This window comes from Macaca thibetana, chromosome 4 (assembly GCF_024542745.1).
Source record: "Macaca thibetana thibetana isolate TM-01 chromosome 4, ASM2454274v1, whole genome shotgun sequence".
Classification (NCBI taxonomy): Eukaryota; Metazoa; Chordata; class Mammalia; order Primates; family Cercopithecidae; genus Macaca; species Macaca thibetana.
This window is the reverse complement of record NC_065581.1, coordinates 131,255,052-131,399,230: the sequence shown is the minus strand read 5'-3', so window position 1 is coordinate 131,399,230 and position 144,179 is coordinate 131,255,052. Positions and strand designations below refer to the sequence as shown.

Here is a 144,179-nt window from a genome sequence, read left to right as displayed (position 1 = left end):
ACCCCCATCTCTACCAGAAAACAAAATTAGCCAGGTGTGTTTCTAAGTGAATAGATAAATAAAGTGCTGGGATTATATCATCCTAGCAATTATGTTTATTACAGGAACTTTCCATTCCTCACAGCACATTTCTGTCAGATTGGAAAATCAGCACTAACCTGTTTTCCCTGTGATCACTGTTTCTGTTGCCACAAACTGGATACCTCTCCAGTTATCAAAGTCTCCTCTCTTATATCCATCCATTCCGGATCTCATGTATTTTTCCTTTACATTGTTTGGTACAGCTATTCTTTCCTTTCCATTTCTCCTATCCTGATGGCTCTACAGGTCCAAATTGCCTCATATCTTAGCTACTATAATCATTTTCTCATTCGTGAATTTGGTTAGGTCTCAGAATCACGCCCCAGTCCAATCTATTCTACACTGAAGCCAAATCTTCATGAAAAGATTATACTCCTCAATGTTTCTTTGCCAGGCATTAGAGGTCTTCCATGCTCTGGCTTTACCTTCATCTCAATGTTATTCCTACTTTTTCCCATCAAATATATTTGTTGGATAAATGCTTACACCTCTGCATCTTTTCCTTATGCCTGGAATACACCTATGATTGTGGCTATATTTCAGTTTTGTAAAATTCCGTACTTCCTTCAAGGTCCAACTCAAATGCCATCTCCTCCATGGAAGCTCTCCCAGTCACCTTACAAAGAAGGTGTAATCTGCCATGTGAGTGAGATGGATTCTAGCATGGTACAGAATCAGTTCATTAAATCAACTCATAACTGGAAGAGGCATAACATTTGCAGGCTCCTATCAATATTGATTTGACCATTCAGTGAAATTTATACACCTGAGCCAAGGATAGATTAATAAAAGGGGTATGATTCACATAAAGAACCAAAATCTCCATTATGTATTCAAAATTTCCCAGAAAGATATGAGGGGCAGAGGAAGTATGGTCATAAGAAAGTAGAATAGAGTTCTACCCTATTAATGGTAGAATAGAGTTCATTGGGTTTTTACAGAGGTTGGATGAATGACCTACCTTTGCAGTCAGTGGACTATCAGAGGGCAGAAACCAGACCGTAATTTGAATAAATTTAATTTAAAAAGTTGACTACTGGCAGGGTGTGGTGGCTCATGCCTGTAATTCCAGCACTTTGAGAGGCCAGAGTGGGTGGATCACTTGATGTCAGGAGTTCGAGATCAGCCTGGCCAACATGATGAAACTCTCTCTCTAATAAAAATATTAAAAAATTAGCCAGGCATAGTGGTGCACGCCTGTAATCCCAGCTACTCAGGAGGCTGAGACAGGAGAATCGCTTGAACCCAGGAGGCGAAGGTTGCAGTGAGCCGAGATCGCGCCACTGCACTCCAGCCTGGGTGAAAGAGCAAGACTTCATCTCGGACAAAAAAAAACAAAACAAAAAAAAAAACAAAAAAAAAAACAGTTGACTGCAGCAGAGGATTAACTATAAAGGGAGAATCCTAGAGATGAGTGAATATACCCAGCAAGGGAACAAAGTTGGAAGAGAGGGCCCCTTCCCAAGGGTGGGATTCAGACCTCACTGGAGTTCATTGGAGAGAGGAGAGGCTCCTGGGTTGACTGAGGCTGTAACTGTCCCACAGGTGGTCTGAGCAAAGGCTCACAAACTAGAATTTCAGCTAGAGCTAGCAAGCAGGAAACTCCCTATTGGGGTGCAGGCTGGCAGAGGCTGGCAAGCTGGGAACCATGGCTGGGAATTACTGGGAATCTGCCCTCTAGGGTTTAAGGGGAAAGCCACCCACAAGAGGTGCCATACCTAGGAAGTCGCTGTAAAGCCACCTGAGGAGACAATGGATGGAGATCTCCACAAGGGAGTGGCTGTGTTGTGGCCACCAGAGGCTGCTGGAGGCCACACCTGCTGCAGGAGCATGGTCTGCAGAAGCCTGCTAGGAGGAGCACAGTGGGTGAGGCGGCGGCACACGCTTGTAATTCCAGCACTTTGGGAGGTCAAGGCGAGCGGATCCCTTGCGGTCAGGAGTTCGAGACCAGCCTGGCCAACATGGTGAAACGCTGTCTCTATTAAAAATACAAAAATTACCTGGGCGTGGTGGCAGGCGCCTGTAGCCCTAGCTACTCGGGAGGCAGAGACACTAGAATCACTAGAACCCGGGAGGTGGAGGTTGGAGGGGGCCGGGATCGCACCACTGCTCTCCAGCCCTGGGGACAGAGTCAGACTCCATCTCAAAAATAGAATAGAATAGAATAGAATAGAATAGAATAGAATAGAATAGAATAGAATAGAATAGAATAGAATCCTGCTAGGAGGGACACTGGATGAATTCGAAAGAGGAAACACTTCTCCTTACAGTGTCCCTCTAGCGCCCTCTACTGATAAAGTTTAGCATCGTGCCAGCTGTAAAGGAGAGATGCTGGTAGAGACTGGCTCCAGAACAGTGGGTTTCCAGCTGAACAGGCAACCAGGAGTGGATTTGGAGCTGAGAGACAACAAACTGATCACTGAAACACTGCCAGATCATTTCCTCCTATGTTCTTCTTTTTCCATTCATCAGTCAACATGGATTTGTTAGTCCATTCCCAGATTCCTAAATCCCAGGGTTTCTCTAGACACCACCATCAAAGAATTCCAAGGTAATAATTAAAAAAAAAAAAAAATACTGAGGCTTGCTCTAGGATAGGTGTTTACATGCATTATCTCTCTGCTGCAGTGGTAACATAGTGAGTGCTATACTTTTGGTAAGCTGTCTATAAGTACTTGCTGCTACTCTTATTATTTGTTTATTTATTTATTTATTTATTTTTAAGAAGGAGATCTCACTCTGTGGCCCAGGCTGGAGTGCAGCAGCACGATCTTGGCTCACTGCAACCTCTGCCTCCTGGGTTCAAATGAATCTTCTGCCTCACCCTCCCAAGTACCTGGGACTATAGGCGTCCACTACCACCCCCAGCTAATTTTTGTATTTTTAGTAGAGACAGAGTTTCACCATATTGGCCAAGCTAGTCTTGAACTCCTGACCTCGTGATTCACCTGCCTCAGCCTCCCAAAGCGCTGGGATTACAGGCATGAGCCACCACGCTCAGCCCTTGTTCTTTCTTTACAATATGAGAAAACTGAAGTTCAAGAACACACAACTAGTAAGTGGTGAATCTAAAACTCTGAATGTAAGATCATTTGACTAGAAAATTGGTGCTCTGTTCACTAACTCAGAACGAACTTTTCACCAAGGGACTAACTTTCTGGTGTGATGTGCTAAGAAATTCCAAGTTCTAAGCTGAAAATTTGGTGCCTCAACTAAGGTCCTGCCTTTGAGAAATCCTGCAGGCATTCAACTACTGCTTTTTGGATGACACGTATTTTTTGTAAATGTCTAAAAAATGAAATAGAAATTAAGCTTTTCTCTTTAACCTTCATTGTGAGCATGCTCAGAATCTAGCTGTATTCACGTCTCTAGTGCTGGATGATTCTATTAGCCTAGCATTTATGGAATGTTGAGTAAATGCTAGGCACTGTGCTAAGTGCTGTGCATGCCTTTACCTGTATAATCCTTGCCACAACCCAGAGGACAGGCTATTTTGAGGAAAGTGAAGACAGGAAGGGTTCAATAACTTCACCAAAGTCATTATCTAAGTGGTGACACTGGTATTTTAGTCCAAATAAGTCTTACTCCAGGATTCAACTATTTTTTTGTTTTGTTTTGTTTTTTTAGACAGGGTCTCACCCTGACACCCAGGCTGGAGTACATGATCTTGGCTCACTGCAACCTCCACCCTCCTGGGTTCAAGTGATTCTCCTGCCTCAGACTCCCAAGTAGCTGGGATTATAGGCGTATGCCACCACACCTGGGTAATTTTTGTATTTTTAGTACAGGCGGGGTTTCACCACGTTGGCCAGGCTGGTGTGGAACCCCTGACCCCAATTGATCCACCCTCCTGGGCCTCCCAAAGTGCTGGGATTACAGGCGTGAGCCACCGCGCCTGGCCAGCTCAACATCTTGACCATGCCATGAGGCCAGGGCCCATCTAGTCACCTTTTGCTTCCCCTCTGACATACAGTTTTCTTTGTTTCAAATACTTTAGATATTTAAGCTTTAAAAATATAAAATGAGACTAATATATTTTTCAGCTGTTTTCAAGTAATAAAGCAAATTGCTCCTTTGAGATTATTAGGCTGTTTTAAGAATGTTAGACAATTTTATAGGGAGCAGCATATTTCTAACTCTTTTAGACAAGCAGGGGAAGAGCCACCAATATGGTGCCCCCTGCCCGTTCTCACTGATTCTGGGTGAAGCAGTGCACCTATGTGGGTACATGCCATGAGCAATTTGCGATTGTCTAGGACAAGGATAGCAGCTGATACAGTATTTTTGGTGGATATATCTTTCATTGCCTTGCTTCTTACCCTGGGTCAGCTTGCTGGAAGCATCACATCTACAGAGTGGCCTTTAGGAAACTCGAGCAATGAGTCCACTTGTGCTTCCCTTTTATGTTTAACAAAAATATATCTCAGTGCCCATTTCTGTGACACTCAAACTAGAATACAACTTATGTAACTACAGAAAGCAAAACCTATTTAAATATTGACTTCTTAAATATTTGCTTCGTTCAGCATTTTAAACATTCGATTTAATTAAATTATCTTATGTATAGAACATGACTATCATGCCAAAGCTATCTGATGGCAAAAAAGATTGGAACACGGCTGGGTGCGGTGGCTCACGCCTGTAATCCCAGCACTTTGGGAGGCTAAGGAGGGCAGATCACGAGGTGAGGAGATCGAGGCCATCCTGGCTAACATGGTGAAAACCTGTCTCTACTAGAAACAGAAAAAATTAGCCAGGCGTGATGGCGGGTGCCTGTATTCCCAGGTACTTGGGAGGCTGAGGCAGGAGAATGGTGTCAACCCGGGAGGCGGAGGGGTTGCTGCAGTGAGCCAAGATCATGCCGCTGCAGTGAGCCAAGATCACGCCACTGCACTCCAGCCTGGGCGACAGTGTGAGACTAAAAAAAAAAAAAAAAAGATTGGAACACAAAAATAGAAAGTTAATAAGGTAATATCTTATAATATTGTTTTACTTAATTTAATTTTATAAACTAAAATTATCCATATGTAAGCCTATTTTTAGATTAAAAAAAATTCCTAAGGGCTTTCTATAGGCCTCTCAATCCATGGACATCTATAGACCTCTCAATCCATGGGCATCTGTCAATTATAAATTCTTCTAAGTCTTAAGGTACCTCCATGGTTAGATCTAACGGCTGTCCAGGAGTTCCTGATATACCATAAGGAGGATTTCAGAAACTTGTAGATCTCGCCGAGTCATGACAGCAATTACAAACTGTTCTAACGAATGGACATTCACCTTTTCTTTCTTTTTCTCTTTTTTTTTTTTTTTTTTTTTTTTTGAGACAGAGCCTTGCACTGTCGCCAAGGCTGGAAAGCAGTGGCGCGATCTCGGTTCACTGCAAGCTCCGCCTCCCGGGTTCACGCCATTCTCCTGCCTCAGCCTCCCAAGTAGCTGGGACTACAGGCACCCACCACCACGCCAGGCTAATTTTTAGTAGAGACAGGGGTTCACCGTGTTAACCAGGATGGTCTCGATCTCCTGACCTCGTGATCCGCCTGCCTCGGCCTCCCAAAGTGCTGGGATTACAGACGTGAGCCACCGCGCCTGGTCTTGGACCTTTCCTAAACTTCCCAATTCTCACGCTTCTCTGTATAAACCCCTCCTTCCTGTTCACCAGTCACACCACACGGTGGCAGCCTTGTCTCTCATTTCCTCTTCTGTGCGTTCGCAACAGGGATCTTGACTGCTGCTGAGTAGGTATCCAGTTAGGGAAGAAAGGAAAGGAAGATCCTCAATAAGGCAAAGTAAGGCAGAACCACGCCCTGGAGGAAACTAGTAGAAAAAGTGGGCAGGTTTTCGTTTCCTTATTTGTAAACCTGAATTAGATGATTTCTAAAGTTCCATCTAGCTTTAATTCATGATTCAAAGCTGAATTGCTAGTAAACTTGAACCTGCTACGGTTGGGCTAACACGTAAGAGGTTGGTGGGTCAAAAACTTCATGGGCAAGCTCAGCAGGCACACTCCAGAGTGGTGAAATAGTAAGAGAACGTGCAGGCTGAGGACACTTCCAGCATTTTCCAAATGAAAGGTATGGAAATAATGACCTCATCAAAACTCTTTCAAAGTATGAAGGTCTCCAGGACAAAAAGAATTAAGAAAGATTATGATGGAATTTATGAATAAGCTAGAAAATACTGGTTCTGTGTTTAATTTCCATACCCTAGAAAATGTGCTAAAATCAACTCTTATGCATAAAACTGCCATCTCAGAAGAAAATTAGCATCAACTCCTAGTGTAAGCAACTCTGCTTAGAGGAGAAATACACTACCACCCCCATCCAACTAAGGCATAGTTTCAGGGTGGAAAATATTACTGATCAATAATATTGTTAACTCCCCTAGAGAAAAAATAAGTTAAAAGAAAGGTAGCTGTCTGCATAATGTCTAAAAAAGGGGAGATCGAGAAGAATTTTGTCTTCTGCAGTATTGTTCAGGAGAGAAAGTCATGTTCACTTTGCATATAGATTTTGTCCATTTGAGATGTGTGTACTTTTAAATAAGATACTATCCTTGTTTGATAATGCTTGCCACAGAAAATATTCAAGTATTTTTCCATGGATGAATTTCCTGATCACTGATGATTTTTGTGATGGAAAAAATATCTTAGCTTCAGTATTTATTTGGAGACAATGTAATCAAGTGTCTCAGAGCACAAGTTTTAGAATCAGACAAAGCAACTTCAAATTGTTGTCCTGACACTTGCCCAAGTTACTCAACGGAAAACTTTTCCTCATCTTTGTGGAGATACAAATGTAACACATAGGGTTGCTTCTGAGACAATGAATATGAAGTGCTGAGTCCAGTTTCTGGCACATGGTAGATATACGACAAATGGCAGATAGTGATCCCGATGACCAATTGTTTCATTGAAGTTTTATTAGTTTTGATGGATATTTTTAATTGATTTCATTGGGGTTTTCAGACAATATCATCACATACTAAAAAAAAATCACTTAACTTTGCTTTTATTAGTAATCTATCAGGTTTTTTGTTTTTTTCTTACTGTATTGGCTAGAACTTCTAGAACAAACAAGGAGAAATAATGATCAGAGAAATCTTTGTCACAGCTTTACTTTAACTAATGTGCTGCAGTGACAAATAATACAACAGGAAAGACATCACAAATGACCCAAAGTCTCACTTTTCACCTATCCCATCCCTTTGCATCACATCAAAAGAAAGCGCTATCCTGAGTTTGGTGTTTATATCTTACTTTCTGAAAATTTATTTTTTTGAGAGTTTTTTTTGCATTGCTTCAAAGGAGCTTTTGCATATATGTTCAGTTTTGCTTGTCTTTGAGCTAGTATCATACTCTAGCTTTTTCCAGTTACTCATGACTCTCAATATTAAATTGCTAATATTAATCCATGTAATTGCTTCTAGCATTTGTTTATTAATTTTTACTGCTATATTATATTCCTTTGTATAAACACACCACAATTTATTCATTCTACTTTCAAGAGACTTTGGGATTGCTTATACTTTTTGCTACTAACAATGTGGCTGTGAACATTTCTGTATATTGTCTCCTGGTACACGAGTTATTCTGATTATTTTGAACGACATGAAATTGAGCATGTTTCCTCACTTTTTCTTTATATGTTTGTCATATTATTGTGTTTCTCCTGTGTAATGCTTCTTAATGTCTTTTGCTCATTTTTCTACTAGGTCTTCTACCTTTTTCTTATTCATTTATGGAAGTTTTTCATAGAAACTGGACACTACACCAACCCTTTGGCACTTATGTAAGTTACAAATACATTCTTCCAGTGTGTGGCTTGTCTTTTCACTTTATCTAAGGCGGGTTTTTTTTTTTTTTTCATGGATTAAGGATACTAATGTTGTATAACTGTTTTATGATTGATGCTTTTTGTATCTTATATAAGAAATACTTCCCAATCCTGAGATCATATTCTTTCATATTTTCTCTAAAAAGTTTTACATTTTTTCACTTCTTAAGTCTTTAATTCACCTGAAATTAATTTTTCTATATGATGTGAAGTGGGTGTCCTATTTTACTTTCTATATAGATAACCAATTTTCCTAGCACTTTGTGGAATAATCTACCCTCTCCCCACTGAAATCGCCATATAACCTCTGACATACATCAAGTTTCCATATATAAGTGAGTCTGATTTTTGGCTCTTGATTCTGTTTTACTAGTCAATTTATCTAATCCATGGCTCCTCCTGCGGTCATATAGCTTTTAATGAATTCTGCTTATTGAAAGGGGAAGTCTCACCCTTTTTTCCCAACCTTGATCTTTTTTTGGGAGTGTTTGTCAAGTTCCTCTAAAAATCTTGCTGGGATCTAGACTGGAATTTGTACTGAATGTATAGATCAATTTCAGAAGAAATTACTTTTCTTTAAATATTGAGTTTTCCTATCTATTGAAATAGTATGTCTCTGAATTTATCTAAATCTCCTTTAATGTAACATAATTATCTTATTACATGTATTCCTAAGTACTTTATTTTGTGCATTCTGTCAATATCATCCATTTTTGTATTATATTCTCTCAACTATTTGTTGCTAGTTGAAGTGGACACGGTTCATTGACACTCAGTTTTATTACTAGGCTTTTCTAGAGTCACCAGCTGATTGCCACTGTCATTCCCAGCAGAGGATGGACAGCTAAAATCTACATCTTGCAGATTCTCCTGAAGTTAGTTTTATTTTTATGAATAGTTTCCACCAATTATATATATTTATGGGAGATTTGGAAGGCAAAAGTAAGACAGAAATCGGGTGGGCACAGTGGCTCACGCCTGTAATTCCAGCAATTTGGGAGGCAGAGGTGGGAGGATCATTTGAGGCCAGGAGTTCAAGACCAGCCTGGCCAACATAGTGAAACCTGTCTCTACTAAAAATAGAAGAAAATTAGCTGGGCATGGTGGTGCACACCTGTAATCCCAACTACTTGAGAGACTGAAGCATGAGAATCGCTTGAACCCAGGAGGTGGAGGTTGCAGTGAGCCAAGATTGCCACTGCACTGCAGCCTGGGCAACAGAGTAAGAGTCTGTTTAAAAAAAAAAAAAAGTAAGGCAGAAATCACCTTTCTGTTGCTTTGGTGGTTTCGGCAAATAGGCAAGGTCACTGAGCCGTGAAATTTGTCTGCAGCTCTGTTCTAGGATCCAGTCATATTTCACAGGTGCTGAGTTTGAAAGGAAACTGAAGAAGTGGTTTTCTGATTTCAGAGTCCTGAACTGCAGCTTTAGTGATTGCTAGGGTCTGAATGTTTGTGTCCTCCCTACATTAGTAAGTTGAAACCTAATTAGCAATGTGGTGGTATTAGGAGATGCGGTCTTTGGGAGATGATTAGTTCATGAGGGCGGAGCCCTCACAAGTTGGATTAATGTCATTCTAAAAGAGCCACCAGAGAGCTTTCCTGCCTTTTCCACCACGTGAGGATGCAGGGCCCTCACCAGTCACCAGATCTGCTGGAGCCTTGATCTTGGACTTCCCAGCCTGTGAGACAGACATTTCTGTTGTTTATAAGCAGTTTGTAGTAATTTTTTATGACAGCCTGAGCAGACTGAGACAATGTTATATTCCTAAATGACAGTGGCAGTCTTCTGATTCTCTGAGTTACTTATTGTGGTCTTCTTTGAAGGGTCATGTCTGTTTTCCTGAGATTCGCGCTGAAAAGCCCAGATCTCCTAATGATTTCATAAGCATCTAATCTCCTCTATTAAATCTCTTTCTATTTAAATAACTTAGAGTGGTTTCTATTTCCTGGTTGTTAACTAATATATAGGAATACAACTGATTTTTATATTTATATATTCATTTTTTAAAATGTAACAACCTTGCTGGACTCCTCTTTTTTTTTTAAGTGCTAAAATTACAGGCATGTGTTACCACAACCAGCCCTCTTTTTTAAAATTTTAATTGTTTACCTATAATTCTTTTGAACTTTCTATGTACATGACCACAGCATCTGCTAGCATTGACAATTTTTTAAAATCTTTGTATCTTTAATCTATTTTTCTTGCCATACTGAACTAGCTAGTACTCCAGTAGAGAGCTGGTTGAAATAAAATAGAAGTTTATTTGCAAGTGTCTGTTTTAATCTCACTCTTAAAAGGAAAGTTTTTGGTATTTCACCATTAGGTATGATATTTTCAGTAAAGTTGTTATTGTTATTTGAGAACAATCTTTATCAGTTTATGAAAGTTTGGTTTTATTCTTGATTTTATTAGAGTTACGTTTTAAATTATAGATGCATATTACAATTCATTAAATGCTTTCTGTGTATCTATTGAAATATTCATCTGATTTTCTTCTTTAATCTATTCATTTAGTAGATTACAATTATTTATTTCTCATGTGAAAGCAACCTTACGTTCCTGGGATAAACTCACTCGGTCATGGTGTATTAACTTGTTTACATATTGGCTAATATGTTAGGAGCTTTTTTGAGGTATAATTAACATAATAAACTGCACGTTTATTATTTAAATGTGCAATTTGATAAATTTTGATGTGTGTATACACTCATGAAACCGTCATCACAAGCAAGATAATGAACACATTCATCACTCTAAAAAGTTTCCTTATGCCCCTTTATAATCTCTTTCTCCCACCCTTCTCTTTTATCCCTAGGGATGCACTAATCTGCTTTCTGTCACTATGTATGGGTTTGAATTTCCTGGAATTTCATATAAATGAAATGATACAATATGTGCTCAGTTTTGCCTTACTTCTTTCGCTCAGCATAATTATATTTACAGATTCATCTATGTTTTTATTGCCTGTATCAATAGTGCATTCCTTCTTATTTTTGAGTACTATTCCATTTTATGGTGATACCACCATTTGTTTAGCAATTCACCTGTTGATGGATATTTGGATTGTTTCTTCATTTTGGCTGTTACAAATAAAGCTTCTTGAACATTGGTGTACAGTCTTTGAATAAACATGTTTTCTTGTATTTTCTTTTTTATGGGATATCTAGATAACATATGCATTTATTTCTAGAAGTAGAATGACTGAATCATATGGTTGGTATAGATTTAACTATTTAACATACTGCCAAACAGATTTCTTTTTATTTATTATTTATTTTATTTATTTATTTATTTATTTATTTATTTATTTATTTATTTTTTGAGACAGAGTTTCACTCTTGTTGCCCAGGCTGGAGTGCAATGGCCTGATCTCGGCTCACGGCAACTTCCACCTCCCGGGTTCAAGCAATTCTCCTGCCTCAGCCTCCCGAGTAGCTGGGATTACAGGTGTGAGCCATCACGCCCAGCTAATTTTGTATTTTTAGTAAAGACGGGGGTTTCTCCATGTTGGTCAGGCTGGTCTCGAACTCCTGACCTCAGGTGATCCAACCACCTTGGCCTTCCAAAGTGCTGGGATTACAGGCGTGAGCCACCATGCCCGGCCTGCCAAACAGATTTCTAAAGTGATTTTCCTGTTACATATTCCCAACATCACTGTATAAGAGATCCAGTTCTTTCTCATCCTTGTCAACACTTGATATGATCAGTTTTTTAAAACACTTTATCTATTCGAATAGCTGTGTAGCAGTATCTCATTGTGGTTGTATTTGCATTTCTCTAATGACTAATGACAGTATCTTTTCATGTGTTCATTTGCTTTCTGTGTATCTTCTTTGGCAAAATGTGTATTAAAATCTTTTGCTCGTTATTTTATTGAGTTTTTCGTTATATTTGAGTTTTTAGAATTCTTTCTAAGACATATGATTTGCAAATATTTTTTCCCAGTCTGTGACTTACCTTTTCATTCTCTTCACAATGCCTTCTGAAGAATAGAATATTTAAATTTTGAATAAGCTCAGTGTATTAGTCTATTCTTTAATGGACATTCTTTTGATGTCATATATAAGAAATAGTTGTCTAACCAGAGGCCATAAAAGTTTTTCCCTATCCTTTCTTCTAGAAATTTCATAGTTTTAGGTGTAGGATCCGTTTTGAATTAATTTTACATATGGTACAAGGTACGGATTGGATTGAAGTTTTGTTTGTTTTTTTGCATGTGGCTACCAAATGATTCCAGTGCTATTGTTGAAAAGATTATCATTTTTCCAATGTTTTATTCAAGAATTTTGCATTATGATAAAAACTGGCTGGTGGCTGGGCTCGGTGGCTCATACCTGTAATCCCCGCACTTTGGGAGGCCGAAGCGGGCGGATCACCTGAGGTCAGGAGTTAGAAACCAGCCTGGCCAGCATGGCGAAACCCCGTCTCCACTAAAAATACAAAAATTAGCCAGCCGTAGTGGTGGGCGCCTGTAATCCCAGCTATTCCGGAGGCTGAGACCCGAGAATCAATCAGAATTGATTCTGGCAGGCGGAGTTTGCAGTGAGCCGAGATCGCTCCACGGCACTCCAACCTGGGCGACACAGGGAGACTCCGTCTCAAAAAATAAAAATAAAAAAAGATTGGCTGGTAACTTTGATATCTCACATTCTCTTTGTCATGTTCTAGTAGCAAGTTGTTCTACTTTCATAAAATAAACATGGGAGCATTTCCTATTTTTCTATTATTTAGAACACTTTATATAAGATTGGAACTACTTTTCTTCCTTGAATGTTTGATAGAGCTATCCACAAAAGCCATCTGAAACTGGTTTTCCTTGTGGGAAAATGTTTTCACTATTGATTTGAGTTCTTAATTGTGGAAAAATATGTTTTCCTAGGAATTTGTCCTTATCTGTTATACTTTCAAATCCATTGGTATGTAGGAATGTTTATAATATCCCTTATTGGTTTTTTGTTTGTTTTTGAGAGGGAGTTTCTCTCTCTTATCGCCCAGGCTGGAATGCAGTGGCTGGATCTCGGCTCACTGCAACTTCTGCCTCCCGGGTTCAAGCTATTCTCCTGCCTCAGCCTCCCGCGTAGCTGCGATTAGAGGTGCCTGCCACCACGCCCAGCTAATTTTTGTATTTTTTTAGTAGTTATGGGATTTCCCCATGTTAGCCAGGCTGGTCTCAAACTCCTGACGTCAGGTGGACCACCTGACGTCTCGGCCTCCCAAAGTCCCTTACTGTTTTTTAATCACTATAGCATCTATAATATTTCCTTTTGTATTTCTGTAGTAATTATTTTTACCTGCTCTTTTTCTCAGTTAAACAGATACTCATAATTTTTATTATTTCAGAGAACTAACTTTTGACCCTATTAATTCTCCCTATTTATAACTGTTTTATTTTATTAATTTACACTCCAATAGTTAATATTCTTTCTCTTTAAATTGTCTGAACTTATTTTAACTTCTCGTTGATGATAATTAATTTCAGCCTTCCTTTTTTACTGACATATATGCATGTAAGACTAAATTTTCTTTGAAGCACTGCTTGAGCTGGATCACAAAAGTTAACCAATAGCATATTTAATTAGATTCAGTTTAAAATATTCCCAAACTTCTGTTATAATTTCCTTATTGATCTATGTATTACTTAAAGGGAAATTTTTAAATTTTGAAATATATACAAATTTTCATATTATATTTGTGTTATTGGGTTATAACTTTATTGGGTTGTGTTCAGGGGACATGTTTGTATGGTTTCAATACGTTTATATTTCTTGAGATTGGCTTCATGACCCAGTGTTTTTGCATATGTTCTATGTGTGCTCCAAAAATGTTGAGTGGATTATTTCCAAATGTGTGTGTGTGTGTGAGTGTGAATGTATGTGTGCGTGGTTGAAATTTTCCTTTGCGCTATGTTAATCTTTCATTTATTGATTTGTTTTAAATGCTTGTTTAACCGAGCTCCAAGAGAGGTTAGTAAACATCCCCATTAGTATTATAGGTTGTAATTTTCTCATTTTGGCTTTATACATTTTGAGGCTATATTGATAGGTACATACAAATGTAAAATTGTTAAATGTTCTTGGTGAACTGATCTTTTACCATTATGAAGTGACTTTCATTATTTTTGGTAATGTCTTCCCTTTTAAAAACTATCTTTTCTAGGTACATTAACGTTCTTTTGGTTAGTATTTGCATGTCATATTGTTTACATTTGCTTCAATCTTTTTATGTCTTCATATGTTAGATGTGTCTCTTTTTTATATTATTTTATTTTATTTTTCCATAAGTTATTAGGGTGCAGGTGGTATTTGGTTACATGAGTAAGTTCTTTAGTGGTGATTTGTGAGATTTTGGTGCATCCATCACCCAAGCAGTATACACTGCACCATATTTATTGTCTTTTATCCCTCACCCCCTCCCACTCTTCCCCCCAAGTCCCCAAAGTCCCTTGTATCATTATTTTGCCTTTGCATCCTCATAACTTAGCTCCCACATATCAGTGATAACATACGATGTTTGGTTTTCCATCCCTGAGTTACTTCACTTAAAATAATAGTCTCCAGTCTCATCCAGGTCACTGAGAATGCTGTTAGTTCATTCCTTTTTATGGCTAAGTAGTATTCCATCATACATATATATGCATGTGTATATATGTATATGTACATATGTATATATATACACATGCATGTGCAAGTATCTTTTTTGAATAATGACTTCTTTTCCTCTGGGTACACCCAGTAGTGGGATTGCTGGATCAAATGGTAGTTCTACGTTTAGTTCTTTAAGGAATCTCCACACTGTTTTCAATAGCGGCTCTACTAGTTTACATTCCTACCAGCAGTGAGAAGTGTTCCCTGATCACTGCATCCACACCAGCATCTACCTTTTTTTGATTTTTTGATTATGGCCATTCTTGCAGGAGTAAGGTGGTATTACATTGTGGTTTTGATTTGCATTTCCCTGATCATTAGTGATGTTGAGCATTTTTTCATATGTTTGTTGGTCATTTGTATATCTTCTTTTGAGAATTGTCTATTCATGTCCTTAGCCCACTTTTTGATGAGATTGTTTTTTCTTACTGATTGGTTTGAGTTCATTGTAGATTCTGGATATTAGTCCTTTGCCAGATGTATATGTTGTGAAGATTTTCTCCCACTCTGGCTTATCTGTTTACTCTGCTGACTGTTCCTTTTGCTGTGGAAAGCTCTTTAATAAGGTCCCAGGTATTTATCTTTGTTTTTATTGCATTTGCTTTTGTGTTCTTGGTCATGAAATCCTTGCCTAAGCCAATGTCTAGAAGGGTTTTTCCAATGTTATCTTCTAGAATTTTTATAGTTTCAGGTCTTAGGTTTAAATCCTTAATCCATCTTGAGTTGATTTTTGTATAAGGTGAGTGATGAGGATACAGTTTCATTCTCCTACATGCGGCTAGCCAATTATCCCAGCACCATTTGTTGAAAAGGGTGTCCTTTCTCCACTTCATGTTTTTGTTTGCTTTGTGAAGGTCATTGGCTGTAAGTACTGGGGTTTATTTCTGGGTTCTCTATTCTGTTCCACTGGCCTATGTGCCTATTTTTATACCAGTACCACACTGTTTTGGTGACTATGGCCTTATAGTATAGTTTGAAATCAGGTAGTGTGATGCCTCCAGATTTGTTCTTTTTGCTTAGTCTTGCTTTGGCTATGAGGGCTCTTTGAGTCCACGTGAATTTTAGAATTGTTTTTTCTAACTCTGTGAAGAATGATGGTGGTATTTTGATGGGGATTGCATTGAATCTGTAGATTGCTTTTGGCAGTATAGTCATGTTCACACTATTGATTCTACCCCTGGGATGTGTTTCCATTTGTTTGTGTCATCTATGATTTCTTTCAGCAGTGTTTTGTACTTTTCCTTGTAGAGTTCTTTTGACTCCTTTGTTTGGTATATTCCTAAGTATTTTATTTATTTATTTATTTATTGCAGCTATTGTAAAGAGAGTTGAGTTCTTGATTTGATTCTCTGCTTGGTCGCTATTGGTGTACAGAAAAGCAACTGATTTGGGTACATTATTCTTCTATCTGGAAACTTTGTTGAATTCTTTTATCAGTTCTAGGAACTTTCTGGAGGAGTCTTTAGGGTTTTCAATGTACATGATCATATCGTCAGCAAACAGGGACAGTTTGACTTCCTCTTTACCGATTTGGATGCCCTTTATTTCTTTCTCTTGCCTGATTGCTCTGGCTAGGACTTCCAGTACTATGTTGAAGAGGAGTGGTGAGAGTGGGCATCCTCCTCTTGTTCCTGTTCTCAGAGGGAATGCTTTCAACTTTTGCCCATTCAGTATTATATTGGCTGTGGGTTTGTCATAGATGGCTTTTATTACATTAAGGTATGTCTCTTGTATGCCGATTTTGCTGAGGTTTTAATCATAAAGTGATACTGGATTTTGTCAAATGCTTTTTCTGCATCTATTGAGATGATCATGTGATTTTTGTTTTTAATTCTGTTTATGTGGTGTATCTCCTTTTATTGACTTGCATGTGTTAAACCATCCCTGCATCCTTGGTATGAAACCCACTTGATCATGGTGGATTATTATTTTGATATATTGTTGGATTCTGTTAGCTAGTATTTTGTTAAAGGTTTTAGCATCTATGTTCATCAAGGATATTGGTCTGTAATTTTCTTTTATGGTTGTGTCCTTTCCTGGTTTTGGTATTAGGATGATGCTGGCTTCATAGAATGAATTAGAGAGTGTTCTTTCTTTCTGTATCTTGTGGAATAGTGTCAAAAAGATTGATACCAATCCTTCTTTGAAGGTCTGGTAGAATTCTGCTGTAAGTCCATCTGGTCCTGGACTTTTTTTTTGTTGGTAATTTTTAAATTATCATTTCAATCTCGCTGCTTGTTATTGGTCTATTCAAGGCATCTAATTCTTCCTGAGTTATGGTAGGAGGGTTGTATTTTTCCAGGAATTTATCCATCTCTTCTAGGTTTTCTAGTTTGTGTGTGTAAAGGTAATCATAGTAGCCTTGGATGATCTTGTGTATTTCAGTGGTGTCAGTTGTAATATCTCCTGTTTCATTTCTTAGTGAGGTTATTTGGATTTTCTCTCTTCTTTTCTTCATTAATCTTGTTAATGATCTATCAATTTTATTTATCTTTTCAAAGAACCAGCTTTTTGTTTCATTTATCGTTTGTATTTTTTTGTTTCAATTTCATTTAGCTCTGCTCTGATCTTGGTTATTTATCTTCTTCTGCTGGGTTTGGGTTTGGTTTGTTCTTGTTTCTCTAGTTCCTTGATGTGTGACCTGAGATTGTCTGTTTGTGTTCTTTCAGACTTTTTTATATAGGCATGTAGGGCTATGAACTTTCTGCTTAGCACTGCCTTAACTGTATCCCAGAGGTTTTCATAGGTTGTGTCATTATTGTCATTCAGTTAGAAGAATTTTTTAATTTCCATCTTGATTTTGTCTTTGACCCAATGTTCATTCAGGAGCACGTTATTTAATTTCCATGTATTTGCGTGGTTTTGAAGGTTCCTTTTGGAGTTGATTTCCAGTTTTATTCCACTGTGGTCTGAGAGAGTGCTTGATATAATTTCAATTTTCTTAAATTTATTGAGGCTCATTTTATAGCCTATCATTTGGTCTATCTTGGAGAAAGTTCCATGTGCTGTTGAATAGAACGTATATTCTGCGGTTGTTGGATGAAATGTTCTGTATATATCTGTTAAGTCCATTTGTTCCAAGGTATAGTTTAAACCCATTGTTCATTTGTTGACTTTCTGTCTTGATGACCTGTCTAGTGCTGTCAGTGGAGTAGTGAATTCCCGGAATATTACTGTGTTGCTATCTCATTTCTGAGGTCTATTAGTAATTGTTTTATAAATTTGGGAGCTCCAGTGCTAGGTGCATATATGTTTAGGACTGTGATATTTTCCTGTTGGCCAAGGCTTTTTTTACCATTATATAATGTTCCTCTTTGTCTCTTTTAATTGCTGTTGCTTTAAAGTTTGTTTTGTCTGATATAAGAATAGCTACCCCTGCTCACTTTTGGTGTCCATTTGCATGAAATGCCTTTTTCCACTCCTTTACTTTAAGTTTATGTGAGTCCTTATCTGTTAGGTGAGTCTCCTGAAGGCAACAGAGAGTTGGTTGGTGAGTTCTTACCCATTCTGCAGTTCTATATCTTTTAAGTGGAGCATTTAGGCATTTACATTCATTGTTAGTATTGAAATGTGAGGTAGCATTGCACTCATCATGCTCTTCGTCGTCTGTGTACTTTGGGGGTTTTTTTTTGGTTGTTGTTTTTTGTTTTTGCTTTTTAAATTGTATTTTTGTTTTATAGGTCTGGTGCAATCTATGCTTTAAAGAGGTTCTGTTTTGATGTGTTTGCAGGATTTGTTTCAAGATTTAGAGCTCCATTTAGCAGTTCTTGTAGTGGTGGCTTGGTAATGGTGAATTCTGTCAGCATTTGTTTATCTGAAAACAACTATCTTTCCTTCATATATGATGCATAGTTTTGCTGGATACAAAATTCTTGGCTGATAATTGTTTTGTTTGAGTAGGCTGAAGAGAGGGCCCCAATCCCTTCCAGCTTATAGGGTTTCTGCTGAGAAATCTGCTGTTAATCTGATAGGTTTCCTTTATACGTTACCAGATGCTTCTGTCTCACAATTCCTAAGATTCTTTCCTTCATCTTTGGATAACCTGATGACAATGTGCCTAGGCAAATATCTTTTTGGTGATGAATTTCCCAGGTGTTCTTTGTGTTTCTTGTATTTGCATGTCTAGGTCTCTAGTAAGGCTGGGGAAGTTTTCCTCAATTATGCCCCCAAATATGTTTTCCAAGCTTTCAGAATTGTCTTCTTCCTCAGGAACACTGATTATTCTTAGGTTCAGTCGTTTAATATAATCCTAGACTTCTTGGAGGTTTGGTTCATATTTTCTTGTTTTTTTAATTTGTCTTTGTTCGATTGGGTTAATTCAAAGACCTTATCTTCAAGCTCTGAATTTCTTTCTTCTACTTGTTCAATTCTATTGCTGAGACCTTCTAGAGCATTTCACATTTCTAAAAGTGTGTCCAAAGTTTGTGCAATTTTAAATTTTTTTTCTTTAAGCTATCTATTTCCTTGAATATTTCTCCCCTCACATCTTGTATCATATTTTTATTTCCTTTCATTGGACTTTGCCTTTCTCTGGTCCCTCTCTGATTAGCTTAATAACTAACCTCCTGAATTCTTTTTCAGGTAAATCAGGGATTTCTTCTTGGTTTGGATCCATTGCTGGTGAACTAGTGTGATTTATGGAGGGTGTTGACAAGCCTTGTTTTGTCATATTACCAGGGTTGGTTTTCTGGTTCCTTCTCATCTGGCAGGCTCTGTCAGAGAGAAGGTCTAGAGCTGAAGGCTGTTGTTCATATTTTTTTGTCCCACTGGGTGTTCCCTTGATGTAGTACTCTCCCCCATTCCTGTGGATGTGGCTTCTTGTGAGCTGAACTGCAGTGATTGTTGTCTCTCTTCTGGGTCTAACCACCCAGCGAGTCTACTCAGTTCTGGGAGGGTACTGGGACTTGTCTGCACAGAGTCCTTTGATGTGAGCTATCTATGGGTCTCTCAGTCATAGATACCAGCGCCTATTCCAGTGGAAGTAGTGTGAGGGTCCTTAGCTTTGGTGGTTTCACGCTCTATTTTTGTTCTGGTTGGCCTCTTGCTAGGAGGTGGTGCGTTCCAGAGAGAATCAGCTGTAGAACTGTGGGGAGGGACCAGTGGTGGGTGGGGCCCTAGAACTCCCGAGATTATATGACCTTTGCATCCCACTACTAGGGTGGGTAGGGAAGGATCATCATGGAGGGTGGAACTGGGCGTAGCTAAGCTCGGACTCTCCTTGGGTGCATCTTGCTGCAGCTACTGTGGGAAGAGGGGTGAGATTCTCAGGTCACTGGAGTTGTGTACCTAGGAGGATTATGGCTGTCTCTGCTGAGTCATGCAGGATGTTAGGGAAGTGCAGGAAAGCTGGCAGTCACAGGACTCACCCAGCTCTCAAGCAAACCAAAGGGCCCGTCTCACTCCCACTGTGCCCCCTGCAACAGCCCCAAGTCTGTTTTCTGATGGAGGGCAAAATGGGCTTGAAAAAGTGCCCGAGGCTTTTCACCTCCCAGCTGCGAAAGAAAAGGGCTTGGAGTGGCTGGCAAGATGGCCAAATAGGAACAGCTCTGATCTGCAGCTCCCAGCGACATCAACGCAGAAGGTGGGTGATTTCTGCATTTCCAACCGAGGTACCCAGCTCATCTCACTGAGACTGGTTAGATAGGGGGTGCAGCCCATGGAGGGCACGTTGAAGCAGGATGGGCCATTACCTCACCTGGGAAGTGCAAGGGGTTGGGGAACTCCCTCCCCTAGCCAAGGGAAGCCATGAGGGACTGTGCGATGAGGAATGGTGCACTCCGGCCCAGATACTACGCTTTTCCCATGGTCTTCACAACCTGCAGACCAGGAGATTCCCTCCAGGCCTACACCACCGGGGCCCTGGGTTTCAAGCACAAAACTGGGCAACCATTTGGGCAGACACCAAGCTAGCTGCAGGAGTTGTTTTTCATACCCCAGTGGCTCCTGGAATGCCAGTGGGACAGAACCGTTCACTCCCCTGGAATAGGGGCTGAAGCCAGGGAGCCAAGTGGTCTAGTTCAGCAGAAGCAACCTCCACGGAGCCCAGCAAGCTAAGATCCACTGGCTTGAAATTCTTGCTGCCAGCACAGCAGTCGGAATTCGATCTGGGATGCTAGGGCTTGATGCAGGGAGGGGCATCTGCCATTACTGAGACTGGAATAGGCGGTTTTCCCCTCACAGTGTAAACAAAGCTGCTGGGAAGTTCAAACTGGGCAGAACCCATCACAGCTCAGCAAAGCCGCTGTAACCAGACTGCCTCTCTAGATTCCTCCTCTCTGGGCAGGGCATCCCTGAAAGAAAGGCAGCAGCCCGGGGCTTACAGATCAACCTCCCATCTCCCTGGGACAGAGCACCTGGGGGAAGGGGTGGCTGTGGGCAGAGCTTCAGCAGACTTAAACATTCCTGCCTGCCAGCTCTGAGGAGAGCAGCAGGTGTCCCAGCATAGCACTCAAGCTCTGCTAAGGGACAGACTGCCTCAAGTGGGTCCCTGACCCCCGTGCCTCCTGACTGGAAGACACTTCCCAGCAGGGGTCGACAGATAGGAGAGCTCCAGCTGGCATCTGGCTGGTGCCCTCTGGGACGAAGCTTCCAGAGGAAAGAACAGGCAGCAATCTTTGCTGTTCTGCAGCCTCAGCTGGTGAAATAGGGAGAGTCTGGAGTGGACCTCCAGCAAACTCCAGCAGACCTGCAGCAGAGGGGCCTGACTGTTAGAAGGAAAACTAACAAACAGAAAGGAATAGCATCAACATCAGCCAAAAGGATGTCCACACAGAAACTCCATCTGAAACTCACCAACATCAAAGACCAAAGGTAGATAAATCCACGAAGATGAGGAGAAACCAGTGCAAAAAGGCTGAAAATTCCAAAAACCAGAATGTCTCTTCTCCTTCAAAGGAACCCAAGTCCTCAAGAGCAAGGGAACAAAACTGGACAGAGAATGAGTTTGATGAATTGACAGAAGTAGGCTTCAGAAGGTGGGTAATAACAAATTCCTATGAGCTAAAGAAGCACATTCTAACCCAATGTAAGGAAGCTAAGAATCTTGAAAAAAAGTTAGAGGAATTGCTAACTAGAATAACCAGTTCAGAGAAGAACATAAATGACCTGATGAAGCTGAAAAACACAGCGTGAGAACTTCAGGAAGCATACACAAGCATCAGTAGCTGAATCAATCAAGTGGAAGAAAGGATATCAGAGACTGAAGATCAACTCAATGAAATAAAGCGAGAAGAAAAGACTAGAGAAAAAAGATGAAAAGGAACAAACAAAGCCTCCAAGAAATATGGGATTATGTAGAAAGACCAAACCTATGGTTGATTGTTGTACCTGAAAGTGACGGGGAGAATGGAACCAAGCTGGAAAACACTCTTGAGGATATTATCCAAGAGAACTTCCCCAACCTAGCAAGACAGGCCAACAAACAAATTCAGGAAATACAGAGAACACCACAAAGATACTCCTTGAGAAGAGCAACCCCAAGACACATAATCATCAGATTCACCAAGGTTGAAATGAAGGAAAAAATGTTAAGGGCAGCCAGAAAGAAAGGTAGGGTTACCCACAAAGGGAAGCCCATCAGACTAACAGTGGATCTCTCTGGAGAAACCCTACAAGCCAGAAAAGAGTGGGAGTCAAAATTCAACATTCTTAAAGAAAATAATTTTCAACCCAGAATTTAATATCCAGCCAAACTAAGCTTCATAAGCAAAGGAAAAATAAAATCCTTTACAGACAAGCAAATGCTGAGAGACTTTGTCACCACCAGGCCTGCCTTATAAGAGCTCCTGAAGGAAGCACTAAACATGGAAAGGAACAACCAGTACCAGCTACTGCAAAAACTTACCAAATTGTAAAGACCATCGACACTATGAACAAACTGCATCAACTAACAGGCAAAATAACCAGCTAGCATCATAATGACAGGATCAAATTCACATATAACAATATTAACCTGAAATGTAAATGGGCTAAAGTCCCCCAGTTAAAACACACAGACTGGCAAATTGGATAAGATTCAAGAGCCATCGCTGTGCCGTATTCAGAAGACCCATCTCATGTGCAAAGACATACGTGGGCTCAAAATAAGCAGACGGAGGAATATTTACCAAGCAAATGGAAAGCAAGAAAAAGCAGGGGTTGCAATCCTAGTCTCTGATAAAACAGACTTTAAACCAACAAAGATCAAAAAAGACAAAGAAGGGCATTACATAATGGTAAAGGGATCAATGCAACAAGAAGCGTTAACTATCCTAAATATATATGCACCCAATACAGGAGCACCCAGATTCATAAAGCAAGTTCTTAGAGACCTACAAAGAGACTTAGACCCCCACACAATAATAGTGGGAGACTTTAACACCCCACTGTCAATATTAAACAGATGAATGAGAAAAAATTAACAAGGATATTCAGGACTTGATCTCAGCTCTGAACCAAGCAAAACTAATAGACATCTACAGAACTCTCCACCCCAAATGAACAGAACATACATTCTTTTCAGCACCACATGACACTTATTCTAAAATTGACCACATAATTAGAAGTAAAACACTCCTTAGCAAATGCAAAACAACCGAAATCATAGCAGTCTCTCAGTCCACAGTGCAATCAAATTAGAACTCAGGATTAAGAAACTCACTCAAAACCACACAACTACATGGAAACTAAACAACCTGTTCCTGAATGACTACTGGGTAAATAATGAAATTAAGGCAGAAACCGATAAGTTCTTTGAAACGAATAAGGACAAAGACACAACATACCAGAATCTCTGGGACACAACCAAAGCAGTGTTTAGAGGGAAATTTATAGCACTAAATGCCCACGGGAGAAAGCAGTAAAGATCTAAAATCAACACCCTAACGTCACAATTAAAAGACTTAGAGAAGCAAGAGCAAACAAATTCAAAAGCTAGCAGAAGACAAGAAATAACTAAGATAAGAGCAGAACTGAAGGAGATACAGACACAAAAGACCCTTTAAAAAATCAATGAGTCCAGGAGCTGGTTTTTTGGAAAGATCAACAAAATAGACAGACTGCTAGTCATACTACTAAAGAAGAAAAGAGAGAAGAATCAAATAGACACAGTAAAAAATAGTAAAGGGGATATCACCACTGATCCCACAGAAATACAAACTACCATCTGAGAATACTATAAACACCTCTATGCAAATAAACTAGAAAATCTAGAAGAAATGAGTAAATCCCTGGACACATACATCCTCCCAAGACTAAATTGGGAATAAGTCGAATCCCTGAATAGACCAATAACAAGTTCTGAAATTGAGGCAGTAATTAATAGCCTACCAACCAAAAAAAGCCCAAGTCCAGATAGAGTCACAGCTGAATTCTACCAGAGGTACAAAGAGGTGCTGGTACCATTCCTTCTGAAACTATACCAAACAATAGAAAAAGAGGAACTCTTCCCTAACTCATTTTATGAGGCCAGCATCATCCTGATACCAAAACCTGGCAGAGACACAACAAAAAAAGAAAATTGCAGGCCAATATCCCTGATGAACGTCGATGCGAAAATCTTCAATAAAATACTGGAAAACCGAATCCAGCAGCACATCAAAAAGCTTATCAAGCACGATCAAGTCGGCTTCATCTCTTGGATGCAAGGCTGGTTCAACATATGCAAATCAATAAATGTAATTCATCACATAAACAGATCCAGTGACAAAAGCCACATGATTATCTCAATAGATGCAGAAAAGGCCTTTGATAAAATTCAACACCCCTTCATGCTAAAAACTCTCAATAAACTAGGTATTGATGGAATGTATCTCAAAATAATAACAGCTATTTATGACAAACCCACAGCCAATATCATACTAAATGGGCAAAACTTGGAAGCATTCCCTTTGAAAACCAGCACAGGGACGCCCTCTCTCACCACTCCTATTCAGCATAATATTAGAAGTTCTGGCCAGGGCAATCAGGCAAGAAAAATAAATAAAGGGTATTCAGATAGGAGGAGAGGAAGCCAAATTGTCTCTGTTTCCAGATGACATAATTGTCTATTAGAAATCCCCATCATCTCAGCCCTAAATCTCCTTAACCTGATAAGCAACTTCAGCAAAGTCTCAGGATACAAAAATCAATGTGCACAAATCACAGGCATTCCTATACACCAATAACAGACAAACAGAAAGCCAAATCATGAGTGAACTCCGATTCACAATTGCTACAAAGAGAATAAAATACCTAGGAATCCAACTTACAAGGGATGTGAAGGACCTCTTCAAGGAGAACTACAAACCACTGCTCAAGGAAATAACAGAGGACACAAACAAATGGATAAACATGCCATCCTCATGGATAGGAAGAATCAATATCATGACAATGGCCATTCTGCCCGAAGTAACTTATAGATTCAATGCTATCCCCACCAAGCTACCATTGACTTTCTTCACAGAATTAGAAAAAACTACTTTAAATTCCATATGGAACCAAGAAAGAGTCCATATAGCCAAGGCAATCCTAAGCAAAAAGAACAAAGCTGGAGGCATCACACCACCTGACTTCAAACTATACTACAAAGCTACAGTAACCAAAACAGCATGGTACTGGTACCAAAACAGATATATAGACCAATGAGACAGAACAGAGGCCTCAGAAATAACAGTACACATCTACAACCATCTGATCTTTGACAAACCTGACAAAAACAAGCAGTGGGGAAAGGATTCCCTATTTAATAAATGGTGTTGGGAAAACTGGATAGCTATATGCAGAAAACTGAAACTGAACCCCTTCCTTACACCTTATACAAAAATTAACTCAAGATGGATTAAAGACTTAAATGGAAAATCTAAAACCATAAAAACCCTAGAAGAAAACCTAAGCACTACCATTCAGGACATAGGCATGAACAAAGACTTCATGACTAAAATATCAAAAGCAATGGCAACAAAAGCCAAAATTGACAAATGGGACCTAATTGAACTAAATAGCTTCTGCACAGCAAAAGAAAATGTCAACTGCATGAACAGGCAACATACAGAATGGGAGAAAATGTTTGCAATCTATCCATCTGACAAAGGGCTAATATCTAGAATCTACAAAGAACTTAAATCTACAAAGAAAAAACAACCCCATAAAAAAGTGGGCAAAGGATATGAACAGACACTTCTTAAAAGAAGACATTTATGTGGCTAACACACACAGGAAAAAAAAACTCATTATCACTGGTCATTAGAGAAATGCAGATCAAAACCACAATGAGATGCCATCTCGTGCCAGTTAGAATGGCCATCATTAAAAAGTCAGGAAACAACAGATACTAGAGATGATGTGGAGAAATAGGAACACTTTTACACTGTTGGTGGGAGTGTAAATTAGTTCAACCATTGTGGAAGACAGTGTGGCATCTCCTCAAGGATTTAGAACCAGAAATACCATTTGACCCAGCAATCCCAATCCTGGGTATATACCCAAAGGATTATAAATCATTCTACACATATATCACTGCACATTATATGTCATTATAAATCATTATAAATCATTGCACACATATGTTTATTGCAGCACTGTTCACAATAGCAAAGACTTGGAAACCAGCCAAATGCCCATCAATGTTAGACTGGATAAAGAAAATGTGGCACATATACACCATGGAATACTATGTAGCCACAAAAACAGGACGAGTTCTTGTCCTTTGCAGGGACATGGATGAAGCTGGAAACTATCATTCTCAGCAAACTAGCACAGGAACAGAAAACCAAGCACTGCATGTTCTCACTCATAAGTGGGAGTTGAACAAGGAGAACACATGGACACAGGGAAGGGATCATCACACACCGCAGCCTGTCAGGGAGTGTGGGGTCAGGGGAAGGATAGCATTAGGAGAAATACCTAATGTAGATGAGTTGATAGGTGCAGGAAACCACCATGGCACATGTATACCTATGTAACAAACCTGCACGTTCTGCACATGTGTCTCAGAACTAAAAGTATAATAATTTTTTAAAAAAGAAAAAAAGGGAAACAAAGGGCTTTAGTTCTTTCCCCATCTGTGAAGTCTGCAAGCCGGATTCTTGCTCTCTCTGAGTTCTGGCCAGGAGGCGTCTCACCTCGTTCAAATTGTTACAAAGTTCAGCTAGAGAATTCCTTTTCCCGCTGGAGTTTTACCCCGTGTTCCTCTGGCCACCCTCCTGATGGATCCCTGTGGTGCCAAGCAGGAATGGGTTGCTTAAGGACCCAGCGAGCTCCCAGGGCCTTTCTGCTGCTACCTCTACCCCTGTATTTCACTGTGCTCGACTCTGTAACTTGCATCAGCTCCAGGTAAAGCTGGAAACTTCTCCTGCAAACAGACCGTCAGCTTCTCCAGTAGGGGTGTGTGTTTAGGAGAGGAGGGTCTCCCTTTCCCATTTCTGCAGTTGAGGCCCTCACAGTATTTGGGGTATCTCCTGGGTCCTGCAGGAGCAGTCTGCTTCCTTCAGACGGTCTGTGGGTCCTCTCAGGATTGCTGGTTTGTTCTTGCAGTCGGTCTGGAGCTAAAATCCATAATGCAAGCCTCCGCATGCTCTTCTGACCAGAGCTGCAACCTAGTCCTGCCTCGTGTCCACCATGATCCCAAAATGTCCTAGATGTGTCTCCCTTGTAAGCTGCCTATAGTTAGATTTTGGGTTTTTGTTTGTTTGTTTGTTTTTCTTTTTCTTTTTTTGAAATGGAATCTCACTCTGTCACTCAAGCTGGAGTGCTCTGGCACGATCTGGGCTCACTGCAACCTCCACCTCCCAGGTTCAAGTGATTCTTCTGCCTCAGCCTCCCAAGTAGCTGGGATTACAGATATGTGCCATCACACCTGGCTAATTTTTGTATTTCTAGTAGAGATGGGGTTTCACTATGTTGGCCAAACTGGTCTTGACCTCCTGACCTCAAGTGATCCACCCACCTCGGCCTCCCAAAGGGCTGGGATTACAGGCCTGAGCCACTGTGCCTGGCCTGTTTTGTTTTTCTTAATCAGTTTTGATAAGCTTGACTTTTAATGAAGTATTTAGTTCATATACATTTAATGTAATTGTCTACATATTTGGATTTTAATTACCATCTTATGGTGTGCTATTTGTTTTACCTATTCAGTATATACTTTTCTCTCTTTTCTTGCTTCTTTCAACAAATTGTTTCTTATCATCACATTTTTTCCCTTTACTACTGGGAGATTGTGTAATTTGTTTCTATTCTTTTAGTAATTATCCTAGAATTACAACATGCATACTTAACCTTTACCCTTCATACAAGCTGCTCCATTCCATTTGACCCTCTTCAACACATGATACTTTTAATTGCATTTTTTCTATGTTTTAGATGCTATGTTGTTATTCTTTTTACTCTTTCAGTATATATTAACTTATTTATTCACCACTTTCTTTGCTCTTTATTCCTTTTTATAGCGTACATTTTTTTATCTGCCTAAAGCACTTTTTCAATAAATTTCTTTAGTATGATTCTGCTTAGGAAAAACTCCTCAGTCTTCATTAGCCTGAAACTCTGTATTTCAGCCTCACTATTAAAATATTTTTCGCTAGACATTAAGACTAGATAATAATTTTCTCTCAGTAAGTGGAAGATCCCCTTCTGTTGTCTTCTGATGTCTCCTGCTGCTGCTGAGCAGTCATGTCAGTTTAATATTCACTCCTTTGAAAGCAATTCATCACTTTTCACTGAGTGTTTTCACTATTTTCTTTTCTTTTTCTATTTTTTTTTTTTTAGCTTTGCTCCTCTGCTATTTCATTATGACAATTTTAGGTAAGTTTCTTCTTATTTATTTTCCTTGAGACTCACTGGGTTGTCTTAATCTGTACATTAGTGTCTTTCATCACTTCCGTAAAATTCTCAGCCATTATCTCTTCAGAGATTACCTTTGCCCCATTTCTCTCTCCTCTTCTTCCTAGATGCTGATGAGATATATATTAATCCATTCTCATCTGTTGTTTATTTCTCTTAATTCTTATTCTGTATTTTCTTTTTGTCTCTGTTTTACTTTTAAATTATTGTTTTTCTGACCTAGCTCCTAGTTCATCAATTCTCTTTTCAACTCTATTTAGTCCGCTGTTAAAGTCATCAACTGGCTTTCAAGGTAACGTAAAAATGCATATTTACCTCCTTGCCCTTTCAAAATGCAGTTAAATTGAAGAAATGTAAAAATAAAAATTATGTAAAAACATAAACATAAAAATTAATTCAGGCCAGGCATGGTGGCTTACATCTAGAATCCCAGCACTTTGGGAGGCCAAGGTGGATGGATCACCTGAGATCAGGAGTTCGAGACCAGCCTAGCCAACATGGTGAAACTCCATCTCTACTAAAAATACAAAAAAAAAAAGAAAAGAAAAGAAAAGAAAAATCAGCCAGGTGTGGTGGCGCATGCCTGTAATCCCAGCTACTTGGGAGGCTGAGGCAGGCGAATTGCTTGAACCTAGGAGGTAGAGGTTGCAGTGAGCCAAGATTGTGCCATTTCACTCCAGCCTGGTGACAGAATGAGACTCCTTCTCAAAGAAAAAAAAAAATTAATTCATAGCAGCACTAAAAACCAGTATGGAGTGCCACCAGAAGACTAAAACAGTGGAGAATTTCCGAACCATATGAATTTAGTTTATTCTTTGGTTCTTTTTACAATATGTACAATGTAATTTTTCCCAAAGATATTTCAAATTTATCTTTTATTTCATTAAATAGTAACTATAGTTGTTTTATTACCTGTTTTATAACCTGCTAAATCCAAATATTAAGTATTCTTGGTTCTATGCCCTTTGTTATTTCTGTTTGTTCTTGCTTATGTTGTCTTCTTTCCTCATGTGCCTGTTTAAACTTGACTACACATGTTCTTGTAATAGTGCTTTAAAATGTATTTGTGGGAACTATCCTAGCCTAACAGGAGTCTACCTTCCTATAGAGAGATCTCTTTGTTTCTGCTAGGTACCTAAGGACACCATCAGTCTGAGACTACCTTAATCTAAGTTCAAAGCTTGAAATTCCCCAGACCATCACCATGATGGAAACAACCACAAGAGGATTTGTTTATTTCAGGTATATTCTTGCCCTCAGGACACAGCCCTTTCATTCCCTGCCTCACTGTCAGGAGGACTTCCTTCGTGTTCAGCTTCCTGCTTTGTGAAATCCCTGGGCAATTGCCATACCTTTCACTCAGTGGGGACATCAAAATGAAAGTTCAAGTTGTCATTACCCCCACAAAGCATAAACACCTTCTACTGCTTATTTATCTCTCTTGGTTCTTTATCGTTCCTAATTTTGGTCTTATAGTTTCTTATTCTCTGTTCAGTATTTGCTTTTAAAGGTTTTTAGATTTTTTCCCCCAGCATTTTTAATAGTTTTCTTCAGGATGGTTGGTCAATTACCAAATTCCAGAGGTTCATTTAGTTCTTCCTGAGTTACATTTGCTAAGCTTTTTTTTTTTTTTTTTAAAGAAGTTATCCATTTCTTCAAAATGTTCAAACGTATTGGTACAAAGTTGTTCATAGAGTTCTCCCATTTATTGTTTTAGGCTTCACTATATCTGACGTTAGGAATCCCTTTTTCATTCTTAATTGTTTTTATTTGGGCTTTATCTCATTTTTCTTGGCCAGACTCACCCAATGGTTATTTTACATTTTTGTTTTGTTTTGTTTTTTAATCAATAGAATCATCTCTGTTTTCCATTTTTCTATTTCATGAGTTTCCGTCTTTATCTTCATCATTAATTTTTTCTTTCTTGCAGTTTCTTCTGCCTTTCTTTCTAGACTCTTAAGTTGATAGCTTTCAGGTTTTCTTCTTTAAAGCAAATAACAAGCTTATTCATTGTATTAGTTAAATCTTACTTTTATCTGCCTTATTCAGAAAGGTATATTATTGGCATATTCATTGCAATATAAATTTGTCATTTCTCATTGTGAAATCAACCCAATAGTTACATAGATAGATTTTTTGTTTTTGTGTTTATATAAACATAGAAATTGATCCTCCTGATCTTCTTAAAGCTTGAAACTTAAATGTGTTTTATCTGAGTTCCTTCCTCTAGAAAGGACCCTCAGGCCTCTCAAAGAGTATCAAAGAACTGAAACTCAGCAATCATTTGCTTCCAGACAATGACACACCAGGCCCCTCAATCATCATGTTTGATTCCTTAGGCTTCCTGAGTTCCTGTTTTTCTACACATTGTTACATTTCTTCCCTGCTATATTAACCCCTAATTTTAGTCTGTCAGGGAGATGGATTTGAGATGGAGCTCCCATCTTCTTGACTGCACTACCCAATTAAAGCCTTCTTCATTGGGAACACTTATCCTCTCAGTGATTGGCTTTCTGTGCAGTAAGCAGCAGGACCTAGATGAACCCCTTGGCGCTTTGGTAACAATTGTGTATTATTAATTTTTGCTTATCTCCTGGGTAGATGTGATTTTTGTATAAGCAAAATATCAGCAAAACATTTGTCTGATGTTAATATGGCTACTAGATTTTCTGGTTAGTATTTTTCTGGAATCCTTTTTAGTTTTTAGCTTTCCATTCTTTAAATATAAAGACTCTTGTGGAGACAATAGAGGGGTTTTTTTGTTTACTTTTTTTAGCCCACCAGAACAATCTCTGTCTTTATTTTAGCTCAATGTATTTGTACAAAAAGTATACTTGAATTATTTTAATCCATTATTATATCGTTCCATTGTTATTATATTTCTGTCTTTTTGAGGGTGAATTTAATTCATTTACACATATTGTGGTTCCTACATTTAGAACTTGCTTCTACTCTCTTACTTTGTGTTTTCTATTTGTTCTACTTTTTGTTTCTTTTTTCTCCTCTCTTGAGTTTCTTTACACAGTATTTGTTTACTCGTTTTCTTATTTCATTTTTGCCTTTTACTAGATGAAAACATATATACTCTTTTTTTATGCTCTATTTTGATTCTCTTGTGATAGTAATAGTCTTAGTGCTCTTTCTTAACACCAAGATCTGAAATTTAATCATACATTCACTCCTCTTTCAAACAATACAAGTTTTAAGGACATTTCTCTTGCATTGACCTCCACTTTCTTCCACCAACTTAATAGAGTTGTTAAATATGCATGATAAAGTTTCTAGAGTAGAAATAAAGTGGGTAACTTTCTCACCACTACATAGTGGAATGCATTTTATTTTGTTTTATTTTTTTGAGACATGTATTTTTTAAAATGTATTTCTGGGAACTATCCTCACCTAACAGGAATCTACCTTCTTATAGAGAAATCTCTTTGTTTCTGCTAGGCACCTAAGGACACTATCAGTCTAAGACTACCTTAATCTAAGCTCAAAGCTTGAAATTCCCTGGACCGTCACCATGATGGAAACAATAACAAGAGGATTTGTTTATTTCAGGTATATTCTTCACCTCAGGACACAGTTACTCTGTCACCCAGGCTGCAGTGCACTGGCATGAACAGAGTTCACTGCAGCCTTGAATTCCTGGGCTCAAGGAATCTTCCTGCCTCAGTCTCCAAGTAGCTAGGACTACTCATATTTTATAGAGACGAAGTCTTGCTATGTTGCCCAGGCTTTTCTCAAACTTCTGGCCTCAAGTGATTCTACCATCTTGACCTCCCAAAGTGCTGGGATTACAGGCATGAGTCACTGTGCCTGGTCCCTGGCAGTCTTAATGTATTTTTTTCCCCAAAATTTTCTGTTCTGCTCTTGCACTTTCTTTTCCAGATGAAACTTAGAATCTGATTAATTTTATAAAAATTATCATTGGCTGTGGATTGGGATAACATTAAATTTGTAGCACATTTGAGGAGAATTGATATCTTCATACTACTGAGCTTTTCATTAAGTCAGGAGGTATCTAATCGTTTGGCTTCCCTGGGCCACACTGGAAGAACTGTTTTGAGCCCCATGTAAAATACACTACCACTAATGATAGCTGATGAGCAAACAAACAAAAAAAATCACAAAAAAGTCTCATACTGTTTTAAGAAAGTTTACAAATTATTGTTGGGCCGCATTCAAAGCTGTCCTGGGGCCACAAGGGAACTGCAGGCCTCAAGTTGGACAAGCTTGGTGCAAGTAGTATTACACTTGCTTTTCTTTTCTCTTCGCCTTTTGTCTCTGCTTCTCTCTGCATGTCAGCTTTGTTATCTGCTAGTGCGTATCATCCTCATATTCACAAAAGATATGTCAGCCCATTGCTTTCAGTTCATATCCTCCCAGTTTTACTACCAGAAAATGAAATTGCTCTTTTTCCTAGCTGCGCTTCAATAAATCCTGGGTAGGACACTCTTTGGTCTGGATTGGTCATATACCTTCTTTCCACCAATCACAGTGGCCAGGAAGGTGGGGTGAGTCCAGTCAGGGGAGATAAACCATACCGTAATTTGAATAGAGACAATAATATAAAGAATTTTAAACTATAGCGGGGGATTGGAGTATTGAGCAAATATCTAGGAAGAAGGGAAGAAAACTCTATAAATATATAAATAGGATGTATAAGGTGCAGGTACTACTCCTAGGGCTGAGATGGGGCACCCAAAGAGCTTCCCGTCATGTCCTCCCACCCCCTCAACTTCCCCCCACTCCCCTTCCCCCTCGTCATGGCTGAGCTCCAGCCCTTATTGGAGAGGGCATGGCCAGGGCTCACTGAATGCCTTGGAATCTATGATGCTCCACAGACCGGAAATCCACCCCCGGGTGCTGGAAAGAAAGCAGTTCACTGGAGGCACCTGACATGGCAGAGGTGGGGGTGTTGTTGCAGGAATTGGGCACTGGAGGAGCTGCATGTGTTGCAAGAATCAGATGCCAGAGAAGCTGCTCACGTTGCAGCAGCCACATGCACTTCAGAAACCCGCCTGACTACTCAGCTTCCATATGCACCTTTCCGCAACAAACAATGCTTTTTTTTTTTTTTTTTTTTTGAGACGGAGTCTTGCTCTGTCGCTCAGGCTGGAGTGCAGTGGCCGGATCTCAGCTCACTGCAAGCCCCGCCTCCCGGGTTTACGCCATTCTCCTGCCTCAGCCTCCGGAGTAGCTGGGACTACAGGGGCCCGTCACCTCGCCCGGCTAGTTTTTTGTATTTTTTAGTAGAGACAGGGTTTCACCGTGTTAGCCAGGATGGTCTCGATCTCCTGACCTCGTGATCCGCCCGTCTCGGCCTCCCAAAGTGCTTGAGCCACCACGCCCGGCCAACAATGCTATCTTTGTATGTAGTAAGATACAGCTATCTTCTTACAAGTGAAGTTTATGCTTTCCCAAAATGAGGAAAGATAGTCCTGGGAGTAATTGTATCCATCACTGGCTATATTAATTAATCCTTGTAATCAATTCCACCAAATATTGTTGCCTAAAGACAAATTGTGAAGTTAACTTATGTGGAAAGTTGCATTGTGGCCTCAAAAAGATCTGAGACTACCTTAATCTAAGCTCAAAGCTTGAAATTCCCCGGACCATCGCCATGATTGGTGATGGTACCTGGGACTGGAACTTTATTTGGAAACAGTCTTGGAAGATGCTGTTAAGTCTTGAGATCAGCAAGGCACAGTGGCTCATGTCTGTAATCCCAGAACTTTGGAAGGCTGAGGCAATGGGTGGATCACTTGAGCTCACTAGTTCGAGACCAGCCTGGGCAATATAGTGAGACTCCCATCTTTACAAAAAATACAAAAGTTAGCCAGGCATGATAGTGTGCACTTGTGGTCCCAGCTACTCTGGAGGCTGAGGTGGGAAGATAGCTTGAGCACTGGAGGCATAGGTTGCAGTGAGCCAAGATCGTGCCATTGCACTCTAGCCCGGGCGATAGAGCCAGACGTTGTCTTAAAAAAAAATCTTGAGATCATCCTGGATTTAGAGTGGGTTCTGAATTAAAATACTGGTGTCCTTATTAAAGAAAGAAGAGAGGAATATGAGACACAGAGACACTCGGAGGAGAAAACGACGTGAAAATAAGGCAGAGATCAGAGTGATGCATGAAAATCCCCAGAAGGATGCCAAAGATTGCCAGGCAGCCACCAGGAACTAGGAAAAAGGCCTGGAACGCATTCTCCCTTGGAGCTCCCAAAAGAAACCAACCCTGCTAACGCCTTGATTTCAGATGTACAGCCTCTAGAACTGTAAGAAAATAGATTTCTGTTTTAACCTACCAAGTTTTTGGTAACTATTGTAGCAGCCCTAGGAAAATAACACAAGTGCCAACAGTTTGAATAAAAAATTAAAACAGGGAAGCAGTGAAAAGAAAATGGTTAGAAAATACAAATCAACACATACATATAATAAGCCAATAGAGCCGGGCGCGGTGGCTCAAGCCTGTAATCCCAGCACTTTGGGAGGCCGAGACGGGCGGATCACAAGGTCAGGAGATCAAGACCATCCTGGCTAACACGGTGAAACCCCGTCTCTACTAAAAAATACAAAAATCTAGCCGGGCGAGGTGGCGGGCGCCTGTAGTCCCAGCTACTCGGGAGGCTGAGGCAGGAGAATGGCGTAAACCTGGGAGGCGGAGCTTGCAGTGAGCTGAGATCCGGCCACTGCACTCCAGCCTGGGCGACAGAGGGAGACTCCGCCTCAAAAAAAAAAAAAAAAAAAAAAAAAAAAAAAAAAAAAAAAAAATTAAGCCAATAGAAAATATGTAAAGTTACTGTAGTCCTCATTTCTATAATTGTTCACAGGGCTATAATTGATATCTACAGCTTTCCCCCCACCTCTATTCATTCTGTATTTCCTCCGCCCTCAGCCAGAAACTCAGCTGGTCAGGATTCTTGATGGAGTGATCCAAACCTTCATTTCCAAAAGGTCTAAGTCCTCAAACACCCTACCTTTTATTTTCAGTTGCCGTGTTTTTCATTTATCTTAATATTGGACATGGAAGTACTGAGAGGATCCCTAGAGGATCCCCTGGGTTCTAGACTGTACTCCTTGCTCCCATTGTCTAGAAGCTAGCCAATTTCCACTTAGTTATCAGGATCCATCACTCCAGCCAATGGATTACCTCCTGTGTTTGCCTTTTGCTTCAGTAGTGTAAGGAAATGGTCAAGTGGTAGTCTCATAGTCTATCATGGCAAAACTATTGTTGCATCTCCTGATGGAAGCACTCTCCTCTTGGAGGCTGAGGTCACTAAACCAGCAGAAGACAGAGTTTCCAGGTAAGGAAGGAAAAATTCTGAGAGTAGGTGGTAATATAAAAAGAGCTACTCTTACTGCCGTAACTAGATTCGAATTATCTCGGCTATGAGAAAGACAGCAACATATAATGGTCTCTGACTCAAAACATATCATTTAAGACAGAATCTCATTTTCCAGGGTATTGTCTTCCAGCTAAGATCATAATTGAGTCTTCAGTAAGCCATTTCGCCATTCAGTTATGCCAGCTGCTTCCAGGTGATGGTATATGTGGTAAGCCTTGTTAATTCTATTGGCATGGTCCATTGCTGCACTTCCTTTGCTGTGAAATGAGTTCCCTAATCAAACACAATGCTGAGTAGAGCGCACTGATGGGAGATAGGGCATTTTGTGAGTTCACAGATAGTAGTTTTGGCAGAAGCATTATAAGCAGTAAAGGCAAATTCATTTCCAAAATATGTGATTATTCCAATTAAGATGAATCTTTGCTCCCTCTACAATGGAAGAAGTCCAATGTAATCAACCTGCCACCAGATGGCTGATTCATTACCCCTGGGAAGGGTGCCATATCAGGTACTCAGTGTTGTTCTCTGCTCTTGAAAGATTAACCAGTTGGCAGTGGTGCTGGCAAGGTAAACTTTGGATAGGGGAATTCCAAGTTGTTGAGCACATGCATAGTCTCCATCCCTACCACTACGGCCACTTTGTGCATAAGCCCACTGAACAAGCACCTGCTGGCTGGGCAAATAGATGCTGACTGATATCCACAGAGTGTGCCATTTTGTCCACCTGATTATTAGGAGTCTCCTCAGCAACGGATACATTTAATGTAGCAGATACACTTCATAGTTTGTATACATTCAGTTAAGTCCTTGCAGATATCTGTTTCCCACACTTCCTTGTTGCCTATTTTTCAATGTCATTCTTTCCAAGTCACAGACTATCTATACAAATCATTAGCCAGGCCCATTCTGGTCATCTCTTGCTCCAGACATGCTGGGTAACAAATGTATTGTTTGAATTATGCCCACCTGGAGGAGTTTCCTTCACCACTGCCCTTCTGGGTGCCTAAGTAGGGCTGGGATAGCAACCTGTGCTGCAGAAGATGGATTCTAGAGAGGCCTTCCACGCTGCAGGAGCCTGTCAGGGAAGCATGCTGGAACCAGAAAGTAAACCCTTTCCTATTTCAATGCCTCTCTAGCATTCTCTGTGGACAGAACTTACCATTGTGGTAGGTAGACCTACCTACCACATAGAGAATGCTGAGAGAAGTAGTAGAAGACTATTTTAAGGGGTCAGATCCATCTATACAGAACAAGAATGAAAAGTGAATTTGGAACTGAGAGGCGATTAATAAATTACAGCACAGGTACTATAGAGCTGGCTAGCTTAGGTCAAAAAACTACTCTGTCAATCACCGTGGCTATTGCAGCTCCCATTTGGTCTCTCATTAGACTGGGGATAGGCAGAGAAGAAAAGTAGTTCTCCCAAAATAAGAGGGAGAAGCACTTTCCCCAAAAGAAGAGAGGCGTTCTGGGCTAACAAAACAAAAATGTTCCCTACACTTCACCCTTTGACTGCTCAGTGCATGCATGAACACACACACACACACACACACACACACACACACACCCTGGTTTCTCCATATCTAGTCCCTCCCTAGTGAGAGGAGACAACTCAGTCACATCCCGATATTGAATCCAGCCTCAAATTCAGGATCTTTAAGTACTGTCAATCTTGATGAGGTCCAGATGTGGCTAAATAATGAATAATGAATTTTTCCCCAGAGCACAAATGTATGTTAAAGGTGTGGGGGCTGGGGGGCACTAGATAACAAAAACTAATGAGAAAACAGAAATAGGAAAAGCAACATACAATGGTTGTGAGCATATACCATATCCTGCTGGACAAAAGTAAGAAGAGTAAGAAGGACTTCACTTCTACAACAAAGAATCAAGATCTCTGTCAGCCAAGCAAAGTGTCAAGATTTTCCTTGTCTCAAAGATCCTGCCTTAGAGGTGTAGTGAAAGGAATCCTGGTGGCCATTAGGTAGCCATCTTTCTACAAGGAATGGAGACTGGGACGTTGCCTTTAAGACAGCACAACAGTAGGTACCTTTTGCCAGGCTGAGGTGGAATTTCTGGCAATACCTTAGAATTTCACTTGGCTGCCAGTCAGCACCATTTGGGGAAATCCATTAGCTTGTTATCAGAAATCTCACTAAGACTTGAAGTTCAAATATAGACCCTGCCCTTCCTGTTTTAATCTCTTGAAAACTAGCCTGGCAGATCCATGAAATCTCCCTGGATAATGGCTTTTGTCATAGGCTCTCCAAGGGTGAGGAAGAGAACAGGCTGGGATTATGAAGCTAGGTTATCGTATTGGATGCCAGCCCTTAAGTTGTATACCACTCAACTGGTATAATGGGAGGAATTACCTTTTTCTATTGATAAGGAAGCATAGCAGAAGATATTTGGGAAGAATTCTGAGGAATGAAGCATCCATGACTCCATTGCTAATTCCTACTTAATGTATTAACTTATGGACGGCAGAAAATTTCGTTATTTCACTTGGCAGAGTAGATATTAAACCTCTAGCGAAAGAGCTCCTCAACAATGCTTTGTAAATTACATCTCACTATTGATGGTTTCTTTCAGAAAGGCCATGCTGAGTTAGTTTATCTCACGGCACTGAAGCAAAAAGTAGCCAACATATTTCAAGAGCCTGTTTGTTTGTTTTGTTTTGTTTTTGCCAATTTCCCTAAAGTTAGAGCCTTACTGGGCATAACAAATAATCCACCAGTGTCTTTCAAAGTGTCTAGGGTGAAGAATCAATTTTTGGATGATTTTTAATTATCAACCCATTGCAGACAAATATTTTCATAAATACAAAACTGCATGCTTAGATAGCCCTGTGATGTCAAATTATTAAAAGTTTCCAAATCCTCCTCTCAATTTCTATATCTATTTCATTGTTGACTAGTAGAGCTTGCAGACTGGCTTTGGTCTGTACATCACATTTTTAGTAGCACCGATAAAACCAATAAAACTTGCTACTTTCCAAGCCTGGGATGGATGACTCCTCACTGTCCCCACCTCCTTTACTAAGCCAATTCTACATTTTAGGGTTGTGATGGTTAATACTGAGTGTCAACTCGATTAGATTGAAGGATACAAAGTATTGATCCTGGGTATGTCTGTGAGGGTGTTGCCAAAGAAAATTAACATTTGAGTCAGTGGGATGGGAAAGGTAGACTCACCTTTAATTTGAGTGGGCACCATCTAATCAGCTGCCAGTATGGCCAGGATATAAAAAGCAGGCAGAAAAACCTGAAAAGGCTAGACTGTCTTATAGACTGCATCTCCCAGCCTACATCTTTCTCCCATGCTGGATGCTTCCTTGAATATCGAACTCCAGGTTCTTCAGCTTTGGGACTCAGACTGGCTTCCTTGCTCCTCAGCTTGCAGACAGCCTATTGTGGGACCTTGTGATCATGTGAGTTAACTACTACTTAATAAACTCCCATATATATATTTTATTAAGTAGTAGATATATACATATATAACAGGATATATCTATCTATCCTATTAGGATATCCTATATGTATCTATCCTAATAGGATAGATAGATATATCCTATTACTTCTGTCCCTCTAGAAAACCTTAATACAAGGGTCAGCAATCATAATTCCCTATTTCTAGGTAATCAATTTCTGTACTGATCAATAGTTTTGGATAAGAACATATACTGCATATTCTAACTTTACAATGCATTGTCTCCTAGCTGGCACGGGAATAATGGGTCACATTATAAGAGTGGTGAAGCCGATGGCCTTTGGTTAGAAGAATGGTGTATGGGATAATGTGATAGGTCTATTATTATTATTTTGTATAAATTTAGAAGTACAAGTGCAGTTTTGATGCATACATTGCGTAGTGGTTGAAATCTGGGCTTTTAGTGTTAACCATCACCCGAATAGTATAATAGGTCTGTAATTAATAGGGAATAGTGCTTGCAGCAAAACCAAACCCAATTCCGGAATGAGGAACTAGTGTAGGAAAGCAAACTATTGGCTGATCCATGACAAAAGGGAGTCTAAAGTAATTGACATTCCTGCTTCTAGGTATTTGGCTGGTCCCCTTGAAAGAGAATGCCTCCTAACTACCTTAGAACTGGTCGCCATTGCTGTAACGTTGACTTTTCAGCAGTGGCAGTAGCCGCTGGAATACACTGTTTCCCCTGCCGTTTCCTTGGTAAATCATGTTACTTTCCAGCCTAAAACCCCACTTTCCCTAGCACTTGGAAGAAAGTCCAAACTCCTTCCACGGTCTACAAGGCACTGAAAGTTCAAGACCTTGATTTCCCTCCAATTTCAATGGCTGTCATTCTTCCGTTGCTCTGTTTCCTGATGCCCTAGCCACACTAATACCCCAGCACAGCAAGTACTCAGCATATCTTGTTCCCTCTGCCTGGAACACTTTATATACCTCCTTCCCACTCCCATCCCTTTTAGAAATTGGCTGAGACGTTACCTCCTAAAAGTCCTCTCCCCACCACCACACAGCCATTACTTTCTAACCCAGCCTCTTGTTCACTTTTTTCATTAAACCTGACCCAACTATAATTACTATACCTTGAAAAATAAAGTAGTACAGAAATGAAAACAAACTCCATCATTCTACAGAGCTTTCAAATGCTCAGATATGTTTCTGAACACTCAGAGGGGAAAGCAAAAAATCAAGAGGCATCCTTGGAGATCTTGTAAATAACAAAATACCCAAATGGTTGCCTACTGCCAAAACCCCAAGAATTCAGCCCACGTCTTCTCTTTTAAAAAGGCAGTGGCATTTTCATTTTTTCATCTGATTCCCACCAATCAGAGGCCAGGTACCCATGAACCCCGCTCGGCGTGGTCTTTTAATAATTAAATCAGGGCTGCCATTGACCTCAACTAACGCCAGAGGCTTCTGACTGCAGCCGAGCACTGGTGGAGAGGCCGATGCCGGCCTGAGAGTGGGAAGCGTGGGGCTGGGAGCCAGGGGCTTCCGCGCGGCGTGGCGTGGCCCTCTCAGGGCCGTTACGCGATTTTCGCTCCCGCGGACAGCGCCTCTCAGACCACCCCCGAGGGACCCCGAGGACGCACTCGGGCCCCAGCGCGACGGTTCAAACGGGCCCGTGTGCGCCCCCGGGGTCCGCCGGCCCCTGCAGCGCTACCTGGGCGCAGAGCTGCGGAGGGTCTCCGTTCCTAGACGTCCTCCTACCCCGGGCGGCCTGAGTCCTCGCCAGCATCCGCCCTCTCCCACCTCCCATCCTTCCTGGAGCCGCCTCTCGGTTCCCGAGGGACAGTCCCGACCGCAAACCCACGTAGAGTAAGGAATGTGGAAGGAACAGGCGACAGAAGTGGCATACGCTCCTGCGTTATCCCTCCGTCTCGCCACACCTTGTGCCTCCATCTCTCCCCGTTTCCTTCCCTCTGTCTGTCATCTGTCATCCCCTGTCGCTCTAAGACCAGGATTCCAGTTCGCCTAGTGAGGAATCTCACTAGGGGAATTTATCGCAGCATCATAAATTAACGGGTTCATTTTGACTGAAAAAGCGAAGGAGTTTTTTCAGGCAGAAGACAAGTCTCGTCTGTTCGGTAAGGACTAGCTTTACCAATTATATAATGGGGGGTGGGGAGAACCTTTTGTATAAATTTAATGAGCTAATGAGAAAGTTCTACGGTTTTGACAAAAAAGTCCACCTAAATATTCGGTTGTATGCCAGAAATTACTACACATGTTTAGATATCAACTAAAAATATACAAGGGATTCATGGTGTTTTCAGAACCCTTTCAAGCTGTTCTTAAACAAAAAAGTCTAGTCCGATGCCCATTAGCACCGCCCCCATCCCACCTCTCACCCCACGCCGCGCCCAGCGGGGTGGGCAGGAGCGGCCTGATTTGGGGACCAGGAAGGAGGAAGGAAGGGTGGGGGCGGGGGACGGGGAAAGTGACGGGAGCAGTGAGAGCCGGAAATGAGTGGCTAGCGAGGCACCCAGGAGCGCCCTGTCCGGCGGCGCTCTAGCCCACGCGCGCTGTCTCTATGCTACCCAGCGTCTAGTCTATTTATTGTCGCGGGGAAGCGGCGGCCGCCTCGCACCCGGAACAACAAAGCAAGGAAGACGGAGTCCGAGCCTCGGGGGCTCCTAGCAACGGGCCGGGGCGGGAGTTCCATGGAGACTGGGGAGCGCGCCCGTCTCATCCTCATCCTTGTCCTGCAGCTTCTCCTTCGCATCCGACGCAACCGGCAGCAGCGCTGCCGCCGCGTCCTCAGCCACCGCTCCCTCTTCCCACGGTAACCCCCTAGGCGACCCTGGACTTGGGGAGCGCGGGCGGCTGAGCGGCCTGAGCACCGGGTGTGGGGCGTCTGGCGCGGGGTGGGCATGTGCGGAGCCCGGGCCAGACTTGGGGTGGGATGTGTTGGGGGCGGGCGACTGGAGGGCAGCCGCTGAGGTGGGGAAAACCGGTCCGGTGGCCGAGGGAGGGCTCAGTTCTGAAAAGGACCGGGCGATATTTGGCGATCTTGTTAGGGATAACGGGTTGGGGGTGGGGCGTCCGTACCTGGGAGCGTTATCGAACCTAGTGTAGGATAAAAAAAGACGGGTTATCTTTCGTTTAAGCCACCACTGGGAAAGACAGGGAAGGGAGATTCCTCATCTGTCTCTGGAGCCATCACCCAGGGGAAGAGGGACCGTGCAAAGATGCTAGGGGTCCGTTGCTTCTCAGAAAACTTACAGCGGCCTCTCTAGTAGCTCCCCAAAAGCGGCTTCGTCGGTTTCTGGTTCTGGCAATGCCGGCAGCCCCGCTTTGTTTTATTATTATTTTTGACCAAAATTAGGATTGATGGAGAAGGATCTAGAACTGAAGAACAGAAATTGAATTGTGGGTAGGGCTAAGCAGGGATGAGAGTCGGGATAAGTGATAAAAATAGCCAATAAAAGCCCTAAAAGTAAATCTAATAGGGCATGAGGGCTTAAAAAGAAAATCTCTCCTGCCGAGATGTGCATCTGCAGGCTCTGTCAATGTGCTCACTGCAATAAGACTCAAACTGCAGTCAGTCCACATCTGTGAGCTCTCTGACTGCATCTGTCACCTGCAGTTCCAAAGCGACACTGGCAGTAAGTGCATGAGCTTCTGTATGTAGGGTTTAGAACAGTGCCTTAAAACTGTGACTCAAGAAAAGGGAGTAAGCTTGGTGGTTTGTGCGTGTGTGTGTGTAAGCAATGTGGATTCTCTGGGAAAATTTAAAAGGAGACATAAAAGAAGATTCAGCTATCCTGGCATAATTTCGCAGTCTCTTTGAGAAAATGGCAGTTCATTCCAATTGAGAAGTGACTGTTAACACTGTCTGGCTGAAAGACTTATTCACAGTTTGGTATGCCCAGTGAAATACCAGTTTATGTTATCTCTTTAGTCTTACATCACAAGCTGCTTAATGGTTTTATACTTTTCAGAATCAATTTGGGTGAGTAAATGATGTTTTCCTGTAGCACAATGAAAAGGCCACATATACATACAAAGTTCTTTATGTAAAGTTGAAGATTAAAGATGAAAATAAAATTGATAAATCATAGGAGCAATTAGGTCAACCACAGCTTCTGTTTGTCCCCCACCTCTTTTGTTAAACCTGACTTCTCTTAAGCAAAAAGGTGTCATCCTTTCCCCAGCCTCCTCTTTGCATACCCTCTGCCCTCAAAATCAGTATCAGAAACTAGTGACCTACTGCTGTGTGCCCTTGATTGGGTTGACTTATTCCTGAATGAGGGCTAGCCAGAATATAGTTTTAACTCAGGCGTTTTCATCTAAGCTTTTAATATGGAATTGAGGTCCAGTGTCTGTTAAAGGAATTTCATTCATGTGTAAAGAATTGGACAGGATGGAAAGTGTGAACGCTGGGAAACTTAAGTTGCATTTTAAGACTCTAAGAAGAAAAAGATAGATTAATGAATCAAAGACTGTTACTTAATCTTTGTAGCAGTTCTGTGAAAGATATGCTGAGATAACCATACTTGAGGCTGCGGATGTTGAGTCCTGGGATTATCTTTGTGCATATGAGACTTGACGAAGTGTCCCTCAACCTTAGGGCTGCCATCAGACTCACTTGACCTAGACCTTGTTTGCCGTTGTCTGTCTCTTCATTGTTTGAGTGAGGGTCAAGCCCTAGCTTCCACCTTTATGAGCAATCCAGTGTCTGCTTTCCCTGCCCTCCTACGCCCCAATACTCCCAACTTTGGTGGTGGTTTAGTTACTCTCTTTTCTTAATCATGTCCCAATCAAAAATGATTTTTTATGCTGTATCATTTCTGTTTCTTATGGCATTTTCAACGTGTCTTTCGCCTGCATATGCGTTTCATTAATGTGATTTTATCTGTTGCATTTTCCTTCTGTACCCCTCCTCTTTATTTGGAAAATTGGAGTTGTCAGGTTGAATGTTCTGTATTCATTCTGAATAACTGTTGGTTGTGAATACAACAGGTTAAGAGCCTGTGCTGAAACTCAAGAGCTTATATTAAAATAAGGTATATTAAAATTTTTGAACTTAGCAGAATGGAAGACGTTAGAAGTCCAAATGGTAATACTGTAATTGTAGACAGTCACTTTTAAAAGAAGTATTGCAGAGCCTGTTGTGTGTTTTAAATTGAACCTTAGATTTTCATGATTCTTATTCTAAAAAAATTATTCTTAAAATCAATCTTGACTGAAATTATATTCTGCCAAATTTGAGGGAACTACTTACACTGATTTCCCCAAGTTATTCTTAACATAGAAAATTGTCACATCAACATTTTTGTGGATGAACACATATAGAATGCAGAATTTGCTATGAAGTAGAACAAATACTTATGAAACGTATAGCTGAATGTATTTGGAGAGAGTTAGTTCTTCTCGTGGACGTGGCACATTATTTAAAAATCAGAAAATATTGTATAATCTAGTTGAGTGAACATGAGGACTGGTTTTAGATGAAGGGGACCAGTAATAACCTAGGTGATTGATTTCCTTGTGTTTCATCATAGACCATGTGATGAAATTATTGCTATAAAATACAGACATTGCAGCTGATTTTTAGAAGAATTTATAGTAGAATGTTTCCACATTGTCTCTGAGTTAAAATCTCTGGTGTTTTCAAATTTTAGCTGTATTGTGACATTCAAACTAATAAAGATTCCCTGAAACTTACATCCATTTTGTTGCACCTTCTGTATGCCTGATGTCATGTCAGGTGTGCAAAGCTGGATGAAAGAGGTATTTCCCTTCAGGTGCTTTTTGTGCACTTGCAGATGGCACAGAAATGTCCTATGTGTGTAACAAAACGTGACACACACAGATATGAATTTTGAATTATTACATACTGCCTGGTACTGTCGTTGTTGGTGAATGGACTTCATCATACCTGCTAAATTAGAAGTTTCTTGAGGATCAGGAGTATGAGTTGCCATCATATTGTATGTTCCTGCCCTGTGTGTGTATTTTGAAGATTATGTTGTTAGTAGAAGGAGATACATGTTTGTTTATTTCACTTCAAGAGCTTAGCTAGTGTATGAAGGGAACCTTTTTGAAATCTAATTCTTGATGCCTAAAATTTCAACTTTGTATTCTGGCTGTGGGCATGCAAATTATAAGCAATGACACTTTCTCAAGTATGATTAGAGCCTCCTTCTAACCAATTCAAACAATAAAGATAATGATGGACTCCCTTCACTTGAGTAGACACGATATTTGCTCTTGTCACGTGACTACCACTTTGGGAAATTTCAAAAGGATGAGAGACAGTATACATATCTAAGGTTTTTCCAGGCTATGTAGACAGATTTGATTTTTGTATTATTAACCAGTCAGTCTTTTCTTTAGAAGACAGATGGAGTTTGTGTGTTTGTATAGTTGCGAAAAAGCAAGATTCCGGAAGTATGTCTTTAGTGGAAAGGAATCAGGTCACATCAGAAATTCTACTCATCTGTGACTAAAGGGGGATAAAGTTGAGAATTTGGTTTAAATGGCTGGTTTTGTGGGTTGAAGCATGCTGCTATGGATCCCATTAAATGTTAAAAAAAAAAAAATTTCAATAGGGTGATTTCTGGGGCAGTTCAGATGTGCCTGTATGTGGGAGTCAATAATGAAACTGTTTAAAATTTCACCAAAAAGTACAGCACAGAAGATTGGCTGTTGGTTACTTTTACCATCCATTAATAAAAAAAATACTGAAAACCAGATTTTTGAACTGGTTTTAAGGACAGAGTTTTCTTAGGACATATGTGGATGACTTCAGCATTGAATTGTGCTTAGCACAAGATAGACATCTGTGTGTAGACATTGGCCCACGGTATGTTTTGGTTTTTTTAACTCACTAGATAGGACTTAAGTCTTAAAAGCAGTAAAAAAATGTGTTACTATTAATAAAATGGTTCCAAAGAATCAGGTGTTAACATTCCTGCTCCTGATAAATTACAAGTATTTTCATTGTGAGACGAGTTTTGATGAGAATCACTTACTTTTCCTTGAGATTGGGGTTGGTACAACACTTAAAGAGTACGGACTCTGGGTGCAGGCTGCCTGTGTTCAGCATCATGGCTGTGCTTTTAATTAATGGCATGGCCTTAAATATTAAATAGCTTTCTCACTGCCCGGAGGCCCAGTTTCCTCTTCTGTACTAGGGGGTTAATACTACTACTACCTTACAGGGTTGCTGTGAGAATTAAGCATAAAGCACTTAGAACTTTAGTTAAAAGCTTAAAAAAGTGCTAGCAGGTGCTAGTAGCGGTGGCACTGGATAGTATATTAAAGGTGAACTGTAGGACCACTTGGATGCTTTGTTTCTTTGGTTGAGAGGCTTTCTACTAGAGCATTGAAATTCTTTTTATTTCTGATCACTGACTATTGGACTCATCTCTGCTGTTAGGCTTTAGGAGGGGGAAGTACTTTTTTAAGTTTTGAATTGTCACACAGGCATCTGGTTATCACCGATGGCAGATGGACTAAGTAAAGAGAGGCATCTCTGTTTCTTGGAAAAGGAAGGCCAACAAAGCCTGGGCTGGCACCGTGGTGCAGCTATTGAAATACTGTTTCCCTGTGGACTTGACTTGTTTAGCTGTATGATACTTCTGAATAAAAGGAATAGACCCCAATGGTTTCATTTAACAGAATTAGGCTTTCTTTAGAAGGCACCATTTTTTACTTGTATAATCTTAGTTGATGGTAAATTTGAAACTTGTATCAGTGTAAAGCCATGTATTGTGAGCTTTCTGTGCCACTATAAATGTTCTAATAGTAGTTTTTTTTGTAATTTTAGTAGTAGCTAAAATTGCTGCTCTGCTCCAGTAATTCAAGTGGCTCAAGAATGACTTCGTAGGATTGCAAAATTATTTGTCTATGGTAAGGCTAAAAACAAATACTGAAGCTACCTAATCAGGAAAATAATTTGATAATTACAGTTTTGTTTGGGCTGCTGCTGAAATAGCTAACTTTAAAAAGTGAAGACCAAATGTTTTAGTTCAGTTGTGTGGACATTGGAAACTGCTGACTAAAAATAAATGTTTCTGCCTAAACAAAGTGAATTGCAGACTGATCTTTCCTATTCTGGCTAATATCCAGGTCTTGATTTTTAGTTGAAATCTATTTTTATAAAATATATACTATAGAGGTTTATATAAAATTTATTATTAAAAGCATATTTTGCTTTAAATGTACAGGGTAAAGTGTTATATTTCCTTCTTCCATGTTGTGCTGGTTTTATCTGTTTCAGCTGGTTTTTCTAAGCTTCCACACACTAAGGAGATTGGCAAATATGCTTGTATTTAGAGGTGTGACTTTTGTTTTCCTGTTTAAGAGAGGAAATGATCATGAGTGTTGCACCAAATAGATAGAGATATATATTTCCTTTAGTTTTAGATACCCTGAGGACTGTGCTGGGAAATTTTTTTCGTTTGAGACAGACTCTCACTCTGTCACCCAGACTGGAGTGCAGTGGTGGTGTCTCAGCTCATTGCAACTTCCACTTCCCAGGTCCAAGTGATTCTTGTGCCTCAGCCACCCAAGTAGCTGGGATTACAGGCATGCGCCACCACACCTCGCTAATTTTTATATTTTTAGTAGAGGTGGGGTTTCCCCATGTTGACCAGGCTGGCCTCGAACTTCTGGCCTCAGTGATCTGCCTGTCTTGGGCCTCCCAGAGTACTGGGATTATGGGCAATGGGCACAAGCCACCATGTCTGGCCTGTGTTAGGAAATTTTTAGGAAAACAAATTGCCAAGGTTATCAGAACTATAGTCCACAATAAAACCTTGCCTGTTTTGAGACGAAATTCTGTCGAACACATTGTTAATGTTTCTCTAATGTTCTTTCTTTTTGTTGTTGTTGTTGTTGTTTTGTTGTTGTTGTTGTTGTTGTTGTTTTGTCTGTTTTGGAGATGGAGTCTCGCTCTGTTGCCCAGGCTGGAGTGCAGTGGCGTGATCTCGGCTCACTGCAACCTCCATCTTCTGGGTTCAAGCGATTCTCCTGCCTCAGCCTCCTGAGTAGCCGGGATTACAGGCACACACCACCACACCTGGCCAATTTTTTTTTTTTTTTTTTGTATTTTTTGTAGAGATGGGGTTTTACCACATTGACCAGGCTGGTCTTGAACTTCTGACCTCAGGTGGTCCCTCCGCCTCAGCCTCCCAGTGTTGGAATTACAGGCGTGAGCCACTGCACCCGACCACCTAGTGTTCTTTCTGTCACACTCTTTTTCAGGGACAGATGTTGCTGTCTTTCAGATATGAACATAATAAAGTCAATGTGTAACCCAAAAGTGCAAATAGGAAGATGGAGATTTGATTTATGACTGTGGACAGCATTTATAGAGCCTGTTACTGTTTGAAACTCAGTTAATGAACTTGAAGCTTTTGTGGAACAAGAACCACCCCATCCTTTTTAATTTGTCAGATACTTCTGGTGAGCCGCAAGTGTTTTTCCTCTCACCTACTAATGGCTGCAGTGTGTTCCTTGGGCATTTCCAGTGACTTGTGTGCATGTACAACCTAGGAAAGTTGTAATGAGCATACTTTAATTGCTTGTGGGTTGACCACATTCCAGGATCTTTGCTAGTTACAGATTAGGGTGGTTGCAGGGATCACAAACAACCATATTGAAGGCACAATGACTAATTCATTAGACCTTCCTCAACAGAAATTAGCGTGCTAATCTTAAAGGTACTCTGTTCTTTACTCTTCTTTTGTAGGGAGGTGGTAGGGGGAGGCCTTCAGTAAGGGATGCTGAGTGGCTCAACAGATTAAAAGCTATATTGCTAATGGAATCTGTAGGTCCCAGGATAGCAGAGAAAGCCTTTGGCTGACAGCCGTTTTTTTTTTGTTTTGTTTTGTTTTGTTTTGTTTTTTTTAATTTTAAGAAATTCAACACTACTCCTTGGCTGTGACCAGTAATCTTGAAACTTCCACTTCAGTGCGCAGTGCAAAACAACTCGGATAATTATTTAATTTGTCTGTACATTTAGAATATATGCCTCTTGATTTACTCTTTCTAGGCCTTTGGTTTTGGCCTCTTAAAATTAGAAGAGTTTCAAATGCCTGAAGCCATATTCTGAATTTGTTTGTCTTGGTTATATACTTTTACTCTCTCTTTGGGAATAGAGGAAAAATGGCTTTATCATCATACCTTGTTTAACTGAATGGTTGATATCTTGGAAGTGACTGACAGGGTGGCCATTCTCTGATGACCAGCTGTAGTGGAATTAGCTATAGGCTATAGAACATGGGTGAGTTCGAATCCTTGGGGATGAAGTAAAGGAGATAGTAACTTTCAGAGGATGAGAAAAGGGAATATAAAAAATGCTGAAGGTCAGTAGGTGTGTTTCAATTAAAATAATTCTTTTCTTACATCTGAAATATGTTTTTGTATTTGTAAAAGCTCCTGGAACACAGTTGCTCTTCAGGATTTGGGGGTCTGGCCTAAAATGATTAGTAACTTGTTAAGTGTAGGAGCACTAAGTATAACATACCAGAAAGTGAAATAAGGTAAGAATAGGATACTGTTGGAGAACTTGAGTTGGTTGAGGCTACTCAGATTCTTACTGCTGTAGTGAAAGACACATACCTGCCCCCAACCCCACAAACCATTTTCTCAGTTGTTCTTAAGGTATTCATTTAATTCATCAAGTTTTTATTGAGTTTAAGACCAAATGCCAGCAATTGAGCCAAGTTCTAAAGACACGTATTTAAATTAAACAGTTATCTTCAAGGAACTTGGTGTCTGCAAGTTCAGTAAACACTTACAACACCAACAGTACCATTCATTTACTGTGGCCTCTGCAGGGTTGCTCTTCTCCCATTGTTTCATATGGCTGGCTACTTCTTATCCTTCTTATCCTTTAAGATCTCATTTTAAGATTCTTTATTTATTTATTTATTTATTTTTTGAGACAGAGTCGCACTGTGTCACCCATGCTAGAATGCTGTGGTGCGATCTCTGCTCACTGCAACCTCCGCCTCCCGAGTTCAAGCCCCAGGAGGGTAGCTGGGATTACAGGAGCACACCACCATGCCCGGCTAATTTTTGTGTTTAGTGGAGATGGGTTTCACCATGTTGGTCGGGCTGGTCTTGAATTCCTGACCTCGTGTTGCGTGCGCCTTGGCCTCCCAAAGTGCTGGGATTACAGGTGTGAGCCACCACACTCAGCCAAGAATTATTTCTTATCTCTTAAGAAAGTTGAAAGACCTTTCCTGGATCATTCCTCCTGAAGTGTTCTCTTTCGTTATCTCGTTTCCTTTATAACATAGATCACATTCTCTTGATTATTTTGTCAACCTATTTGTTGTCTTTTTCTTCCACTGAAATACAACTGCCATGAGAGTTCCTTGCCTCACCATTTTGTTCTGAGCTGTATTCCCATTGTCTACCCGCAGAGCTTGGTTCATGTGAGTTGCATACGAAATATGCAATTTATGCGTAAAAGTTTCCTAGTTGAAGGAGTGCCTAAAGGACAATTTAGGCAGCTATAAAACCAGGAAACGGTCTGTTACTGGAAGAGGAATTGTGTAAAGCTGAGAATGTTAAGGTGTGTTGGAATTGGAAGGTTAGGTTATATAAGGAAGATGGGGGTGGGAAGTCCACTGCATTCCAAGGCAAGCAGATGAGATTCTGTTTTTCATTCTAAGAGAGCCAAGAGATGCTTCTTCAGATAGGGAGACAATTAGGAAGATAATCCTGGTAGCTATTTGGTAGATGGATTAGAGCATGGAGAATGCAAGCAGAGAGTTCCATTAAAAGCCTGTAGCCATAATGACATGTGAGCTGGCCTAAAGTAAAACATTGTTGCTTTGGGTGCAGAAGAGAAGCTAGATTAAAAGTTAACTGAGCAGAGGAGAAGAATGAGAGATGAAGGATGATTCTGAAATTTCTGGTTCAGGTGAGCGAGTGTTAATTGTGGCTCACTCCATTCACAAAATTACAAGGAGATAGAGCAAGATTTTTTGAGGTGCTTAATGAGTTTTGTTTGGATGTGTTGATTTTAATAGATATGCCTAATAGATGATTGGGAATATGGATTCAGATATGTGGTAGGTCAGGATTGATGTGGAGCCAGCCACAAGCTCATAGATAGCAACTGAGGTCTGGAAAGTTTAAAGAGGAAAAGGATTTCAGGCAGTGGTTTATAACCTTTAGCAATCTTAAACCCATTGGTAATATGAAAACAATGGCCTGCTCAGGTACACATAGATTAGTGTGCATGCAATTTCAGGGGGTTCCTAACCTCTGGAACCTATTTTTGAGCTTTTCAGGGTCTGGCATGGATTTCAGTTAAGAACTTCTGACTTGAGGAACAGACATTTGAGATGGGGAGAGAATTCAGTAAAGCTTCCTCAGAAGCCAGGGATAGGACATGGCAAGGGAGCAGTTGAAGAATCAGAGGTTCCCAGTGCTTTATGCTCTAGAGTAGGAGGGAGTTTCAAGTGTGCCATTGAATTCAGCAATGAGCCATTCATTTGTAACATTTTGTACTGTGTAGAGGCAGAAGACAGATTATGCCGGTTTAGAGCATGAAATGGAGTTTGGGAAACAAGGGATGGTAAACAGAGTGTAGAAGTCTTAATGTTCTCTGATAAACAGTACTGATAGAAGAATAGAGCCCTTTTTAAGGACTTACAGAAAGGGAAATTCTATTATTCTATTTGCCTATGATGGTGTTTCAACCCAGTAGTTCTCAACCGACTACCCATTAGAAACATCTTGGAAATGTTTTCAAAATTAGGGCCCTGTCAAGGTCAGTTAAATCTGTATCTGTGAGGTTTGAGCATCTTCATGGTTATTATCTTGTTTCTGTTGTTTTGTCTTTTTGTCTTTTTATTTATTTGTGTAAGGCATAGTCTCACTCTGTAGCCCAGACTGGAGTGCAGTGGTGTGATCATAACTCACTGCAGCCTTGACCTCCCAGGCTCAATCCTCTTGCCTCAGCCTCCTGAGTAGCTGGGCCTATAGGCACACACCACCACATTTGGCTAATTTTTGTGTTTTTTTGCTGAGACAGAGTCTCCCCGTGTTGCTCAGTCTGGTCTCTAACTCCTGGGCTCAAGCAACCTGCCCACCTTGGCTTCCTAAAGTGCTGGGATTACAGGCATGAGTCCACCAGGCCTGGCCTTGTCTTTTTCTTAATAGTTAAGAACTGGCGGGGTGTGGTGGTTCACGCCTGTAATCCCAGCGTTTGGGGAGGCTAAGGCGGGTGGATCACAAGGTCAGGAGATCGAGACCATCCTGGCTAACATGGTGAAACCCCGCCTCTACTAAAAATACCAAAAAAAAAAAAAAATTAGCCGGGCATGGTGGCGGGCACCTATAGTCCCAACTACTTGGGAGGCTGAGGCAGGAGAATGGCGTGAACCCGGGAGGCGGAGGTTGCACTGAGCCGAGATAGCGCCACTGTACTCCAGCCTGGGCGACAGAGCGAGACTCCGTCTCAAAAAAAAAAAAAAAAAACCAATGTTCCGATCAGAAAACTTCCTTATCACTCTTGTGTGTTCTGTGTAAGAACTCATTCTTTTACTTGTATATTATCATCAAATTTCTCACCCTCCTGTTGTGCTAGTGTTCTTAACTTCCTCACAGACCATAATTTCAGGTTTTAAAAATGTATAGCTTTCTTCTGATCTCTAGCCAAGTTCTCTGTGTTTATCTTTTTTGAGTGACGTACCCTTCAAGCAGTTACTCAGATCTGACAAGTTCTGAGTAAAATAACAAATTCCTAATGGTTCTTACATGTGGAAAGAGTGTTCATTATGTAATCATATTTGTTTTGTTTAAGTATATTTTGTACTGTTTTTTAAACCAGAAATGTTTGAACTCTGTTTTTTTTTGTTGTTTTTTTGTTTTTTTTTTTTTTTGAGACAGAGTCTCACTCTGTCACCCAGGCTGGAGTGCAGTGGCACCATTTCGGCTCACTGCAAGCTCCGTCTCCTGGGTTCACGCCATTCTCCCGCCTCAGCCTCCCAAGTAGCTGGGACTGCAGGCACCCGCCACCACTCCTGGCTAATTTTTTGTATTTTTAGTAGAGACGGAGTTTCACCATGTTAGCCAGGATGGTCTCGATCTCCTGACCTTGTGATCCGCCCGCCTTGGCCTCCCAAAGTGCTGGGATTATAGACGTGAGCCACCACGCCCGGCTGAACTCTGTTTTATTTTCCCAAGTAGCTAATTTCATAATCTGACCTTCCTTTTCTTAAAATGGCATTTGTGTATGACATAGACCTTAAACGGGTTGTCTATGCTAGAGCATTCTATATGAGGAGTAACCCTGTAAAAACAGTTGAAACTATCAAAAGAGGAAGTTTCACTTGTGTATTTTCCCCATGCAGTACTTTCTCTTGATTAAATTCTTGATGAGTTATCAGTGCTTCAAGTTTGAGCCCTGCATTCACACCCTTGAAATAAATCAGAATATAGAGAAGCTTGATCTTGATGCCTGCCAATTCTGACGCCAACTTATGAGAAGATTTATTCAGTCATTTAGCTACCATAGTGAATTAACATTTACATTTGCAAATTAAAATAATCTTTTAAAAATTAGGCAGTTTCGTTAGCATTAATTTAATGGCTACATTAGTCTTACAGATTTATAGTCACTTATAGGTAGCTTAGGACAAATATCAAGCTTCTCTGTAAAGAGATGAAACTTTTTAGCTTTTGAAATTATAGTCCATAATATGGGAAGTAGGGACACATATAAGACCTGCTCAAGAAAGCAAATACCTTACAATTTAAATGAAGTGAACAGCATAAACTTGTATCACAGTTTAATATCCAAATCCATTATGCTTCTAATTTTCCTGCTTTTTTGCAGGCACCTAATGAAGTAAAATTTAGTGTAATATCTATTTCATAACATATAGTAGATTTGGTCAATCTTTTCCTGTTTCCTTCACCACCTTCCCTGTTCCCACTCCCCTCAGCACCACCAAAAAAGAATGCCATGATCAACAGCTATTTGCTTTGATTTGATGGTTTTGTTATTGTTGGAGTTTTGTGTTTTTTTTTTTAATTCATTGCTAAATTTAGTGCTTTTTTCAGTACTCATTTCACTTAACAGATACATCAAAGTTGTATTCTTTATTTTTACCACTTGCTTTTAAACTTGAAGGAATATGATTTGTTTTTGTGTTGCAAAGCTTGAGGACTGCAGTGAGTAGCTAGAAATCCTTTCCATTTGTGAACGTTTCTCCGTCCATAGACGATGAAGAAAGGAGATACAATAATAGTAACAATAAAAACAGCTACATTTGAATGCTTATCGTGTGCAAGTACTGTGCCAAGCACTTTATATGAAATTTAATTTTCACAACACTGTGATGGGTTCTGTTTATCTGCATTATTTTACAGAGGAGGATATTGAGGCACAAAGGTGTTAACTTACCCACAGTCATATGACTAATAAGTGGTAGAGTCTAGATTTAACCCAGGCATTCTGCTGAGCTCTTCAACTTGAGAGGGAGACAGAAAGAGAATACAGAGAGTGTGTGTGTGCCTGTGTGTGTGTGTGTGTGTCGTGTGGGTGTGTGAGTAAACATTGCTTTTTAATAACCTCAAGCTTACAGTTAAACTCCGCAGACATTTTACTGAATGTATATGGTGCATTGGGAACTGTGCCTAGGCTGGGGTACAGAAATAAGATCTGATTATGCATCTGAGGAGCTTATTGTCTACCAAGGAGACTACAAATAGGAAAGATTTCACCGTAGTTTGTAGTGTGGAAAACTGCTGTGATAGAAGTATGTATAGTAACATTACCATTGACCAAATGGGACTTAGAATAGGGACACTCTAGGTTAGTATTGAGGATCAGATTTCTGAGTTCCTTTGATTTTTAAATTTCACCCATGATGGTTTTAATTACCTTTTGTACTAGGATTTCCAAATTTTCATTTCCAGTCTTAACCTAGACCTGTCCTGAGCAATGGACTTTTAGCTAATTAACTGCTCCGTATCTCCTCTTGGATGTCTCACAAGTTCCTTCAGTTCAAAATGTCCAAAACAGAATTGTTAACCCCTCCTACTTTTCTCATCTGCCCTGCAAGCCTGCCCTTTCTCCAGTGTTTACTATCTTAGTAAATAGGCCACAAACCTGCAGTCATTCTCCATCTCCCTTTTTTCCATCTCCATATCAATCACAAAATTCTGTTCACTCTATCTCCTAAAACTATCTCTCTTCTGTCTGCTACTTTGCATTTTCAAACAGTACTACTACTGTGTTCCTGTTGTCATCTTGCCTGGACTGCTGTGCTAGACCCCCTTACCCATTCTTCTCTTTCAGTCCATCCTCCCATTGCAGAGTGGTAGTGATAGATTTTTATAATGCAAATATGTGATGTCAGTCTTGCTTCTCTTTTAGCTAACCATTACTTTTGAGATAAACATGAAAATTCTGAACATGGCATAGAAGGCATGATTTGACCCCTCCCTGCATCTCTACCTAGTCTTATGCCACTTTCCTTTTCACTTTTCCTACCGTAACCATGCTGATTCTTTCTTCAGGCCTGAGCAGTTCATACTCTTAACTCAGCTGAGAACATCTGCTGTTTCCTGAACCAAGTCTGTTCACTACCAAGTCCCTATCCCCTAGTATGGGTCTTAATGCTTAGATTTCCAGTTCATTGTTATAGAATTGATTGAATGAAGGTGATGCTGAGCTGTAGAACAAGTGGGAGTGGATCACATGTAGAAGTGGGCATAAATCATTTTCAGCAGAATGAGTTAGATTAAGCGGGCAAAAGGTGAATATTCTTTATATATTAGAGCTTCCATAAATCAACAAGAAATCTTAGAAGGAAAATGAACGGAAGATAGGAGGCAGCTAACAAAGAAATACAAATGGTTAGTAATATAGTCATGCATCACTTAATGACAAGGATGTGTTCTGAGAAGTGAGTTTTTTGTCATCACATGAACATCATAGAGTATGCTTATATAAACCCAGATGGTAGAATCTACACACCTAGGCTATATGGTATAGCCTATTGCTTGTAGGCAGTGAACCTATACAGCATGTTTCTTTACTGAGTACTGTAGGCAGTTGTAACATAATGGTAAGTATTGGGGTATCTAAACATAGAAAAGGTGTAGTAGAATACAGTATTTTAATACTGTGGACCACAGTTGTATATGGGTCTGTTATTGACCAAAACATTGTTAGGCAGCACATGACTAACTGTATTTGAAAAATTCACCCTCATTAGTATTCAGGGAAAATCAGTTAATTCAGTATTGCTGCTTTTCATATCTCAGGTTGTCCAAGATTTTTATAAAATCCTTTGGTGACTAGGTAAGACAGTGTGTGCATATGATCCCAATCATGTTTCATATGCACAGATAAATATATGGATTTAGAGCTTAGAACCATGTGCTTATATGAGCATAGGAAAAAAGCAGTTATCACTGTTAGGATTATGGGTGATACTTTCTTTTTCTTTTTCTTTTCTTTTTTTTTTGTTTTTTTTTTTTTGTTTTTTTTGAGACAGAGTCTCGCTTTGTCACTAGGCTGGAGTGTAGTGACGCAATCTCCGCTCACTGCAGCCTCCGTCTCCCGGGTTCAAGTGATTCTCCTGCCTCAGCCTCCCGAGTAGCTGGGACTACAGGCGCTTGCCACCACGCCCAGCTAATTTTTGTATTTTTAGTAGAGACGGGGTTTCATGGCGTTAGCCAGGATGGTCTCGATCTCTTGACCTCATGATCCACCTGGCCAGGTGACTATTTGAGTATTTCTTATGTAATCAGAAAATGACATGCTGTCTTCCTTAAATCTTGTATATTTGGACAATTTATCTGAAATATTAAGAAGTCTTATCCAAAATAAAACTTGCTTTTGTATAACAAGGAATCAAATGCCAAATTTCTCATCTTTGAGTTTAAATTTCCAAATGTAAGGTTGTAGTCAGTAAAATACACTTTTTTACTTTATCCACAATAGTATATTAGTTAATATTATTGTTAGCATTGACTAATACATTACTTTAATAGCGCATATCAAAATTTGTGAGTTTTTTTTCTTCAAAACAATCATGAGAGGTAAATGGTATTGTGTTTTACAAATGAGAACACGAGCAGTTCAGAACTAGTCCACTGTCGTGTAGCTTCCATTACAATTCATGTCTACTGTCTTAGCATCCAAGTGTTTTTGTTTTGTTTTGTTTTGTTTCTTTTGAGGCAGAGTCTCACTCTGTCGCCCAGGCTGGAGTGCAGTGGCACAATCTGCTCACTGCAACCTCCACCTCTTGGGCTCAAGCAATTCTCTTCCCTCAGCCTCCCCAGTAGCTACTACAGGCACCCACCACCATGCCTGGCTAATTTTTGTATTTTTAGTAAAGACGAGGTTTCACCAGGTTGGTCTCGAACTCCTGACCTCAAATGATCCACCCATTTTGACCTCCCAGAATGCTGAGATTATAGCCGTGAGCCACCATGCCCAGCCAGCATCCAGGTTTTCTTACTTTATAGATATATTTTGGTATTCGTCAAAACAGTGAAAATATTAACTAGGCTACTGTTTAAACATTATTAAGATGAGATAGGTTTTCAATATAAGATATATCTTCTTATATTGCAAAATATTTCATTTTTTCGACCAGAACTTTTTCATGAGAGCGTAAACCATTGAACTTATCTTTTCTTAAGCAGTCATTCAGAAAATCAGTATCATTTAAATCTTTCCCCATCATATTTTAAACACCATTACAAATAATGTCATTGACTAAAGCATAAAATACCCTTTTTTTTTTTTTTTTTTAGTAAATAGATGCTGGCAACCTCAGAGTTGTTGACTAATTTCCATTAAAAAAACAGTACCTTGTAGCTTTCTTAATGTAGATTTTTTTTAACCATAATTCACTTTGATACAAAATTATTCACATGAATGCTACCTGCTTAACAGTCTTCAGACTGAGTATCTTGATTGAGTCTCATAGATAGTAAGTAGACATATGTAATGAAGATACTTCAACTTTCTGTTTAACTTAATGTAATGATGGTTTTTGTACATCAAATACTTTTGCTTTCACTTAAGCATTTGTTAAGTGTTTTACGGGTGGTATAGTATACAGTCTTTTTCTTTGGAAGATACAAGGTTTTTTTATGGCCAGGCAAACTGTTTGTAAAGTTTTCTTCATGTGGCTAGACTACAAAAATGCCAACCCTGTGGACTGACTCCTAAAGTATAAGCTCTTGGGCCAAACACAAAAATGTCCTCATGATAGAATGTCATCCTGCCCAACAAGTTCAAGGTTTTCAACTGTTAGACCTTAGTGCATCTAACTCTCTCCCATTACTGCCCCTTTGAACACAAATGCATGCTGAAGGGAAAGTGGGGAGTTCAGAATTGATGATAATTTATCTAAACTAACAGAATACTTCTAGAATTAAAATGGAAATTTACTGTATAATTCCTACTTTTGTCTAGAATGTATCTTCATCTAATATGTTAGACTCCTGGGATTTTAGAATTAGATGGGAATCTTAAAAACCATCAGTCTAGTCTCATCTTTCATCTAATGGAAGACTTGTTTTGTGCCACTCCTAACTGTTGGTTAATTATCTAGCCCTACCTTCCCTTTTTGGACACGTATCTTCTGGAGAGCCCACCACTTTGCAGTGTAAGTGTGTGGTTTTTTTGTGTGGCTTCATGAGATTTTTCTTGTGACCTCAATTGACTCTGTCAATTTTCTTTTTTCTTCAGTTATTTGAGAACAACTACTCTTTTTCCATTCTTATGCTAAATGTCCTAAGATTTTCTTCACATAGCTCACTGTTTTTATATCTCACACCATCGTACTTTCCTTTGGATATTTGGAAATAATATCTTTAATAATTTGATAAATTCTGGATATTGCAGATATTTTAATAGCAAAGGCTATTACTTTCTTTGATCTGGACGCTCTTATCTAACCTAGGTTTATGTGAGTATGTGTTTGTTTAAGTAGTACAGTACATTTTGAACCCCATGTTGTCTTAACCTTTTATTAAATAAAGTCCTAATCTTAAACAGCTGTTAGAAATTATTATGGAAACTTGTAGGCAGAAGTGTGGAGAGACTAGTGTAATAAACACTCATATATCTGTCACCAAGGTTTTATTATTATTATTATTATTATTATTATTATTTTGTTTTATTTTTTTAAGACAGCGTCTCACTCTGTTACCCAGGCTGGAATGCCGTGGCGCCATCATAGCTCATTGTAGCCTCAACCTCCCAGATTCAATCCACCTCAGTTTCCCAAGTAGCTGGAACCACAGGCGTGCACCACCATACCTGGCTAATTTTAAAATTTGTTGTAGAAATTGAGTCTCTCTGTGTTACCCAGGCTGGTTTTTTATTTTTTAATTGACACATGATTGTACATATTGTACATATTTATGAGGTACAAATTTTTTGGATAGTGATCAAATCAGGGTAGGGCGTCTATCACCTCATGCATTTATCATTTCTTTGTGGCAAGAACAGTCAAAAGCCTGTCTTCCAGCTATTTTATGATATACAAGACTTACTGTTCACTATAGTCACCCTACTGTGCAATAGAACACCATATCTTATTCCTCCTATCCAACTGTAAATTTATATCCATTGACCAACCTCCCTTTATTCTCATCCTCTTCTCCTCAGTCTCTCTTAATCACTCTTCTACTTTTTGCTTCTATAACACCTTCTTTTTTTTTTGTTTTGTTTTTTTTTTTTTTAAGATTCCACATATGAGTGAGATCATGAGGAATTTGTCTTTCTGTGTCTGGCTTGGTTTAACATCATGTCCTCCAGGTTCACTAATGTCACAAATGACAAGATTTCATTATTTCTTACAGCTGATTATTCACATTTTTATCCATTCTTCCATTGTTGGACACTGAGATTGATTCTGTATCCTGGCTATTATTATAAGTAGTGCTGCAGTAAATAGCAAAGTGCAGAAATCTCTTCAACATCCTGATTTCATTTTCTTTGGATATGTGTTTAGTAGTGGGATTGCTGGATCATGTGGTAGTTCTATTTTTAATTTTCTGAGGAACCTCTATACTGTTTTCTATAGTGGCTGTATGAGTTTACTATCCTACCAACAGTGTGTAAAGTATTCCCTTCACATCCTCATCAATACATAGGTGTTTTTGTTGTTGTTGTTGTTGTTTTTGTAATAGCCATTCTACCTGGAGTGAGGTGGTATCTCATTGTGGTTTTGATTTGCGGTTTCCTTATGATAAGTGATGTTGAACATTTTTTCATATACCTGTTGGCCATTGGTGTATCTTCGTTTGAGAAATGTCTGTTAAGGTGTTTTGCTTATTTTTTAATCAGATTATTTGTTTCTTTTGCTGAGTTGGTTGAATTTCTTACATATATTCTGGATATAATCTCTTATCAGATATATAATTTGCACATACTTTCTCCTGTTCTGTGGGTTGGCTTTTCACCCTGTTAATAGTTTCCTATGCTGTGCAAAAGCTTTTTAGTTTGATGTAATCTCTGTCATCTTGATCTAATAATCGTTAAGAGGTGAAGCAGTAATACAGCATTTTTTGGTCCTAAAATACTATGATAACTACCATCCAAGTCTGTGCTGTATCTTAGAATAGATTATCCAAATTTGTTTGATGGCAAGATTCCAGACATCAAGAATCTTCTGAAATTGTATCTCAATGTATTTGTTACTGAGTTCAAACAGTGAAAGATTTTAAAGTTAAATTGCAGATATGACATTCCCCCAAGTATTTGAGTGTACATCTCTAAAAAAAGTCTGTCTACATAACCACTCTGTTTTCTCTTCTAAAAAATTAACAGTAATTTCATAATTTCATGTCACTCAAATCTATTCAGATCCACTCAAATCACTCAAATTTCTCTCAAATATCTTTTATACTGATTTGTTAAAACCAGGATCCAATCAAGGACCATGTTATACAGACATTTTGTCATTTTAATTAAAAATGTGGGTCTTACATTTATCAGTGATAAATTTTATTTTCTTGGTAGTTCCTCTTTGGGCTTGTCCGGTAATCAGCAAACTTTTTCTTAAAGGGCCAGAGAGTAAATATTTTAGGCTTGCGGTTCATTTGGTTCTTGTCACAACTACTCAGTTGTGCTGCATAGTCATTATGGAAACACATGGGCATGGCTGTGTTCCAATAAAACTTTTGCAAAACAGGGAAAACAGGCACTGGCCCATTGGCTGTAGTGTGCTGACCCTTGCCTAACCCATTATGATCTTGGTGTTTCCCCCCGCCCCCCGTAACTGTTCTCAAGTTTTGCATCAGTTCATTAAATAATACAATTAATATTCAACTATTGGTGAATCCGTCTGTCAGTAATAGCCACCATTTAATGAACACATACTGTATGCTATATAGTTGGCATAGATAATAATATTTAATCCTTAAAAGCACCCTGGGAGGTACAGGTGATATTTTCACCAATTTATAGATGAGAAAATGAAGATTTAGAGAGCAGTTAAGTAAGTGGCCCAGTGTCACATAACGGAAACACTAGGTCAGAGCCCCCTTTTATAAGGCTTATTTTATACTATCAAACAGATACAAAAGAACATCGTTCTAAAAGGCAAATGTTAGCTTTTCTTCATCTTGATCCTAGGCATGTGTTGAGAGACTGTCAAGTAATGTGTTGGGATTGGGACACAAAATGTCTATTTCCTAATCTGCTATTTTGGGAGCTTTATAAAGGATATGAGGTTACTTTGTATGGTGTGTCTTTCTTTTAGAAAAGAACTATCTCTAGGAGACCATGTGGGTTCATATTGTGTTTGCAAATTGGTCTATTATCAGTCCTTCCCTGCTTCTGCCATTTCTCAGATCATAGATGGTAATTTTGTGGTTAGAACCTTGAGGCGCATTCTTCTGTATCCTCAGCTTCAACTTGAGTCCACTTTAAGTAGCTAGATTCTTCTTTTCTATATTCTCAGGTTTATTTATTCTCTTGTCTTTCAATTAGATTTTAGATTTATTTTTGCTTCGTGTTTATGACAGGGTTTATTGTGGCCTTTCAGTTTAAGTATCTTTCCTGGTGTGGAAAATTTTAAATGATGCCATTTGTCGTAAAAGCCAGAAGGTGGCGATGTCTTCCAGTTAAGGTTTCAATTCCTTATAGTTGCTGGAGTAATGTTCTTGAATACCACTAGAAAGAGGACCAAAAATACAGATGATGTGTTCTTGTACACAGAATCATTGAGTGGGGAAGAATGTGCTTTAAATTCTATGATGCATTTTAATAGAAGGCTAGAAATGTGCCACTTCCTGAAGGGAAGACAGCTACAGTTTTGAAGTTTGCCTTTTTTCTAAGAAAATATTTGATAAATCATACTAAGCCATTTCCTTGAGAAACAGGACAAAACACCTGATCAAGCTATGTCTTAATATTAGGACTTGGGCAGTGGGCAAATAATTGGTATTTGTATTTAAATCAAAATGGGAACAACTGTTTTTTTATATTAAGCTATATATAATATTTGTTTTTTTTATTTTAAAAGATCCAGACCTTACCCCCCCCCCCAAAAAAAAAAAAAAAGTCACCCTGCTGTGCCAATTCTCTGAATAAAACAGTTGTTAACATTTTGGCAGATATAACTATGTAAGTGCATATGTAGATTCATAAGCCAGAATGAACTCATGATTAGACATATAATTTTTTCTACTCTCACAAACATTATGGACCTCTGTCTATATCTCTACATCTATCTAGTTTTATAATTTATAAATTCCATTTAGTAGTCTATTATATAAGACTGTACTGTACTTTATTTAACTAGTTCCTTTTCATTGGATGTGCAGGTTGTTTCAGTCATAAATGAAATTGCAGTATGTCATCTTATTATACTTAGGTCAGTTCAGTTATTTCTTTTTTCTTTTTCTTTCTTTTTTTTTTTTTTTTTTTGAGATGGAGTCTCACTCTGGCACCCAGGTTGGAGTGCAGTGGCGTGATCTCAGCTCACTGCAACCTCCGCCTCCTGGGTTCAAGCAATTCTCCTTCCTCAGCCTCCTGAGTAGCTGGGATTACAGGCATGCACCACCACGCCCGACTGATTTTTGTATTTTTAGACAGGGTGTCACCATGTTGGTCAGGCTGGTCTCAAACTCCTGACCTTGTGATCCGCCCACCTCGGCCTCCCAAAGGGCCAGGATTACAGGCGTGAACCACTGTGCCCAGCCAAGTTCAGTTATTTCTTAACGTTACTCGTTGACTGTAGTTCCACATACATTCACATTTTAAGTTATCTGAATACACACGGCCAGAGTATCTCCTATAGAAAGTCTTTGTACCAGACTATAAGAGAACGCTGATTTACTCACACTTTCAACACCATTTGATATTTGCCAATATAAGTAAGTGGTGTCTTATTCTTTTAAGTTAGCATTTCTTCAATTACTAGTAAATGCAGAGAACTGCTAAATAAATTATTCGTCTAAGAAAAAATGAATTTTAATATCATTAGAATTAAGGGATAATGAAAACACATATCCAGCTTCAGTCACACCTAAGGCACTGGGTTATAATTGTCTTAAATGTTTATACAAGAAAATACAGTTAAAAACTAAAGTGTTCAGTATTCAACTTAAATACTTTAATGTAAGAAATTAGAAAAAGAATATATTAAATCTGTAGAAGGAAGGAAACAATGGACATGCGCAAAAAATTCAATAGAGAGGATCAGCTACTGATAGTTTGTTCTGGGAAGAAGCCAAAGTGGAAAAGTAAGATTGACAAGAGCAATAAAAAACAGGAGTTAATGACACTGCAATGAAAAAAGGGTAAGTGGCTACAACAGAGACTTTAAAAGATTATTAAGACAACCATGAAGAATCGTATGCCCAGTAAATTTTAAAAATATAGAAGAAATGGAAAATATAATTTAGCAAAATAGACTTGAAGAAAGCAGACATTAATTATTTTAACACTGTTAAAAATTTAAATTCAGTCTAATTTAAAAATTAGAAATTGTCTTTAAAAATTTTTCAAACAACAAACAGTTGCAGTTAATTTTCAGGTAACATCTGCTAACCTGTCTTCCAGAGAATTAAAAAAGAAAGAAAAAAGAAACCACCTTAAATTGTGTAATGAGTCTAGTATAGTAACCTTGATGCTCAAACCAGATAAGGACAATACGAGAAAGGAAGAGTGTAAGCTAATTCTACCCAATAACTAAAGGAAGTATTAGCAAACCAGATTCATCAATAATCTTTTAAAAATCAAGAATTAGTTGGATTTAGGGATATAACACTGTGTATGTATAATAAGTTTAAGAGAAACATGAGAATGATAAGACTGCAATTGAAAGTAGAGGCTTTCTCTGGAGGGAAAGGTGAGGAGGATGTGATTTGGAAGAACTGCATGGGGAGGCATCAGTTGTATTGTAATGTTTACTTTTTAAGCGGAATGATGGGTACATAGATGTTCGTTGTGTTCTTTTTGCCTTTTTGTGTATCTTAAATATATGGTAGTGCCATGGTTATCAGGCTTAATAGCCTTGTGAGTTTAAATGTCGCTTTCAAATGCTGTATTTTTGGTGGAGTTGCTTAAACACATTCCCCTTGGAATCTATACAACCAGTTAAAAAAAATCATTTGTAAACCACCATGAAATATAATGAAGTATACTGTATATGCATTTTCATGAATGTTGTGTCAAAGGGCTTGTAGGAAAAAAAAAGATCGTTAACTCTTTTGCATTCAGTGAAAGTAGGTGGCTTTGGAAATAGTTTCAGCCTTGCTAACAGTTTTTTTTTTTTCATGCTTAGAATTAAAAGAAATAATTTGGAATTGTAGGTAGATGAGAAATTTAATATAGTTAGGAGTTTGAAATGTTGGATTTCATAGCATTCATATGTCAAATAATTGAACATTTACAATGTGTTAGATACGATGTTGAGCCATGGGAATACATAGACCGATAAAACAGTCTTTCACCTCAAGAAGCTTAGAATTTAATAGGAGAAATAGATGATTCTGATGTTTAAGTGTAGGTACCATCATAGTCATAAACAATTTGGAATATTCCCTTCTGGGAATTAGTTTCCATCTTTCCTTTAGCTGTTTTGTTTTTCTTGTTTTAATTTAAACAAAGTGGTGTGTGTGTTTTCAAGAATAACCTAAGCCTCTGAACTACTAATATTTAGTCAGATAGACCTGTTTAACTCATCGATAAATTATGTCACTACACTTAAAAAAATACAAGGGACCTGTTAGGCAGTCAGATGCTTTGTAGAAATTGAGATTTGTCAGCCTGGTGCAGTGACTCACTCCTGTAATCCCAGCGCTTTGGGAGACCGAGGCGGGTAGCTCACGAGGTCAAGAGTTCAAGAGCAACCTGGCCAAGATGGTGAAACCCTGTCTCTACTAAAAGTACAAAAATTAGCTGGGCATGGTGGAGGGCGCCTGAGGCTGAGGCAGAGAATTGCTTGAACCCAGGAGGCGGAGGTTGCAGTGAGCCAAAATTGTGTCACAGCACACCAGCCTGGGCGACAGAGCGAGACTTGGTCTCAAAAAAAAAAAAAAAAAAAAAAATTGAGATTTGTCTGTTTCATTGGGCTGTCATTCTAATTATCCTATTGAAAAGGGATATAATATGTTTAGCTTTAAAAACTAAATCTTTGTTAATATCCAGTTCTGTTCTCTTGTTCTGCAAGACAGATGAACTGATTGCAAGTGGGCCTTTTTTCATGCTTCGAAAAATGTGGTCTCTCATGTGGGTTGCCTCTTTTAAAAAAGTGTTGACTTTTTATATTGCATCTTTAATTGAAAACTTCTTATTAAAGCAATCTTTTCTGAGCCTGCTTGTCAGGTTACTCATATTATAAAATATGAATACTTAGTAACTTATGATGAACTATTCCCATGACCTTATTTTTAAAATTCAAGTTGCTGAAATGCTGAAAAATCATCAATTTTGAATTAATTTCAAGGCTCCTTTTTTGCATTCACACAGATTTGCTTTACCCTTTTTTTCTTGACTTAGTTTTACTTATATCGTCCTTAGTGTTGTCCCCTCAGGTGGAACTCAAAATAGTAAATTCAGAGTAGGGTAGAACTCAAAGTAGTAAGTCTCAGTCCATTTGTTTTCTCCTGTTTATATAAAAACAAGTAAAATAGTAAATTTGATAGTTGATTCGCATGAGTTTCTTCTTAAGTAGTTGCTTTGTGGTAGCTTATCCTTAAGGGAAGTGCAACAGTTAGGATTAGGTTTGGCTGTGTATCACAGAAAGCCAGCATGAGGGAAACTGATTTTTCTCTCATCCTCATAAGGTCTAGAATTAAGAAGAACAGGGAGAATAAGGAGATTCACAGCATCAGGGGCCCAGGCTGCTTCTATCTTGTTGTTCTAACCATCGTCATCCTCATTGCCTCGTGGTGCAAAATTGGCTACTTGAACTCTAGCTCTCACATCCAACCTCTAGACAGCAAGAATGAAAAAGGGCAGAAAGGCAAAGGAGCCCTTGCTGGCTTAGTTGGTTGCTCTAAGTAGACTTCCCAGAAGGTACATAACAATTTTATTTTATGTCTCATTGACCAGAACATATTCAGGTGGCCAGTTGGCTATACCAGTTGTTGCCAGGGAGCTTGACGTCTATAGTATTTTATTTCTGCCACATTGTACCCAGCTAAACATCTGAGCTGCGGTCATGAAGGCAGGGTGGAATGGATGTTGGGGTAAGCAGCCAGGAGCCTAGCAGAAAACCTGCTGCTGTCCAGATGGCTTAGTAACTGGGCTCTAATGTAATCATGGGAAGTAGTGATTACTTCCCATGATCAGAAGAAATCCTCTGATCTGCCTGTTGATTTGAACTTATTTCATCAATACTTACTATCATTTACTGTTACAATATCCTAGATATATATACTAAGTACTTTTCATACGTTATATAATTTTCACAGCACTGCTCTGTGGTAGGCATGATCTATTCCATGTTACATATGAGAACACTGAGACACAGGTTACATAACTTGCCCAAGTTCTGATAGCTAGTAAGTGGTGAGTCAGACATTGCGCATGCTTAAGACCAATGGTAATAAACTGGCCCTGTGCCTCTGCTTTTTAATCTGTCTGCCTATATATCTATCCATCAGTTCCTGCTGTCACCCCTGCCTCACTCCTCATACATAAAAATTATTTGAGGTAGCTCAAACATGTACAAAGAACAGAAAAACAAAAAGATACACAGATTGAAGGGAATATGGGAATATAAGAGTGAAAAAATATAATGAAGTTGAGGTACAATTGATACACAGAATTGAATGCCATATGGTCCCATAGAGGTGTCAGAAGTCTTGGTCTGGTTTGCCACTGTGTTCTCTCAAAAACTGAAAAGCAGAGACAAGACCTTCTTTATTTAGACTCTTGGCCCCTTCACTGTTTTAGTTATATATTACGAATCCTTATTATAAAGAATACTAGTTTTTTACATTGTGGCTGCAAGGAACTTTAAAGACAAATATAGTATGTTTTTACTATTTTCTGATCTTTTTGTGAGTTAAGCCAAATTGCCATTGTTTATTTTTTGACGTGTGAAAACACAAAGAGAGAATTTTTTTATCTGGGTCATGGGTCACATACTTAGTAAAAACTGGGGCTTGTTTGTGTAAATCGTAAGAGTTTGGGCAAATATATGTTGGGAGATTCTGATCTTGATAAAAATGGTATTATGCAAATTATTTGATAGAGCTCCTCCTGTACACCCAAGTTTGCAAACTCCTTGAGGACAAAAGACTTTGCCTTAATCATTTTTTTGCCTCCGTTATCTTCAGTCTAGAGGTGTTCAGAAAGAAAATAATGAATGAATGGTTAGTAATGAGAAAATTCTGTTAGTAAATGTTATTCATATTTTTGCTGCTTTAAATTTAAGTCAGTTACTCTGCTTGAAATAGAAGTATGCCATGTTTTTTTATAGTGCCAGCAAGTTGCATGAGATGGGTTATATGCCACTAAGGGTTAGACATTGGGGCCAGAATCCAACCCTTGAACGTGGCGCGTTTGGGGAGTTGTCATTACTGTGGTACACCTGGAACATAGTGTTTGTAGAGGGGAATAGCAGGAGATGAGTCTGGCAAGCTCCTGGCAAGTAAAAGTTACTTTTTAATTTAAGGAATGAAAGTTAGGCCTAGATTTTGAAGTACATTAGATGTCATGTTAGTTTTTTAAAAAATCACATTTTTAGTGAGGAGAAGAAAGGACATGATTTGGTTGGTTGGTTTGTTTGTTAATGTTTGTTTGTTTTGACCAAGTCTCATTCTGTCGCCCAGGCCGGAATGCAGTGATGCGATCTCGGCTCACTGCAACCTCCGCCTCCCGGTTTCAAGTGATTCTCCCGCCTCAGCCTCTCTAGTTGCTGGTATTACAGATGTGCACCACCATGCCCAGCTAATTTTTGTGTTTTTAGTAGAGACCGGGTTTCACTATGTTGGCCTGTCTAGTCTCGAACTCCTGACCTCAGATGATCTAACCACCTTGGCCTCCCAAAGTGCTGGGATCACAGACGGGGGCTACCGTGCCCAGCCAGGGACATGATTTGATTCTAGTAACATTTGAAAAATAAATAATATAGATTCATTTTTTACATTTCAATTTCAAGATTGTTTGTGAAAAGTGAATTAACAGAACATTTAAGTTTAATGACTTTATTTTGTTTTATTTCTCAGGATGTGATCTTCGTGGTGGAAAGCTAAATTTTAAAACCACCCCAATGGATGCAGACAGTGATGTTGCATTGGACATTCTAATTACAAATGTAGTCTGTGTTTTTAGAACAAGATGCCATTTAAACTTAAGGAAGATTGCTTTGGAAGGAGCAAATGTAATTTATAAACGTGATGTTGGAGTAAGTATTTGAGTTTTCGTATTTGTACTACATAGCCTAATTTTATAGTTCTATGAGTGATACTAAAATGTATTCATTCTACAGATAATTTATGATCACCTTACCATGTGCTGGTTGTCCTGGATATAGAAGTGAGCCCTGTAAAAGCAATCCCTCCTCTCATGGAGGTTCAAGCTTTTGTACATAGAGTGCCGGTACCTGAATCAGCAAAGAACTCATTGGTTACAGAGACATTTTATTGTTCTCTCAGTTTATTTTAACTGAAGAAAGGGACCTTTATATTCTCACATGTACCTATTAAAATGTAATTATATTTGAATGATGCCTTTATATATAATTTTTATAGTATTTTAATTATCATATTCTTCTTTAACAAAGGTAGATGGTTTTCTTTCATAACAAACTGCTGAAAATAATATGATTTATATCTTGACGTGGACATCTTGAATTTTAGTTTTTGATAAACCTGTAATATTTTAAAGCCTGAATATTAATAAGTAATAATAAAACCTTAGTGTTTTGAGATTAACATTATAAAAGACATTGGACATTATTATAAACCAAAGATTGATGAGATGGATATGTATTTTACACATTTATTATGAAAATTAAGAATGCATCTCAAGGCTCTGTTTAGCTTTAAAAATTAGGTGCCAGGATACCTATGTAAATTGTCATTAATTCTTTTTTGGGTGTGTGTGAGACGGAGTCTCGCTCTTTCGCCAGGCTGGAGTGCAGTATAGTGGCACGATCACGGCTCACTGCAATGTCTGCCTCCTGGGTTCAAGCAATTCTCCTGCCTCAGCCTCCCGAGTAGCTGGGACTACAGGTGCACACCACCATGCCCGGCTAATTTTTGTATTTTCAGTAGAGATGGGGTTTCACCATGTTGGCCAGGATGGTCTCAATCTCTTGACCTCGTGATCCACCCACCTCAGCCTCCCAAAGTGCTGGGATTATATGCGTGAGCCACCATGCCTGGCCATCATTAATTCTTAGTACTAGAAACTAAGTAAAGATGAATTAAATTCAATTAAAATTTTCAGTGACCCACAAAGATTTTCAAGTTTGTCAGCAATCCCATCTTTCCTTTAGAAAAGTAATCAATATGTCTGCTCAAAAGTTTAGAGAGGAATATGCCTAACACTGCTTTGGTACTTCACCATGACATATGGAAAGGAAATAGTTTTTTTAAGGAAGGTTAATTGAAAAATCTGAGATGATAGACAAGCTGGTGGCGGTGAGAGACAATTAAATGTGGAATAAACTCAGTCAAGTGTTTCTCAGTCACTTGTATATGAAATTTTATGATGTATTTTAGTTCAAATTTTATCTTGATCTTTGGTAAATTTTAAGTCTGCCCAGATTTAATAGCTTTCTAGTTTGATAATATGGCATATGACAGAGAATGAAGAACACAAAATGTAACAAAAATTTTAAGCAGAAACATCTGATTCATTTATATGTTAGTCAGTGAGCATTTATGTCTTTCTTATGTAGAATGGGCATCTAACAAATATTTCCATTAATGAATAGTTGGAATGAAAATTAAAATTTGCATATTTTCTTGGAGCTTAGTCCTTGACCTATTGATACACACTCTGTAGTTATTTCATTCTAACCCATAGCTTTAAATGCCTTCCAAAGCTAATGAATTTCTAATTACATCTCCAGCTCCAACATTTCTCCTTTATTCAAGATGCCCATGTTGAACTAGAGTATGTAATAAGCATCTCAACTCTAGGATACAATATAAAGTAGAGATGGGTACCATGAAACAGCAGAAAGCAGAGTTAGTAATTAGAAAACGATGAAGTGATGGGTGTTTCAGGGAAAATGGTTAGGGAGGGCCTCTCTTCAGGAGGTGACATCTGGTAAGAGACCTGAATGAAGTGAGACTATTGAGGGGATACTATTCCAAATGAAAGCAACAGCTACTGCAAAGCTTCTGAGGCATGAACAGATTTCGTGTGTGTGAGGAGCCATGCAAGTTCCAGTTATGTGACTGGAGTGGAATGAGAGTTGAATTGTTTATGTACTTGGAGTACATTGATTTCAAGTATATAGAGTGAGAGATTTCTATACACCTTGTATTTTTAATTAATCAAATGTCTTTTTGGATTAATATGTTCTTTGTGTTCAGTATTGTACTTGATTTCAAAATGGGTGATTTGGAGAGCAGTTATTGCAGTCTTGGATAAGCTTGGAGAGTAGTATTTGGACATTAATATGACTATATAGAACAGAACCATAAGTGAAAAATAATGCTTATGAGGTAATCAGATTTTTTTTTCCCCCAGAAAGTATTAATGAAGCTTAGAAAACCTAGAATTACAGCTACAATTTGGTCCTCAGGAAAAATTATTTGCACTGGAGCAACAAGGTAAATGCTACTTGGGTTTTTTGTTTTTATTTTTTGCTTTTTCCCTCATGGAACGGACATTTTCCAAGACTTAACGGCAAAATCATATGTGAAGTTTGTTGTGTTCCTCAGTATAAAATTTATTTCCTGTATAACTGATAATCTTTTTCTTTCCTTAATACCATAGTGAAGAAGAAGCTAAATTTGGTGCCAGACGCTTAGCCCGCAGTCTGCAGAAACTAGGTTTTCAGGTAACATTTTCAAACAGTATCTAAACTATAAATATTTAAGGATTTATTTTTGTAGAATTAAAAATTGTAATAGACTCAAGAAATCACTATACATACTATTCTTATGATTGAACTTTTTCTAGGTTTTTTAATACTGCCCTTCAGTGTGAAAATTTGTAGCAAAATTTGGCCATGTGGGTATTTGTAAAGGATCCTAGCTTTTTCCCTAATTCCTTTCCCATAAAGAGACTTGTTTCCTCACAAGTTAATTTCCTTTTCAACTCTAAGTTTTTTTCACCTCTGATGTACACAAACAAAATCGTTTTTGGTTATCTCAAGAATGCCAGGTCAGAGTGGTGAATAGAGAATGGCAGAGGCCCGTTGACATGGACACACCAGCTGGCAGGCTCTCACACATGTAACGTGACTGTCACCGGCATGTCAGCCTCATCACTATAACTTGATAGAGGTATATACCTTTGAATAAAATGATTACATATTATGGACTTGCTAGGTCACTTGCAAATGATGAATAAATGAAAGATAAAGATGGGAATGGTCCCTGAAGATGAGGGCAAGGCTGTTTGGGATTGAGACAAGTTTGTGGAAGTGGGGAGAGGAAGTTACGTTTCCCTCTGATGACTCAGTCTCTCTGAAGTAGAGGGTGATAGGAAAAGACTGAATGGCTGGTGGGGAGTGGGGGTTGGTGCTTGAGGGAGGGTGGCAGTAGAGAGAGTCTTGAGTTGTACTGTGATTTGAGAGTGCTGCCACTTTGCAGTTTCCTGGCTTTGCGCAACTGCTGTGTGCAAGGCTGAGTTGAAGGATAGTTAGCTTACCCAAAATTGTGGTTTTAGGAGGAATGTTTGAAAAGATGAGATGAAACAGTTGAAGATGTTGGTAGGAGTGACCAAAGTTATTAAGGTTAAGAGCATTATTTTCGGCCTTGGAACTTCTTTTAGTGTAACATTAGAAGTGTTGAGAGAAATCCCAGTTAGTTAAAAACAATTTTATCACTCTATCCCCAGAAAGAAAATAAACATCTAACTAATATTATCACAGAAATGTCATTTTGCCTTATTCCATATGAGAAAAACATCTGACTTTTGGAGCCCAGTGTACACTCTGTATTTACTGACTTTCTAAGGTGACATGTGTTCCATTTTTACTCTAGCAGGATGACCTGGACTTAAATTTTTTCCCTCACTATTCTCTGTCCTTTCTCAGTAGTTTTAAATATTTCACTTAAAAGTATTAAGAAATTAAACATGTGATTAGAAAGACCCATACTGTTTTAATCATGCAAATACCTGTGGTTTTATTTTTTTAATGAAGTTTTTGGGCTTTTTAAAAAATTGAATTAAAGCTTTCAATGCTACATAACTTACAGTACTAAACATACACTTAAAATGTTTTTGTTTTATCTTGTTTGCTCTTGGCTTTAAGGATTGATGGTTATTAAGGATTGCCATGATGAGCAGATTTTTTTGTTTGTTTCAAAATAAATTTATTGAGTTTTACTTCTCTCCTAAAGGTAATATTTACAGATTTTAAGGTTGTTAATGTTCTGGCAGTGTGTAACATGCCATTTGAAATCCGTTTGCCAGAATTCACAAAGAACAATAGACCTCATGCCAGGTAAGTCTTTGAAGCAATTTATCTTGATACATTACCAAATCTGAAATTACTAGTCAGGGTGTAAATATTTATATTAATTGTGGCTTCTTTTGTATAGTTATGAACCTGAACTTCATCCTGCTGTGTGCTATCGGATAAAATCTCTAAGAGCTACGTTACAGATTTTTTCGACAGGAAGTATCACAGTAACAGGTATTCTATGATATTGAAACCAAACTTGTAAATTATGGATTGAATGATACAAGATGCTTACACCAAGATAGAAATAATGTCTGATTTGTTCCTTTCAGTTACTTCTGCCCTTTAAGAGGAACCGGTCTCCTGACTTCTAACACTGTAGATTTATTTTACCTACTTTTGTACTGTTTATAAATGTTACACATACTATTTTGTGTCTTTTTTCACTCAGCATTATCTTAGTGGGTTTCATCTATATTATGTTCTGTGTAGTTGTTTTTATCATTCATTCTCATTGGGCATTTGAGTAGTTTCCAGTATGGCGCTTTAAAAATATTGTGGTGGGCCGGGTGCATTGGCTCACGTCTGTAATCCCAGCACTTTGGGAGGCTGAGGCGGGCTAATCACAAGGTCATGAGATCAAGACCATCCTGGCCAACGTGGTGAAACCCTGTCTCTACTAAAAATACAAAAAATTAGCTGGACGTGGTAGTGCACACCTGTAGTCCCAGCTACAAGGCAGGAGAATTGTTTGAACCCGGCAGGCAGAGGTTGCAGTGAGCTGAGATCACACCACTGCACTCCAGACTGGCAACAGAGTGAGACTCTGTCTCCAAAAAAAAAAAAAGAAAAATTTTTATATATATATATATACACACACACATATATATATGTGTATGTATATATATTCTGGTATATGTATCCATAGTATGTAAATTTATGATACCTTATATTTAAAATTCTCATGAGAAACTCATTTTATAAACTTCAGTTTTACATAAGCAAAATATTAAATATAATTGGTACCTGTTTGTTATGTTTATCTTGCTATATCTTTTGCATCTTTATTTGGAGAAAGGGTGGTTTCAGAAAACTAGGCATTCATGTCAAAGGGTAGCATTAGCATGCTGTGTGACATTTTAATGGTACTATGATTATAAATTGTGCAGAGGCGTTGCTTGGGAGTCAGGCCCAACCTTAGGCAAAAAAGAATTAAAGAAAATGTCTTCAATGTCCTTGAGCTTTGTTTTTTCTTTATTCAGTCCATAGAGGAAAATAACAATTTAGTCTCTCAACAAATAAATTTTAGTTTTGACTCATCCCATGGGTTTTCCCATCTTCCTTGGGGACTTTCAAAGCATATTCCCAGGATCCCACCTGAATCTTAAATATGGGATGGTAGGGGACAGGTCTGTTTGTTCCCTTCTTTCTGTTCTCTGTTTCCACACTTTGGAGGCTGGATGTCTGAGCAGGCCCAAAGCCTATTGATCTATCTCTACTAAGTATATAATAAAACAATGCATATGTAAAACTCTGTATTTACTGAGTTACTAGATATTAAACAAAACAATAATAAACTGAAGACAATTGACGTGGTTAAGTAGTATGCATTGTTTACTTAGATCAGGAATATCCTATGAAATGTTAGTAATATTGAATTGGTTCCCATGAGCAAAGCATAGCAGGGTGGGGGTAAAGTGAGTCAGGAAGGACCTCACCAAGATAGGATGTGGTTAGGACCATCAGAGTGTTTACAGTGGGTGGATTTGTTAGTTTCCTGGGTCTTTCAAAAGAGGTAAGTGTGTATTAGTGAAGCCATTTTTATTCAAAATAAATTTTATGAAAATAGTTTTCATTGTCCTTTTTTATGTTTCTTTTTAACAATTTAAATGAAAGATTACATTTTTATAAAGTTGTTCAAGAATTAACATAATGCACGGTCACCTCGTAGCCTTGTGCTTTGTTTGTTTTCTATTGACTTGTATAAGCTCTGAGGGTGAAATGACCAGATTGGTAATAAACATGTGGATACCCAGTGGTGGTAAATCTGTGGGGATTTTTAAACCATATTTTAAAACAGCATTCTGGTTTCCCAACATTTTGGTGGCAGCTTTGTTTCACTCTGCTGTGTTCCTGCATATTCCTGAGCCTCTGTTGTAGCCTAACCAGAAGCCAGATGATAGTGATCAAAAGGATAGCTGTTATCTAGTCCCATTTGTTACTCCTTCCTTTCATGTACATATTATATTACAGTACTTTTTGTATTAGTCCATGATAGTTTGTATGCAGTTTTTTATATACTTTTTTTTCGGTCTGGTGCCCTAAAACAAAGTGAATAACCTCATTTTGTGTTTCATGTGTCCTTTAATTGCCCAGAACAAAATCTGTATTATTTTTACTTATTATGGCTATGTGTATAATTATATGTGTAGTTTTTTTTAAACAGTTAACGTGATATTCTATACCACTTGAATATTTTTAATTCTGGAAAATCAGTTTTTCCTAGTGCTCCCTTTTCCAACTCTTCTCACTCCTTCCTCCGTTGTGTTTATTACAGGGCCCAATGTAAAGGCTGTTGCTACTGCTGTGGAACAGATTTACCCATTTGTGTTTGAAAGCAGGAAAGAAATTTTATAATTCACCACTTAATTGGTTAGAATCTCTAACTGAGCACCTTTTAAACCTGCTGCACATTGGACTCAAAAGGAAAACTGGACCAACAGTAATTGAGGAGATAGACTCTTTTATTCATTCACGGCTACAGTGTAAGCTCCAGTCCCTTTGGATTTTATTCCAAACCTTGCTGTAATATAAAAGGAAGTTTACAAGACATGACATTGCTGCTTTTACAAAAGGACATTCTATTTATTTTCGCAGTAATTCTCATGTCCCCATAAGCAGAGCTGTCACAGTGTGCACTACCTTAGATTGTTTTATTGTTGTCATTGTTATTTTTTTCCATTTTGAGCTAATGTGTTTTATTTGTGAATAGTCTTTTACATTTTTGTATGCTGAATATGGGCACCAAAGAACCTGTAAAAGTTATCTTTTTCAATTGAATGTGCACAAATAAAAGTTTGGAAAAGATCTCTCTTCATATCCATTCTGTAACTTTTATTCCCCATTTTCTATTTTAACAAAAATTGTATTCATACTTTTTTTTAAAATCTATGCAAGCTTAAGACTTTGGCTAAAGTGTGTTGGCTTCTTTTTGAAGTGTATTTTGTGTGTGTGTGTGTGTATATATATACATATATATGCGCCACATGTGTATAGTATCTTTTAATGCTCTGTTACCAAATAACAAATAGGAATTTTTTTTTCTTGCAGATTAGAAATAAAAACGTGTATATAAACTCTAGAGAACCAGACTAGAAGTTTATAGATAAAGGATAATGTTTTATGTTGCTAATTTAATATGATAGAAAATGTTAAATAACTGTAAAGGTTTAAGAAATTGTAGTTTTAAGAAGAGAAACCTCTTACCCACTAGATGGCCATGAGAAAGAAGCTGTGATGAATGGTGCCTCATTTGGATCTTTGTTTTTCTGGAAAGACTCAACACCTGTAGTTGTAGAGAAGTGATTGAGGTTCTTGACTTTAATCTTGGGTTGGTGCCCAAGCCTATACTAAGAGTCTTGTCAGAAGTTGGTAACATGGAGATATTTTAACAAGAAATGCCCACAAGCTGCCTCTGTGCCACAATGTAATTATCAAATAGCCCCTCTTGAATTTGAAAGCCATTTTGTGCGATATTGTCCTTCCCCTTGCTGTATCTTATTTAATGGAGTTAAAGAGTGACTATTCAGTATATGAGATTGCTATTCTTAAAGTCATAATAAATACGCATTTATGAAACAGTGTCTCTGGCTCACCCAGGAGCCCTGATGTGGTAATACAGGATCAAGCGTAGTTGTGCCCTATCACTTAGGTGCAGGAGTTTAGTGTAACCAACAGTGATTATACCTAGAAGTAAAGCTGAGTGGAGAGTCCAATTAGCTTCTCAGGAGAAACTTAATGGAGACAATATTTCAACACAATGTTCCACAAAAACCTGTATTTCCAAAATGTTTTCAAAGCTTTGTGGAAAAGTTGCAACATCCTAACCTCCATATATAGTACATTTTCCTTACCGTATTATAAAGTAAATCTTGAAAACCTAGCTTAGGCGCTGCACTGAACAACACTTATTATTTTTATTTTTATCTTTTTTCTTCTCAATGCCTTCCCTAACCTGCTTCTTACTCCAAAGTGGAAGGCAAAGGCGAACTTACATTTTTCTTTCTTAGGAAAGATTTCATTGGAGTTGTTAGACTTTTATTTTTCCTTTTTAAAAAAAAAAAAAAAATGTTTATTTCCTTTATTTTAAGATTCAGTAGGATAGCCAAACTCATAAATATAGAGAATAAAATTACATGAAAGAGTTACAAGCTCACTGTTTTAAAGATTTGACATTTTCATTTAGTTTTAATTAACCGTAATAAGTCACCTCCTGTTTTGCAATGTTCACCAAAAAAAGAAATGTAGAATGGGGGAAAACATGCTTATATTGCCAAGGTACAGATCCAGATGATACAACCTTTTCAGTATTCGCATGACTTGAAAACTGTGCAGATCAATAGCTAATCGAAGTGCTTTATTTGAAGGGAGAGGGTAAAGACAGTGTGACCGGGTCTGTTTTCAGGGCTGCTGAGTGAGCCTCACCTAGCAGTGTCCATGGGTAATTCACTAACCTTAACAAAGAGGGGAAGAAGTGAGTGCTCTGATGTCTTCTGCTGGCTCTCCATAAGTACTGTAAATTTTTTTTATAAATAAAAACTGTGAATATATATGTATAAGTTGTAAGTATTTCCCCCTTTTCATTTTTGAAAATCAAAAAGCTTGATTTGGTTTGGGGCAATGAACATTGGATACAAATTTAGAGACAAAATTGTTTAGTTACAGACTCGGGATATTAAAATAAAAATGCAAAAGAATACTCAAGATACTGAAGTCGAGGTCATTAGTAATAAACCGGCTAGGTTGATAAACAGTTTCCTGCCCATTTATAATGAATGGCTAAACTAAAAAATAACTAAAGTATATATAGTGTTTGAACTATAAACACGGAAGGAAACGTGGGGCAGAACACACTTCCCTTCTCTTGCCAAAAACAAACAACAATGCATGCTCTGACTTGTATGTGAAATACACTGTGATAGAATTGAGATCTCAAATCTCCTTTCCTTTTAGCTTCGCCTGCAATTTTAATACAGATAATACACTGCAGATCAGGCCTTTTAGTCAGTCTCCTGAGTCTCTGATCTTATAGTTTTACTACTTACATAGGTTTATAGTCTCTCCACATTGTTATAAAGGAATGTAGTAGATCATGTTGCCTTATATGACATTGGGACAGTTTATTGGGAACCAATGGGAAAATTCCAAGCTAAATAAGAAGGAGCTGGCTCTTAGGATTCTCTTTTCTTTAGGTTAATCATATTTAAAAATTCTTTTTCAAGTTAGGTTGTTCGTGCTTTTACGTTTTTTCTGTGTCTTCCATCACTTACAGTATTAGTAATTTAATATGTTACTTGGTTCAAGATTTGATTATGGATTTTCTATCATCATACCCAAATTTTATTAGTGAGACCTCTTACCAAGTCTTTAAAATCAGCTGGAGAAGTAGAGAACAGTTCATCGTTGTGTGGGTGAAACCCACGTTGCTTGTACAGGCCGCCATCATAGAGAAGAACATACGAGGGAATTGTCCTGATGTCTGAATGTCATTTATTGTGTCTTCGGTCACTGAAAGTCATCATCGAGTGTAGCCTGTGTGCCGTAACCTGAGGTATTGATATTCCTGAGGAGTGTGAAGAATTGCAGGACACTGTGGATTACTATACATTGTCATGAAAGCCTTACACGGAGGCAGCTTTTCTAGGCTTGACTTAATAACTTCAACCTAATTGCTTAGAGATTTGGATAAATAACCTAATGGCCTGACTACTTTTCTAATGTTTTACTAACAGCTACTTCTAAATAAATATGGTCCCAGGATTTTAAAATTGTCTTTTCTATGCATTTTTTAAAAATGGAAAAAAATGCTCATTTTTCTCAACTATTGCAGAATAATTTTAATATTTCACAATATTAACATGAAATTCATAAAAGGATATTTTGCATTAAATTGTAGTTTATAGTTCATAAAATAAGCTCTATAATCTTTATACTTGTTGAATGTAACTAGGAATTACCACTAAAATCCTAGCCAGGACCCTCTCCTAATCTAGATGGAATACATGGGCAGTTGTCCACACTGTGTGTTCTGGTTCTTTTTTGCGTAGGACCCACTGCAAGCAGTGTCTTGGTAGGCAAAACCTGTACCCTTACGTCCAGACCACTTGTGTGTCTGAATAATAAAGCTGTGACTGGCCTCCGTACATACATAGCTTAAGGCAGAGGTTGATGTCTTCACTAGGACATAGTCTATTCAAAGGCTGCTCTGTGAAGGTAGAAAGTATGAAACCAGCCAGTAACTTCTTTTTTAACCTGATATCCTACTCAGAATAAGAAAGAGATCACTTAGGACCTTGTACCTCGTCTACCTTTTGAGGTTCCTTTTGGGGAAGAGGGGATTAAAGGCTGTCTTTACCATTTCAGTGTCTCTTCAAAACCAGTTCCATGACACTGAAAAGAAAGCACAGGAGTCACAACTATGCACTGGTCCAAAGACACCCTCCTAAGCGTTCTGGCACTATCCACGTTCAGAAGGTGTTGAGACCATTAGTTCTCTGGAGAAAGCTGCCTGGATTGGCCCCTGCCACACAGCTTGTTACACTCCAAGAGCTGCTCCTGGGGTTTTCTTTTTTGAGGCTGTCTTGGCACTAATTCTTCTTGGTGATGACTCATAAAACAAATGTTGTTTTTCACATAGTTCCTGAAAGAAAAAGAGGCACTAATGAAAATGTCATTCTTAGTTTACAGTACATACAAAAAAAAAAAAAAGTGTAGGCTATTATTTTTTAAACCACCCTGGGGCTTTAATGTTTTAGCTATGCAAAATAAATACATATTTTTATTAGGAAGCCTGCTGTATCATGAAATTCAGTATGCCGCAGACTTTGGTCAGTCTCATGCAAGGGGTAACGGTGTCTTCTCAGAACACAATCCCAGCAGTCAGCTCTGTGGGGAAGGATTCCAAGGATAGTATTACATACAGAGAACCAGTGGAGGTTTCATCCCAGACCTTATTTTTTTCCATTTCTCAAACTCCAGCAATGTGCCTATATTTATATCTCTTCTGTCTTCTACGTCATCCCTCACTCCTACATTAACAAATTTTTCTACAGGATTCTTTCCATCAACACAAAAAGATGCTATTGTATTTTACCTTTATTAAAAATGAAGAGCTGCCTTTGAACCTCCCTTTTCAAATACATTTTTCTGTAATTTAACCAGTGATTTGAGTGGTCACAGTATGTAGGTGGTATGGGTTGAGTAGATAGAGACTCCTGTTTTCAAGGAGCTTACTTAGATTTTAGAGGGGAGACAAGCATATAATTTGAAGTAGTAAAAGTGCTAATGAGAAATAAACGGAGAAGGAGAAAAAAGGATTTCGTTAGGTGGGAGAGGACAGACTGTTACACAGGTGGCATCTCTCTAAAGCAGTGACGATCAGAAAATGGAATGAAGTTAGGGAGGGAACCCTGCAAAGAATCCCAGAGACCTGAGAAGTGGGGGCAGGGAAACGAGTTGGTATCTGGAGGGAATCTGAGGAAGGTGTTTTTACAGGATGGGAAATACTGCAGCTTTGTGAGTGTGTGCATGATGATAATCCCATAGGAGGGGGAAATTGATGCAGTCAGTGTACAAATGGAAGCATTGACCTTTGCAGCAAGGCAGAATGTGTGGGCATAGATGTAGGCAGGTTAGATCTTGTGGCAGGAGGACGAGATGGTCTCAATTTACTTTCTCAGTGAACTAAAAAGCAAAATAATTAGAGTGAGGAAGTGGGAGGGGGTGCTGGAGGCTTGGGAAAAGTATTGGTGTGAAGTAATCGTCTTTAAAAGTAGGAATGTCAACTCAACAGGGAAATGTGGTATATTGCACGATATTCCTCAAGAGCTACTTGAGATTGATGTTCGTAAGTTTAAAACAAGGCTGATCAGCATGGTTGTGTGTTTGATTCAGCCAGGTTTAGCTCCTTGAATGCAGGGATAAAATGAACTAAGAGTTGACTTGGTCAGAGTTAAGGTTTGCCTGAGTGATGGAAGGAGAGAGAAGAGGGGAAAGGGAGAAGGTGAAATGCAAAGAAGTGGCCTGGGTGGTGGGCCATGGAAAGTAGGAAGCAGGGTAAGGAAGGAAGGGAGAGCGTGAGCCTCCAGGTTGTGGTGGGGCTGAAGACTTGTTAAAGTGCCAGTACTTGAGGAAGTGGGCTGGAGAGATGAGTGGTTAGAGGGTGAGTGGAATGCTTGTGAATGAAGCAGGGATTGGAAATGAGTCTAGGGCATGGCCATTCTGCTTTTCTGCTCCCCTTCACAGCAAAACTGATGCAAGGAGTGGACTGTAGCTTCTTCACTTCACTTCCATTTTGTCCTCCAACCATATCAGTCGGCGTCTGTCCTCTCATTCCACTGAGCCTGAGTCTGTCAAGCCTATGATTACCTCTGTCTTTGTGGCTGGTCTCTCCAGTCCCACCTTCCTACAACACATCTGGCTTTCCTCCAGCCTCACTGCTGGCTTCTTTTCAGTCTCTTTTAACACTCTCTTCTTTGCTCGGTCTCTAAGGTTGGCACAAAACTGGGCCTAGTCCCTTCTCTCTCTGTTCTCTGACCAGATAAGCTTATCTGGCTTCATGACTTGAATACCACTTAGCTGATGGCCACTCACATTTGACTCTAACCCCTAGAGTCTCCAAATTTCAGACTTATATATCCAAGTGCCTACTACTAATGTTTCTATTTGATGTCTAATGGACATCTCACAGTTAATATCTCCAAATCCGAGCTCTATTCTCTCCCGAGCCCTGAAACCTAGTCATCTCTCGGGCTTCCCCATCTCACCACCTGTCCAGTTTCTCAAGTTAAAACTTGCAGTGTCATCTTGACTGCTTCATTGCCTTACTCCTAGATCCATTTCGTTCATATTTTTTCATGTATTCAATGCTGAGCTTTGATTATATGCCAAGGAATTGTTCCGAGTGTTGGGAAACAACAGTGAACAAAATATACAAAATTCCCTGGCTTCATGGAATTTAAATATAGCAGGAAGAGATAGACAGTAGACCAAGTAAAATATAGTGTTTCTGCTTTGGTTAAAACTGAAGGACTGGAAAGTGGGTGCAGAGTTGGATACACAACTGGTATTTGAAATAGAGGGACAGGAAAAGTCTGATGGAGGTGAAGCAGCAAGACAGGTGGATATCTAGGGGAAGATAATTTGAGGCAGAGGAAACAGGTGCCAAGATCCAGAGCCTTGAGCATGCCTGATGTGTCTGGGATGCAGCCTTTGGCCTGTGTGGCTGTGAGAGGAGAAGGGCAGATTAGCAGGCTGTACAGGGCTGGAAGGGCATTGGAAGGCTTCTGCTCTTGCTGGAGAGCCACTGGAGGATTGGAGAAAAAGAATACCTTGGTTGCATTTTAAGGGGTCATTCTGGCCACTGTGTAGAGAACTGATGGGAGGGGACAAAGGCAGAAATGAGAACCAATAAATGGGTATTGCAGTAGTTCAGGATGGAGATCATGGTGACTCAGACCAGGGCAGCTGGGAAGGTGTTCAGGCTCTGGATATATTTTGAAATAAGAGCCAACACAACTTCCTGGTGCACTGAACATGGATGGAGTATAAGAGAAAGAGTCAGGAAAGACTCCTAAGTTTGTGGCCAAAGCAAGTAGTAGGATAACGTTGACATCCACTGAGGTGAGTAAGGCTGTGAGTAGAATGGGTTTGAGGATATCACAGGTTCAATTTAGGACATGCGAGGTATTAGGTATCTGTTAGACATTTGGAAAGACGTAGAGTAAGCAGTTGAATAAACAAGCCTTGAATTCTGGAGAGATAGCTAGAGACAAATTTCAGACCCTGGCATATTAATGAGATACAAACTGTCATTGACTGAGATCAACTAGCCGGTGAGGGTGATAGAGAAGCGGTCAGGGGACTAAGCCCCAGGGCACACCAACTTTAAGAGAGGAAGCAGAGGAAGAGAGACCCATAGGTAAGAGACAACAGGGGACGGGCCCCATAAGGCTGAGAGGCAACCATTTCAGGAAGGAGGACTATCCCCAGGCAAACGCACTATCTCCAGTCAAATGCTGGGGATAGTCTAAGATGAGGAGTGAGAATTGACCACAGAGTTAACCAACATGGAGGTAACTGGAACATTAAAAAGTAATTTCAGGAGCGGGATGGCCATAACAAGTCTCATTGGAGCAGGTTCTTGAGAGTGGGAAGAGCAGAAGCACAAGTGATGACAGTGAATACAGACGATGCATTAGAAAAACTTGGCTATAAATAGTACCCAAGAAATAGGGCAAAAGCTGGAGAGAAAATGGCACCAAAAGATCTTTAAAAAAAAAAAAAAAAAAGATGGAGAAAGAATCACAGCAGGTTTCCATGCTGATGAGGAGTAGATAAAGATGCAGGTGATGCAGCAGTGAGCCGGGACAATTGCTGGAGAATGTGCTGGAGAAGGGAGAGAGGAGAGAGGGGGTGAAGGGGCCTCTCATAGGAAGGACTGCATTCCTACATAGGCCCTGGAGGAATGGTCGTGTATGTGGAAAGTGGAAGTTTCCACCTGATTATGTCCATTTTCTCAGTGAAGTCAGAAGCAAGGCCATCGGTGAGGAATGAGGATGTGAGGAAGTTTCTGGAGAGAAAGTGATCTGGAGCGTTTGTCTAGGAGAGAAGCAGTTAAAAGACTAGGGATATGTGTGATTGCCACATGTGACTGAAGGCCACTTAAGGTCCATGGGCGTGATGGAAAAAGAGACCCAGCACTACAATTGCCTGCTTTCTCAGCCTCCTTCGGCTGGACGGCTGCAGACACTCACTATGGCACACTTTAAACTGTAAATCAGATCATGTCACTGCCCTGCTTAAAATCCTTCAGTAGCTTCCGCTGCAATTAGACTGAAACCGAGCTCTTCACTCAGCCTGCAAAGCCCTGCACACTAGTCTCTACCTGCTTCCTAACTCGTCAAAGATTACAGCCTTCTTTCCATTTCTGGAACAAGTCAAGTGTGTTTCTGACTTAGCCTTTGCACTAGCTGTTTTTTCTGCCTGGATTTTCTCCCCTATCTTCCAAGGTTGGCTTTTTATTACCCAGGTTTTATCTTAAATGTTACATCTCAGAATAACCTTCTCAGATCTGCCCAATTGAAAATAGCCCTTTAGTCACTATCTAATCAGCATACTGGAAATCTCATGGTGATTGTACTCGCTGACAATGTTATTGTAGAACCTACATCAGTGCCTGGCACATAGTAGATGCTCAATAAATATTTATTGAATAAATGAATTGGGCAGATGAGTGAATGAAGAAATGGCCACATCAAATTAACTGCTAAAAGTGAAAAATAAGTTTGCCTCAGAACTGAAATATTTAAAAACATTAACTTGTTTGCTTTCTCCATTTGTGCCCACTTAAGCTGGGGGAAAAGTAAATCACAGCTGAAACAGCAAATATGGCAAACATCACATCCCATTTTGAGTTTGTAGCTTGCAAGGCAGAAGTTCAAAATAAAATCTTTTCAAATTACATTATTGCAGAAATCTTTTCTGACCTCTCAGCTGAGTCACTGTTTATTTTATAAGAAACTTAACATCCTTGGAAGAATATTTGTTTTCTCAGCTTTTTAGAAATAGTGGTAGAAGAACCCAACTCCAAATATAGAGGAAAATGCTATGCAATGTGTAGTATCATGGTTGAAGTTAATTTGATATTGTAGTTTACTTTCTTAGAAATAGACATTGGGATTTCTACATCAGGACTATTACCTTGGTGACAAAAGTTGATTCATTGTTTTATTCTAAATTCATGAAGACTCTCTTAACTCAGCAGTGTCCTTCCTCATTCTTCAAGTTCACTTCAGCTTCTGTGCACAAGCGGGTTCCATGGGCTTTCTACCACCTCACATTTTCTTAACTAATAACTTACTGTATTTTTTTTGTCTCTGACATATCTCTCTTGGAAACCTTGTTTAACGTATATCCTTCATAGATACTTTGGTCAATTTACATAAGCCAGGCTGCTCACATTGTCATTTTAAAAGCTTTTCTCAACCTGTTGGTTCAGCTCAGAAAAGCCTCTGGCTCACAGTATTACATGAATAGAAGTTAACCGGGAGCCCAAGGCGGGCAGATCACGAGGTCAGGAGATTGAGACCATCCTGGCTAATACGGTGAAACCCCGTCTCTACTAAAAATACCAAAAAAAATTAGCCGGACGTGGCGGCGGGTGCCTGTAGTCCCAGCTACTTGGGAGGCTGAGGCAGAAGAATGGTGTGAACCCAGGAGGCGGAGCTTACCATGAGCTGAGCTCCGGCCACTGCACTCCAGGCTGGGCAACAGAGCAATACTCCATCTCAAAAAAAAAAAAAAAAAAAAAAAAAAAAAAAAAGGCCAGGCGCAGTGGCTCACGCCTGTAATCCCAGCACTTTGGGAGGCCGAGGCGGGCGGATCACGAGGTCAGGAGATCGAGACCACCCTGGCTAACACGGTGAAACCCCGTCTCTACTAAAAATACAAAAAATTAGCCGGGCGAGGTGGCGGGCGCCTGTAGTCCCAGCTACTCAGGAGGCTGAGGCAGGAGAATGGCGTGAACCCGGGAGGCGGAGCTTGCAGTGAGCAGAGATCTGGCCACTGCACTCCAGCCTGGGCGACAAAGCGAGACTCCGCCCGCCCCCCCCCCAAAAAAAGTTAACCTACTATTTGATGCAGCAATCTCATTACTGAGTATATACCCAAAGGAAAATGAATCGTTTTACCAAAAAGACACATGAACCCATATGTTCATCGCATCACTATTCATGATAGCAAACATATGGAATCAACCCAGGTGTCCATGAGCAGTAGATTGGATAAAGAAAATGTGATTCATATACACCATGGAATACTGCACAGCCATCAAAAAGAACTAAATCATTTGTAGCAACATGGATGGAGCTGGAGGCCATTTTCTTAAGTGAACTAATGCAGAAACAGAAAAGCAAGTACTGTGTGTTCTCACTTATAAGTGGGAGCTAAACATTGGGTACTCATGGACATAAAGAGGCAAAAATAGACACTGAGACGACTGGAGAGGAGAGCGATGGAGGTGGGCAAGGGCTAAACAACTACCTATTAGGTACTATGCTCACTACCTGGGTGACAGATTCATTCATACTCCAAAGCTCAGCATCATGCAGTAAACCTTTGTAACAAACCTGCACATGTACCCCCTGATTCTAAAATAAATGTTGGAAAAAAAATTCTAAAAGAACCTTTTCCTTTTTGTCCTCAGTACTGGGCTTCCTCATGGTTTATAGCTAGTAGGTATTACTACTGCTGTAATGACTTTAAAATGTAAAATTGTTTTGCCATCTCATCTTTCTTAATTGCCTGTATTTTTGTTCTTCATTACAAACCTTGCAGTTCTCCTATAGTCTGTTTAGAGGTCAACATACCTTTGACTTTTGGTCCTCTCCTAATTTGCAATTTATAACGTTCTTGGAGACGGTCTGGATTTAAATTTGAGTAATTGCATGACTCAAAAGTAACAGAAATGTGATTCTTTCAAAAACATTTCATAAGTCAGAATTTTAATAATTTAGACAGATTCTTTCCCCACCCCAAATTCTGAATTAATAAGTTCTGTTGCGTTTTAGATACCCACATCATATGTTCTTAAGGAATATCTTATTCTGGAAGCCTACTAGAAAGAAAGATTAGATTTTCTTAAGTTCTGTCATTGAATTTTCATTTGGTTTGCAATTTGATACATTCTGACAACCTTATATGAACAAAGGGATTTGAAAGTCCTTAATCTTATGCAGAACATTCTGCTTTCAAGTTAGACTTTTTTAAGAGAGTACAGTGGGTTGTGATAGTAAAGGAGGCCTATATAGTTTCATTCAATTAATTAATTGTTACTTTCTCCCTGCCTCCATTTTTTAGTTATTTTTGTTCACAAGAATTCACAAAATTTTACTCTTATTTTTCTGTGTTCTTTTGAGACAGGGTCTCACTCTGTCACCCAGGCTAGAGTGCAGTGGCACGATCACAGCTCACTGCAGCCTCAACTTCCCAGGCTCAAATGATCCTTCTACCTCAGCTTCCAGAGTAGCTGGGACTACAGGCACAAGCCACCACGCCCAGCTAATGTTTTGTGTTTTTGATAGAGATGGGGTTTTGCCATGTTGTCAGGCTGGTCTCGAACTCCTAGGTTCAAGTGATCTGCCTGCCTTCACCTCCCAGAGTGCTGGGATTACAGGTATGAGCCAGTACACCCGGCCACAAAATGCTTACAGGAATTTTGCTCCCTGAGTTAGTAGATGAGTAGTTCAAAGGTGCATATACACAAAGTGGATTTACCACGAAGCCAACAAAACAAGTTATAAAATTGAACAGTGGATACTTTTTAATCATCTACCAGAAATCAATATTAAGCTAGGTAGGCTTTGTAGGAGTTACATAAGAAAGATAATGGACAGAGCATTCCTGGAAACTAAAACTTTATTAATTAACAAGGTGAAACCACGAGAGTTCTAGCCAACGCAGTATAGAAGAAAAGAGGGCGAGAAGATATTGAAAATCTAGGACAAAGGATTACTCTCCAGGGCTAGAGCTACTCAGGACTTCGACGATGAGTACTTGAGTTGAGTCTAAAAGCATAAGGATGTAGAGCTGAATCTTCAGAGCTAGGTAAAACGTAAGAACAGAAGGAGAAATCAGGAGATTAGAGTCGTGAGCTAGGAGGCCATCCAGGAAAGAAGATTGTTTCACATAGCTAAAAGAACTTCAAGAAAGAGTAGGTGTGGTAGATTAAATGTGGTCAGAAATTCTTTGCCCTTCATCTCATCAAGAGGTTAGGTCTCTTTCTTCACCCCTTGTATCTGAGCTGGCCTCAGGACTTGTGCTGACAGTAGAAAGTGGTCAAAGTGATGTGTGTATTCCTGATGTAAACCTCAGAGAGACTTGCAGCTTCTTTCTGCCTTCACTACCTTGGAAAGCTACCCTGAGTTTGACATGTGAGGAAGCCACTTTGCCTCCTCAAGGATGAGAAGCCACTGGGGAGAACTGAAGCTCCCCATCGACAGCTGGCACCTACTGCCACCTATGTGATCAAGTCCTGTGTGATTGTGGGCCCTCCTGCCCAGGGAGACACGTGAGTGAGCCCAGGCAAAACAGGCAGAGGCACCACCTAGCCAAACCAAAGAATCATTGGAAATGGTCCATTGTTTTCAGCTGCTACATTTGGGATGCTTTTGTTATGCAGCAATGGATAATTGATATGAAACAGGCACAAGGAAGGATGAGAAATGAAGGAAGATCAATAGATTTGGAAGTCATCAATGTCCTGGGATCTCAGTTATGGAAAAAACCTGAATCCATGAGGAATGTTGCCAGTTTACAGGTGGATACATTGAGTTATTAAAGTCTGAGGCCACTGATGCTTTAAATCATATTTGTAATTGATAGTCATTATTCAGAGTCCAATGCACACCAAGAAATCCAATCATTTTGACCTCCACTTGGATAGTCAGGCAGTGCATTGGTTAGTCCAAGGATATAGCCAGCCTTCCTCACAATTTTATTTCCCATTGTAAATGAATCATTTTCATTTTATTTTTTTCAAAACAGGGCCTCATTTGTATTAAAAAAAAAAAAAGCCTTATAATTTGATATTTATCTTAAGCTTAAACTGGGAGAATTTTTTTCTGCTTTTTGTAAAGTAAAATATTTTTAAAATTTAGACCATCTAAAAGTGTATAAAGCGCAAAGTGAAAATTTTCCACAATCCTACTTACCATACCCCCAATAAGCCAGGATTAATGGTTGGTTCAATATAAATACACATGCACACATATACCTACTAACAATTCACCTATCAGGTTTATTCTTCCTTCAAGTAAATGCTGAAGAATCGCTATGCCCACAGTATCTATAATCATACATTTCCCTCTACTGTTTTCAAAGTATTTTTAAAAGAAAATCACAAATTGTGAAAATGTAGTTTCCTCCCATTATATTAAAACCCAAGAACAAGTATCCCTGCATTTCTAAATGAAATTATGTAATCCTAGGAAGAGTAACAAGTTCTCCTTCATTCTTAGCCCCTATGTCTCACCTCTTCCCCCAGGACATGGTTTTGGCAATTAGAGCTACTAAAAAAGGAAAAGGAATTTTCTGCCACCCACTTCTAAATTAAATGTTCCACTTCTAAGTTAAATTGTTTAAACAGTCTCTCCTTGTGAAATTTTTTAACGAGTTTTCTAAATGCCTATTCATATAAGAAGCTTATCTTTCTTAAAATTACCTTAAATGTGCACTATTTAGAACAACTGTAGATGGTTAAGCCTGAGAGTGTTTCTGCTAATCTTAGCCTTAGCAAGTGTTTAGGGCACAGAGAAGGAGCCATAAGTCTGATAGAAATGGAAAGGCTGAGGCCCAAGCTCCTAGCCCAGGGTGAACATGGTATATCTACATTTCCAGGACCCCCCCCAAACCCCAAACAAAGAAAACCTGCTAGGGGGAGCTGGAGAGACGGAAGAAGTTCTGAGATGGTTACTGAGTAGAGCTTTAAAACGTTCACCCGTTGGTTGGGGACTGGGTGGGGGAAACACTGGGGGGGCGGTGAGGGATAAAAGACTACAAATTGAGTTCAGTGTATACTGCTCCGGTGATGGGTGCACCAAAATCTCACAATTACCACTAAAGAACTTACTCTGTAACCAAATATCACCTGTTTCCCAAAAATCTACGGAAATAAAAAATTTTTTTAATGAGATAGTTTTAATCCTTAGCACAGCAGAATTACATCCTCTATACAACAAAATTAATTTCAGAAAAAAATCAAGTAAAACAACAGTAATAACAGTTTCTCTTTCAGAAAAGAAATGCAGACAGTGAAAATATTAAACTTTGTTCTACTAAAAATTATTACATTACAAAAAAAGGAAAGTGTGGTTTAATGCTTTTTAATTACAATGACGTATTTTTTTTTTTTGTTTTGTGTAAAAGGAAAAAGCTTGTAACCTTGCACCTATACATTGGTTGGTCACAGTAATGAATAATAGCATTACAGTTTGATGATAATTATAAAACACTAACATATTAAAAACATTCCAATTGTAGACCGAGCACGATGGCTCATGCCTGTAATCTCAGCACTTTGGGAGGCCAAGGTGGGTGGATCACAAGGTCAGGAGATTGAGACCATCCTGGCTAACACGGTGAAACCCTGTCTCTACTAAAAATACAAAAGAAAAAATTAGCGGGGCGAGGCTGAGGCAAGAGGATGGCGTGAACCCGGGAGGCGGAGCTTGCAGTGAGCCGAGATTGTGTCACTGCACTCCAGCCTGGGCGACAGACAGAGTGAGACTCCGTCTCAAAAAAAAAAAAAAAAAAAAAAAAAAAAATCCAATTGTAAAGATTTTATTCAAATTCAGTACAATATTTCATTGATAAATGAAATTTCGCACTTGCCAATCAAATGCATTCACTTTGTAGTTTGAAAAAAAAAAGTTTCACTCGTTGGGAAGAAATGGTTATTCTTCCTTAGCTGCATCACCCAAATTAAAGACAAGGCAGGGAAATTGGAATTATGCACTAAGATATAGTCTTACGCTAAAGGGAATGTCCTAAAATATTTTCAGATATTATTCCTTTGCTGCATATGAAAGCTGCACTTTTGACCAAAGAGTATTGTTCAGAAACCAATGCATGTAATACTTACACTTTTGCTAGCTCCATTGATATTTGTTCCAAAGAGCACCCCTTTGTCTCAGGTATAAACATAACAACAAAAAGCAGGGATGCTAGACTCATGATTGTATATATAAAGCACACCCATGGCAGGCCAATAAGATCTATAAAGGACAAAAGAAATTGATTATAAATGTGTTTTGTGTGGCTTTGATTCCATTTGTGAACAGCCACTTAGGGCATACATAATACCATATGTATTTTCAAACATGCCAGCAGTATCCAGGAAAATAGCAATCACAAATTTAAAATGTAGCCAGCTCTGAAAGTGTTACTTTTACAGACTACCTTAGCTTTCTCTGGTGAAGTAAATAACAGTCTTGTAACCATCACAATTTACACCCAATCTCATCTTCTTGGTGGGCATGTCTTTCTGTTTCAAAATGGCAATGTGTCTTTATTAATATAAAAAAGCACATGCAAAAAAGGAACCTCAAATAACATGGAAACATATGATGTAGAAGGTAAAATCTCTCTTCTCCCCCTCCTCAGTTCCCCTCTTGGGAATCGCCATGGTAGCAGTTTAGTTTCTGTTTGGTGGACAATTTTTTCCCCCTCTTACTATCATTCCCAATGGTGGACATTTTTAATGACATTTGTACAGATGAATTTTTCTTGGAATGAGCTCACCCTTCTTTGCTCTGATTTGAATAAATCATTTCATGCTGGCAATATTTCATCATTTTTAATAGCTTACAGTGTATTTGTAATGCTTCTTCCTGGGTTCAGAGAAAAAAGTGATCATGGATCCAGTAAAAGGCATCAACTTGCCAAGATGCATCACAAGAAGCAGGATCCTCAAGATTCTGATGACTCTCATCTGCAAACCTAGTTTTTCCTCTGACCCCTTCCAGCCAAAGATACAGTCCCTTTGTAGTCATGGACCAAGTCAAGGCACATTCAGTGGGGAGCAGTGGCCCCCAATGCACTTGAGTCTGCTATTTGCATTGTGGCGGCCCCTGACTCAGCAGCAGAAGGTCTAGTGTGGCAAGGAGTAGTCGGAAAGAAGATGGCTCTTTCTGAACATAGGCTCAAACCAACTATGAACAAGATTTTACAAATAGCCTTTAACAGCTGCAGCCACAAACCACAGTTGGTCAGGCAGGAAAACTGACTGAGCAGTTGTGTACTGAGGCAGTGTTTGTAAATGCAGCATGAAAGAATCGAAGCATAGTAACCACTTGTCGGTGACTTGTGCTGAGGTTGGGAGAAGCAGGAAGGAGGAACAGCACTGCAGTTGTTTTGGCAATTTTAATTAAACTCCTGTCTCTCTGTGCTTTTCTAGCTGGCACAGGGTATTGCCCAAGTGATTGCTTAATAAAGTCCTTGTAGAATTGGGTTTTCTTCCTTCTCTGGAGCATAAAACCAGAATATAGAAATTGTCAGAATCCCAAAGGTTGTCTCATCAAATTGTCCCCAGTTTTGTTTGAGCATTTTGAGTAACAGGGAGCTCACCATTTCACAAAGCCTCTTATTGCCCTGTGAAATAGCTGCATCTGCTAAAAAGTTATTCCTTGCTTAGATCCTAAATCTGCCTTTCAGAGGCTGTGCTTTGTCCTCTGGAAGGACACACACTGAATCAGCTCTCCCCACCCCTTCTCCACGGCAGCCATTCAAATATTTGAATGCACCTCAGCCCTTCTCTGAGAATCCTCTTGTCCAAGTCAAACATCCTGAACTCTTCAGCCATTCTTCCCACAGCATAGGTTACTGCCCTCGCCATTCAGGCCGCCCTCCTTCAGTGAACACACTGCAATTTTTAAATGGCTCTCTCAAGATATTTTACTCAGAGCTGAATGCAATACTACAATTGTGTCATGACCACTGCAGAGTACAGTTATCTATCTGGAACATTCTGCTTTTATTGATACAGCTGAAATTGCATAAAAATGTTGGTATTTAAGGGCTTGTTGCCAAGTAGAACCTCACATCTTTTAGATCCCTCTATCCCACACTTGGAAAATTGATTTTTGAAAATAAGTAGGAAATGTCAAGCATTCCGATTAAATGTCATCTAAAGGTTTTAGATCATTCTAGGCTTTTTTTGGTAAGTGGATCTGTTTTCCTAACATTTGTTCTAAAAGCCGGTACAGAACTTCTAAAGCTTCACTGGCTCCTCCAGTGTATTAGCTATCACCCTCCCAGAGATGTGAGCCATCTTTTCCATCCCTCATCAATTCCATTTTTTCTTTTACATTTTTCTTTCTCCACATCAAATAGCAGATGGAGGGTATGTGTATGTTGTGTACATGTGTGCACATGTGAAGGCGGATGGCACGTGTTTATGTATGTGATCTGAGTAGGACCAGTTTCTTTGTTTCCTTTAATCTTGAGCTATTTCTCAAAAGGTAGGATAGAAACATTTGAAAATGTTATATAAAAACCCAAACCATGCTTAAATAGTAACTCCAAAGGTTAATTTCCAAAAGTGGATATACTAAATATATATGTATGTATGTGTGTGTATATGTGTATATATGTGTTTATATATATGCACGTTTTGAGCAAACATCCACTTTTGAAAATTACATCTATAAAGACAATATATATGAAATGAAGAAACTGAGTTATTTGTTTCACAGAATTTCCCACGGTCTGGATTTTCTTGATTGTAGTCATGCTGCGTGTTCCTCATCTGTATATTAAATAAAGAGAAACTGACTCATTGGTCAGTTTTGGTGGATACTGGGGAACGGCCACATTATTTTGAAAACTAGAAAATAAAGAGAAAGTTTCAAGCACGTGTTTTACCTTTCTTATATGATCCACACTTCAGGGTAGCCAAAGAGCTAATGAGAAGAAATTTCTCTTTAGAGAGGCATTTCAGATAAAACTGGAGAAGGAATGATATAATGAGTAGGTCTGGGAAATGATCATCAAAGGAGGCCAACGTGACAAACAGCAAGACATCCAGGCCTCATGTGCCTCCTGTTGGCAATTCACACGGCAGCAGCTGCCACAGAGTTCACCAACAAATGACATCTAAATCTCCTCAAGCCTCTCTCTTTTTTTTTTTTAAATAAATTTAGGCTTTATTTATTTATTTTAGCTCTATCATTCTTTGTAATCCCCAAGGGCCTCCCTTCTTACTCTGCCCATGTTTACAAGTTGGAGCTAGGAAAACAAGGCAAATGCTTCTGTTTCTGATTTGATCCCTAATATTGGGTTATTTTATTATAATGTATCAATCTAATTTATGGGGTTGCTGAATGGAACAGACAAACAGCAATGTTTTGTTTTGTTTGTAACACTTTTTTTATGCCTTGCCTTATTTCCGACATAGGGATCCTCAAATTTTCTATACAACGCGGTTGAATTTCAGGCTTCAGTGAAAGTAACAATGAGCCTGACCTTATCGAATCTCCCTGCCAGGCGCAGTGGCTCACGCCTGTAATCCCAGCACTTTGGGAGGCTGAGGCGGGTGGATCATGAGGTCAGGAGTTCGAGACCAGCCTGGTCAACAAAGTGAAATCCCATCTCTATTAAAAATACAAAAAAATTAGCCAGGCGTAGTGGCACGCACCTATAGTCCCAGCTACTTCGGAGGCTGAAGCAGGAGGATCCCTTGAACCCGGGAGGTGGAGGTTGTGGTGAGCCGAGATCGCACCACTGCACTCCAGCCTAGGCAAGAGAGTGAGACCCTTGACTCTGTCTCAAAAACAAACAAAAAATAAAAAAGAATCTCGCTTCTGCTTCTCTGTATCATTAAATTTGATGAGATTCCCCTTGAAAATAAAAGTTCGTTATTATTACAAGCAATTCTGCCTGACACCTAAACATGAGTTTTGTTATTGTGGATTGGTTTCCCTTTCTCCTCAAGCCTCTATCTAAATCTAATAGCAAGTTACAAGAAACATAAAAGACAGAGGAAGGCTAGGTATGGTGGCTCATGCCTGTAATCCCAGCACTTTGGGACGCTGAGGCAGGTGGATCACTTGGAGTTTAAAACCAGCCTGGCCAACATGGTGAAACCCCTGTCTCTATTAAAAATACAAAACTTAGCTGGGTGTGATGCTGTGCGCCTGTAATCCCAGCTGCTCCAGAGGATGAGGCAAGAGAACAATTTGAACCCGGGAGCTGGAGGTTGCAGTGAGCTGAGATCATGCCACTGCACTCCAGCCTGGGCAAGAGAGAGAGACTGTCTAAAAAAAAAAAAAAAAAAAAAAAAAAAAAAAAAAAAAACAGAAAGGGACACGTGACATGACTATAATCAACAAAATTCAGACTGGAAAATGCTATGAAACAAATCATTTGTTTTTTAATAGATTTTTAATTTCTTTAGAAATATGAGGTACAGTGGGGGGTGAGGAGATAGAGGAGATGGAGACAAAACCTACAAATTATGACACATTTCAGGGACTTGTAAGTTATGTATTTGGGTCATGATTCAAATCACATATAAAAAACAATTATAGGGCAATTACAACGTGAACACAGACTGGGTATTTGATACTAAGGGATGATTATTTATATTTTTAAGTGTGATAATGACATTGTAGCTATATTTGAATGTCTTTTAAAGGTCTATGCTGAAATTTTACAGACAAAACAACATTACATATGGGATGTAACTCAAAATAATTGGGTAGGGGGAAGAGCAGGTGGGGTTAAAATAGATTTAGATTGAAAACTGTGTAAATTGGGTTATGGGTACTTCAGGGTCATGGCCGTTCTCCTTCTAAGTGTGTTTGAAATTTTTCACGAAAAAATGGTCTTTAGGTGGGTGTGATTCCCGAACATTTGTCCTATGAGGACCAAAGACATTAGAGGAAAACAAAGACTTCTTACCGGTTACAGTCAAAAATGTCAGCGAGATGAGAAGATTGATGCCCCAGTTCATGCTAGAAGTTAAAGCCATGGCTCGTCCTCTGATCCCACCAGGAAAGATCTCGCTGAGCACCAGCCAGGGCACTAGAAGAAAGGGAAGAGTGGGTGGCGGACGGCACACTTAGCGAAAACCCATTGAATCTGAGTGCCGCGCCCTGATCTCTCCCTGCCCTCATCCTGCCGGCATTTGTGGTTGGGAAGCAGGGCCATTTCCTACCTCAGAAGGCCAGGACAGTACAGGGACGTGCTGCCTCCTCACCTCCAGCCAAGGAAGAAAGGACTCACAGAAACATTAGGAGAGCTGGACCATGGTCCCCACAGATAGGGTGAGGGGCATGAAGTGCTGGTATCTGACACAGGCCCAAGAAATGCAAACCACAGGGCAAAGGCGGGGGCCACCTGCCTGGCAGCAACAAGAGAGCCAGCTCGGGACATCTGCCAAGCACAGGAGCCTCAGTGCCAGAGCCCAGGTGTACCTGCTGTAGGACTGGGCTGTTTCCTTGTCTCTCTCCCCCTGACCTTGGAGGAGTCAGAAATCACAGCTAATGAGTGGGTAGGAAATGGAGCCAGGAGGGCATGAGGAAGCCGGCTACTCTCCCTTCTCCGACTTGGGCGTCCTGGCCTGAAGCAAGCTGGGTGGAGAGAAGTTCTAAATTAAATAGAGCTACAAGATTTGATTATTTTACCAGACTGGACATTTGCATTACTAGAAGGAGAGTCTTATTGGCACCAAAATTCATCAGAGGACTTTTTATTATCTGAGAGTGACAAGGAACATTATGGGGCTTGGCTGATGGGATCAGACGGGGCAATAAAGGAGCAAATTAACTTGTCTTCTGCTCACAGCATGTCAAACCCAGTTTGCCTAATGAAAAACAGCCAGGAGTTCTTACTGTGGGCTTTTACAAACATTTTTACAACCTCATCTCATTTGATCCTCACAGACCCCAACAAGGTAGGAACTATTACGATACCTCTTTTATTGAAGAGGAAATGGAGGCTTAGAAGAGTTAACTTGCCCAGGTCATAGAGCATGTAAGTGACAAAGGTGGCATTATCCCTAGTAGTCTCTGGGATTCATGCTTTTTTATCACTGTGCTTTCTTGATAGTGGCTCAATAAATATTTATTAATTAATAAATAAATGTGGAGTGTAAGCATCTTTGATTCAGTGGAAAGAAGGCCTTCGGCACTGCCCCAGCTCAGGCTCACTGTTGGCTGGTTCACTGTGTTTTAGAAAACTAGCACTGATATATCAACCAACTACATAATTTTATCCCAGAAGAGGGGACGGGAAGAAGAAACGAGAAGCCAGGGAGAGGCCACTCTGGCCAGCAACCACCTGGGTTCCCTGTGCCAGAATCCAGCAGTCAGTCATGCCTCTAACTTAAAATTTGCCTCTCCTGACAAGATTACACCCTGTAGAAAAAACATCTGCTGGGTATAAATTTGCTGCTTTAAAGGAAGAAAAAACTAAATTTGATTGCAGAAGACTGGAAAAATCTATTTTTTTCTTATCTTCTCCAAGTGAATCTATATAGGGTTACCTTTCATGCGTGGAAGATAATTATAATAAAAAGTAGTATAATTATTATTATTGTTCTTATTAATGGGGAATTCAAAACTAGGAAACCCCATGTCTGCCACACTCTTACCTCACCTCTCTTCCCCTGCCCCTATCCATGCTGAAAGAGCTTCACTAGATTCTTGCAGATTATATCCTTGGTGGAATCGCTTTACTTTTAATGAGACCAGTTTCGTGCTCAGGTAACCCTGTCTTGAGCTTTGCAAGACTGAAGATCCAGCTCTGAGTAGACTGATATCTGCATAATTCTGGTGAAGCCTTTGTAATGAAGACCTGTCCTTGGACAAATGCAAGATAAAATTATATAAATCTGAATTTTAAGCTAAATAATATATGCCACGGACCAACCTCCCTATACCCTTTCCTGGCATGAGTATTCGATGCTGGCCAGGTGAAGCTGAGGGTCCCTACAATCATTTGCTTTAAAAGCCATGAGGAGGAGGTGGGGTAAAGGGCACTCTCGTTTTCTTTTAGTAGAGGAGATAGCTCAGGGTTTCTTGTTTCAACTTCCATCCTCACCTCATCACCTTTCAAACCTCCTTCTTCCCCTCCCCATCTTTCATCATGGTGGCCATGGAATTACTTAGTGAGGTTTGGGGAGAATCATTGCTAGGCTCATCAGAACCATCTTGGCCTCAAATGAAAATGAGTTGATCCTGCTGTGATAGAAAGTGGACCTCGCCAACAAGAAGATGGGACAGTTGCACAAAACACCAGTTGTATGTGCTCAGTCTGAACTGCCAGGGGCTTTTCTAGAAAAACTCGAGATCCACATTGCAAGCCTGTCCTAGACATTCATTCAATATAACAGCTAAGCCAAGTCCTCCAGTAGTTTCACCAGTCAGCGAGCAGTGAGTTGAATATTGAAAAAGAGACTTCCCTCAGTCTCTGTTCAAAAAGAAACTTGTCAAGCAAGCCCTACACCTGATGCTTCCAAAAATAACTGTATTGTTGTGGAAAGAGTCTACTTCTTTTTTGATTGAATGAAGGAATTAAAGAATTGATGGCTTGGTTTATCTAATATTGACAAACTGGATGTCACAAAAATTGACAAATGTTTTGACAAGGATAGTTCAACCTCCCAATGTGGAGCCTGTCAAGTTAAAAATAAGAATACTGAGCCAGGCACAGTGACTCACACCTGTAATCCCAGCACTTTGGGAGGTTGAGGTGAGAGGATTGCTTGAGCTCAGTAGTTAGAGACCAGCAACATAGCGAAACCTTGTCTCTACTTAAAATAATAAATAAAATAAAATTAAATTAAATTAAAAAGCCAGGCGTGGTGGCACATGCCCATAGTCCCAAGCACTTGGGAGGCTGAGGCAGGAGGATCATATGAGCCCAGGAGATCAAGGCTGCCCTGAGCTATGATCGTACCATTGCACTCCAGCCTGAGCAGCAGAATGAGACCTTGTCCCTCACCCCAAAAAAGAAAGAATATTATTTAAACAATGATTCCAGATTGTAGAATCACAGGTTTTCAGCTCCAGAGGGAGGGAAATATAAATCTGAAAGTATCATGTGCAGCAAGATAGACTCACTGAAAGGGTCAGAGTCTTTCCATGGCTGACCTAGAAGCAAGACAGTGCCAGAATCTCACCAGCCTTGATGTTCTCTGGAAAGAATGCTGTCAACACCTAAAGCAGAAGCAGTGGAGAAACTCAGTTTCAGTTCATAAGTAAGGACTGAAACACTTATTCATTCATAGAGGTATGAATCACTACATGGGGATTTAGTGTGTTTATGTTTATAGTAACAGGTGGGAGTTTTCTTAAAATCACCAATTCCTTTTCCCAATGAGATGGCCCAATTTCTCCCCAAGGAAAATTAAATTATTGCCACAGGGGAGGGCTCCCTTTCACTACCACAGTAAAGAAGTAGTGACTCTCTCTGGGCATCTTCTTTATTCCCTACCCCGATGACACGCCAAAAGGGGATGCACATTGTCCTATTTGCACATCAGGAATCCACAGAGCACTGGTAACAGAGACACAGTGAACTCTTACAGTGAGCGCAGTCACTGGAGTTCAGCAAGCACTAAAATGATTCTCCTTGACTCCTATTACTCCACTTTCAATCCCATCATTTCAGGACTGCCTCAGCAATTCATAACCTTATAAATGTCAGGGTCCGCACGAATCTCGAAGGTCTTGTCTATGTTGCAATGATGGAGGAAGTTTTGGATTTGTGGGGGGCGGAGGAGTGGTGATTGTTTACAAATAGGAAACTCGGCCGGGCATGGTGGCTCAAGCCTGTAATCCCAGCACTTTGGGAGGCCGAGACGGGCGGATCACGAGGTCAGGAGATTGAGACCATCCTGGCTAACACGGTGAAACCCCGTCTCTACTAAAAAATACAAAAATCTAGCCGGGCGAGGTGGCAGGCGTCTGTAGTCCCAGCTACTCGGGAGGCTGAGGCAGGAGAATGGCGTAAACCCGGGAGGCGGAGCTTGCAGTGAGCTGAGATCCGGCCACTGCACTCCAGCCTGGGTGACAGAGCAAGACTCTGTCTCAAAAAAAAAAAAAAAAAAACAAATAGGAAACTCATATTTCACATGGTATTAAATCATCAGGGCTGCCTATCGGAACTTGCCTGATCCAGATGAAATCCACAGACAGAGTGCTTATGGGTACACAGAATGTCATAAAAAGATCATGAAGGGCAAGTACGTTGAAGTCTCTCTGTGTCCGGTTGAGGACATGGACTTGCATTAATAAGGGTATTCAATGGAAATGGCAGCCCTGCCACTTGTGTGTTTCACCCTCCTACCTATTTCAGGTTCCTGCCCCAGTTAATTCCCACAGAAACTGTCATTTAACCTTCTATGCCTTCAGATTTAAATTCTGCAGCTCTCCAGGCACACTTTCTGTTTGGCTTGAGTCCTTCCGAAACCACCTGGCATGCTAGCTCAGGGTTTGAAAGGCTCACAGAGGTCTTGAAAGTCTTGCCAGAGAACTAATAATTTGGAGGAAGCTCTACACTCAGGCTGCAGAGTTTTCAACAACTTGATTTGCAGAGGAGCCAGGCCCTATACTTCGTAGGAGTGAAAAATCCTTGGTTTTTATTGCCTTTGTAAGTGGCACACCTATCTCTCTGACTGCAAAGGAGTAATTAAAATGTGAACTTGGAGGGACTGTGCCCATCCCTTCCAACCAGATGTTTAAATTCTGGCCTCATAAGTTGCCGAAGTGGAGAAATTGGGTTCTTTAAAAATAAGTATACGACTGGGTGTGATGGCTCTCTCCTGTAATCCTGGCACCTTGGGAGGTCGAGGCAAGTGGATTGCTTGAGCCCAGGAGTTTGAGACCAGCCTGAGCAACATGGTGAAACCTCGTCTCTATAAAAAAAAATACAAAAATTAGCCAGGTGTGGTGATGCATGCCTGTAGTCTCGGCTACCTAGGAGGCAGAGGTAGGAAGATCGAGGCTGCAGTGAGTGCTCTTTTAATTTTAAAATCAAATCTAAAATATAATCTTAAATTGAAATTTCTTTTTATTTAAGAGCTTCCAAGAGTTTTTCTGAATTAAGTTATTAACCAGAGATCGAGGCTGTAGTGAGCCGTGATCATGCCACTGCACTCTAGCCCAGGCGTCAGAGTGACACCCTGTCTCGAAAAAAAAAAAAAAAAAAAAGGCCAGGGGAGGTGGCTCATGCCTGTAATTCCAGCACTTTGGGAGCCCGAGGTGGGCGGATCACCTAAGCTCAGGAGTTTGAGACCAGCCTGGCCAGCATTGTGAAACCCCATCTCTACTAAAAATACAAAAACTTAGACAAGCGTGGTAGACAAGCCTGTAGTCCCCCTACTGTGGAATCCCGCTAAGGCAGGAGAATCACTTGAGCCCAGGAGGTGGAAGTTGCAGTGAGCCGAGATCACACCACTGTACTCCAGGCTGGGAGACAGAGCTAGGCTGTCTCCCCAAAAATAAATAAATAATAAATAAATAAATAAACCCCACTATAGGATACCATCCCCAACATTGGCAGTCATGTGGTTGCTTTAATTTCTTTTTCTATTTTGCATTCTCAGTCTCCCTGAGTCATATCCACTCATGGCCTTTTGTAAAAGAAATACTTTTTCAAGAATATTATCTTGGATTACTTAAATTACAAACTAAAAAAGGCAATTAAATAAAGGCTCAATGTTCTCTAATCTTTCTGCCTAAAGATTTCTAGTCAAAACCAACTGAAATGATTTTTCAAAAAAGTATACAAAGGGAAATTGGACTAAATGGAATAACCCTCAATAATGAATGCTAGAGTCAAAAATGGAACTCTTTTGTGAGCAGGCACCAATTGGGGATAAGAGAGAACGATGGCAGTGATCTTCAAACTCTCTTGCTTGAGCGGCCTGGAATTTTAAAAACAATTTTCTTTAATTTATAAGCCAACAGCTAACATTTTTCACCATAAATTTAAATAATAGCAAAGGATGCAATTTGTATTTTATTTAAATTCTAACATTTAACACAGAATAGTTGTATTACTCTTTTAAATGTTTCCTGTGGAATTCAAATACCATGCCTATTTGATAGCCATTGTCATCCATTTAAAAAATTTTAGGAACAGGCCAGTGCAGTGGCTTACTCCTACAATTCCAGTGCTTTGGGAGGCTGAGGCAGGGGGATCCCTTGAGACCAGGAGTTCGAGACAAGCCTGGGCAACATAACTAGACTCTCTCTCTACAAAAAAAATTTAAAAAACATAGCCAGGAATAGTGGTGCATGCCTGTAGTCCTAGCTACTCAGGGGGCAAAGGCAGGAGGATGGCTTGAACCCAGAAGTTTGAGGATGCAGTGAGCTATGATCAGTCACACCATTACACTCCAGCCTAGGCAACAGAGCAAGACCCTGCCTCTTAGAAGGTAAATAAATAAATAAATAAATAGTATAGGAACAAGGTATTTAATAGAAAGTTTACATTGTTTCTTTTTCACTTGAACTTAGTATTTTACTCTACTGTACTGCATTTTTAATCTGGAAAGTCTTTTATTGATCATCCCATCATACATCTCTCAAAAAAACTATGACCTTAGGTTGGGCATAGTGGCTCATGCCTGTAATCCTAGCTAGCTGGGAGGCTGAAGCACAAAAATTGCTTGAACCTGGGAGGTGGAGGTTGCAGTGAGCCGAGATTGCATCATTGCATTCCAACCTGGGTGACAAGAGTGAAACTCTGTCTCAAACAATAATATTAATAATAATAATTTTTTAAAATGTGACCTTAAATTGGAATTTTTTTATTTACTCTAAGAGCTTCTAAGAATTTGTCTGAATTAAACTATTAACATAATAATTACTATAAATGGATCAAAATTATAAAAGTATCTTACATATTTTAGAAATGATTATTAAACAGGAAAAATGAAAATGTATTAGAAATACCTCTCAATTAGATGGATGGGGAGTTTTTTTCTTTATTTTGTATCTGTGGTTGAATGTCACTTATTTCTAGAATAACATGATACAGTTCTACTTTTTAAATGGATGAAAATTATTGTTCTCAAGAATAATTAAAATATGGGGAGTTGAAAAATTTTTTAATAGAAGAATTAAAGAATTAAGTAATAGAAGTTATTTGTAATAATATAGTGCTGATAAATTATCAGAAATATCTTGACTTATAAAATGATGATTATCTAAGCTTTAGACTCATTTTTGAACACCTACACCAATATTTCCAGTTGTCTTTTTGATTAGCATTCTCAGGATTTTACAATTTTGAATATGTATCAAAATAATATTTCTGATAGTAACAAGTGTGCTTTCTTTTAAGTGGGAGAACAGTTATAACTGGGGAGATGCAGAAGGAGAAATATCAAAGAACAGATTTTTTTGATCTGAATTATCATGGAAGAAGTATGCTTCAGAAAATAAACTCCCTAGAGCCATGGTCCCCAACCTTTCTGGCACCAGGGACTGGTTTCATGGAAGACAATTTTTCCACAGACAGGGTGCAGGGGGGATGGTTTCGAGATGATTCAAGTACATGACATTTATCATTAGATTCTCATAAGGAGCATGCAACCCACATCCCTCACATGGGCAGTTCACACTAGGGTTTGCCCTCCTATGAGACCCTAATGCTGCAGCTGGTTTGACAAGAGGTAGAGCTCAGCTTCACTTGCTCACCCACAGCTCACCTCCTGCTGTGCAGCCGGGTCTCCAACAGGCCACAGACCTGATCGGTCCAGTCCATGGTCCAGGAGTTGGGAAACCCCCTGAGCGGTCCAGTCCATGATCCAGGAGTTGGGAACCCCTACCCTGGAGCATGCATACCCCAGTTTGAAGACCACTGAACTAATAGTTCAAAATGCCAAGCCAAAAGGGAAGGCGCTGCAAGAAATTAGTCTTTTCTAGTTTGAACTATAACTTAAATGTCATGGCTTCAGAGATAATATTTGATGTACATTTTTCATTATTGATACTTTAATTAGGATAGTATTATAGTTTCAAGTGTTGCAAATTATCCTTGAAAAATTCTTAACATTGAGTCATGGAAAACAGTAAAGTAACACATGAATACTTGTGTTTATTAAGATAGTATTAAAACCTTAGCCTGACACTTTAACATCTTTTACAGTCCAATATTTATCATTTTCAAGGTCATAGAACTATAATTAGAGTATTAGACTGAGAGGTAAGTTAAACACCAACGTATCATGTGAGCAGTTGCCCATGGTGATAGGATTGATGGTGTCATTTTGCCATACTTCTAGCTGTGCTTATGCTACAAAAATGTAGTTTTAAACTCTTTGGTTCTATTAGGTACTACTGCTGCATCATCTAACTCCAAAAGGAAAAACAGGATTTAATTAGCTAAGTGCACATATTTCTTTAAGTTTTTCCTGGTTGTTTGGATGCAAAGTTAGTACAAAACCACATGGATGCCGTTTTCCATATAATAATTCACGATTCCAGTCACTCTAAATGACCTTTGACTTAATTAGCTGAGAAAAATGAACAGTGTTTGTGTAAATATTGGTGATAACTGAAACTTAAGATTTAACGGGAAAAATAAGATTTGAAATATCTTAAAGGTAGATGCACAACGTAAACTCATTATGTGACTATTACTGTATAATGGCTACATTTAATAATAAAACTCTCCTGTTAACACTTTTACACTGTTGGACACATGTGGGGGGTGGGGACCAACACACACACTGGGGCCTGTCGAAGGAGTGTGTGTGGGGAGGGAGAGCATCAGGAAGAATAGCAAATGGATGCTGGGCTTAATACCTAGGTGATGGGATGATCTGTGCAGCAAACCACCATGGCACACATTTACCTATTGCAACAAACCTCCACATTCTGCATGTGTACCCCTGAACTTAGAATAAAAGTTGGAAATAAATATATATTTAAAAAATAAATAATCCTCTCTTGTTCAAAAAATAACAGTGTCTGAAATTGCCTTTTCTCTAAAGATATGTAATTATCCCATAAGAATGGTGGTCATTCCATTCCAAGATGAGCAGAAAAAAAGCCTTTGACTGTGATGGTTCTGCATATTAGGACCTGGAGCCTTGGAGAAAATCTGAAGAATACCAGAATCTTTTTTGAAACACCTGTGCTTCTGCAATGTCAGCCCCTTTGCCTGAAACCCAGTAGGTCTTGAAATGAAGCCACTAAGTAAACTTCCAAATTAGAACCTGCTGCTCCACATCCTTGTAACTGTCATAATCTTTAGCTGTGCAAATATCACATGAACAAATTTTTTTTAAGAGCCAGAGTTATTTGTTTATATCTAAGTTTAAATTTTATGGCAGATGACTCATGCTTCCAACATTGATACCCACCCTCCAATAGGCTGGTTCCGCTCCATAAAACCAAACAGAACAAAAAGTTAGGCTCTGTGGTCTTTGAGTTTTTCAAAATTCTAGTTTGTTGTTTCGAATAGAAAGAAAGACATCTGAGTTTTAGGATGTTTGGGTTGGGAGCCAGTTCTCCATGGGTCTCTCACATTTCTTCATGTCTTGTGGGAAAAGGCACTGACAGCTCTAAGCTGTCTTTCCAAGGCTGTTTGTATAATAGCCTTGTTGTAGGCTGCATAATAAATAGTCTTGGAGATAGAGATAGTGTCACCCTCTGGAACAAACGGCAAGTTTGTTGACTGTCCGCTAAAGATAACATCTCCTAGAAAAAATAACAAAGAATAAAAATAAATAAATAAATAAAATGTCTCCCTCTGGGGAAGACATCAGGATGACTTAGTCTCTATTATAAAAAATATGGGTTTGCTAGGCTGGGGTGTTCTCTCAAAAAAGAAAATATATGCAAGTGTCATCTGACCCCCTTCATGTTAACCTGTATTGCAGCTTGGAGAACCTGGGCAAGTGTTGATATTCTGGCTATTGCTTTGCTATGGATAATAAACTACCCTTTGTCTCTGACCAAGGACTCTTGTGTTTCTCGTCAACATCATTAAACTGTGACAGGCTAACTTGTTAGCTTGCAAGTGGGGTAAAATCTCAGCCCCTTACACTTATTGACAGCTTAATTACTTGTGGCGATGGTATGATTTTTCTACAAAGATCTTTGAGTACTGTTATCAACTTTAGATTGCCCATTCACATCTGAGAGATTTAATGTGATTCTTAAGGCTGAGATAATCCATTGAAATATTTCTATAAACTCTAATGTTTAATTAGGTAAGCAAAAACACTTCCCTCCCAGATTCCAGCTTTAGATTGTCACATATTTCTCTTAGGAGAACCATGAAGGAATTTCCTCCAATCTTTTTGGTAAAGAGTCAAGTTTAAAACCATTCAATTACATGAAACCAAGGTAGGAATAATTATCCTACCTTGGATGGGCTATTCTCAATCTTTTTGTCAGAGGAAGCTGGGTCTCATATTTGGAGAAAAACATGGAAAAACTTAAAATAAATTTTGTCTAACACTGTACATTTTTTAAAATGGTCTTCATTTTAGTGAATCTAAAACATGAAACTTCTTCAGTCACCAAATATTGGAGATGGCCTTGCATCCTCAATTTAGTAGCTTTACTCAGAAATAATTTTTGGCCAAATGTGTGTGAGGTTCCACACAAGCCATATTCACCTCTCATTCCCTGGATATTAGGTCAGAGTCATACCAGACGAGATCAGGATATCCAGCCCCAGACTAGGCAGCTCCGCCTTAATTATGGAAGCTGAAAGAGTTCTAGAAAGAATTTTTTTATTCATCCAACAAATATTTATTGATCCCCAATTGTGGGCCGGGTGCCATGTTAGGCCTGGAGAAGCCAATGTGAACAGGGCAGAGTTGATGTTTGCACAGGACATACAGTCTAAATTCGTTGCACCAACTTAGAAGAGTGGACATTTAGGCCGGGCACAGTGGCTCACGCCTGTAATCCCAGCACTTTGGGAGGCCGAGGCAGGCAGATCATGAAGTCAGGAGATCAAGACCATCCTGGCTAATATGATGAAACCCCGTCTCTACTAAAAATACAAAAAATGAGCTGGGCATGGTGGTGGGTGCCTGTAGTCCCTGCTACTCGGGAGACTGAGGCAGAAGAATGGTGTGAACCTGGAAGGCAGAGCTTGCAGTGAGCCGAGATCGCGCCACTGCACTCCAGCCTGGGCGACAGAGCGAGACTCTGTCTCCAAAAAAAAAAAAAAAAACAGAAGAATGGACATTTGTCTGTTTCTCAGCCTGTATCTCACCTTTCCTCTTCTTTGACCAAAGCTTCATGATTTTCTGTAAAACCTGTCTGGTTTCCTAGGAAGTCCTCTGGACTGCAGGTGACCTAGGATTGAACTAGACTTCTCAAAGCCACAATCTGGTCTCTGTGGTCCTGACTCAGCTGGATTTATGTGTAGAGGGAGGGAAAGAAGACCACAACATCGTAAATCAATAAAGGGCTTGAAGCACTTCCTGTGTGTCCAGAGTGACTTAAGCAAAATGCCTGTTGAAGTCAGTGCTGGCATTATCAGAACTGTTCACCTCATGTCTAGACCACAGCCAGACATTTAATAACACTAATGACTAAGTGTATGAAGTCCATGCCACACACCATGCACTGAACTAGGGGCACATTTTACAGATTCCTTCATTTAACTCCACAATTAGGCCATCAAGTGAATACAACTGCCGTGTTTTCCAGATAAGAAAACTGAAAGCTAGAGAGAGCAACAGACTTGCCCTAAGTCCTACACGGTGGTGCCAGATTCAAGGCCAGGCAGTCCAATGGCAAAGCCTAGTCCAAATTCAAACACGATGGCTTTCTTGCAGCTCTCCTCACCCTTCAAGCTCATGTCCTCAAAGCCATCTGACCTGCCATTAGCCCTGCTTCAAGACCCCCTCCTCCGAGATTGTCACACTGCTTTCTTCATCAAACCTTGGTCAAAATGTTACCACCTCAGAAACGCCTTCTGTCACTATCATATTGGAAATAACCCTCCTCCAAGCATGCCCTTTCACTTACCCTCTTGTATTTTTCTTTATCACTCTTACCTCCACCTAAATTTTAACCCTTCTGTCTCCTGAAACTGTATCATAGGTGAGTTCATTTTTTTTTCTTTTTGCCTGTCCCCATCACTAGCTCGTGAAGATAAGATGAGGATCTCCAGCACCTGGTACTGTGCCTGCCATGTCGTGGGTGGGCAAGACACATGTGCTGGATGTGTGAGTGAATCAATGAATCCCTACCACTTCTCTCTCTATCTTTTCTTCTTGCTCACTCTAAGATGTTTTCTTGCTGGAATTTCTGCCCATTTGAGTCCTCAGAGTTGGTAGAAGAGATCAGGGGAAATTATTTGGTGTCACCTGTCACTTGAATATGTGAATACAAAAGTAGCTGAAGGATGACAGTCACAGCTTTATTACCTAACTTCATATGTGACCTTGGGAAAAATGCCTTCCATCTGCTCACCGTGAAAAATTATTCATCATGAGATGAAAGAAGAGGTCAATTAATTAATTTATGGGCATATGAATTTTTGGATAAAAAGCCCTAATAATTATCATTTAAAAAAGTCACACATATTTTTCTGAGTTACAGTGGCTATTTTCAGGAGGGCTGGGTTTCTACACAAGTATCACCTCACATGAACTCATGAAATAATAACATTATGCCTTGGGTTTTGGCTCATCTTGACTTTACCTGTGAAGCATGAATACAAAAATCTTCGCATTGTTCTGTGTCTTCACAATGTCAAGAATCTGTGATTCTATGTTGTGAAAGAACCATGTCAGAAAAATTCTGTTATTAAAGGGAACTAAAGTGATTATCAAGAGCACCCCAGAAACAGTGGAGAGTTGAGGTAAGATTTTGAACATATTTGAAGTGAAAGATAAGATATGGACAACAGAGTGCTTAATAAGTATATATCCTGATTTTATTTGATTTAAGAATTTTAATGTTAGCTACAGAAAAATGGAAGGGAGGGGCTCTTAGCCTCTCTGGGACCATGAACCTCTTCGGTAGGCTGGTGAAGCTTATGGACCTCTTCTTAGAATAATATTTTAAATGCATTCTAAAATTACATGAGATGTTGGGTGCAATGGCTATATAATCCCAGCTCTTTGGGAGGCCAAAGCAAGTGGATCACTTGAGGTCAGGTGTTCAAGACCGGCCTGGCCGATATGGTAAAACCCCATCTCTACTAAAACTACAAAAATTAACCAAGCATGGTGGTGGTACACAACTGTAATCCCAGCTACTCGGGAGGCTGAGGCAAGAGAATCACTTGAACTCGGGAGGCGGAGGTTGCAGTGAGCCGAGATCGAGCCACCGGACTCCAGCCTGGACAACAGAGTGATTCCATCTCAAAAAAAAAAAAAAAAAAAAAGTACATAGGATTACATGAGTACTCCCTCCTGAATTCTAAATTCTGGGGCAACCCCATTATTTTACAGTTAGGGGAACAGGGGACCAGAAAGTAAAATGATGTAGGACATCCGCTTTAACCTAAGAATAGACACACTTTCCTGGCAGAAGAAAATCATGCTGTGATCTAACACAATTAAGGAATGTTGTTCCGAGCCAGTCCATATTTAAGAAGGTCTAATAAGGATGGTTTAATCTTGCTTTCAATGTTACTTTAGAACAGCAAGTACTTTTCCCTTCATACCTCTATTTACACAAAGGATTTGTTTGTATTACAAGCAATAAACTCTCTAAATACCTGAGCACTAATCGCATCAGGTTAATAAGTTTGGTAATGCATTCATGATCTGGTATGAAAAGCTTGTTCCTAATAAAAATCTTCTTTAAGCTCCAACTAGTTTATATGGTTTATACCAATGCCCTAGAATACAATTGGGGGTTGAAATGAAATTACTATGGTATATTTTCTTTAGAAAAGAAAAAGAAACTAAAATGTGAATATGGACATGAAGGATTGACTCTTGGCAAGAAAAAAAATGGAGAATTATTTGGGTCTCTTTTAAAAACACGAGGGGAATTCATAGCCTCAGGATAAGAATGTGAAATGACTGTTCTCTTTAGAAGGTGTGATTTGGATTCCTGCCTCTGACAGCATGACTCCAAGCCTCACATGTGATTACCCAGGCCAGTCCTTGCACCTGCAATTGTAAATTGGACAGTCCATGAGATGTAAGAAGTATTTCCTTTTCCTAGATCCAAACTTCCTTCAACCTTGAGATTCTCCATCTTGCTGGCATTGCTTTTGGTCTAAGTAGTTCTCTGAAGCTCCTCTTCTCCATGTTGTAGCAAAAAGCAGAGGATCCAAAAAGCATCCACAACAACTGTTAGATATTGTGTCCAAAATTCTCGAATAACTATTTATGCCTTAACAAAGAAATGCCTAAATATATCCCACCAATTGTTTCTTAACACTACTAAATCTCCTGCATCTTTTCTTACAGCCAAAATCAGAAAGAGATTTTTTTTAAATCATGTCCAAGTGATGGATTGTTCTGCAAAAAGCCTCGTGATGGTGTCTGGCAGGAACAGAAGTTTTTTTGGCATCCTAGTATTTCTAGCTTGCTTAGTTCCTAGCCTGCCCACTAGCCAGATCTTTACACAAGTAAAGAAGCCCAGTTTGAGATCTTTCCTATGTCTGCATCGTATTTTTAAGTCCTTTTCCTCATTCTCTCTTAAAAACACAAAGGTAAATAAACCAGTATGATTTTTTTTTTTTTTTTTTTTTTTTTGAGATGGAGTCTCGCTCTGCCGTTCAGGCTGGAGTGCAGTGGCCGGATCTCAAGCTCCGCCTCCCGGGTTGACATTCTCCTGTGCCTCAGTAGCTGGGACTACAGGCGCCACCTCGAGTTTTTTGTATTTTTTAGTAGAGAATGGGGTTTCATGTTAGTCAGATGGTCTCGATCTCCTGACCTCGTGATCCGCCCGTCTCGGCCTCCCAAAGTGCTGGGATTACAGGCTTGAGCCACCGCGCCCGGCAAACCAGCATGATTTTTAAACAGACTCATGCAGTGCTCACTTACAGGGACAGAAAGAAAATATGTGAGATGTTTCTTCCTTCAAAATGCTTACAGTCCGTAACTACATTCTGGTTAATAAACCAAAATAAACATACAGAAGTAATACACTATTGCTAAGAACTAAGATGTGTTCTCACGTTGTAACCTACATTATATCATACTCTCATATTTTATAGCGTCTAAAGCACTCTCGTATACATTAGATCATCTGATGTGCACCTGTACTCTAGGAGATAGGACAGATATTACTATGCCCATTTCATAGATTAGAAATAGCTCAGAGAAGAAAAATCACATAAAGGTCCCACCACCAGTAAGTAGAAGAGCTGGGATTAGAACAGAGGTTTTCTGATTTTAAATTTACACCCTTTGTAGCCCAGAACCGAATTACTCTAGAAACACACTAGTAGTAATTCATATAAATAAAGACCTCTAAAAAATGGAGTGGATTCAAAGAGGAGATAAAGCTTCCATTAAACTTCGAAAAGAGGAAGGATCTGGATAGAGGAGAGGGGGAAGGAAGAGGCCGCAACAAGTGCTTTGTGTGTATTGACTTGGGTGTGGAGCAGTGGGGAATAAACCCACACTGACAAAGTATTGCCTCATTGCACAATCCCAGGAGGCGTCATTCACTTTTCTGTTACGTGGAGTCTCTGGTGACCCTGGAGCACAAAACTTAGACTACAAGTAAATCGTGGCCCTATGGTAGTGCAGACGCCCTAGTAGAGCTGGGTGAGATAATGGAGGGTCTTGAAAAACCAGAGGTTTTGCCTGAAACATAGGTGATATAGAAGCAGAAAGAACATGGATTAGCTTTCAGGTACCTAAGGTTCTAGTCCCAAATCTGTGTGTCCTCAATCTCCCAGACTTTCTTTTATTTTTTTTTTCTATTAAATGGCTCATGCCTGTAATCCTAGCACTTTGGGAGGCTGAGGTGGATAGATCACTTGAGGTCAGGAGTTCCAGACCAGCCTGGCCAACACCGTGAAACCCCGACTCTACTAAAAATACAAAAATTAGCCAGGCATGGTGGCAGGTACCTGTAATACCAGCTACTTGGGAGGCTGAGGCAGGAGAATCTCTTGAACCCGGGAGGCGGAGGTTACAGTGAGCCGAGATCACACTATTGCACTCCAGCCTAGGCGACAAGAGCAAAACTCCATCTCCAAAAAAAAAAAAAAAAGAAGAAGAAAAGAAAAGAAAAGAAAAATGTTGCGCCAGATCATTTCTAATCTCCTTTTCATCTTGAAAGGCATTTGACCTGTATGTCATGGAAGAAAGGAGGAAATCTTTAAAGATTTGTAAACATTGATGACATGAGGAAAATAGTATTTAAGGAATACTGATGTGAAAGTTGCCAGTACCAAAATGGAGTCACTTATGTCAAAACACAAACAAAATGGAGTCAGGAGGGCAAGAAAGAAGGAGCTCTTATCATGAGAGATTTCTGCAGGTACTACACGGTTTTCCTGTAACAGGACTTATTGCAAGGAAATCCCTCAAGACTGCAGTATTCCAAATAATCTGTTTTCACAAAGACACTTGCCTAGCAAGTCTGTCTCAACCAACCAATAAGTTGGCTAATGCCAACTCCTATAACAAACCACTGTTACCTTTGGCCTTTGTAACTTTTGGTTACAGTCTATGTGGAATTCTTTTTGTCTTTAAAAGCTCCTCCTTTGCCCCAACCCCCAGATACGTCTATGAACCATCACAGCATGCATATCACAGGTTTGCAACACCCCTGCTACTCCCTATTAAACTCTTTGCTTTGGAGAGTTGGTCACTCATTTTAGGCTGACAGTGGTCTGGAGGATGGATGGGTGTGAGAAGGGCCTGGAGTAGACAAAGACTTCTGGAAGGGTATCCCAGTAACCTGACAATGAGATGATAAGAGGTAGCATAGGATGGCAGAAATAGGAAGGAAACCATAAAAGCAAGAGCCATTGTGATGATTGACTGAACTGAGGAAAAGCTCCAGAGCATCACTCCGAGTGGCAGGAAGAGTGACTGCCCTCTGGAAAGGGAATGGAAGTGGTAAAGAATCCTGGTATAAAAGGAAAAGGAATTCAGCTTTGGGGGTGTTGTGTTTGGCTGACAGTGAAGCTTCCAGGGGGAAAAGTTTAGTACTCATTGGGAAAAAAGGAACCAGAAGTCATGTGAGACGATGGAACCGGAGATAAGCGAGAGTCATCAGCTCAAGGGAGATAATTAACGTTCCTGAGAAAACAAGCATGAAAGCCTTTACAATGCATTAGCAAATGTGTTTTTCAGTTTTATAGCTAAAGAAACAGAAGGCCAGGAGACCTTAATGAAATGACCTCACCTCTTGTTTTAGATGGAATGGAAGCTAGTCGTATATTTGAATAACTAACATTTTGATTTTTAAAGTCTATCACAGCAATGGACTGAATTTAGGGCCCTTGACTTTTTGAAATTTTTTTCCCCCGTAGTCACATGTATTCTCTCTTAGGCCAGAGTCTGTTACTGTGGTGATTTTGTGCTGTGTTGCTTAGCTAAGCTAGAAGGACATTTCCCAGAATTCTCTTCCCTGGGTAGCTCTGGACGAGGGTTGGAAAGAAGAGAAATTTGCATGATTTGGAAGGCCAAAGTGACCCCACAGTGCTGTGCTGGAGGCGTTGGTGCCGGGCCCTAGCCACCACCGCAGCTCGTACACCCCGCTGCCGATCACTGGTTCCCCTGGGTGGAGTGCGGGCCCTTTGAGTTTGGCCAGATCTCCTCCTATAACTTCTCCAAGCACTAGACCGGGCTCTGGGAGAAGGCAGCAGTTTTTCTGCAGGTCGCCGGCCTCACTGGAGTGATGTGGCGAAAGATGCGCGTGCTGCAGTTTCCTCGCATGGATTCCAGTTTGTCTACCGGATTCAGTGAGTCCTCTCTGCTTCTCTCTACTTTGAGTCCAGCTTTTCCTCCGGCCTGCCCTGCTGTCAAGCAGAAGCTTCAGAAGGCCACCACCAGATGCCAAGACCGCAGACTTCCACATGCTTCTTCACCAGCTTCCCTCTGTGCCTTGATTAATAAATTTTTCCCTCTTCCCCAATTGTCCCCTTCTAGACCTTTGTGTTCTCAGCTTCTCCTACAATTGTGTGATGCCGAATCCCTATAGGAAATTTCTTATCGTTATCACTCGCAGTGGTTCTAATTCCCTGCTGCAGTTGCTCAGCCTGTCTACAGATTACCCAGGCCCTACTATACCCCATCTCTCTTTAGTTGACTGCACTTGTGCATTTTCACTTATTCCCAAGGGACCATTAGCTCTTAGTAAATGATGATGAGATTTTTAAATGCATCTTAATATGCATGAGATTTTTAAATGCATCTTATATAAATGGCCATCATGACAGACTAGAAACCAGGATTAAATAATGTACAGAAAAACTATAGACTTCAGGTGTCTGACCTTGGGCACCTCCACAACCCCCAGAACTACCCAACTCCAGCTATTAAGTAAGAGAGAAAGAAACTTCTAACTTATTTAAGCCATTGTTATTTTGGTCCTTGTTACATCTGCTGAGCTTGAATTCTACATTCAACATTTTCTTATTTTATTTTATTTTATCATTATTATTATTATTATTTTGAGACAAGAGTCTCGCTCTGTTGCCCAGGCTGGAGTGCATTGGCGTGATCTCGGCTCACTGCAAGCTCCACCTCCCGGGTTCACACCATTCTCCTGCCTCAGCCCCCCCAGTAGCTGGGACTACAGGCGCCCGCCACCACGCCCAGCTAATTTTTTGTATTTTTAGTAGAGACGGGGTTTCATCGTGTTAGCCAGGATGGTCTCGATCTTCTGACCTCGTGATCCGCTGGCCTCAGCCTCCCAAAGTGCTGGGATTACAGGTGTGAGCCACTGTGCCTGGCCAACATTTTCTTAATACATTCAGTTATGCAAGTAAATGCACAGCAAAATTGCTCTTCTTGTTATTACCCTTCTTCTCTTTCATCCTATAACTCAGCCTTATAAAAAGTACATGTTCACTTACTTAGCAGAGCTTCAGAAAAGGAGAGACTATTTCTCCATTTTGCAGAAATGCACAATGATCCATTAGTATCCTGATGGATGGACAATGATACACTATTTTTATTCATTCTTCCTTCTAGTGGACTTTCAAGAAGAAGACTGAACTAAAACTAACATTTACTCTTAAGACCAACACAGGACTGCCTATATCTGTCTTAGACTTCAGATTAATGTTGAATTTCAGAAGATAAAACATATTTTCATTTATTTCAGCAAGTCACTTAATTTCTCTGAGACTCAGTATCTTCATTTGTGAAATGCAGTGAATATCCTTTCTTCTCAGGCTTGTTTTGAAGGTAAAATGAAGTACTCCAAAGTATGTAAAAACTGCCTAGCACAGTATTTGACATACTAGATGTCGATAAATATTAGTGGAATCTAAAGCTTAAACTGTATTTTAAAAGAATTAGCATAGAATGTTATTGAAAGACAAACAGTTGCCAGAATTTTTTTTGTTTTGTTTTGTTTTCTTTTTTTGGAGACAGGGTCTCACTCTGTCACCTAGGCTGGAATGCAATGCTCACTGCAACCTCTGCCTCCCGGATTCAAGAGATTCTCCTGCCTCAACCTCCTGGGTAGCGGGGATTACAATTGTGCACCACAATGCTAGCTATTTTTGGTATTTTTAGTAGAGACGGGGTTTCACCATGTTGGCCAGGCTGGTCTTGAACTCCTGACTTCAAGTAATCCACCAGCCTCAGCCTCCCAAAGTGTTGGGATTACAGGCATGAGCCACCATGCCCTGCCTCCAGTAATTTTTTAAAAAATAAAATTTGGTTTTCTGAAAAGGAGAACTCTTGCTCTAATACAATAAGGTATCAAATGATGTGTTAGAGACTGGAAGAGTTGCTGCATTTTTCAAAATTACCCCAAAACTAAAGAGAGATGGATAGCATGAGATTGAAAGGACTCTAACCATGAGTAGGTTGGTTCAGGAGGCCTAAGATGAATGTCTCTCATATTATGATATGGCACATATATGTGCCATGACATATACTCTTTCAACCCGAGAGGTTTTCTGAATTAGAAAGAAGAGGGTATCCCTTTCTTTTTCTGTGGCTTTTTCTTAGACTCTTAGCTAATCTTGACATTTCAAAAAATTGGACCAAGAAAATTGATGTAAAAAGGAAATATTTTTAGTTTTATGATGAATATACAAGAAGAACAAGAGATGCTTGCAGAAGAAACCAATGGAACAATAACTACCACCTGAAGTTTATCAAATGAGCAAAGCTTATTGTACTTGTTAACATAGAGAAGTTTCATACCCAAATCTGAGTTGCTCCCTGGTACAAGACTGCACCTATATCTTGTCCTTCTGCTTTGAAGAGTTTCTTAAAATAAAAATGTAAATAGATAAGATGTTAGCTCAAATTTCATTAGCTTAAAGTCTCATAGTAGCCATATAAGTATCTCATAGGTACACACTCAAGATAATTGAATCCCAAAATAATGGTAGAAATCTGTTTCCAGGAAACTGTTCATTAATGGTAATTATCATTGTTAGCTCTTAAAAAGCAGATTTAAGGTTCAGAAGCAAGTCTGAGGCATCAGCGGCTGGTGGTATTGTAATGTTTACTCTATCTGCCCAAGCAGTCTTATGGGGGAAATATGTCTACTCACAGTGCAGAGGAAGGGCCATGTCTTGGTCTTCCATGTCTTGGACCATGATCCAATCTTGCCACAGCTCTTTAGGCCTGAACTTCCATCTCTGACTTGGCACAGCAAAGAGTAGCGTCAATCAGATCTCACCCAACCCTTCTCTCTCTCTTTGGAATTTGAACAAATCAATATCTAGAGACTGAGTGCACTTAAAAGTGGGATTAGAAGCTGAAAAATGAGGAGGTAGAGTTAGAGCAGGAGAGGCCATATCAGCCATGTGCAAGTCTAGTTATTAATTGAGATTAAGCAGGCCAAACCTGCTGGTTGATGACCAGAAAGAGGCAGATACAGAGAGTATAACTCAGTCCATTCACCTACAATCTCCCTGAAGATAGGGATAGTGTCTGTCTTGTTCATTACCCTTTCCCCAATATTTAGCATAGTTCTTGGTTATGAAGAAAAAAAATTTGTCACTCAATACATATTGCTTGAATGAATAGTTAATGAGTTAGCAGTGGATGACTAGAGCAAGCCCCTTACATGGCTTTCTTTCCAGAAACCCTGTCCAGTACCTGGAACCAGAGCCCTACATCTCCCCACGAAATTCCTTCTTCAGCACAGCCTATGTCTTCTTATTGGCCTAAGCCTCCAATGCTTCCCATTATTTGAGTCAATTTGTTTGCCTCCTTGATCCTTGTCAACAAGTTTCAAAACCAACTTTGTGATAGAGAGGGAGGGACTTAGAAAGAAAGAGAAAGGAAGGAGAGGAATAAAGAGAAAGAGAGAGAGGAATGGGGTAGGAGGTAGGGTGATAGAGGCTACCTTTAAGCTTTTAAGTCCTCCTTTTTTTTCTAGTGAGGTATACAAAAGACCCTTCACAGCCTCCCTACAGAGACATTCAGGCTTTAGATGTAAGGTGAATAGACAAGATAACTGCAACAAACAGCCTATTCTAATAAATCCATCTGTAAAAAGTTTGCCCAAGAGAGGTGATTATACTTTGTCATTAGAGCAGACTAGTTACATAAAATAAAACAACCTCATAGCTATGTCCTTGTAAATTGTTTGTATTATGTTGAATGATAGCAACTAGACTTTCATGCTTCTGTTTAATGGACAAGAGTAAAGTGCCACGGGAGGCTACTCTACTGAATAAGATGTACTCAATAATAATAATAATAATAATAATAATAATAATGCATTCTCCTTCTCAACTCATAATGTCCTCCTTCTTTACGATCACTGGAATGCACCCACTATTGTGTCTTTAAGAAAATCTAAACACTTGATTTTTTTCTTCTACATAGGAAGAAACTCAGAGATGATATGGAGGAAAACGTTACACCATTTTACGAAAGCAAATTTTGCTTTCATAAAGCAATGTAATTCCCTTGGGCAATAAATATGTTTCCAGGTCTGGTTCATCCTCAATTAATGGGAATTAAAGTATCCTCATGTGACAGATAATGGGAAACTTATCTTTCAGTTGAATACTAGCCCTGTACTTTTCAGAAGCAGATATAAGCCAAGCATACCATCTGCATTAGAAGGAACATCAGATGACCAATGTTATCCTTGTCTTCCTTCTAGCACTTATATGCATGAGGTGCTATAGTAGTAGGATGCTCTGACTGGTCAAAAGCAATACATTAATATTCACGGGGGAGAGAGGGAAGGAATAAAGAATAAAGTACTTACTTGGTCCTAGACCAATTGAAAAAGCAGCAACATAAACAAGCAAGCTGGCTAAGGACAGCCATTTCAAAAAAGCTGGGACGTCCCCAGGGTCTGTGACTATCTGGTATTCAGTGTGGCTTAATACAGCATTTAGCAAGGATGCTGAGGTCGTCTCCCCTCTCTTATCCACATCATTTCTCAGGGGCATGAGTGAGCTTCTGCTATGGGAAGCAATTCCTTTAAAGTGGTCTCTGAGAGTATTGTTGCTGGCTGACAGGTTTCCTGGTCCATAAATCACAGACTCATCCAAGGACTGGTTGATAGAATTGTGGCTTCTGCAGATATTGGTGAAGTTCATGTGGATGTTGAGATTTACGATGCCCATGGTCACCAACGAAGCTGCCATCACAGAGGAGCCAATGCAGAGGAATGTTTTGCTGCCGACATGGTCTACAAGAAGAGTGGCGGGGATGGTGCTAATGACTTTGACGACTCCAACCCCAGTGGAGGCGAGGCTTGCTGCCTCATTGCTTTGAAATCCAACTGACTTCAAAACAGTTGATGCATAGAACAATATGTTTGGCTGGCCAGTGATTTGTACAAAAAATACCAGTGTTAGTCCTATCATTATTCGGGTCCGCATGTTGTCTTTTGAACGAAACAGATCCCAAAAACTATACTGATATTCATCTTTCAAGGATGATTTGATCACAGTGAGTTCCTCAGTTGTATCTGAGAGTGCTCTTAACCTTCCAAGAACCTTGCTAGCAGCTCCCTCTTGTCCTTTCATCACCAGAAACCGAGGGCTTGGAGGAAGAAAATACATTGCAATTGCTTGCAAAATTCCCAAGGGAATCACAAGACCAAACATGTACTTCCAGCCATGGAAAACATTGGCAAATGCGTAATTTGAAATATAAGCAGAAAGAATGCCGATGACAATCATCAGCTCATTCAGTGACACAAGAAGGCCTCTTCTGTGTTGAGGAGCAATCTCTGCGATGTAAACACAAGTGGCAATGGAGGAGAGGGAGATGGAGACCCCTATGGCAATGCGTCCCACTATAAGAACCGTGTAGGATAAACTGAGGATCAAGACTAAGCTTCCGAGTCCAAGCAGGCAGGATGACAAGATGATTGCGGTCCTTCTTCCATACCTGTCTATCAGGACCCCTCCGGTGAGTGAGGCGAGGAGGGCTCCAATGAGGAGGGAGCTCACAACCATTTCCTGCTCATGGCAGCTCAGGGTTAATAAGGTTTTGATCTGAAGAAGAGCCCCAGAGATGATCCCAAGTTCATAACCCACCAGGAGGCCACTGACAGCGGCAGTGACAGATGACAGGAAGGTAAACATGCCGCAACCTACAAGCAGAGAGAAGAGACAGGGAGGTCAGTTCTCAGTTGAGATTTTAAACATTTTGTGTTGGGGAGGAGATTTAACCTTGTAGAAGTCTTTCACAGCACTGAGCTTAAACACGCACACAATTGTGATAAAATAATACACTAACCAAAAAATGATTTGATATAGAAGGAGAAATCATTTTTCTTTCTTTTTTGGGAGGAGAGGCATGGAGACATGTAGGAAGTCCAGTTGCCTTCTATTTATGATGTTGATGTTTTTGGTTTAGATCAGACAGCGATGTTGAGATAAGAAGTTGACACACGGTGAAGACCGAACAAACAAGAATATCATTTTGTTCATGCCTTGGCAGTGGATCAGAAATTCAAAGAGCCTGACTCTTCTGGTCCCATCCCCGTTCTCTAAAGGCAAATCTTTGAGGGCAGGAGAGAGAGAATAGGAGCCTCTAAAAGTGCTACAGGCTCCCTGCTGGATAGCCTGGGTCAAAATGAAACACAGCCTCCAGGAAACTTGCCCTCTTATCCCCTGGGCCACAATCGTGCTGCAAATGGCTCTGCTGAACACATGAGGGTGTTGGGGCAGAGGGTGGAGGTGGGAGTGGGCAGTGTGTGAATGCCTTAACAAAATCAAGGTTTTGCTAAACAGAAGGAAGGAAGAAATGTATGTAGTGTAAGGAACCAACAATATCCCTTACTCATTCTGAGTAAGGAGAAAGGGGGATGGAACACAGGCAGAACAAGGAGACTTTACCTTTATATTGTTTTTTTGTTAATGTTCAAATCCAAGGAAAAATGTCAAAAAGTTAGTAACTATTGATTTTTGGTGGTAGGAACACAGATGTTTGTTATATGTTTGCAACTTCTCAAAATAGAAACAAAACAACAAAAAAGTAGCAGAGGGAAGAGTATTTCAGGCCCAGGAGAAAGCAATTTCCAAGGCCTTAGGACAGGAAAGTTCTCATTATGTTGTAGGAACTGTCAGATGGCCAGCATATGACATGTGGGCCACATCGCGAGCCTGGAGAGGTAGGACAGAAAGGGCTTAAAATGAATTTGGATAAGTACAGAGGCGGCACTTTAAGTAGGGCCTTGTCAGTCCCAGTGATGACTTTTCATTGTGTTTCAAGTATAATGGGGCCAACACCCATTGAGAGGTGTAGAGGGCATTGATGCTATCGGTTTCTTATTTATAAAGACCACCTTCCCTGCAATGTAGAGATTAGTTCTTCAAAAGGCAAGACTGGCAAGACTGGCAGCAGGGAGGAGTTTGTTGCCTTGGTTTGGACAAGAGATAATGGTAGCTTAGACTCGGGTGTTAAGAGTGGAACTGGAGATAAGTAGGCAGATTCCAAGACTTATTTTGGAGCTAAAAACCACTACACTTGTTCAAGGCCGGGTGTGGTGGCTCACGCCTATAATCCCAGCTCTTTGGGAGGCTGAGGTGGGTGGATCACCTGAGGTCAGGTGTTCGAGACAAGACCAGCCAACATGGCAAAACCCCGTCTCTACTAAAAGTACAAAAATTAGCTGGGCATGATGGTGCATGCCTGTAGTCCCAGCTACTTGGGAGGCTGAGGCAGGAGAATCACTTGATCCCAGGAGGCCGAGGCTGCAGTGAGCTGAGATCGTGCCACTGCACTTAGCCTGGGCAACAGAGCAAGACTCCATCTCACGAAAAAAACAAAAAACAAAAAAAAACCATTACACTTGTTCAAGAATTGGAGATGGAGGGTAAGAAGTGGGTCAGAACCCAGGATGGCTCTGTGGCTTGAGCAGTTGGGTGGGTGATTTACAATATTCTATATACTCAATACAGTACTATATGGGGCCAACACCCATTGAAAGATGTAGAAGGCATTGTGCTATATACTGTGTAGCGCAACGTACCGACACAGGGAAGATTAGGAATAGACCTGGTTGTGAGTGGTGATAAGAGGAGGGGCAAAAATAAAAAAATTTCATTTTGGACTTAGTAAAATGGTTTATTTATTTTACCTGTAAGACATTCAGATAAAAATGTTAAGTAGGGGATTGGGTATACAGATTTGGAGCTTAAAGATAGGTCAAGCCTGGACATATGTATTTGGAAACCAGCGGCACACATCTGGTATTTAAAGCCACAGGAATGGGTGAGATCACTTAGGAAGATAGAATAGGAGAAAAGGAGAAGCAGGATCAAGACTGGGACCTAGGCAACGCCAATATTTAGAAAAGTAGCGCCAGCAAAAGAGATGGAGGAGAATCAGAACTGAGGGGTAACTCAAATGTTAGAAATGTGCTTCGGCACACAGTTTTCATAGGCTGAGCTAAGGCTGCCTTTTTGGCGTTGGGGGAGAACAGTAAACCAAACACTGCATGTTCTCACTCATAGGTGGGAATTGAACAATGAGATCACTTGGACGCAGGAGGGGGAACATCACACACTGGGGCCTATTGTGGGGAGCGGGGAGGAGGGAGGGGTAGTATTGGGAGATATCCCTAATGTAGATGACAAGTTGGTGGGTGCAGCACGCCAACAGGGCACATGTATACATATGTAACAAACATGCACGTTGTGCACATGTACCCTAGAACTTAAAGTATAATAAAAAAAAAAATGGTATTCAGCTCTAGTGAAATAAGCAGGTCAAATAAAGGTGAGGTGATCTAAAACTCTATCACAAATACTCAAGGTATTTTCCATCTGTAGGATCCTGATAGGAAATAGGAATTTGGCAGCCCCAAAAATAAGGGGAATAAAAGCACTGAATATTTAGATGGAGGAGCAAATAAAGGTGCGATAATCCACAAGAAATAAAGCAAATTTATGAGCATTTTGAACAAAATCTAGTAAATTGAAGTTAAATCAGCAATTTAGCTAATCAGAAAACAAAATATTTGGCACCGTTACATGGCAGGCATTTACCTGGGTACAGGGTGAAATACACACACACACACACACACACACACACACATATATATACACACACATATACATATTTGGTCTGTTTCACTGCTATATATATAGCATATATACCAACATGGAGTTATATGCTACAGAATTTAGCTATGGTCTCAGTTGTCTGAATTTTAATATTTTCCCTATTATATGCTTTAAGGGATACTGCCCCAAACTAGCTTTTCCACTTCCCTTACTATGATACTTAGGACTAGTGTTTGATCCTCAGCCTGCCCATTTGGGGTTTTGAATTCTAATTCACTGTATAAGGCTGGTCCTTAGTGCTTCTGAGATTATGGCTCTGATACCACATTTGTTCTGTTTCACTGATATATATATATATATATAAATTTTTGGTGGTAGAAACACAGATGTTTGGCCGGGCGCGGTGGCTCAAGCCTGTAATCCCAGCACTTTGGGAGGCCGAGACGGGCGGATCACGAGGTCAGGAGATCGAGACCATCCTGGCTAACACGGTGAAACCCCGTCTCTACTAAAAAATACAAAAAACTAGCCGGGCGAGGTGGCAGGCGCCTGTAGTCCCAGCTACTCGGGAGGCTGAGGCAGGAGAATGGTGTAAACTCGGGCGGCGGAGCTTGCAGTGAGCTGAGATCCGGCCACTGCACTCCAGCTTGGGCGACAGAGCGAGACTCCGTCTCAAAAAAAAAAAAAAAAAAAAAAAAAAAAAAAAAACACAGATGTTTGTTATATGTTTGCAACTTGTCAAAATAGAAACAAAACAAAACAAAAAAGTAGCAGAGGGAAGAGTATTTAAGGCCCAGGAGAAAGCAATTTCCAAGCCCTTAGGACAGGAAAGTTCTCATTATGTTGTAGGAACTGTCAGATGGCCAGCATATAACATGTGGGGCACATCATGAGCCTGGAGAGGTAGGACAGAAAGGGCTTAAAGTGAATTTGGACAAGTACAGACGGGGCACTTCAAGTAAGGCCTTGTGGGTCACAGTTATGACTTTTCATTGTGTTCCAAGTATAATGGGGCCAAAAAACTTAACATTCTGGTGATACCTTTATTACCTATTATTTACTAATTTTATGTGACTTTTTTGGCATGCAAAATGACTTTAAAGTACTCTCTTATAGGTTCATTCATGTCCACGGTTTCCATATTCTTTTTCCCATGTGATCTTAAAATCCTCAACAACGAATGCCTCTACCACAAGGAGAATTAGGTCAAATCTCCACATTTGGATAAGAATATTGTATTATTCTTATCTCCACTTGTCATTGTTCATTTTATCTATGTTTGCTGTGTTGATTAGTGTGTGTGTTTTGGCAATTGATGATTGGTCTCTGACATTCTGATTGGAGAAATAAGTGAATTTGGAGAATGGACCACTTGGGAGGCCAGACTGAGTGAGGGACCTGGGAAGGGCGTGTAGTGTGACAGAGGGCACCTGGGGCTGTGGAGTTAAGGACACAGGGAAGTCAATGCTGTAACTGCTTTAATAGCAGAAGATTGTCCTTGCCACCCTGCACTTCTCCTTTTCCTTTCTTGTTTTCCTCTTTCATTAGATGGAAAATACTGTGTCCCTACAATGAGAAAGATGCCTTGAGATGCAAGAGTCCCTTCCTTTTGTGCTCCATTTTCCTACCTTAGAGAGTCTGAAGTGGTTTGCTAAGTGCTGGCTTCTCTGTCTGGAGAAAAGAGCTCCTGACAGAAGAGGCAACCAATCCCTGCTGCTGCTTTCTGGACTTAGATCATTTGCCTGGTTTCTCGGGCCAGGACTCATAGCACACTGACAAATGGGAATATGTGCAAAGGGTCTGGAAGCCATCCCAGTTTGTCAACATTCCCCTTGAAACCCATGGAGTATAATTCTGCAGCGACATTAAAGAATTATTTTTATATGAATCATAAAAACCTTTTTCAATTTTCTATATGATGACATATATCTGTTGCTTGCTGTCCATCTTTCTATTCTACCTTCCTATCTCTGGGCAATTTGCCTTTAAGAGGTTAAAACTTTGCACAAGATCATTCTAGAACCCTAGTCCCACGTGGAGGGCTTACCAACATGGAGCTATACGCTACAGAATTTAGCTATGGTCTCAGTCGTCTGAATTTTAATATCTTCCCTATTGTATGCTTTAAGGGATACTGCCCCAAACTAGCTTTCCCCGTTCCCCTCCTACTGATACTTAGGACTGCTGTTTGATCCTCAGCCTGCCCATCCGGGATTTTGAATTCTAATTCACCGTATAAGGCTAGTCCTTAGTGCTTCTGAGATTGTGGCTTTGATACCTCAAGACTTCCACCATAGGAAGTTTTCCTGGTGCTATTTTACCATGGAATAACAATGAAGAGAGGCATAAGGAGTGGGTTTTTCCTGTGTGTTGATTAGCGATGACAAGAAGAACAAGATGCTGTCCTATGGATGCTGGAAAGTAGAGACACCTTTTTCTAAGAAATCTGGCAGTGAACAGGAAGCGAGAGATCAGAATGTAGGTTGAAGCACTGGCAGGAAGGTGGCATTTGTGTTTGTCTACACACAGAGGTGAGAGTTTGGGCAGCCGCATGGACTGAGAAGTTGCCAGTGCTGAAGGACAGAGGAAGATGAGGATTCATAATTAATGCTTTTCCAAAAAATACCCAGCTCTGAGGCCAGTCTGCCCTTAATAATGATGAAGTAGAGCATTCCCGGCCATTTTGCTCATGGCTTTGCTTCACAGGGGCCCTTCCTTTACATCCCAGGTCTCCCAAAGAGTGCCATGGGGAATTCTTGGCTTTCTGTGGACATCACAGAAGTGGAAACTACCTGGGGACTTGTAAGTGGTACCCACAGGTGGTTTGGTTATGCCTATCCTGTCTTCTTCCTACTGTTGGGGCTCAGAACAAGATACCCCAAAGTATGGCACCTTGGTGTGCTGAGTACTTTGAACTAGACATAGGAACATAGGAAAGGCCTCTGGATGCCTGCCAAAAAAAAAAAAACAACCCTGTGTGTGCATGCTTTTCAGCTGGCTGTAGGATTTCAGCCAGAAACAAGGTCTTTCTGACCCTCGCCCATTTTCCCCTGAAGCAAGTCATGGAAAGCAGAATTTCTTTCCCCAAGGTGGGTCACAGAAACCAGAACCACTCTGCCCCAAAGCAAATCGCAAAACCTAGAAAGGTCACTCTCTCCCTTTTCCCTTGAAAACCTTATTTCATGGGAGTCCTGCCCTCTGCCCAGGAGGAAGAAACGCCACACAGTGAGGCCCAAAATAATCTGGGCAGGCCTTGCTGGGTTTCTCTGTCAGTTTATTACTATTAACTCATATCCTTTTATTCAATCACATTTCTACACACCCATCCTTTCTTCATCAAACTTAAGCATAAAATCAGATATTTTTCCCTGAGTCTTTAGATCTTCATTTTGAAAGCCTCCCATGTCACATCAAACTTTGATTAACTAAATTTGTTATGCTTTTCTCTTGTCACTCTGTCTGCTGTGATAGGAGTGTTAGCTGTGACCCTTGATGAACGAGGAACAGCATCACACCTTTCTGACTCCACACTGCTTTGCTAGAAGTACAGCAGCAGCAGTAGGAGGAAGATCTCCAGTTTGCCTTTTGATGCAATGACAATTCTTTATTAAGCTGATAAAGTAAAACCATTCCTATCAAAGCTGTGATTCAATCAACAGCTTTATGCAAACAGGTGCTGAGACCTGCAGCGCAAGAGCACCAAGGGCGCCACGAGACTGCAGCGCCAGCCACCACCACAATAGCTGCATTGTCTGCTGGTCACAGTGAGTCAGATGAAACCACAACTGTAGCTGGCACTCAACACAAAACAATCCATTTTTCACAATATTTGAATTTCTGCCTGCTTTCTTCGTGTCTTTCTTCCCCATATGCCTTTTTTTGCATATGGACATAATGGGCACGCAATAAACACTTGCCAGCTGACTAAATCCTACAGCCAGCTGAAAAGCATGCATACACAGGTGTTTTCTTTTTCTTTCTTTGGCAGGCAGCCAGGTAATTATGTAGCTTGACCAACTGTGAATACTTCACAAATTTAAAAGACTCCCCCACCCCCACTTCATATTTTGTTCAAGAAAAACTTGCAGTTGTCCAAAAATGGCCTTGCGTCTACGGCTTGCCCTTCCTCTGCTCTTTCTCCCTGAATGCCTTTGATCCCAACTCATCTTCCAATAGTCATCTCTACTAGCACCTCATCTCACCTCTGAAGCCCGCTCCTCAGTCCTCAGCGTTACTTTGCCCCCAGCCTATGTGCACCCACTGTGCATAGAATGTGTGTTCAGAGTCCATCTCATTTTAAGGCACTCTTTGATTGACCTGCTTGTCTTCACTATTAGACTGGAAGTTCCTTGAAGGCAAGAACCCTGCCTTGCTGAGACCTGTCCTTTCACCCTAGCCTTCTGGCACAAAGTGAACACTCAATGTTTGCCAAGTGAATGAATGAATGAAAACAACACTCTAGAATACTGATCCTTACACCTCTACTCCCCACAGTTGTATCAACAGACTGTGGTTAATCTGTAGTGTTATATAATGGTTAGCATCTAGAACTTTATCTTCACATAAATATTTAGCAATTGAATAGCAATCCGTTAGCATTTCTATGAAGGTTTTAGCACTATGTTTAGCTAGCTGATATAGCACCATTTCAAGGACCATAAAGTGTTTTATTGTCACAACTATATTTATATTTTATTAAACTTCAGCCCTATGCATGGAATTGTTCTCCAGTTGTTCAGACAGAGTGTTTAGCAGCTCTGTTTCAGTGGACCAGGTCTTCAGGTTTCACAACATCCTCCAGGTACCACCACTCCAGCCCATCTGCACCACTAGCTGTTTCCAGAATCTTCTGTGCTCTTTCCCAGCTTTGTGCTGAGACTCATGCTATTCCCCTCACCACAGGGTCCTTCGCCTTCCTTCACAGCCCAAGGAAACCCGATTCAATTTTTTTTGTTTGTTTGTTTGAGGAGTCTCACTCTGTTACCCAGGCTGGAGTGCAGTGGTGTGATCTCTGCTCACTGCAACCTCTGCCTCCCAGGTTCAACTGATTCTCCTGCCTGGGCCGCCCCTGATTCATTTTTAAAGGGCCAGCTCAAATATTCCCTCCTCCATAGGCTTACCCTCTTGGGTTAGCTTTTTTTTTTTTTTTAGGCGGAGTCTGGCTCTGTCACCAGGCCGGAGTGCAGTGGCACGATCTCAGCTCACTGCAACCTCCGCCTCCCAGGTTCAAGCGATTCTCCTGCCTCAGCCTCCAGAGTAGCTGGGACTATAGGCGTGTGCCACCACACCTGGGTAATTTTTGTATTTTTAGTAGAGATGGGATTTCACCATGTTGGCCAGGATGTTCTCAATCTCCTGACCTCGTGATCTGCCTGCCTGCCTCGGCATCCCAAAGTGTTGGGATTACAGGCGTGAGCCACTGCACCTGGCCAGGTTAGCTTTAATCTCCCTTCTCTCTCTTGCCTTTACGTCCAAGGTCTTACAGCACCCTGGATTATATTTCATTAGGTTTGTATCCTGCCTTAGACTGGGAGCATGTTGGGAGCAGGAATGTCTGTATCATGGGGGCCAGTGCTCAGTAGAGGTTACAGGATGCCCCTGGAAGGAGATGCAGGAGCTTAGCAGAAAGCTCACCTCCTATAACCTCCCAGAGGGCACGTCCCAGGGTGAGTGCTGGTGTGGTGTTTCCAGCCCACCAAATGTCCAACATGCTGCTCCTTGGCCTTGAGCCCTGCGTGGCCACCCCTGTAGTGACAGATACTGGGTACAAGGCTTATCTAGCTACTATCTCCCATCCCTCCCCTGCACCCTGATCCTCTCCTCAGCACACAGTGAAACTCAGACCAACAGGAATTTTGGCCTCTCTTAACATCTATTATTATTTGAATTTTCTATGGAAAAAAATATAGAAATGTTGCTATCTTTCTTTGTTAGTTTTCCAAACACGGATTTGATTTAGTGGCAATTTTACAGACATCCTTTCCTGAAACTCTCATATTCTTCCACTCCTATTGGCTGAGGAAGTATTAAGAGGAGGCAGTGTTTAAATTTGCATGTTAGTACTCCCCTGTGCTTTGACTTGTGGTTCACTTTTTCTGCCTGATTATGTGTATGTGTATGACTTTCATTCTTTTTCTTTCTGCTTTTTCCTTTTTTTTTTTTTATTGAGACGGAGTCTCTCTCTGGCGCCCAGGCTGGAGTGTAGTGGTGTGATCTCGGCTCACTACAACCTCTGCCTCCCAGGTTCAAGCGATTTTCCTGTCTCAGCCACCCAAATAGCTGGGATTACAGGTGTGGGCCACCATGCCCCCTATTTTTGTATTTTTCATAGAGACGGGGCTTCTCCATGTTGGCAAGGATGATCTTGAACACCTGGCCTCAAGTGATCCACCCGCCACGGCCTCCCAAAGTGCTGGGATTACAGACGTGAGCCACCGCGCCTGGCTTCTTTCTGCTCTTCCTTTTATCCTCTCTTCTTTTCTTTTCTTTTCTTTTCCTTGACAGATTCTTGCTCTTTCACCCAGGGAGTACAGTGGCGTGATCCCAGCTCACTGCAACCTCTGCCCCTGGGTTCAAGCGATTCTCCTGCCTCAGCCTTTTGAGTAGCTGGGATTACAGGCACCTATCACCACAGCTGGCTAATTTTCATACTTTCAGTAGAGACAGGGTTTCTCCATGTTGACCAGGCTGGTCTTGAACTCCTGACCTCAGGAGATCCACCCACGTTGGCCTCACAAAGTGCTGGGATTACAGGCGTGAGCTACTGCACCCGGCCTCCTTTCTTCCCTTCTTCAATTCAAAACTTTCACCAGGATAAGTCTGGTGCATTTTCTTCTAAATGTTTCTGCTACTTGTTGAGTTCTTTATCCATTCAGAAAAGATTTCCTCAAGTATTTTTGTTCTATTTGTTTAGGCATAATTATTTATATGTTAGTTTAATATATTCATTTCCTCTTTCATCTTTGTCTTCTCATCCTTTTTATCTGCATCCGGAAGAGCATCTCATATTCATCCTCCACATCACAGATTTCAGATGATGATTCTGCTGTTGCAGTTTCATTCCCTTCCACTCTACACATCATGGATCTATTTGCATCTCAGTTCTCAGCAAGCTCTATCTTCACCTCAGTTTATTCTTATCATCAGACGTGGTTTACATCTTTTGCCACAGAGTCTATTTTAAAAAATTATATTGAGAACAGAAATCATATGCTTTCCATAATTTATTTATGTTTCCTATAAATAGAAATATTAGAATGCACCCTTTTCCTCTGTATTTGAAACATACTTGGCAATAACTAGATTTGCTGCATTCTTTTCACCTGGCCCCCAAATCAATTATGATATTTTTGACTGTGACATAGTTTGTTTGTTTTTTTTTATCGCAATTGATGTCCCATTCCAAGACTGTGATATTGTTTTAATGTATATACCCACTAAATCTCATGTCGAATTCTAATCCTGGATGTTGGAGGTGGGGCCTGGTGGGAAGTGTTTGGGTCATGGGGGTCCTTATGAATGGCTTGGGCCATCTTCTTGGTGATAAGTGAGCTCTGACTCTGAATTCAGGTAAGATCTGGTGGTTTAAAAGTGTGTGGCTTCTCTCCCCCCACCCCACACTCTCTCTCTCACTCCTGTTTTCACCGTGTGATGTACCTGCTCCCCGTTTGCCTTCTGCCATGATTGGAGGCTTCTCAAGGCCTCCCCAGAAGCAGATACCGCTATGCTTCCTGAATAACCTGCAGAGCGGTAAGCCAGTAAAGCCTCTTTTTAAAAAATAAATTACCCAGTCTCAGGTTTTTTTGTTGTTGTTGTTTTGTTTTTGTTTTTGAGACAGGATCTCACTCTCTCACCCAGGCTGGAGTGCGGTGGCACAATCTCAGCTCACTGCCACCTCCACACCTCATAGGCTCAAGTGATCCTCCCACCTCAGCCTCCCAAGTAGCTGGGACTAAAGGAGCACACCATCACACCTGGCCAATTTTTTGTATTTTTGATAGAGATGGGGTTTCGTCATGTTGCCCAGGCTAGTCTCGAACTCCAGAGCTCAAGTGATCCTCCCACCTCAGCCTCCCAAAGTGCTGGGCTTACAGGTGTGAGCCACCACGTCGGGCCGCAGGTATTTCTTTATAGCAATGTAAAACAGGCTAACACAGACTGCAAGAACCCCAAGCCCTGAAAAACAGAAGCTTCCATCATAGTGGCATTTATTGTTTAATTAACTAAAAGACCAGGTTGGGTTTGGTATCTCCAAGGACTCACACTGTACTCATCCTTCTGTTCCCGTTTCCTCAAAGGGTTGTCTGTTGTCCCCTGGTTTGCCACCATATGTGTAAGGTGGCTGCCGCAGCTCTGGGAATTATGTTCCCTCACAACCACATCCATGGGCAGGAGACAATAGAAGGAGGCTTGGGACAAGGGTTTATCTTCCTGTGCCTCTCTCCTTTTATCAGGAAGAAAACTTTCAAGAAGCACCCTGGAAGACTTACTTAATATCTCATTGACCAGAACCAGTGGACGACTGGTCAAACTTGGCTGTGAGACTGACAAGTGTGTATCTGATCTTTTAGTTAGTTAGTTTCCATGTAGGAAAAGTAGAAAATCAGAGGGGAGTTGGAAAGGCTGTTGTATATTCAGTGTGTGACACACCTTATTCTAGCCACCTGGTTTCAGTTAGAAACTCCTCTTAGGTCTCTTGCACTGGAGGTGCAATTGATGTGTACAGCTGCTAGCCAACTTTCTGATGTCTGTCTGTTATTTTTCTGGTGTGATTCCATTGAACCGAGAAAGGAACTTTTTATTTATTTATTTGTTTATTTATTTTGCTTCCACTTTTTCATCCCCCGATTATGAATGAGGGAGATCATTTCTGGATTATTTAAAGCAGCCTGCAGTTCTTTACTTGTCAGAAACAGTGGGTGCAAAACAAACTTCTGGAGTGCATTGTTCCAGTGGCTCTGACAGACTTTATCCCTTCTTAACACTAGTTTCATATTTCAAAATGCCATGAGTCACTGTCTTGCCTATCCAGCCCAGAGTTGTCGAAATCATGGAAATGGGAGTCCCTGAAGAGATACAGAAAGAGAAATGACCAGGCACAGTGGCTCACACCTGTAATCCCAGTGCTTTGGGAGGCAAGGTGGGAGGATTGCTTGTGGCCAGAAGTTCAAGGTTGTGGCCATGATTGTACCTCTGTCCTTCAGCTGGGGCAACAAAGCAAGCTGTCTCAAACAAAAAATAATAATAATAAATAAATAAGAGAGAGAGAGAGAGACAGGGAAGTGATAATGACAGGATGGGGGGATGGGATTGAAGAATCAATCAGGTATTAAGGCAAGAAATTCTGACCCTCAGAGAAAGCAGCTCTGAGGGTCTGAGGAGCTCTTTCCCTTCCTTGCCTGGTGAAAGTTCCATCACTGTCAAATGAGGAGGCACAGTGGCAGTCTATGGGAATCCAACATTTTACGCCCCAATCTTATACATTAGGCTCCCCATTTTATTTACTGTTAAATCCTAATTCATTGACAAATATTCGGGCTTTCAATGGTGTGGTGATTTTGCACTTCTGTCTGTATTTTTGTGGAGATTTTCGATGACAGATGGTAAAGAGGGAGGGAACCTGGAGAATAAACCCGCAGCTGTCTTTCCTAGAGTCCCCTGACACTCCAGGAAGGGGATACTCAATGTGTGTGAGCCTTGGTGAGCCATGGACATTTGAAAACTGACATCTCCGAAAGGATCCCCAGTCCACTAAACATTATTTAATCTTGAAAAAATAGTAAAAGACTTATCTGTACTTCACAATTTCAAAAGTATATAAATGGGATGGAAAGTTGTTTTTAAAAAAATTCAATGTGCTAGTGAGTACACAGCAACTTTCTGTCACTCTATATTTTCTAATCGATAAATATAAAACTCGAAGACTGTTTTGGGAGGATTTGAAGTTGTTTTTATATTTTAAAAGGAGTTCCTGCACTCAATAATGGTTGAGAATCACCAATAGTGCTTTATAAATTATTTAATTAGGGAAATGAAATGGGAAGAATATAAGTTATATTGTGAAGCCTGTGGATGAAGGTCCTTTTAGGAAGAGCAATTTACTAAAATTAATACCTGAATGACCACCTGAACATTAAGGGTTAAGCTCACCATTATCATGTTGATAATGGACAAATGGCCTATGGGAGAGAGAGAGAGGGAGGGAGAAAAGTCTGAAGTGCTCTATCAAATACAAAGGGGGGATTTTGATGAAAGAGAGAGTGAGACAGAGAAAGAGAAAGAGAGAATGAAAGGCTGAGAGAGCCCAGAAATAGAAAAAAAATAAAATAGAAGAAAAGGTCAGGACAAGTTGACAAGTTGTGGGGAATGGGGAGAGAGAGAGACACCAAGGGCTCAGTATGACAAGAAACCTGCGGATTTTTTACAAGTTGATTTACAAGAAACTCCTGGCCAGGTTAAGTGGCTCACACCTGTAACCCCAACAGATTACACACACATTTGGGAGGCTGAGGTGGGAGGATTGCTTCAGCCCAGGAGTCTGAGACCAGCCTGAGCAACATAGTAAGACCCTGTCTCTATTAAAAATTCAAAAAGTTAGCGGAGTGTGGTGGCGTGCACTTGTAATACCAGTTACTTGGGTGGCTGAGGCAGGAGAATCGCTTGAACCTAAAAGGTCAAGGCTGCAGTGAGCTGTGATTGTGCCACTGCACCCCAGCCTGGGTGACAGAGCAACACTCTGTCTCAAAACAAAGCAAAACAAAAACCAAACACACACACCCCCCAAAAAAGAAACTCCTTATGGTGGATTTGACAAGAGAATGCTTAGAATGGGCCTACCTAATATTCGATTGCACTACAGCCCTCTTCAAACGCTTAGTAAAAATCTACAAAGAGTATATATGAATGGGATTCAAGAATGTGAAGGAAAGACGGCTGCTGTCATCTAAGAATGGATTGGAGCAGGGATAAGAGAAAAGACCAGTTGCTGGAGTGGAGGGCAAGGACCCAGAAAAAGCAGGAAGTTGGTGCAGGAGGGTGATCAGAACCACGAAACTCCTGAAGTGCACTGTGTGTGTTTGGATGGGAGGCTGGTGGGGAGGAAGGAGGCATGTGGATTTAGCCACATGGGACCTGCGGTTATTTTTATTTTAATATTAAAAGAATGGTGACCCCATAAAGCTACAGAATTTGGAGACATGTAAATGAGGATTTCTAAAACTCCCTACTTCCGTCACCACTACCAGCACTTTTAGAAATTTTCTTGATTTCTCAGGCCGGGGGTGGTGGCTCACACCTGTAATCCCAGCACTTTGGGAGGCTGAGATGGTGGGATCACCAGGGCAAGAGATCAAGACCATCCTGGCCAACATGGTGAAACCCCGTCTCTACTAAAAATATAAAAATTAGCCAGGCATGGTGGTGTGTTCCTGTAGTCCTAGCTACTTGGGAGGCTGAGGCAGAAGAATCGCTTGAACCCAGGAGGCAGACGTTGCAGTGAGCCGAGATCATGCCACTGCACTCCAGCCCAGTGACAGAGTGAGACTCTATCTCAAAAAAAAAAAAGAAATTTTCTTGATTTCTCTAAATTAATATGGTCTCCTTCCTAAGAATTCCTGCTTTCATGGTACTTAGTTCACAAAGGTTTTGTGACATCCTTTTTAAGCTAAGGAAGCTGTGCCTGCTGCCAGCTTCAGATTCCTTTGTCATTCTCTTTTCCTGCTTTGAACTCTGTGCTCCCAGAATTCCGAAATATGTGTAGCTCCCTGAATGTGCTATTCTCTCTTCTCCAAACATGTTCAAGTTATTTTCCCTCCTTAGAATGCTCTGTAAAACTACTGGCTTCAGTTTTACATGCTCGGCTCAACTTAGCCATCCTGTCTTCCGGGAGTCTTCAGGGACTGGCTGAACTTCCCCCTTTGCTATCATAGTATTATCTATAATATCAAGCCATCTCCTCCATCAAAGGATTCCTGATCCCTCATCTCTCTCCGCTATTTGGCAATAAGCATCCACGCTGTGAGGATGCCTTTCGTTTATCACCAGACTCCAGGGCCTGGCATCATATCTGATTCCTACTACCCACTCAGTATTTGCTGAATGGTTATCTCGCAGTTATTTTGATTTTTATCTTTTTGATAAGTTGGTAAAACCTACAGACAAGGATAATAGGCTGGGCATGGTGGCTCACACCTGTAATCCCAACACTTTGGGAGGCTGAGGTGGGTGGATCACTTGAGGTCACGAGTTTGAGACCAGCCTGGCCGACATGATAAAACCCCATCTCTACTAAAAATACAAAAATTAGCAGGATGTGGTGGCAGGCATCTGTAATCCCAGCTACTCGGGAGCTGAAGCAGGAGAATCGCTTGAACCCAGGAGGAGAAGGTTGCAGCGAGCCGAGATAGCGCCACTGCACTCCAGCCTGGACAACAAGAGTAAAACTCCGTCTCAAAAAAAAGAATAATGTCTTAGATACATTTTTTTAACCCTGAAGCATCCAGCACTGTACTTCTCATGTAGTAGGTACTCAATATGTATTTGCAGAAGTAAAACGCTCTTTAGTTCACCAATCGCTTCTTTACTCATTGACTCCTTCAACAATTAAGCATGTACTATGTGCCAGCACTGTCTGGCAGGCAAGTTTCATCTGATGGCGACTGCAATCAGCCTTCGTGGTTGCTGGCAGCATCGTGTTGAGATGTTTCCTAGGTTACATCTGGATTTAATGGCACTAGAAGGTGGTACTTGTGCCGCATGGATGTGATCCCTCATGCGTAGGCTTGAAATACAGAGAAAAAGGCATGATTCCAGCCTATTATGAATCGCACAGAACTTTCCAAGCACTGTCAGTCAGCTCAGAGCTCTGATAGGTGCATGAAATACATATTTTATCCAGAAACGTATAATCTTATAGAAAAATACAAGTTACATAAAAAATTAGGGAATTAACTAAAATAGAATGCAAACAAGTCCTGAAATGAGTGTAACTGGAACCCAAATTCACAGATCAGAAAGTAGAAACATCAGTGCTGGCTGGTAATATTGGTCAAGAGAACAAACCTGCCCTGGATTTAGGAAAGTGAGGTTCAGATCACTGTGCTGTCCTCTAATATCTGTGTTACCCAGGACAAGTCCCTTTGCTTCTTTCCAGGAGGAACCTGGACTTAAAGGTGAAGGACAGTGTGGAATCAGAGGCCTAATTAGTTACCGGCTAGACTTTGACAAGTCCCTTAAGATTTGTGTCTCTCTGTGTCCTCATTCACAAGATAAAGATAATAATATTACCTCCTCCGTAGAGTTATAAGAATGAATGAGACAGAAGAGTCCCTGGTACCTGGTAATAAGTGATTGGTAAATGTTGGCTGTTGTTCTTAGCCTCAGTTTCCGTATCTGTGAACTGGGGTGCCTCCTTGGGTTGTTGTAACGATCTGAAGGGATTACAGTAATAGAACCACTTGGCCCACAAGAATCATTCAACAAAAGCTCCTTTAATCTGAATCTAGAAGGTAAAATCTTCATAATACAGAGGTAAAGCTTTGAAACAGCCTTTTACTGATAGCAACAGAAATAAAATAATACCTTATTTCCAGCATAACAATTGTGTCTTTCATAAATTCTTGAATTCCTTTGCTTTCAAAATTGGCAGTACCTACATAATTGGGCTTGCAGCATGAAAAATTCCTCCTGTGATTTTGCCTGAAGGTTTCTGCAACTTAGTTTCCCAATATAAATAAAACATTTCATTAATGTGAGGATGCGCTCTCACCACACAAATTGACCCTAATTACAACTTCCGTTTCCCCTGTTCTTAAAAACTTTGCACATCTGAAGCTGAGCTGTCATGGCTTCTTAATTAGCATTACGCATGACTCCCAACGCTGACTTCCATGAAGTGTGGAGATGTGTGTGGGAGCAAAACATTTTGTATAAAATAGTAATGGACAGTGCTAACAGCTCCAGAGCCCAGGGATGCCAGGCAGACCTGAGTCATGGGTTGTCTGAGAAACAGCTACTTCCAAGGCAATCACAATTTAACAGTTTAAAATTAAATTACACTTGCTTTACTTAAAAAATATATTCCTGAAAGTCAAACAAAGAATTGCATTTTTCTACGTGGAATTCTGGCAAAACAGTATGAAATAAATCATTGTTCAAAAATAATGAAATCTCCTAAAACTAGAATGATGTAATAAATTATTTTAGTCTTATTATTATTTCTACTAAGTAGTTTAGAATAATTAGGTGGGCAGCGGTGCCTCACGCCTATAATCCCAGCACTTTGGGAGGCTGAGGCGGGTGAATTGCTTGAAGCCAGGAGTTTGAGACCAGCCTGGGCAACATGGTGAAACCCTGTCTCTACTAAAAAATATATTTACAGAAATTAGCCATGTGTGGTGGTGAGTGCTTGTAATCTCAGCTTCTTGGGTGGCTGAGGCATGAAAACTGCTTGAACCCCGGAGGCAGAGGTTGCGGTGAGCTGAGGCTGCACTCCAGCCTGGGTGACAGAGCAAAACTCTGTCTTAAATTTTAAAAAAGAATGATTAGTATATTACTGAGGCATAGTCACTTAGCAAAAGAATAAGTAAGTGTGCTATAACATGGGAAGAAAAATGATGCCAATGTGCAAAGACAAAACAAAATAATACAGAAAAAAACATTTGAATTTATGATTTACTCTAATGGTAATATACTTGACTCAGTTTCAGCTGGGAATTATTTTGAGGATGTCATATTCAGTGACGTTAACTGAGATTGAGTACTTTCGAAGGGAAGAAGGGATGAGAAATCATCCACATTTGATATTTGGTCAAATAGCCTCTTGGGAAGGAGCCAATTCCAACTTTTCCTTTCTCATCACCATAACTTGGTATCTTTTAAGTGGCTTCCATTGTATTAATTTTTTCAATAACTCATCCTTCTGGGGAAAACTGTTCATGAGAAAAAAAACTGAATGAAGGAGCTCTGACTCTACTCAATTTTAAAATCTTATATAACTCGTTTTTGCTCATACACCGAGTAAATAGCTGTTTCAACTGTTGCATAGTGGTGGAGGGCCTTTTAGAGCTCTCAGAACTTTTTTAACCCAAAGGCTAGATAGTACAGAGAAAATGCTCCCTATGAAACCATGATTCAAAGACAAACTATTCTTGAATGAATAATAAAATCCTACATACCTACAGCAATTAAAAATTGCATTTTAAAATTGGCGGATTCATCTTTTGTATACACATGCAAATCTCAGCTCCCTTCGGCTGCTCCAAGGTAGATTCAGTATATTTTGAGTTCTGTCTCTACCAACTAGTGTAAGCCCTAGACCACTAAAGAACACCCTCTTGAGAATTCACAAGAAAGATACCCTGTGGGCTCATATTCAGGTCCTATCAGCTACCATCAGGCCTATTCCTGGGCTCTCAGCTGCCTCAGCAACTGTTGGTAATCTGACAGAGAGAAAGGTGATGTTGAGAATATTTAACAAGTAGAACAGAGGCACCGACCTATCAGAATGGCTGTAAAAACTGGTTCAGGCATGCTGGTGTGCACCAGCTCATCTCAGCCTGCTCAGGTGGGCTCCACCGCTTGGCCGGCTGCTCTCAGGATGGCTTGATCTGGGTCTGCCAGGCCCTGGCAGGGCAGGCTTCCTGCAGCATGTGTCTGCTGCTGCTTCAGAGCCTCGGAGGGGGTCTGTGGCAACCTCTCTGCCCTCTCTGGGTGACACGTCCTTAAAGAGGAGCAGGACCCACTGCTGAGTATGACGCATAGCACCCAGAGTTTGCAGAGAAACATCTCCCACCATGTTGACAGCCTTTTCCCTTCCCAGGAGATCCCAGAGGAGCCATTTGCCCAATGCTCAGAGTGGTGAAAAGCCTCAAATCTAGACTTTTGATGTGATTTCCAAGTGAGTTTAAATGTACAGTCACAGAGATACGCTGACTGGACTGAAAGAGGAGATGTTTATGTTTAAATCTGGTCTCGTGACCACACAGAAGAGCAAGTGGTCCTCCATAAATGAACATGTCTAAAAATCCTGTCATTTCCAGCCAGGCACTGTGGAGCACACCTGTAATCCCAGCACTTTGGGAGGCCAAGGTAGGAGGATCACCTGAGGTGAGGAGTTGGAGACCAGTCTGGCCAGCATGGTAACCCCATCTCTACTAAAAATACAAAAAGTAGCCAGCTACTTGAGATGCTGAGGCACGAGAATCACTTGAAACCGGGAGGCGGAGGTTGCAGTGAGCTAAGATCATGCCACCTTACTCCAGCCTGGGTGACAGAGCGAGACTCCGTCTCAGAAAAAACAAAACAACAAAAAAACACCTGTTATTTCCTTGGAAATGCGTATCACAGTAGACACAATCATTGTTGTCAGATATTGACTTGTTAAATACATATGTTTTTAAAGCACTATAATTTTTGTCACGGGTTTTGATGCTTGATTTTTTTTTTTAATATATAGAAAGTGTGGAAAAATGGGAATGGCCCAGCATCAAAAACTCTGAGATGCCTGGGTCTGCCCAAGGTAACTGGCCTCTTACTAGAATCTGTCTTCTCACAACCAAAGCTCTGACCTCTGCTCAAGCTGGTTGGCCTGACTTTCTCTTCCCTGAGGATGAGTTTGTTTCCAAGTCTCCATCTCTTTTACAAGTTGACTTCCCCTAGAGCTGACTGACGAAGCCTGAGAAAGCCTGGCCGGATGAAATTCCAGGGGGCCCAGTTTAAGCTAAACTCGGGAGACCAGCACTCAGCAGGAACATAGTTACAGTTACATCTTACATACTCACCACCTGCCCAGCTTCCATTTAGGAAAAAGGAGTTCACAGCTTTAAACGTGTTTCAGAACAACTGGCTTAGAATGCTCACCTGCTGAGCAGAAGTATGTATTTCTTAAATTTCAGACTGGGGCATCTTCAGAGGAGATGAAGGACGGTCCTTTCAGCTGGGTTCATGAGTCCCGTTCTTCATGTTCTGGGTCCCACTGCCAGAGAGTTCTGCAGTGCTGACAACCTGCACTCATACGGTAAATATTGTTCTCGGTTTCTGAACCTTTGGGCAGATGGGGGTGAAGGGAAACTTAAGAGGACTCTCTCCACAGCCAATTGTTTGGATCATGAAATAAAGGAAACCTGGGAGCTGCAGAAGTCAGTGTTGAATCTCCTGGGCCAGAGGCCACCAGGGTCAGTTCTGCACCATCCTCTGTGTGACCTTGGGCCAATCACACATCTTCTGACCTCAGGTTTCGCTTGTGTGAGTTGGTCCATCCATCTAGTATCTCACTTCACTTATGTCTGTTGTCAACTCTAGGCACAAGAATTTCAAACTGAGCTTAATCCTGCCTTATACTAAGATGAATTGGAACATGTCCATGAAAGTGAAAAAATTTACTAAAAATGTAACCACTTTGAGTCATAGCTTATTGAAAATGAATTAAGTTCATTAGCTTCTAGTCACTGGAACAAAGCATTCTTTTCAGTTAAAGAGGGTTAGTCAAGAAAGACCTGCCAAAATTTTTCACTGTGCACAGTAGCATCAAGGGAGTTCAACTGCAGACCTTAGGGGGTTGGTTTTGCTTTGTTTTTCAGTATCTCACATGATTTAATTACCTTGTCCTGAGTTATATAACTCATTCCTCTTTGTGCTTTGATTTTTCCATCTAGGAAGGTAGAAAAGCTTGCTACCTTCAAATGCAGACATGTTATGATCATTGTTGAGCATAATTTAAATATTCTGAATTTCTTAGATGAAAGCAACTATAGAAGTTGAAAATACGAAGAAGCCAAATGGAGTATTTGACAAATATGATCTCATTAAATCTCAACACCTTCATAAAATAGATGAAGATACCATCCCAGTATTAATGAATGGAGACTTTGAGTAACTTAGGAAAACCATACAGCAAGTCTGCACTTTGCATTCATTTATACATATGTGTGTATAATTGCTTTCGGGTGCCAAAAGACATTTAAGACAAGTTAAGAAAATTTACAAAAGTAGGAAATAAAAGGTTTGCATTCATGTAAATGCATATTATATATAGCACAAATTGAAGCTGTGTTCCTCCGACATTTTAAGGAAACATTTAGGCTTTCTGTGCTACATAATGAAAGTTAATTTAAAATTAAATTTGAAAGATAATTTATGGTACTTATTCATTTATTATTTCTTTACAACAACGAAAACAGCTGCACTTTAAGTTGAATTTTATGCATGTAACCAACTATTGCAAATGTAAACACACATTATCTTTCTTCTGGATAATTATGAATTTGTACAATATAAGCTATTAAGAGCACATTGTACCTTCAAAGCCGTATCAAAATAAACAGTCCATTTTTAATGGTTACTACAAGAGGACTTCCTAGGCAGTTTCTTTTCATCTTCTTTGTGACATTATCACTGACTCTATTTAGTGGGTCCTTTTGTTAACATCACCACCTCAGCTTGCTCTGCAGTCTACACTGCAGCTCATGTTTCCAGGAATTTGGAGAAAAGAACTTTGCAACTCTTTCCCTTTATCTCCAAATATGTTTCCCTGCTCTGAGGGAACTTGTGGGCCAATGAGTAGCAAACACTTAGGGAAAAGGGCACCTCTGCATAAGAGACGGCAGGCCATATTGAAAGATGACCTCAGATATTCTTTTATTATTATTATTATTATTATTATTTTAGACAGAGTTTCACTCTGTCACCCAGGCTGGAGTGCAGTGTCGTGATCTCAGCTCACTGTAACTTCCAAGCGATTCTTATACCTCAGCCTCCCGAGATTACAGGCATGTGCCACTATGCCCAGCTAATTTTTTTATTTTTCTGTATTTTTAGTAGAGATAGGGTTTCCACTCTGTTGGCCAGGCTTGTCTGGAACTCCTGGCCTTAGGTGATCTGCCCACCTCGGCCTCCCAAAGTGCTGGGATTACAGGCATGAGCCACCACGCCCAGCCTCATTCTTGACGAGAAGTGTGAAAGCAAGAGAAGACTGAGACGAAGACATGGAAGATGGAGGGCTTCTCCACTCCTGAAGAGGGCCGCTTCATGCCTCGATGTTAGGGGTCACAGGTTCAATTCCCCAGGATCAGACAAACCCACAAGGCAAACGTCAGTATTAGGACCATTCCCAAGAGAAAGACAGATGTCTTTTGTATCGTTTAATGTATTGGATTTTGCATGAAATTTCTATATGCTGCTTGGGAATGTAATATCTGGTTAAGAATACAGAGCTGAGGAAAGTAGTAGGAAAGAGAAGATTATCTGTGTTTGTTGTCATTTCATATTACAATTACTTTCAATTCCTTTCAGCACAAACTAAATGAACAGGAAGAGGCAGCAAAAAGTGTACAATGTATTTGTGGGAATTGTAAATGTGGAAGGGAAGACCAGCCCCTGATTTATCAAAGATGGCTTAAATGAAAAAACTTTTCCAAATTTCACCTTCAGAAGGACAACATAGCAAACAAACCCAGTTTGCAAGGCCAGTTTCAAAAGAAGGCAGCACCCAGCAAAGCAAGCGTTTCAGGCTCTGAATAACGCTCAAATTCATCACAAACGTGCTGGGAATTTAAAAAGGAAGTTTGTGTTCTCATTGATTACATAACTAATAATTTTATGAAGCCTGTTTAAAATACTGATTTTCAAAACAGTGGTTATAATGTCAACTGGTTACACGGTGTACATTTGTGACAATAAATGAAAAAGTGTGGGCATGCGTGTGCCTGTGTGTGTTTACAAATGAGACTATCCTTGCCGGTGGACCGTTCCAATATGAAAAAGATTCATACATTGTATTATGTAAACACAATTAAGGGGATCCATCATACCGGTGGTGAATGTGTAACCTGTATTTTCTTGGCACATAAGGTTCCACCAAGACTTCGATCTTCACAGCATTACAGCTCAGAGCTATCCCACGTCCCACCAGACCCTGTCCCCTTCTCTCCACGCATCCAGCGCGCCCACACACACACACACACACACACACACACACACACACGCAGACTCAGGAGACAGTACACTCGGGAGATGAGTACAGCTTGCTTCTCTGCGGTCACCCGAGCACCGCAGGCTCACTTTACCTCTCGCCCAGGGAGGATGCCGGCTGCCGCTGGCTCGGTAGCTGCCCTCCGTCTCCACGGCTGTCCCCTTCTGGTTCAGCAGATTGGGGCCCTCCGTGTTTTCAACAGGTACCATGGTCACGTAGAAGTTACAGCCGCTCCCCCGCCACCGAACAGCCCCGACCACCCCCGCTCCCACGAGAGGTCACTTTCCCCATAATAGCATGCTAAAGAAGAGTGTGGGGAAAAACTTCGGGCAAAGCTAATGTGATTTGTGACCAACTTTGTTTCTATTTCCGAAGGCTTTGCCCTTTTCGGTGACACAGGCTGTTGCTATTCCAAGCAGCCTATCACAGGCAGGGGGAGGGCCGTGAGTCAGAGGATTGTTTTTGCCTTTAGATGCAGAGTTGGAAGCAAGGGGTTAAAAGAAAGGGAGCTCAGACGGAGTATTTGGCCATTAGCTAAGGGTAGCTCTTGTACTCTAGCACCTTTGAAAAGAGGCAGAGAAAAGAAACATGCAGATTTAAATGCAAGCTGAGAGTGGAGATAGAATACTCGCAGATAGTATCAGTTAATCTTGCAGAAAGAGGAACAATTTATGCAAAGACATACCAGAAGGAAAAGTGTGTCAATTTTTCAGCGAGACTGTTATCCCAAAAGTCATGGTATTTACCAGCTTACACAAAGCATAAAATACCTTTATTGTTTCAACCTGATTTTCATCTAGGCAAATGCCTGTATCTTTCTCTCCAAGGCCTGTCAGATAAATCACAGCCTGAGATCAAGAATACACAAACTCAGAATGCGCAGATTCTTTAGACTTTTTATATGCTGAAGTTATAGCAAAGTAATCCATTTTTTAACGCAGAATTGTCTTTAAGAGACAAATTAACACTGAATCTTCTATTAGATTTCATGTTTGCCTAGGTAGGAGGAGGATACTCCCCACTCAGAGAGGCCAGACTAAGTGACCCATTGTGTGGGTGGGGTGGTCATGTAATCTCAAACAAAATCAGGGCATGAGAGGATCTTTTTCTGATTTGTGAACATATTTATTTAAAAAATCTTACAAGGTTATGACATTTTACTTTCAGTTATTCATTCAACAAATCATGTTTATTTAAAAAAAAAAACACCTCATAGAGGAAATTGAGATCATCTTAAAAATCATTTGGAATAAAAACTAACATGTATGGAGCACTTATGTGCTGGAAATTGTGCTAAGCGCAATAACTCAAATGATAACTTTGAGCAGGTACCAACATTATAGAAGAAGAAATAGAGGTTGGGTAACCTGCCTACAGTCTCACAGCTAATCAGTGGTAGAGCTGAGATTATGAATCCAGGAAGTCTAAAACTGTAACTCTCCTATATTCTAACTTCCCAGCGTTGTCCTTTTCTGATTTTCTTGGCTTCCTACACATTCAGACCTACCTGACTTTAAGAAGATGCCATGAAATATGGCTTTTAGTCCTAGGCATTTCTCTGGACAGGAAAACAAATTTGTGCTTGTATAAGCAGAAGCTAAATTTTTGTTACTTCCTTTCAACATTTTAGCTGAATCACCGCAAAGCTCTC

The 144,179-nt window shown here is 40.2% G+C and overlaps 2 protein-coding genes across 5 annotated transcripts; one reads left to right on the top strand and one right to left on the bottom strand.

Moving 5' to 3' along the window:
- Positions 1–40,570: 40,570 nt before the first annotated feature.
- On the top strand, positions 40,571–76,281 carry TBPL1 (TATA-box binding protein like 1). 2 transcript variants are annotated; one of them, XM_050788016.1, is made up of 7 exons: positions 40,571–41,277; positions 68,831–69,009; positions 71,310–71,392; positions 71,559–71,622; positions 73,133–73,236; positions 73,334–73,428; positions 75,752–76,281. In XM_050788016.1, exons 2-7 carry the CDS (start codon positions 68,875–68,877, stop codon positions 75,829–75,831), a joined length of 561 nt encoding a protein of 186 aa, XP_050643973.1. In that variant the 5' UTR covers positions 40,571–41,277; positions 68,831–68,874; the 3' UTR covers positions 75,832–76,281. The 2 variants fall into 2 exon arrangements, with proteins under 2 accessions (XP_050643973.1, XP_050643972.1); XM_050788015.1 differs by lacking the exon at positions 40,571–41,277 and adding an exon at positions 41,715–41,975.
- A 1,250-nt stretch (positions 76,282–77,531) lies between these two features.
- Positions 77,532–142,898, bottom strand: SLC2A12 (solute carrier family 2 member 12). 3 transcript variants are annotated; one of them, XR_007725057.1, is made up of 6 exons: positions 142,623–142,898; positions 118,302–119,642; positions 95,929–96,051; positions 91,112–91,244; positions 78,834–80,113; positions 77,532–77,986 (listed from the first exon to the last, which is right to left on the bottom strand). XR_007725057.1 is itself a non-coding variant. In XM_050787988.1 (5 exons), the coding sequence occupies exons 1-5, from the start codon at positions 142,735–142,737 to the stop codon at positions 79,960–79,962; spliced, it is 1,866 nt and encodes a 621-aa protein (XP_050643945.1). In that variant the 5' UTR covers positions 142,738–142,898; the 3' UTR covers positions 77,532–79,959. The 3 variants fall into 3 exon arrangements, 1 of the variants encoding a protein (XP_050643945.1); XM_050787988.1 differs by having other exon boundaries at positions 77,532–80,113; XR_007725058.1 differs by lacking the exons at positions 77,532–77,986; positions 78,834–80,113; positions 91,112–91,244; positions 95,929–96,051 and adding an exon at positions 114,166–116,335 and having other exon boundaries at positions 116,625–119,642.
- Between the last annotated feature and the right edge of the window lie 1,281 nt (positions 142,899–144,179).

What these genes read in the sequence shown, in the direction of transcription:
- TBPL1 (XM_050788016.1), top strand. Translation starts at nt 68,875, where the DNA reads ATGGATGCAGACAGTGATGTTGCATTGGACATTCTAATTACAAATGTA. An exon ending in TTTATAAACGTGATGTTGGA is followed by an intron (nt 69,010 to 71,309) that starts GTAAGTATTTGA and finishes TTTTTCCCCCAG; the next exon opens with AAAGTATTAATGAAGCTTAG. An exon ending in ATTTGCACTGGAGCAACAAG is followed by an intron (nt 71,393 to 71,558) that starts GTAAATGCTACT and finishes TTAATACCATAG; the next exon opens with TGAAGAAGAAGCTAAATTTG.
- SLC2A12 (XM_050787988.1), bottom strand. Translation starts at nt 142,737, where the DNA reads ATGGTACCTGTTGAAAACACGGAGGGCCCCAATCTGCTGAACCAGAAG. An exon ending in GACATTTTTGACTGTAACCG is followed by an intron (nt 91,245 to 95,928) that starts GTAAGAAGTCTT and finishes TGTCCTTTATAG; the next exon opens with ATCTTATTGGCCTGCCATGG. An exon ending in TCAATGGAGCTAGCAAAAGT is followed by an intron (nt 80,114 to 91,111) that starts GTAAGTATTACA and finishes TTTTTCTTTCAG; the next exon opens with GAACTATGTGAAAAACAACA.